Consider the following 144,179-nt stretch of genomic DNA (forward strand, 5'->3'; position numbering starts at 1 on the left):
AAGCCGGGGGCGGAGCCTGCTGTCATCATCGGGGGGGGGTGTTGCTGGATGTCATGGACATCCAGTGAATAACACCCCTAGTGGTCAGATCACTCATAAGAGTGATCATGATCTGATAAATCAAAGGCAATGTTTTCTAAACATTGCCTTTGATCAGTATTGGATCTGCCTCCCTCCTTCACTTGCTTCTAGTGAGGGAGAGAGACAGATCAGTGTGTTTTTAGGTATTCTCAATAATATATATTATTATTGATCCAAAGGCTCTTATAAGAGCCACCCATTTAATATTAACCCCTTCATTGCCATTGATCACTGCATAAACAGTGATCTTGCATAGTGGCAATTGTTTTTGGGGTTCTTTTTTTTTACATTTTTTTTTACTTTTTATTTTTTTTTGTACTTTTTTTTAGGGTTTTTTTTAATTTTTTTTATTAGAGCCATTAACCCTTTCCTTCCCTACTATTTTTGCTGCAATTGTTGCCATGCAGCGGTATACGGCTGAGGAGGCATGTTCCAAATTTGGCCCTTTTGCCCCCAAACAATCTGACAAACCCATGCATGTGGGGTATCAATGTACTCAGGAGATGTTGCTGAACACATATCGTGTTGTGGGACAGTGACATATACCAGGAGCTGTAATTTTACACCTGAAGTACAAAGTATGTTTAAAAAACAGCAAAAACAATTACTATCACAAACTTTGACAAGGGTTGGTGGTAGGATTAGTGCATGGAAAGGGTTAAACTATCAGCATCTAAAATACCCTGGGGTGTCTAGTTTTCAAAAATATATGGTTTGGTGGGGTAAATTTAATTTGCTGGCTTCAAAGATGCCCCAAATACCACATAGAGACAGAATTACCAGATTCAGAGAAAAATGGTTTTGAAATAGCAAAACGCTACTTGTACTTATTGCCCCATAACGTGTAGAAGAAAGCAAAAAAACATAAAAACATTGGGTATTTCTAAACTCGGGACAAATAGTAGAATCTATTTAGCAGGTTTTTTCAGTAGTTTTTTTATGATGAATAAAAGATTTTTCAAATAAAAGTGAGAAATTTTTTTTTTTTTTCAATTTTTCGTCATATTTTATTATTTTTATTATAGAAAATTACATCATATATAAAAAATTATGGTGTCTGAAGAAAGCCCTTCTTGTCCTGAAAAAAACTATATATAACTTGTGTGGGTTTAGTAAATGGGTTAAGAGAAAATTACAGCTAAACACAAACACCACAGAAACGATAAAACAGCCATTGTCACGAAGGGTACAAAAAATAGAATCAGCCTTTGTCACGAAGGGGTTAAAAGGACCATACAGCTATCAAATGCATTAAAGTGCATTTGGTGGCTGGAGTGTCACTGTAATTAGTATAAATGATTAATATGATATTAGCATAACTGATGAATACAGTATTTCAGGTATTGTCACTGGCTCATTATAGATCTTTCTAATTTTTCATTCAACTGAAATACTTGTCTTTATAGACTTCTGGAAAAGTGTTTGGACAAATTGGGAAATGATCCAATTAGTACATATATTTCCAGTGACTGTCCCTAATTACAACTCCCTGCTGTCTTGACATTTGACGAGGGTTTCACATTTACATTTGTGCTTCATTTTCTGAATAGCTCCTTGGAGCTTTACATTGTATGTTAGAATGTGGTTAACAGCATGCATGGGATATCTTTATATTTGCTTTAATTTTTTTTCTTCATTGGCACTATGCTATACAATAAAACGGGTGTCTAGTAGCATTACGCAAAACTTTCCTCTGAAATCTTTTTTAAATGTTGGCAACTGTGCGCATACTCATCTTTTACTCATGTGTTGGCAATTTGATCCATAAGGGACATATGATGCCAAGCTGAAAGGTCAATCTGCAAATTAAAATAAACACACTAAATTATGACAATTATGACATATGCTTGTTACTGTTTAATGTAAGGGTTATTTACATTTTCTTCCTGTGACCTAAAGATGAATCAGAGAGTGATCCAAAGACTTGAGCAAAGGTAGAGTGAACTCTTCAATACCTGGAAACCTGGGGTTCTAAGACTAAGTATTTAGATTTAAGAAGATGTTGACGTGGCCAGTGAACAAATAAGACAACAGCAGTGCACAGGTAAGCTTCCAGCATTGTTTTATTGTACTACTCAAACCATCCCGTGACAACTGTTGCCAAGCAGAATTGTAGTTAAGGGTATTAGAAGATTACAATTGGACAGCAACTAGATGGGTAGATCGTGAAAGTGTTTGGAATGTGGGTGGTGATTGTATTGTGATGTGAGGTCAGCTGTTATTGATGATCGTATCAATTCGACACCTTTCTTGTACATAGATATAGCAAAAGGCCAATGACGTGTGTGATGTGAATGCACACACCAGGTAATGTTTCCTCTATGCCGCTAGCACTCACGCTTTCTAACCAGCGCACAACGGAATATATCTGTGCAGCAAAGGTTACCAATATTTAACCCCTCGCCTCCCATCCAGAGTCTGGGAGCCTGCTGTGCGGTCCAGGAAGCACCACACCAGATCCAACGCCATATGCGATGTAGCGGACTTCACAGGTTGATGCTACATCTCAGGCCTGATTGATATCCATATTCATGTATTATTAGTGATTTGTTTGTTGGCGTTTTTGCATTTAACGTAGAGACTTCAAATTTGGCGGCCATCTAGTCTGTCCATTCATTAGCCTTCGCTCATGTCTAAGCTTCATATCCCACGCATGCTTAAATTTCCTGTTATTAACCTCTAACACTTCTGCCAAGGGATAGGGGACGTAACCCTTTTATTTTACGTTTTGTAGGGAATATGTCAGGATCATTAGAATTAGAGTCTTTACCTGCCTATGCCACCGCTATAAGGGGATCTGGGAAAAGGAACGCAATGTTTGTATTCATTCTGCCTTAACTTCGCCATCACCATATTTTCTTACATTTCCTCAGCTACTTGAGGCCTTGTACAAGGACACCTATATGTTTTAAGAACCGATCATGCGGTATGTGCCAGCAGTCCTGAAGCCCCTGAGACATAAGATAATGTTATTAGCTATGCAATTGGGCAAAAAAAATCTGATATTTCAGATATCAATAAAAAAAGACTCATCAGTCTCATTTAACGCCATTTCAGGATTTATAAAATGCATCCTATCAGTGGTTGGTAACCATGGTACAGCGCTACGGAATACGATGATAATAATAATAACCACGCTATCTGTGAGCTCCTCAACGAGTCTACGAAACGCAACAAAACAATCCATATTCCATACCCGGCTCCAGGACCAAAGTTGAAAACATTGTGTGGAGGTGGAAACAGTAAGACCACGCCCATATCACGTGCCGCAGCAAAACACTCGGCGAGCTAGGAATAGGCGTGGTTCTCACCTAAACCACGCCCTATGCAAAGTAATATTTCACGAACGCTTTCTTTATTAGTCTCCGCCCATATCTCGGGAAGCGCCGCTTCTTCCCTGTCTTGGGTGAATGGTCGCTTGAGGAGGTGGTTTCCATGACAATGACGTTGTGTGTGGGAGGGTACTGCGCCGGCGCAGTGGGAGATTGGGCAAGATGGCGGCGGGGCCAGTTTCGAGAGAGAGTTGGGTGATGCTGTAAGACACTCAGAGAGACATACAGCAGTGACAGTGCTAGAAGAAGCTGCGGTAGCCAGTGATAGGCGTACGACACAACGGAACAGGCAAGGGGACACAGCGAAGCCAAACCACACACACCGCCAGACCCGGGGAGGCGACCGGACAGTGCGGGACACATGAGCCGGAGCAGTCCCCGGGAACCACCGGTAGCGGCGGCGGAGACAGTCGGGGGCCCCTGAGGGCCAGTACTCAGGATGAAGTTCGCAGAGCACCTCTCTGCCCATATCACCCCCGAGTGGAGAAAGCAGTACATCCAATATGAGGTAAGATACTGAGCGGTATATATACATCTCTATTAGCCACCCGGCTCATGCACATACGTACTACAGAATAAAGCGTGCCTTGGGAAGGAGATGGTTAATGAGCCCATGTATCTGCTGCATATACCGCTCCCTCCCTTGTGTTATCCGCAGTTTTATCTTGTCGCTCACCTGCTACATGTCACCCATCCCCTGTCCTACCAGAGCGTGTCGCATGTGGGACCTCCAGACTAAACACCCAAATGTCCCCTGTCTGTAACCCCAGAGCAGCCTTGGTGAGCAGGTGTCCCATCATATACGTTGTCAGTTTATGGCTCCACCATGGTGATGTCCATGGGACACCTGTCTGCATCTAGTGCTCTATTCGGGTAACCCGTGACACTTTAACACCTGCTGACCTATCTTGAGAAAATAGGCCCACAACTTGATTGAAATCTCTGTTCTTGACCCATAAGCTGGCACTTTAATGTCACAGTGATGCCTGATGTTTGGGTCCTTCATGATCTTCATCGTGTTTCTCATGTTTTGCTCTCCATCAGAGTAGACCTAGAATTCCCACCCAAGAGACTCATCCCAAGTTTCTGTACAGCAATGAAGCCAACACCGTTTCCTAACAAAACAAGACAGACTTACCGTGTTTCTGGGTCTACATTGCAGAATATAGCTAGCAGCAGATCCGTGGTGTAATTACACAAGCCGAGGACATGCAAAGATTAGCATCTATCCGATTACCAAAGCACCTAATCGGCCAATATAGACAAAGGTGGGGAGGAAAGAGATGTAACAGCTTGACCCTCACAGGGTGTCTCCTGCTAAAGAGACTTGCTTTGTGTTTGTTTAGCTGAATCAGCTCTTTCTGGAAAGCCGTGTAATAATTAAGGAAGTACATGGTATGAGTAGCATTATGTCTTTTAAAGAACAAAAGTGTGCTGACAACGTGCTAGTCCGTTAAGTCCCTTTATTGCTTGTGCTAGAAGCAAAGATATATATATAATGGTGAAAGATACCGCGAATGAATAAGTATAATTCAGCATCTTCATTTATAAACGTGTGTGTGTGTATATATATAACAGTGTTTGTGCATATACATATTACACACATACACTGTTATCGTACGTACCTCTTTTACTCCCCTGTTAGTTAACCCTTTGTTCTATAGTGTGTGTAGTTTGATCACTCCCTTTTGTCCTTGAAAGTGAATTTTGTGTATATAATATAAATTTTCTGTATAATAATGGTCTGTACATATGTCTTCCATGAGCACATTCACTCTATTTTCATTTATTTAATAAATAGAGCACGTGTTCACAGTTCAGGTATTTTTAATATAATTATGTCTCCATGTAATGAAATGGAAGGTGTTTATTGTTATATCAGCAGTATTACAGGGATTCTTGGAGCGTGAATACATGACTGCGGTCACACCCAAGGCATATGCCCGTCTGTCAAGTACATGTATTAGCATTTTATTTTTTATGTTTGCTTGAACTATTTCGGCTTTGGTACCCTTTACTCCTAAGATTGAATTACGTGCCTGAAAATGGTGCTGATCTATAAATAAATGATGAGAATATCCTCAAACTTTTTGGGCTGGTCCTGGATATAGATGTTATTGGTCTGCATGGTTTACCAAAGGCTTCTTTATAAACAGATTATTTATGAGGCAGTACCGCTGACCTTTCCAATTCATTTGGCTGTTAAAAACACGAGTGCCTGAAATGAAGAACACGGGTCAGATAATCAGAAACTGAATGTCTGCAGAAATTTTCCCCAATTCCTGGAGGATCCTCAAACTTCTCCCCAAAGATCTGGGCGCTATCAATTATCTCATCTCTAGATTTTGTTCCCATTGCAAGTATAGGGAAGACATCTGAAAACAATCCACATGTTATATCTTTCTTGGAAAGCGAAATAAGACTGCTATTCAACAATTATTACAATGCTGGACACATGATTCATTGCAGACACTGTAGGATTCCATTTGAATCGACGGGTGGATATCATAGAAACTGCAAATCATTGCTTATAAGACAAAAAGTAAAAAAGACTTACAAGACGTGTTTGTTAGAATTAAAAAATATGCTTTTAACATAAATTTTCTATCTGCAATAATGTTTTGAGGCTTTTTCTTTTTTCAAATGTTCTAGATTATATATATATATATATAATCACACGTTATATACACACTGTATATATCTATTATATGTATTCAAATTGTAAATTACCTTATGCTTTGAAAATAATCTTCGTTTCATCATCATGCTTGAGCACGTGCAGTATGTGTTTCATTCTGCAGGTCCCTGCGGCACACAAAAGAACATGTGCATGAATGACGCTGTTTAGCTTCTGCTTACTAAAATTGAGATAAGTGTTGCAGGTGTACTTGGCATTGAACAGGTTAACACAATTTGATATGAACTATTCAGTTGTTTTTGAAATGATAGGGTTAATATGATGTGTGCAGGTATTAAGTTGTGCCTAATTATTAGTTATCCGGCTTGTCATAAGTATGTTAAATGACTCGCTCTCCCCCATGCTGTGCTTTGTATTGTACTTTGGTGCTTTAAATGGCAGCAGGTACCATTCGTAGTACCTACATCCCAATCCTTAATCACAGAATTGAATTGCGTTCTTTAAAAGTACACATTTGGCATAACTGAATTTTCTGAACACTCGACAAATTTTGCCCACTAAGTCATAGGAGAACCTCAGTGGACATCTTGCGCGTTGGCAGTTCAGGAATAAGTTGTACGGTGCCCAGAATAGCTGTTTGTACAAATAGATTTTCTGTTTTTTTCCCTTTAAGTCCCTGGTGAGTATTCTGTACGCAGAATGAAATAACCCAGCCTATTTATTCTGCAATCCCTCGTATACAGGAGCAATATTCCCTCCATATTGCTAAACTCAGACTGGGTGTTCATCATAGCTGTCATGTTTTGTGAATGAGATCTATGTCAGAATGCGCAGCAAAGAGCTTAGTAGGCATTCGTCTTTGTGTTTTAGTGCTGTACCTTTCTGGCGTAGGAGCTATTAATGTAATCAAACAGCCCGTGAGGTCAAAGATAATCATCAGGTGTCCCGTAGTCTCATGACTATGTAATGTACTCGCTGGCAGACGGCAGCGCTCGGTGTGACTCGGTGCTCCTGCATTTCCAGAGCAACGCCTGTCACCGTACGCTGGCTGCTCCTTATCCAAGCAGATCTCCCGAGGAGTCACATTGTACATCGGTCTTAACCCTTGGCTTACCTGTGCGCTTCTATCATGCCAGTCACACGGATAGTGGCATGGTTAGTATGTTTCATCTTGTGCAATACCAGCTGGATTCGGCTCAGATAGGTGTAACTGATGTGGAGCAGATACTGTGTGAATTGAATTCGCTTTCTTCTAATCGTAGATGGCATAATGCCAAAATGATTTTACTGTGACCATGATTTTAATATAAGCCTGGGGGCCTCCTGTTAAAAAAAGGACGCGTTTTCAACTATTGAGTTTATTCATTTGCCACTTCAATCCACTCTGAACACCTATGCCAGACTATTATGTTATCACACTTTATCTGTGCCAGTCCCTCCATTGGCACTCCAGAATGAAATTTAAACACCTGACGCTGACCTACAGAGCCCTTAACACTCCTCCTCCTAGTATCTCTACTCCGATCTCCAAATGTTCTCCTAAATACCCATAATACTCTCAACGTGCATCATCCATTCTTCCCCACCTTCGAGATCTGCATGCCACTGACCTCTCCACACCCATCTCGCTACAACCAAATGCCCTTAACCAAAGTGCCCCCCCCGTGCCCATCATAAAATATGATCTAGTCTTCCAATCATCAATGGAGCTTCTTAGAAGGCTGTCATGTTACCTTAACATGGCCAATTACATCACCACTATTATCTGCATCTTTTGAACAAAACTATCATTGCTATTTGCCAAAATGCTACTTTGTGCAGTGCATATTTTGTCTATTAATGGCGGGCTGTGTGGTGCTGACTTTTGTGGCACCCTTCTGTACAGTATACTTTTAAAGTCTAAATTACAGTATTTTGATACGCGCACCTGTGATTATAAGTGTCTGTCCCCCATTAAATCGTTTGCATATATATCCATATTTAATACATTTGTAAAAGTTTCTTGATTTGGAAATATTTTGTAAATGTTTTTCACCATGCTTTACACTGCAGGCCTTTCAGGGCTCAAATGCAGAAGCGGACATAGTTTGCTGTTACTGTCTATAGAGAGCTTGAGTCAATGCCCGAAGGAGGTGGTACATGATAGGAAATGCTGCCCGGTGATGTACATAAAAAAAAAAACCAAAAAAAAACCCAGCAAGGTATTTTTTACCCTTTACAGGTGCTCTTCCACATAGACATTTTTTCCATAGCTTTCCTAGATTGTTACCTCACTATCACTACTATGATATGCATCTTTAATAAGCAATCCTTTTATAAAATAACATACAGTGTTGCTATATTTGATATTGAAAATGGGCACAGAAGGGATGTTGCATTTAGGGTCTTTTAGTTTAGGGACCTCGCACCTATCACCCCCATCACATCTGTCACACAAAACACCTCAAACTTACACATCACTCCCAACACATCTATCACACAAGTCAATCAATAACACTCACGCCCATCATTGGCCAATGCGGTCATTACTGAGTATTAGGATCTGTAAAGCTTTGCTGTTTCACATGCATTAGCCTGAAATGACATGTGGGCGTGGTTGTGGGGGGAGTCAGACTGCTGTGATGTAATACAGGGGGAGGGCTTTGGAGAAATCACAGGACAGGAGCGTTCTGAGGGGTTTATTTCACTTACCTGGCGAACTGCTGAGCGATTACTGCACTGACCGTAGAGTCTGGTGAGCAGTAGCGTGGTTGGTAAGCCGAAGAATCAACATGGAAGAGTTGATGAAGATGCACCCTCCCACCCACCCTATGTTTTATTAATTCTTATTTGTCGTGGCTTTTATCAGGTTAAAGTTACCCTATTAAATTGGGGTGAACTGTAAATCTTTACATGCTGGCTGGCTTTCAGGGCGGTTGGCAAGGCTAAAGTGATGTAATATGGGCTTGTGTTTATTTATATTATATTTGAGTTTGAAAGTTACAGTTAATAGTGTTTTGTTATAATGGTAAAACTAAATAAAAGTCCACGGCCTGATTCATCCAAAACCAGTGTGTTATGTCTATTTATTTATTAATCGGATTCATGTGTATATGTTTGTGGTTTTTGTCCTTTACAACCTCATGGAGAACAGGATCAAATACACATGGTTGGTCTAGCTGTCTCAAAACATCTGAAAACTGTAGTATTGGAAAAGAGCACGACACCATAGTTTGTGGTACTAGCAATACAATTACTTGTGGCATTTCCCCTTAAGTATAATGGTTTTATCACTACGGGTGGCACTTAAAGGACTATATGTAATTGGGTGACGGTACAGTTCTTTGCTGTCTTTATCTTCATTGTTTTTGAACTTGAAAAAAATTCATTTTGTCTCATTGCCTCCGCGTCTCTGCCATGTCTTGGGAAGATGCTGCTCTGGATATTCTCCTCCTCGTCTGGCTAATATTATTAACCTCGGGAGAATCGGCCTTCAATATTATTCGGTATTGATTTATATAAAATAGGGCTGCAACTAACGATTATTTTAATAATCGATTAGTTGGCCGATTATTTTTTCGATTAATCGGATAAAAAAAACAATATGCAAATTTTTTGTTTAAAATAATTTAATGAACTGGATGTTAAAAAACAACTTAAAATTTACATTAACATTCTTATTTTGTTATGATGTAATAAAAAAACAATATTTTCAAAGTACAAAAACCCAAACACAATATTTATGAAACAAAATAACCCCAAACATTCTGAAAAGAGGTGGACTATTACTGTTCAAGAAACTTTGCACCCAGCACTTTGCACTCGGCACTTTGCACCCAGCCCTGGCACTTTGCACCCAGCACTTTGCCCCAGCCCTGGCACTTTGCCCCAGCCCTGGCACTTTGCACCCAGAACTTTGCACCCAGCACTATGCACTCAGCCCTTGCACTTTGCACCCAGAACTTTGCACCCAGCCCTGGCACTTTGCACCCAGCCCTGGCACTTTGCACCCAGCCCTGGCACTTTGCACCCAGCCCTGGCACTTTGCACCCAGCACTTTGCACCCGGCACTTTGCACCCAGCCCTGGCACTTTGCACCCAGCACTTTGCACCCAGCCCTGGCACTTTGCACCCAGAACTTTGCACCCAGCCCTGGCACTTTGCACCCAGAACTTTGCACCCAGCCCTGGCACTTTGCACCCAGCCCTTTGCACCCAGCCCTTTGCACCCAGCCCTTTGCACCCGGCACTTTGCACCCAGCCCTGGCACTTTGCACCCAGCCCTGGCACTTTGCACCCAGCCCTGGCACTTTGCACCCAGCCCTGGCACTTTGCACTGTGCCCCTGCACCCAGTCTCCAACTCTGCCCTGCACCCAGCCCTGCCCCCACATTCTGCCCTGCCCCCACACACACCCTGCACCCACTCTGCTCTGCACCCACACTCTGCCCTGCACCCAGTCTCCAACTCTGCCCTGCACCCCCACCCCCACTCTGCCCTGCACCCAGTCTCCTGCCCTGCCCCCACACTCACACCCTGCCCTGCACTCAGTCTCCTGCCCTGCCCTGCCCCCCCCACCCCCACGAATCGCTCTGTGCGAACGGAGCCACTCGCACAGAGCGAACCGCAACTAAAAGAAGGCGCGTGTAGCGGAAGCGGGGAACGCTCGCGGAGGTAAGTAAAAGGAGCCGAGTGCTCCAACAACGAATCGATCACTCGATTAATCGATAACGGAAATCGTCGACAACGATTTCCGTTATCGATTATTATCGATTTTATCGATTCGTTGTTTCAGCCCTAATATAAAACATAAAATTTTGCGTCATGTACAATGTAATTGCTGCTGACTTTTTTTTTTTTTTAGTAATACCTAAATGCTGTTGACAAAATGGTTAATTATCTGCTACCCTGGGTTTACTGGCCCTGGTGTCATATTTTAAGCAGTCCAAATCTTTATATGTATGTGTGTGTGCATATATATATATATATATAATAGATAGTTTTGCCCCAGATGATATTTTCAAGTACATGGTAAGGTTTATTGGTCTGCGTTATAGGAACCTTAGATGTGCAATACAGATGCCACAGTCTGGCCAGGATGCGAAGGGTTACCTGAGTTATGGTTAAACTTAATCAGATCCTATTCTAGTTATAACATAGTTTACTAGTACAAAGGTTCTTCAATTTTACTGAAAAAGCCTTTAGCAATTTGAATTGTCTTTAAAACCGCACTTTTTTTTTTTTTTTTTAAAACACAGATTTCCAAATCTGTTTTAATTTATATTAGGTGTTTCAGTTTTGGGTGTATCCATGCTTAAGCACAGGTGTTCCAGCTCCTCATTTAGTTGCCCCATATTTAAGGCCTGTACTGGCTGTTTGGGAATACTAGTTTGTCACCCTGCCTTGAAGACTAACGGCAGAGAAGCCGGTGTGCTCATTAGATGTGGAAAGGAATGTTAGTATACAAGCTATGCTGTTCACGAGAATGTTGGCCCGTGAAGCAGGTCTGTATTTACTCCTTCACCCTGTTTCCATGCTTGTATTACAGTGCTAGATCTTAACGTGTTTTTGTAGCCCAGTGTTGACACAATTAATGCATCTGACAAAACATACCCTAAATACACTAGCCCCCCCAGTAACTGAAAAAAGCCAAAAATACAATTTTTGGGGGTGGGGGACACCAAAGTTGTTAGTAATAATCAGATCATCCTATGTGATAAAATATGTATGTATGTTTAATGTATTGGGTAGTGGTTTCCTTCTTAAACCTGAGGTGTGCAACTAAAACTAAGAAAAACCTGTCTTGTACTATTCTAAGTGTGATGTGTGAACTTAAATAAAAGGATGATGTTCTATGCCGTCGTGAGGAAGCTGATGATACTAGATGATCATGAGGGCTTAGAAAAGGGTTGGTTAATAAAGCCTGAATATTTATGAAGTGTGTGCGCCAGTGTAAAAATGCATCATGCTAAAGAGCGTGCTTGTGGCACGGCCATAAAGAGAGATTATTAAGAGACCTGCTTCTTGTAGGAGCAGTTTGTGGCTTTTTATCCATATGCAGTTGTTAATTACTGTCACTGTATCAAGCATTTTACAATCCATGGCTGGATTTAATTATTATCCGGGAGTCCAGTCTGCATACAATGCCTTAACATGGTGGGCACCAGCAGGATATTCTTTGTATTTTTGTTTTGACAAAAATAAAACAGAAGTTGGCCTTAAACAATACTTGGGATATTACATTATCTGAGAAGCAGGATCTGTAACAATACAATGGATCCTCCAAAACACCCACAATGTAATGCTTGCAATTGATTGATAAACCTCAGATTATACCCAGTGAAGGTTGTTGATCTCTTGAGCGGTATTGACTGGTGACCTTCTGGCTTCTAGATAGTCTTTGTTTACTGATCATGCTGGTGTCTGTAACACAAAGGCTTTGAGAAGAAGAGCCAGATGATTACCAGATTTGATGGATTTAATGCAGGTTCCTTATTGCCACCGATTCTTTCCAAAGTCATTAAGGATTGTATTAGTCACCGCTGGCCAAAAAGCTACATCTCCACATGTTGAACTCCAGCTGTTAGGATTTTATCTTTCCACAAGTTGTCTGAGAATCCTAGGAATTGTAGTTCAGACCAGCTGAAGGTTCTACAAACCCTGCTCTGGAGCAAAAGCCCCTGATTAGGCTGGCTGCGAAATGCACCAATCTATTATTTTTGGTGGAAATAATATCTTGTTTTTCAGAAGGACCAGACCCTTCCTACATGCCAGTCCGTCACTCATGCCTGTATAGCTTGGCAGACGTCTACTGAAATGCTTTGTATCCAGTACCTTGGAATAACTGCAGTTTATGGTTTTCTAATGAAGACATAACTGTAACTGGGGCACGTTATATATTATATATACGTTCGTTATATATTTGAATTGTAGATTAGATATACTGAGGTGAAGACAGCTTCCTCGGTTCCACTTATACGGAAAAAAAGAACTAGCGTACTTAAATGAAATATTACCTAAAAACACCAACGTCCAAATAGAACACATTTTAGTACAATTTTAACGTTTCCCTCTTGACAGATAACAGGCGTCTCTTATTTTGCTGTGTCCGGTTTATGTACAGGATATGTCTGACAGAGGGATAAATTCATTAAGCCTTGCTTCCTATTCCTTTATGAAAGGTGCTTTTTTTTTTTTTAACCCTCCCCCACCCCCCCTTTCGCTTGATATGCTAATACATTTCTTTAATATGCAGTAATAGCTAATTGATTTTTGGCTGTCCCCGCAAATGCAAGATGCGTGGGATCTCTTCTGAAAGCCTCCTGTTTTATGACATGCTGTGATGATAAAGCGTAGGAGTACAAAAAAAGTGACAGTTGGGACAAGCGGGTAATGATAATGGGGACAAAACTCCACTTTTCTGGGATATATCCCAAATGGCCCCTATGCAAAAAAACAGATCATTTCTATTCACATGCTAGCCTCTTGTTACAATTCTGTGCCCCTTAACCAGAGGCTTTATAATCTATATCAACCCTGTTGCCACGTCAAGCCCTGTATAGTGCCATGGTGTTCTTCAGCACAGGACATAATGGGTAGTGCATCACATAACCATGCAGGCTTATAGAAACAAGATATGGGTTGTCCTGATCGAATAAGCTTACAATCTAGAACATCACCCATTCCTGATGTCCTAATTACTTCACAACAAATGTCCCCATAGCCACCTTGGAAATATGCTACAGTATGAAGGGTTAATGTTAACAATATTTCATGGGAATCTTTTGAAGATTCCAGCAGGTAGATAAATATTGGCTCATAAATAATTTCATAGAAAATCAAAATATCGATATTTTTAATATATATATATATATGTGTGTTTGTGTGTTATACTCGGTTTTATGTAGGTTGTCGATTTTACATTTCTCTGCAATCAAATAGGGTTGGTCTTTGCAGAGTTTATTCCTTTGTTTCTTCTCTGCACCAAGGCATTGAGCGCTGTGTGATGGCGGGAGGGAAATGGCAGGTTAATTTGCTTGGCTGTTCGGAGAATGTGTGTTCTTTAAACTGCATGGAACAGAGGAAAGCGGAGAGGGGGTGGAATATCTATTGATCCTAATTCAGAGCATTGGCGGCTCACTAAGACAACACACAGATCTATAAAATCAGGCGTGAATCAAATAGATGTGTTTAAAGCCCTGATCACTTTAGTAGAGAAAAATGTACAATTAACAATTGAACCTTTTAGCCCACCAAGGGTATCCATCATTCCTATAGTAGTGTTTGCTTCAGTGACTGTTACAATTCCGGCCACAATGCCTAAAAATCTTTTGCCTCTGTTCAGGCGATTCAGAATCTCATATTCTTCTAATTTTCTCTTACTTGCTAGTGGTTTTTTTGTTTCCTTGAAATTTGCTAAAATTGGCCAAGGCATTTAAACATCACTCAGATGTGACACCCGCCTCCACATGTGCGGCATATATCATTCCGCTCTCTACACAGAACTCTAGCTGAAGCTTTCTCAGACACGCTGTTGGCAATATGTTCCCAATAGGTATAGGTATAGGTATAAAAACTCATTGTATTCATGGAAATGCGCCTTAAATAGCGATTGCTTCCCTTTATTTAGCATTTAATTAGCGGTACTTAGCATTTCAGTGAAAGAGCTTTCTTGACTTGAGGGCTCCTAGCGAGTTCCATCTATGTGCCCAGAAGGTACAGTACAGTTGCCGTTGCACCCAGAGACAAAGTTAATGAGCTGACGGTATAATGTTATGGAATTGGTAGATTCTGCTCATCCGCTGTATTACTTACTGAAACAGCTTTTGTTATGAAAGAAATAAAATGGTTTGTATTGTGCTTATTTCTTTGCTACTTATCATTAATCGCTAAAGACCCGAATAGCGTTGAAATTCATGCCTGGTCTTGCTGTCCGATAATAGTCACTGAATGTAGCAGCTTTTGTGTTAGGTGCGTGGACAGATCGGTAAAGGATATTTCTAATACTCTGGGGTAGGTTTCTTTTCTTTCTCGGCCACGTCATGATTCTAGTGAATTTAGAAATGTGGATCTTTCCGCTTTTGCAAATAAAGGTGCGGTTCCACTTATACAAAATATTTAATTGCACTCTCAGGATAGACTAAGCAAATACACCTTGCCAGACTTGCTGTTTGTTTGTAACGTTGTTCTAATGTTGGTTTTAACTGCAGAAAATACCTTTGTCTCTCGGTCATGTGAAAGATGTAACAAAGCAGCATACGGCGGGTACGCTCTGTAGATCAGAGCACGAAATTGACACGAATTGTATTGTTCCACATCACAACAGGTCTAGCAGTGTTACATATGTCTTTGTGTGTACTATGCAAGCATAAGCGTTATAAAATGTTAATATTTGATACCAAGGAAGAAATCAAGAAGAGCAAATAAAAGAGGAAATCGATATTATGTATCAAACATTAATTTCTAACGTATTTTGAGACCAGTTTTCAAATACCCCTGTAGTGAGATGTTGGGGGGGCTTCCATTTGTTTCTTGTAAGCGATATCTCCAGGCAGACCAAGTTTACAGATCTCTTATTTGTCCCTCTAATCCAACAATAAGAATACAAATGTTTATTAGCTTTTTCAGTGCGTTCTATTGTGTCAGATGACCAATATAAATTCCTGGCAAAAGCTATAAATGATCCAAAATTTTACTTTAAATAGTTATTTCTGGTGAAAGCTGGCATCTAGAAATGCTAAGAATATTTTGTTGCGAATGCTGCATTCAGTTATATAAGTATATAAGTCGGTGGAACAGCACCTTTTAAAAGCATAGAATATTATGCAAGCCAGTCACGTTCTCGTTCATAAAAAGTGCAGTTTGATAGATCTGTTAAAAGATTCCAAAGAAGTAAAATTATAAGGCTAGATAAATCCTGATGGCTCGCTAACCATGGCCCTTAAATGTTGGTGCCATCATATATTCACATGGATGTACAGGTGCTTCCAGGATCCTTAAAGGGACAGTCTAATGTCCTTTAATATGTTCTTCCAGAAAAGAGGAAAACCTAGAAGCTCCATCTGTCCTACAATGTGGTCCAAGATGTCTTATCACTGAAGGGGTCCGAGCAGACCCCCACATGCAGTGTGTTGTTGAGCTGGTGCTGAAGCTCGTTGGTAGTAATTATATCATGTGCACAGAGTTCTATTCGACTGACTACATCTCCTGCATGCAAAATAGCTGGAGCGCGGGGGAAGGGACAAATGCATATGTAGAATTACCCCCCCCATGCATTTGCTAAAAGGATGGCACCAAATTTTAATATATGATGGCCAGACTGCCCCTTTAAAATCAAATCTGAATCCTAAAATGTATTCAATAGATTTCCCCATATATGTTGGCACTTTAGATCGCCGTTCTGTGTTTTGTTTTATACTTATTGCGGTGCTCGCTATCCGTGCCGAACACGTCTAAAAAAACATGGTAAGGAAAGATTGCTGTGGAAAATTGTCCCCCCCCCCCCCCCCAGGCTTCTGTAAAATAGAACATGTTCTTTGAAATATCTTTTCGTTCGGCTAGTATGTCCAGGCTTAAGTATATTTTCCGAACCATAGATTTTTATATTTTAAATTAGTTTATCTACCCTTTTTTATTTAAGTGACCAAGAAACGTGAAACCAACCATTTTTTTTATTACTACTTTTGAGTGAAAATAGGAGCAGATTATCTAGTCGTTATCAAAAAATTGTGTTTCCTGACATTGGATTCTGGGGAAATCTGAGTTACTGTATTCCAAATGTCTACCAAGATTGTTTGTTTAAGCTTTGGAAACCTTGGATGCCCATTTTCTTGGGATGTGGGAAAAATGTGCATTGATATCAGGTTTTTAGGGGGCTAGTGTTGTTTTGAGTGTATTTGCATGTTCTCACATGACTTCTATTTTGTTCTTTCTCAGGCTTTCAAAGAGATGCTATATGCGGCCCAAGATCAGGCCCCATCAATAGAAGGTAAGACACTGCTACCTTGTCATTTCTGTCTGTGTCAGGATTCAGTGGCCATTATTTATAATGGCTGCCCATTTTCCCTACTGGTTCGTTCATACGTTTGCACTGTACGGGCTTGTGTCACGTGTCCTTTTAAAGTGTAGCTTGTATCGTGTTTGTATTTTCACGTGTACAGATGTTTGATGGCTTCAGATACGTTTCATTGGTAATGCTGTATATAATTGGTTTATGGTCAGTATATTATCTGTTCTCGTCCTCTTTGCAGACGGTATGTGTAAGTAATCACTTGACATTATAAGAACATGGCATCCCATCTTTGCTCACACTGCACTCGTTCTCCTGAGCACCAGTTTGGCTTTGATATGTCATGGCGGTTGTCAGCACTAGGCCGGCAGACGGCAGAGCACAGCTGCTCTCTGGTAGCTGCAGGTTTCACAGGCATGTGAGAAATCTCTTGCCGGGAGTGCAAGCTGTCCCCGCTCTGACAAAACACTGAAATTACATACTTGAGGAAGGAGACATGCAGACTGTGTATATTTACACTACTATCTGACCAAAACATATGTTGACACCTGACCATCACACCTATATGAGTTTGTTGAATGTCTCATTCTTGAACCATTGTCATAACTACTAGAACAACATCTACTCTTCTGGGAAGACTTTTTTCTCAAGGTTTGGAGTCTGTGGGAATTTCTACCCATCCAGCCAAAAGATCATTTGTGAGGTCAGGCACTGATGTTGGGCAAGAAGGCCTGGCTCGAAACTGGCAAACCAATTCATCCCTAAGGTGTTAGGTGGGGTAAGTTCAGGGCTTTGTGCGGTTCACTCTAGTTCTTCCACTCTAAACCTTTTAAACCATGTCTTTATGGACCTTGCTTTGTTTGCTGGGGAACAGTCTTACTGGAAAGGACCTTCTTTATACTGGTACAACAAAGTTGGAAGCATATAATTGTATGATTCAGCATTAAAATCACCCTTCACTGGAATTAAGGGGCCCAAACCCTGAAAAACAGCCCCATTATCAGGACCATTATCCCTTCTCCACCAAACATCGTAGTAGGCACTATGCATTCCATTCTCCTGGCATCCATCAAATCCAGATTCATCCATCAGACTTTTAGATAGTAAAGCGTGATTCATCACTCCAGAGAACATTGCCAGAGTCCAGTGGCTGAATGCTCTACACTACTCCATCTGACGCTTGGCATCGTCCATATTGATCTTTTGCTTGTGTGCAGCTGCTCGGCCTTGGAAACCCATTTTATGAAGCTCCAGATGCACGGTTCTTGTGCTGATGTAGCTTCCAGAGGCAGGTCTAGTGATGCTACAGATGACAGGCAATTTTTAAATGCTATATGCCTCAACACTCGGTGACCCTGCTGTGTGAGTGGTCTACTGCTTCATGGCTGAGCTCTTATTACTTTAACCCCTAAACTCAATAATTACAAGGGGTGTCCACATACTTTGGGTTTGGATGGTGCAGTATTGACAATGCTTGGCAAACATTTTGACATTCACTTCTACTGCTCCTTATTTTTAATTCACCCCCCTTACCCCACACTAATCCTTCCTTTTTGGCCATTACCCATATATGATGCTACTTAATTCCTTTCCTCGCCCTTCCATCATATGAACCCTGTATGCTAGTCTTGCATTTAAATTGTTTTTCCTTTATAAATCTTCCTGGATAAGCGTGCCCTTGCATTTTTATTGTTGGTTGGAAGTGACTCTGTCTTGCGAGCCATCATTTAGCTCTCAGTTCATTTGGGCTCCCAGCACACACACCCACCTCTTCCAGAGACCATGTTTAACAGGGGCCTGGGGGGCAAAACTAATATAATGAATAAATTACTGGAGCAAAATCAACATCTGATGTATTAGAGGAAAGAGTTATTTTCGCTTGCCACCAGATTTTTTTCTCACTTTTTGCATCCGTTACTAGTTCTATACACTGGGGAATCTTTGATGTGCGCCCCCTTTGGTCATACATGAGAGACCGTAGCCGACTTTAAGAATATTGAAAGTACAAACCTGTTGGTTTTATCTTTATCCACACAGCCATTAAAATGTCACATTCTATAAAAGTGGTTAAAACAAAAAAAGATTTATAACCCCAGGTAATCCTTTCTTCATTCTTCTTATCCTTTCTGGTCTGTGTGTTCTAGAAGTAGTCAAAAGACTGTTGCTGTCAATTGTGAAGGGCCTTCAATGCTCTCCCCTCCTCCTCAATTCTTCCGCTCATTTAGCAGATGTGCTGCCATCTCCCCAGACTCCTTAGGATTCAGGGCGTCCAGGATGAAAGCGTGCCTGTAAATTATTCATTGTGATTATCTGCCTCGCTGCCCGGGGTCCGCTGGTGATTACTTTCGTACGCCCTTTTTGTTTTCCTTCCCCCACTTCCCTATGGATTTTGGAGGTGCAAGGTGTGATGGCCATCAATGAAAATCCATCTAGCCCTTCCAGACATAAAATATTTCAGGGATACTGGATTAGCATAGATCCTAAATGATGATATAATAAAAAAAAAAAACTGCAGGAACCCCTCCCCCCCCCCCTATATAGAGATAATTCCCAAGGGATACATCCACTCTCAAACATATGTGAGCCTTTGAAATGTCTGTCTCTGGCAGCATCGTGATACGGACCACTGACCTTAACCTCCATCTATAGGTATTTCAATGAAATATTTAAAGTGGTTTATGTATTCTCGCAAACTTTTATTGCCTTGATATACTGCCAAGTTGATTTTGGTTTTTGAATGACAAAGCACTGGCATCCCAAGTTCAGTTATGTTGTGCTCTTAACCGTAGACTGGATGGGCTAATTTGTTCTTATCTGATGCCGAATATTGTGTTTCGATATTAACTCCAGATAGTAGCTGATGAGATTTATAGTCCGACAGGGGCTGGAAAGCTACAGTGACTAACAATTTTAATGAGATGACCATTGAAACACTGATCACCTAGAACTGTTCTGTTAAGCTAAATTCTATTCTACTAATATTTCATCCTAGTGTTTAATGGTACAAGACTATGCAAAATGGGCGATGGGTGGGAAGTGGCTGTGGCCACATAGTGTTACCTCTCCCCCCCCCCCACACACCAGGAGAAACCCAAGGAGGCAGAACCTCACCTGGAGACCCCAGAGCAAACCCAGAGAGTTCCCAGGTATGAGCATGGGTTGAGTCATAATAGCATCAATGTTGAAGACATCTACAGATGCCTTTAACAATATTCTGAAAATCGGCTTTATTAGATGTACCTCGGAGGAGGCAATGGCCGGAGTTAGGTTTGGCAGCCTCTGTAGTACCTTTACATTTGACTGAAGGTATTGTAGTATAAAAGCTGGTGGGCTTTAATTTTCCCAGTCATGATCTGAATGCTGGAGCTGTGAGGTCCTTTAATAATAAAGCATTTAATAAAGGTTTTACCCAAAGCTTAAGCAGGCAGCAAGGAACCATGAAACGGCATGAATCTTACCATTGCGCCTGTTTTTTATCTAAAGGGACAGAGATGTTGGTCCTCTGTTTCCTGAAACAGACTAGTGCCTGGGACACCCAGACTAACTGTTCTCTTTAATTAAACTTTTACGTTGCCTCCCTAATGACAAACAATATTGTAATACTGGTTTTATGTTTGGCCCTCACTGACAACCTGAATTCCGTGGCTTAGCAAAGCACCCTCCTTAGTACACCTTGAAGATGGTTGTTTACCTGTGTGCTAGGAAATGTTATGTAAATATGGCATGTCCATTTCAAATACAATCTGTAAAAGGAAATTAAGCCTAAAAACAACTAAAAATAAAGCCAGTAAAATCTTTGTAAGTGCCCGGTCTTGGGATGGAATGTCGATGTTCTTTATAACGGTCAAATAAAGGAAAGCTGAGAGTGTGTAAAGGAGTGCTAGGTTTTACTTGTAAACAAAATTTGCTATTTTGTAAATGATATTGAATAATCAGAATTAAAATATCTATTGGAATAATCAAAGCTTATAGTACTAAGCCCCAAGCCAGTGTGTGAGCCTAATCCTGCTTTATCACAGGTGCATCTGTCATTGACACAGGTCTCATCAAATGACTACACAGTGACGCATTTGAGTCTAAGAAGCGCTGTACTAACTCTTTGTGTGCCAGGACTAAGAGCCACTTTGTAGGCACACAGAGGTTAAGTGTTTTACAGAACAAGTGGTTTCGATCAGTAACAACAGATTTGATAAGTGGTCGCCATCTGCAGTGTTTCTGGAACTGGGATGCCATACGTGACCATTAAGAAGGTACTCTTACTGGAAATATATAGCGGGAGAATACATGTCTTGTTAATAAGCATGTCATGGCTCTATTATGAGGATTCCCAGGGATTTACACTTTAGGGCCTCAGTGATTAGATCAAGATTTGCTCAGCAAATGAAGGTTTCAGTGAGTTACATTTAGTCTGTATCCCCTTTCACACACCCCCCCCCCCCCACGCACTGTTTTCAGGCCAAGCGAGAGATGTTTTTTCTCGCACTCCTCCTCCTGTCCCTGATAGACGGGAATAAACTGTTCCGGGGTCAGACATACTGTAGATGCCAAAAGAAGTAATGTTGTTTCCCATCTCAGACAACCCCCATCGATGTAACGTAGTGAGACACACTGGCCTAATCCTATTACCCAGCATTTCCTGCTTCCGACCGGCGATAAATCCAGGCTGTGAAAGAAAGTCCAGGGAGATGGGACACCGACCTGGGAGTCCGACCGGCCCTCTGAGGACACGTCGTGGCCGTCACATAGTCGTTGCTATGTACATTCATCTTTTGGCGAGGATGTGCTTTTCCTTTTTTACTTTTGAGAATTTAACATTGTGTCCTTGCATACGCTGTCTCTACTTGGTTGCTGTGACAGCGTGTGCCTCTGCAGGGCTCTCACAGCTGGACAGGACACAGAAGGTTCAAAATAAAGTCACTTTTATTTCACTGCTGGCAGATAAACACAGAGACTCCCAGCTCGTCCATTATCGGCGAAGGAGAAGTGATTTTCTTTTACTTCTTACATAGGAGGCTGGAAACTTCCCTTCCATATGTGTTCTATTGGGAATCCATAGGGTATTTATAAGGCCGTTTGCTTGGTTTGTGCGTTTCGTATAATGCTATCTAATGATAATATGGATGTTTTCATTTTAGCTTCTATAGTAGGGAATCCATGTGTTGGGTTGGAGAAATCGCACAAAGGCTTTTGTGGAATGGAGACATCTAGCACTTTATCCACAAATGCATCTCTCTCGTCGGTGCTCGTGTTGCCAGCGCCCTGTCATTGTGTTGCAGTGTCCAGAAGCACAATGTGAACCCAACATCTAGCCGGTTTCTGCCCAGCATCTAGATTAAAGTGGGCTCAGCTCGATTTTATTTATTTTTTCAAGGAAATTTCATGTATTGGTTTATCCTTACCTTCTGTTTAATTAAAACCTGCCAAGCTCTAGCTGACAATGTGTCCTTTATGGAACAGCCCCTGGAGGGTGCTGCAAATGTCATTCTAAGAAAGCCAAAGTCCTCAGAAATTATACCAAATCAATACCCTGCTGGTGTAAGGGGGGAGGGGAAGAAAAGGTTCCAGGCTTTTTGAAACAGACTCCACGGTTTGCTGAAGCCATCATGTAGCAGTCACTTGGGTCTCAAGGGTTATTAGAGCTGAGCTGTTTCCCTTCTGATTTGGCTTTGGAAATTTCCATCTTCACGATGTTGACCCTTCTATTGTATAGCAATGGAAAGCAGCACACAGATAATGGACTGTATCTGCTAATGAGCCATCTACTGTTCTGTAATCTCCATAGCATATGAGTAAACATTAAAGGTGTCCACTGTTACTAAAGGCTTTGTATATGTTACCAAGGGATCTTGTGATGGCGTCTGAAACTTGGGGCTGCAGACTACTTGTAAGAGGTTTTCACCGTGACCCCTCTGATATTTACTATAATATTGTCTAACGATATTTCCGTTATACCTGCGGCATGACATGAGAAACGTATGGCCTTCCATAAGAATACATCAAAACAATAAAATCAGACTTCCACACCCAGATGTTTGCAGGCTCAATCACACTGCCGATGGTCTTTCCTTATGATTAAAGGCGTAGGCCAGTGCTACAAACTAGACAGGGACATACAATGTAAATCTATACATTATTGGATAACTGGAGTCCTGCCTTGATATGGCTGCTCAGAATAATCTTTATTAAAAGAATGCTCTACAAGTCCTTATTAGAATAGTCAATGAACCCATAAATATTAGGTAACACGGGAGAGATCAAAACCATATCAGTTAAGGACCATGGACATATTGAAGGAGATCCCAGGTGATGGGCGGTATAAGGATCAAGGGAGCTTTATCATTAATTCCAGCCCATTAATCCCTGTTTTGATTAATTGCTGGTTGGTATTAAGAATTCCCGATGCTGACATCCCTGTTTGCAGCTTGGAGGCAGCCTCGTTTGCTAGCTTGGCTCCTATCGGGCTGCTTTGTACGTGAACTCATTAACTCTCTAAGTACATACAGAGCACGAATTTTATGGTGATTGCTAATTAATGGTGAAAAAAGATAAGAAGATTGGAGGAGAGTTTTGTAACCATAGTTTAGTGTCCAACCCATTGTTAAGTGCACACCTATGTAGCCTTGTTTTATCATACCAATGAAGGTGCATTGACGCTACATGAGAAAAAAAAAATTACTTTTGGGGCAAATCTTGATTTGGTTTGTCAACAGAAATAATTTTTGTCTGGGGCTCTGGTTAAAGGTGTACACAGTTGTAAGGAGCTCAGACTTAAGAAGGATCGGTTGCCCTTGGGACTTAGTTGCAGCTGGCTTTAGTTGGGGATTTGTGTCTATGATCACCCAACGCTCAGGTCCATGTGGCCATGCATGGCTCTGATCTTGTAGTGACTTAAAGGGACTAGGATGTCACGGAGTGGCCTCATAACCACAACACCTAAAATTCTTCCATTGGTATATGAGAGGTAGTCATTATTCCTAATATGATGTCGCCCAGTCTAGAATTCTACCCTTTATAATTTCAGAGTAACTTGAAAAACAGTCTTGGCATCCCTAGCACCTTCTTGCCGTCCGTTGAATTAACTAAAAGAGTAAATACGTAAAAGGACAATTTATGATGACATCATCTTGTTTGTTCTGACCATAGCGCAGAATCTTTTTAAGTTCGTTTTGAAAATCAATTTTCAATGGATTCCGTTCTTTAACAAATATTGGATCATTGGCCCTGGAAATAATTTTGCATTAAAAACGAGTCTAATATGGAACAAAAGTGAACACGGTTATGGCCGACTTGTATAGATGTAGGACTAACCCGAAGTATGCAGGAACTTTATGGAACAACATGTGGATAGACGCAGCCAGTTACATGATGTGTAGATCTGTCTATTAAGATTCATGATTAATGCTCAGGATATGGATTGTTACAGTAACCGGACTGCAGATAATCCCCTGTTTACAGTATATGCAAATTAGTTATGTTATAATTAAACAAGTACAGTCCTCAATCTCCCGACTGTGAAACTAGGACATGTATTATCTCAGGATTTCAAGGAGCATTTATCAAATTAATATAAACCACACGTTATGCAGGCCTGTTACCATCACCCACCATCAAAGAAGGTTACGGGGTGCATGAGTTCAAGGTCATTAACACCTGCTTTTTTTGGCAGACCTATCGCTGCTGATAACGTAGCCCTTAGCACTCAATGGAACCCCTGAACCTGGTCAAACATAATGTAGCAGCTAAAGAAGCCTCTATTTGGGGCAAAATGGTGATTCATCAGCTGTTCCAAAATCCAGCTTCCGGCATAGATACAGAAAATACACAGACCCACCTTGTCTGTCCTTCATGAATAACTTTTTTTCTTACCTATTCTCTAGGATATCTTTATGCGCATTGTCACAGTCAGGACTACTTGCCAAGCTGTGACTGTGTGGAGGGCGTGGGCATGAAGGGGTTAATAGCACCAGGCCTCTGGATTTACTAACTTCACCCCTTAACAAGGCATCAGTTATACCAAATTAACCCCCAAATTCTGCCTGTATCCCCCCCAGGTAGTCTGCCACCACTCACGATTCCGGATTCGTGAGACATCCGAATTAGAACCTTTATCTCTATATATATATCAACCCACCCCGGGCAACCAACATATATATATATATATATATATATATATATATATATATATATATATATATATATATATATATATATATATATATATATCCTGTAGAACTTAATAACAATATGGTAACGTGTTATCCTCTTAGGGTTTGTGGATATCGATACTAGAGCCCAAAGACAGACTTGGATTATGAATATTTTAATAACAAAAAGACAAAGATTACACAGTGCCAGAATTACAAAAAAACAAGACATACAAAAGAAAAATAAAACCGCAAACAGTTCTTAAAAACAATGGGACTTAAACACAGGACCCTCACTCATGAGTTTCTCCAATAAGCCGGCCTGTGGGAACTCCTTAAGTCCGGATGGTTTCTTTTGATGTTCCGATCACAGAATATCGTGGAGTTCTGCTTTGAGGTCGCTGCATTGTCCCTAAATCAGACTCTGTTTCAAGAAAACGCCCCTCTGACCACATGACCGATTATATGACACCTTTTCCAAGAATTGGTTCCCATCTTCGATGTGCCAATAAGTTATGGTGGGGTAAAGGTGATGGAAACCCCTCCACTTAAGATAGGAATGGAATTCCTATAACTCAGGGTCCTTATCTGTTAGGCCATGAATCACCGCAGGGGTCCTTCGGGAAGATGACACCTCTAGCCAGAACAGATAGAGGGCATGCACAAAGAAACGCATTTAAATCAACATCAGATTAACTCATTGAATGCTTAAACAAAGAAACTAACCACCTCTGCTGGGTTACCCTTCCATGCATTCACTATATTCCATGAGTCAATCATGACACGCATCCCAAGCTTTCTTGAATTCCTTTACTGTGTGTGCCTGTACTACATCCACTGGAAGTCACTTCCAGGTATCTACTACCTTTTTTGTAAAGTAACAGTTTCTCACTTTACCGCATAGTATTCCACCCTCTGGTTTTACATGCCTCCTAGCTCTCTCAATCATCTTTTTTCATTAAAAATACCTCCCTAATGGACTTTAACTCCTTGACATACTTGACCATATGAGATCATGCATTTAAATCAGAGGAAAATCATACTCCTGTATATTTTATATCCTCTTCAACTGACATCCTATGTTAAAGGTGGATCTAAATTGGTTCTATTGAATGTAGGTCAATGCTGCGGTTTGTTATCTTTAATGATTAATTTGTGGTTTTGGTTTTTAAGTTTCCCCCATTTTTTTTGTTGTATGTTCACCTTTAGACCGCTTCTTTCTAAACTGGACTCCAATCAAAGCAAAACTTGTCAAGAATTGTGCACCTAGGCAGGAGAGAATGGTAATAAATCGCTCCTATAGTCTCTACTGTGATTAATAGGAGAAATTATTTTCCCATTACCCTTCCTAGCAGGAGGTGTGTTGTTGCTAACCAAACACAGCGGCTCCTAATGTGTGGTGACCTCCCGTTGTTATTTAAACAGTGACAGGCGAGGGGGGGACGCGGCGCACACACAATGTCCGCGCACACTGCACAGGGTTATCTGCACTCGTCTGGCGCTCTGTGTGCTTTGACTGTAGTGTGCCCGGTAAATCACGCTCCGCTCGCTTCCAGCAGCAGGCACGATTTGCTGATCCCAAGCCACCTACACAATCCAGAGGCACAGCTCACGACAAGGGTCTTTCCTGCTTTAGATATATGGGTTTGAGCGCAGAGCCAAGGACTATGTATAATAAATACAGGCAAAGACAGCCCATGCTGGCAGCAGTGTTAAAGGGAACCTTTGCATACCGATACAACTTCATTTATATTACTCTGCATTACTTCCTTGCTGATGTATACTTTGCCATTCCTGCAGGCTGCAGGTGGGTTGATGGGTGCAGGAACTATGAACTATGCCTTGGTTGTAATTATACGTGTAACTAGTTACATCACTCTGCCCTGATTTGGGGTTTCATTCTGTAGCCAGAAAGGGGGAACCACTTACTTCGTTTTAAATAGTGCTGTCTTTAAAAAATAATGGGGCAAGTGCCTTCAAAAGGTCCCCTGGACTCAGGACTGTTGCGTCTTTCCCTACAGTAAGGGCAGTCCTGTTAGTGATGAAGACCGCTTACTCTATCTACCCTAGGTGTTCACAGCTGCAGTACAATGCTATAGGAGTATTATTGGCCATGTTAGGCTTTTCTCCCAGGTTTATTGGTCCTAAAAATAATATTGCCCAGGATTTTAGCTTTAAAGTCAGTAGAGTCATGTATTTACCTTTTTGTAATGCCCAACTGTATTAAAAAATCTAATATATAAGCCAGGATTGACTCCAGAACCCCTCCCATCTAGGACAAAGTTCAGTTTTCACATGTTGTGGTTTGTTTGGCAGATGTTACTGTCACTTTGCAGTATTTACACTTTTTGCAACACGTTGTCAGCACATAAGTATTGTGCCTCTCTCCAAATCCTCTGCTCCCCCCTCTATACTGATTATCCAAGTCCCCAAGAGCTGCCTTGTCTGTTATCTCATTTCACAGCCAGCTCCTTCTAAAGCCTTCTCCTCACTCTGATCTTCAAAAATGTCTGTTCCTTTTTGGAGTTTTATCTCCTTGTGCCAGCTCTGGGGGACATATTTACTCAGATCAAGTTGTCCTGGGTGGGGTGGAGGAAGGATAGCCCCCTTTAATCCATTACGCAGTCGTTTCTCCCAATAGTTCATTTGCGGTCACACAGATGGGAAAGTGACCCTCTTTGAGGCAAGGCAGTCCCTAGTTACCCACGGATTATACAGTGTATCCTTTGCGTATGAGTTTAAACTGTAGACTAATGGATTAGAATCGGAAATTACATGGAAATTATGGATTTCTCTTTTATACTTTCCCATGGCAGTAGCCTTGGTGACTACCTTGTCTATTGTGTTTATTTTCACTAATCCTTGGAATTATGACAGTCTATTTAAAAACCCATAAACATTGCAAGTTTGTTGTCTGCAACTTCAAACTACAGAAGAATAAAAAGCTCAAGGTCAGATATGCAGGATTCTAGGAAAAGTATGTTAAACACAGCAGACAGGTTGTTTGCCACTTAATGATCTATGGTTAGAAAATAACAAGCTTGAAGCCACAAGTTCAAGAATGAGAGCAAAGGATGAGCAGAGCTCCTTGTTTTGCATCGGCATCCAGATTTATATTGCATTTACTTTTTTTATTTCCTGGTCACGCAACCACGATTCTGTTTTTAAAGTTATGATTCTTAATGCGTACTACAATTTTGGCTTCATGTACTCCGACTCAAAGCGCCATCAAAGAGTGAAAATCCACATAAGTGCGTTAGTGGCACTGTGTAATTGGTGGTCTTTTCATCAGCCCCTCCAGACCATGGACAGTTCCACAACTGATCTCTTAACATGTAACACCATAGAGAATGGCAAGGACCCAGCCACTACTCTAAGGCTAGAAACGGTTGTCAAGGGCATAGAGTGCTCCTAGTTTATCTGCTTCTTTATTAGCATACAGTTAAACCAATGCGGAACGCCAAAATCGCTGGTCTGTAACTGTAAGCTACTGGGTCTCCTGAGGAATTATGTCCATGGGTGCCCTTAGGTCTAGTGGTGTATACCTCCACTCCTCGATGGCAATAAACAGGCCACAATTACTTGATTTGCCAGCTTGAGAGCAGACTTCTCCATTACATTAAACTACTTGTGTTCAGGCGAGAATACACAGAATTCCTGGCCTGCTCGCAGCATATGTTACTAAAATGGTGTTCTCTGTTGTATCTAAATGTTGTGTCTCATTCTAAGTTGGAAATGGTCCAGGGGTAATTTATTGTGATATGCTTGAAGAGCGACTCTCACACCAATGTGCAGTCCTGTATGACGGGGTGATGTAGTTAGTGCCAAACCGCTCGCTGCATTGTAGACTCGGCTTATCTCAGTATATGTAATATTGCCTCGCAGGAGCAGGATTAGTCATGCACTGTTTGTGGCTGTTGATAAGGTAAAGGATCCGAACAATAGGTCGTATCATGACTTCATAACCTAGTGTTGTCTCACTGGTTTTTAAACTGATAGGAGGATATGATAACTCCAGTAGGAGACCAATGAGATTCCTTAGGGCTAACTTTTATAGTGTTTGTGTAATGCATGCAGTGACAGATACTTTTCTTCCAGTGAAGAGTTACATGATTAAGGGCATAGGTTAACGCACTGATTGACTTGTATGGCAAGTCGTATCCATGCCAGTGTCCTCATCTATTACTGCAGATACCACTAGAAGACGCGGCTAATTTGCTGACCTGTAACTTTTCTTCAGTGTTCGGACTTTGTACTTGAAGTAAAACGCCACATGTATATTTGCAGCGCTGGCCTTCTTTTATGACTCCAGGTCCGTTAACAGTTAAGTCTGTGTTTCTTCGATCATACAACATGAGCCGGGTGTAAATGATAGTTTTCTGCATGTATCCAGTGTTGAGCGCTCTCATCGCACACAGGTCTGCCCCGGCATTTCTATCCTTCATGTCTGGTGCGCGCTAGAGATAATGTCTGAGATTCAGACCCAGCGTGTGAATTCATTTGCTTTGTCTTCTTGATCTATGTATCCTGGTCTGGGTAAGTCCCGGCACACTCAGAAAGGGCTGCTACAAGGACTATCTGTGATGGTTCCTACTGTTTGGAGATGCTCTGTCACGGTTGGAGTCGTGTAACTGTGCCAGCTGTGAGATCACAGTCCTCATGCAAAAAACCCAAACAAGCAGCCAACGCCTGTATCTGTTCTATCGCTGCAGCACCCACTTGCTCTGCATCCCTGAAACCAGCCTTATTGTGATTAAGGATAAGGTGCTGTCTTGCTGCAAGCTCCATCTCACAAGGGGGTCAAGGCTACCTCTCAATGGATATTTGTTTCTCTGAAGACCACAGCTCTTTACTGCCATAGCAATAAAATAACTCAATCAATTGCAACATGATTGTGGCTTAAAGCCTTTTTAACCTGAGAAGGGCATGCGGCTGAACATTGGATGGGGGGTATATAAGTGGTGATCTTAAAGGTACACTATTGTATTATCCTATTTAAAATGTTCTATTTCGTGTGCGAGGTCTAAAAAAAATCTAGACTGACAATTATAGATGGTGACATCCTGCTATATGCACATGTAAAGTATTCTTATAAATTGTCTATTTTTTCAAAAAGTTGCATTGCGGGGTATCCTTTTATTATAAAATATTAAGAAACAGAGCCTTTCTGCTGAGCAATTTCAGCCAGGTTAACAGAACCTGTACCGCTACCTCCTTTGTGCGACCAAAAGGATACCCTAATGAAGTCGAACTGCAACACCTACAAAGATGACAGGTAAATGAGAGAGAATGAGCTGAGACATTAGCTGTGCTTCAGTACCACAGGTCTTGTTTATGTACTAGACCGCTGTGATCCAACGGCACTACCCGGCTGTTTCGCCGTGTCTGAGTTGTAAGGGTGATCGCTCCCTGAGATTGGCTTCACCCGGCACGGGCAAGAATATCCTGTCACGCAGCTGGAGACTTTCAGGACCCGGCTCTCCTCTGCGAGAGCGGAACTCTGGCCAGCTCCTCGACCTGCTATTTCTGGGTCCCAGACCTGCATCTCTTTAGCATTGATTTGTATTTTTTACTGAGGCGCAGCTGTTCCTGGCTGAATATATTCTCAGGAAAAATCAATTTGAGTGGGATAGAAATTGAGCAACAAATTGTAAGGATTATTTTCCTCCGCAGTCTTATGTGTCTAAATCGGTGCCTTCCTGCTTGCTGTGCTCTCCGGCACAAGGGATCCTTGAGTCTTTTTAGTTTTAACCCTATCTTACAGTTGATGAGACCTGTTAGTTTGGTCTTTTGGGCCCTACGGTGGTCTCACCCTCCTTAACAGCTTATTGTCTGTAACTGAGGGATCATCAGAACATGATTTAGATGCATAATGTCTATGATTAGAGCCTTCAGGCTAAATCTCCTACCCTTGGCCAACTGCAGTCATATTGTGCAGGGTTTGTGGAAAAAACATGCAAGTGTGTTAATGTATTTATGTTCATGCTGTTTAATATGGTTTGTATCTAAATCAAGCAAGGTATATGATTCAGTTGTACCTGTAAGACTATAATATCACCCACACGTTGTATACCCAAATTAGTTAAAATCTAATTCTTTCCTATAGTCTACAACAAATAGGGAAAACAAAATCACTAAATTGTTTATTTTATTGTTTACATTTTTGGAATTATTTTTTTTTTTTGTACATTATAGATCTCGTCTTCCTTCTGGGAAGGTGGTTTAAAGTGGGACACAGGAGTTAATTTTATGCCAATTATGTTTTGATCATTTAGCTGTGTTTTTTTCCCCAAGCTGATGACTAATAACCGGCCAGAAACGTGGCTTCTTCATGGAATCTTCTGCGTGTAAGCATTTCCAGCTCATGCTTATAAATGAGATTTTTTTTTGTTTAGATGTCACGTTTTATACAGTGGTTAAACTACTAATATTTATAATATATAAAAGATTGTGTATTCTGACGGTCCACTTTTCCCATATTTAATTGATTTGAAACTTGCTTTATTCTGTTCCGCCTATCTCTAAATTGGAGAAAGCCTGTATTGACAAAGGGTACAAGGACACTTATAACATGGCTAGGGGCAGAATTCAACTCCCAAATTGCTCTTCCTGAATCTAAGTTCACTTGTGTAAAAGAGGACATGGTCTCATCTACCAAAGATAGTAGTTCTGGGAAACGCCACAGATTATTAGATGGAATTTATCTTTAAAATGGTGATAGCATAAAGAGACGTAAGCATTGTTACACAAGGGAGTGAGCTAAAGCAATTACACGCATTTCCGAATAAGAGTTTCAGGATTAGTTACGGTACTTTGTTACCCATTCACCAATGAGCATGACCCTGCGTCTTACTCAATCCCCGTAACTGATTAAGAATTTCTGCAATTTTTGTATTCCCGAGACTTAATATAAAAACGCAATGAAGTTGGATGTCCATCTGTTGCCCTCGGCCATCGTAGAACTTCAACACGGCTAGATCTGAAAAGCCAAGACACGCTAGACTGGATTCAGACAGCTACAATCAGACCATGTGTCGAAACAAGTTGGTCAGTGGAAAACAAACCTATTTTGTAATGCAGGAGCACGCGCTGGCAAACTGCAGCAAACACTTCTGCATCGATCTTCGCAATTAAGCCTTCTCCAGGGTGTGGGAGAGGAGGGGGTATTCTCTAATATCATTCTTTGTCCAAACGGCACCATCTCTATGAAATGAGCCCCTGAGCATTAATCTAAAGGCTACAATTAATTCAGTTCTATATACTGTTATTTCAGGAGACCAAGATCAGCCGCCCGTCAACGCCTGCAATCCTTGACCGTGTTTTTAATCGCCTGCCGTTCTGCAGAATCTCTCTACACTGTAAATAGTTGAAAACATATAAAAAAAAAAATAAAAACCTGAAAGTCTGAATCACATGATGGTAAAAAATGTAAATTGTAACAAATAAGCTTATATCATTATAGTATTATATCTATAATGAAGACTAAACAAAGGTTCTGCAGACTGACTAAGCTGTGCCGAAGTAATGACATTGAGACAGTGTAGCAAACATATGGAGCGCCTGCCTGCTGTAGTGCAAAGGCAGGCAACAAGCAGCCTCTACATGAGCAATGTAGTTCTTTCACAAGCCTAACCTTACCAGCCAAGTTAATCATAGTTGGGCCAAGTCACTGCCCAGACATGGGCAAATCCTATGAGCCAGGTAACCACAACACTTGGCATTTGATTGCCATTTCCCTGCCACCTAACTGTTGGTGTGCTGTTAATGTTTGCAAACCGCTTTTCGAGAGATGTGTATAATTTTTATATATATGAATAAATATATATATTCAAAGCATTTTATATTATTACCTTTGCATTTTGAAAGATGTTTGGTTTTGAATTTCATTTGTATTAATGCAAATTGAATAAGAACCAACATTTGGGTACTGGGACTATCAGGCAGCTATTGAAATCCAGGCTGCAGCCTGCTGTAGGATCTATTGTTAGCATACGCTGCAGTGATTCTGATCCTTGATTGACACATTGCCATATGCTCTTGATTTAGAAATAATTATAGTGAGATTTTTAAAACTATTAACCAGTTGGTTACATAAGATGCTATGATTTTGTGAATCCAAGATTTAAATATATTGTCTATTTAAGATATTAGATTCTAAAGAGATAAGGAGTATTATCAGGTCAAGTAATTTACAATTACAATAGTGTTTATTTTATTTATTACATATATGTACATATATACAGTTGTATGCAAATGTTTTTGGCATGTGTGAAAAAAATGCCGTAAGAATGCTTTCAAAAATAGGCATGGTAATTGTGTTTTGTTAAAATGCTAAAAAATAAACTGAGTGAAAAGAAGGAAATTCAAATGGACCACCAATTTGCCTTCAAAACCGCATCAGATCATCTAGGTACACTTCCACACAGTTTTTCCGAGGAACTCGGGTAGGTTGTTCCAAACGTTTTGGAGTGCTACCACTGTGGATTTAGGCAGCCTGAGTAGCTTCTCTCTGTGTATTCCCAGACAGACTGTGATGTTGGGCCCAGGGTTTTGTGGGGACCACACAATCCCTTTCAGGACGCCTTATTTCTCTTTTAGCTGAAGGTTAGTGTTAATGACTTCAGCTGTATGTTGGCATGCTTCACAATAGTTTTAGGGCCAATAATTGAGTAGCTTAGCTTGTTGGCTGAAGACCACTTCTGACCAGACTCCAGTCAGTAGATGGGTGTACCGGGGTCCCACTGTATTCTGCCAATGCTGAACTGATGGCACTGCTGGATATTTTCCAGTTGCGAAGGGAAGTAAGCATGGTGTGTCTTTAATCTGCTGCACTACGTTTTCTGGGCCGACCACTGCGTCTACAGTCCTCATCATTGTCCGTTTTCTTGTGTACGCCTTGGAAGTTTCTGCCTTGCATCTTATTGTTATGCTCAATCTAGTGAATTACTTTTGACGTCAAACCGTCTTCAGCAACCTCACCTTGTTAGTTTAGCTGTCCCTCACCAAGTTTTATTCCTCCTATGCTGTTCACTCACTTTTTGTCAAGTGATAAAAACGAATACACAAACCATATACCAATCCTTATTAACCATTGTCTGTCATGTCCTCAAATGCCTTGCACGGTTTTCTTTTAAAGATAGACTTGTTTTTCCTGTTGCCCCCATTTGTATTTGTTAGGTTGACTCTGATGAACATATTTTATTTTTATGGTGACATTTCTTTAAAATGAGTAATATGGTACGTTAACATGTGAGTCTGAAAACTTTGCAATTGCTTGGATTCGCATAAGCTTAGACAGTGATAGTGTCTCATTCGGTCTGTGCCAACGCTGTCCCTCGCTATCCTGCGGTGGCCCCAAAATTCCATCCTCCTTAGAAACTTCATCTATTATGAGTTTTATAAATTCATTTCTTCCACAGGATTTACGATGGAATACAAAGAGACGGGTGTCAGACACACTAGCATGTTTTGGTCAACTGCTTTCTTGTACTTGGCTAATCTCCTTCTGCATCCCCACGTCCGCTCTACATGTCTAGATTCGCTGTGATACTTTTCCCTATAATCAATGTTTTATGTGTCTTCATAAAAAACAATATTGCTTGTGTCTGTTTACTTTACTGAAGTGAGATAACAAGCGATGTATCCCCGTGTGATTAGCCCACAGATTGTGGGATCTGTGTTTTTAGACAAAACAAAATTAATTGCAGAAGATCTGAAGACAAGTGTTCAGCAGATCGTATTCCTTTTTGTTGAGGAAATAAGGCAATATTATGTATATCCTGCATAACAAACGCGGATGTATAATATCCACCGAAGGAGAAGTGCTTTGAAAACACTCGTTTGGTTGTACAGGTTTCTTTTAAGTTTTAGTTTTTGCCAGCTTAGTGAAGTAATGGGATGCTGCAGGAGATTAGCTATTCGGGTGTAAAACAAATTTAAGGGTTTAGACAGAAAATTATGTAGCAGAAATATATATAAAACAATTTCTTTTAAGGCGCTGTCTTTAGTACTATGTGTGTGTGTGTGTGTGTATGTGTGTATAATATATATATAATATCTTGTTACTCTTTCCACGTGAATGCAGCCGTATGCATAATAGAAAAGTTATATTGATTAAAGAGCCATACCATAGTCCGATAATGCACGTTAAGTGCATATAGATGTATAGATATAAAGAGGAAAAAAAGGAATGCGTTCCCTGCATGAATACACCTGGACGGAAATTAAAATAGATATTACCCAAAGCACTGCTGCTTTTTGAATGTATGATTATCGGTGATTATTGCCTCCATTTTGTCGCCGTCGGATCTCCACTTGTAGGAATACGGTGTAATGGTTTCTATGAAGATGTGATGGGTTTGGCAGGTGCTGCTGTAGGATTAGCGAGTGTGCATTATCGTTTCCACTCACTCCAACGCACATCCCCACCACCCACCTCGATCGCTATGCACTCCGCCAACCCCTCCTCTTCTCTATGGAACACAAAAAAAATACAATTTTCTCTAAAGCAGCTATTTGCTGCCATTTTAAACACGCTTGAAATGTGTCAGTGGGGTCACAGAATCCATCTCTCATTTTGCCCCCTCCTTCTAATCCCTCCCGGCTGCATATAATGTGCATAAGAACTCTGATTGCTGCTTCCTCGAGGGAGGAGGTCGCCTGCTCCTTAGCATTTTCTATACTTGCTCATTAACCTCTTCTCAGCTGGGCCCAGAAAATGTTTTTCTATTAACCCTTAAATGGCCAAATACTTATTGAGATTCATTCTTTAATGAATCCCCAAGACCTAAACCTGTAGAACACCGAGACTCCTCTGAAAACACTTTCCGGATTGACCTTGATATCTGCACATGGTGGCATCTTAACCACGGCCCCTCTAAAAGATTCTGATTAACCCTATCATCTCGTCTGTGATACCGTTTCTTTGTCCTAAGCCTTGGTCTGTGCTAAGCAAACAAGTGTTTATAACACAGGTTATAATCTGAATAACTCTAAACAATCAGAATCTTCCTTAGCATTTACCCTAGTATAACACCACCCATCACTTTTTTCTCCTAATGCCACCATATGCTGTGCCATATATTGCCTGCAGTGTCTGTCCATTTTATTGTTGACCTGGTAGAATCACCCCTTCTAATCTCTTTGCCCTGGAAGCTGCAGCGATCCTGTTTGCTATGTGCTTTCTTTTAAAGACCCCTGCTAAGGACTTTTCCATCAACACCTCCCTGGCCGGCTGGCTGCAGATGACGGGAACAGCCCGGCGCTGATGGGTTTCAGCAGGTAGCTGCGAACTCTCGGAGGTGTTGGTAATGCGTGCTGTGATTGGGGGGGGCAGCAGCTGGTGCAGGATGGGGGAGGTCAGTCCTTTTGTGTGGAAATCAAGAGGTTTCTGGGGTGACATGGTAACCACAAGAGAAAAATGCACTCTGATTGGATATCGCCACTGCGCACGATACAATGCAGCAAATGGGGGAAGTGACAACACTGATATTACTGGCTGGTAATTGTTTGCAATATGTCAAACATTGTAAATAAAGGTACGTTTTAAAAAGCAAGGTAAATGGTCATTTATTTTTAATGCTTTCACATTAACTATTTTTTCCCCTCTTCTTTATGTATATACCAACAGTTCCTCTCTACATATTTCGGACTTATGGTCATTCCACACATGGATCGTAATAGCCGTTCCACACTTTAAATTATTAGAGGTTGTGAGACTTTGCTGCAGTTGGACGGCCACCTTGATCTCATGTCGCTTGCTCATAGTCCGCCCTTGCCCTACACGGGTTTCCCCCACGGTAGTCATTAAGTGGTTCCACGGCTGGCCCTCTAATAACTTCTCTTCTTTCAATAAAAAAGCAATTTTTTTCATTTCTTTTTCAAATATTTCTCGCATCATATCTGCGCAGCTAATAATTACCTTCGTGGCCGGAGGCATCTAACTGCTAAGCCAAGTTGCACAGTCGCTGCTCGCTCTAGATGGTGACTGGTGGCGGCAGGCTTGTCGGCAGTCTACAGATTTTCATTAGCTACTCATAATGAGTGTTAAACTATACAATGCTCATTTTTCCATGTTCTGTTGAAGTCACTGCTGCACAAGGATGACTAATTACTTTTTTATGTAAAATTCTCAAAGGCCCAGGCTGTCTTCTTAGGAATGTATTCACTAAACAGTGAGTTATACTGAGAATAAATGTTTCCGTTCCCAACCCCTCAGTAAGTGACAAAGATGATCCACTAATTTACAGACAATCCATTCAATCGGCTTGTTTTGCTGCAGATACAGGCGGATATGCGTCCGCGTTTCATTAAACTATAAAATGGTGATATACATCTGTAGGCTGCAGCAATACATACACATTATATACATGGCTGCCTATGGGCTGTGCGGATGTTCATGCAAACCACTTGTTAGAATGTTAACTAAACTCCATAGAACATATTTCTTGTTTTTTATGTATGCACGTCTTTTGATTTGTCTTGCTTGTTGTATTGGTAAAATATTGTAGATTACATGAAGAGGACCATTTGTAGACGACAGATTGTTGTACTTCCAAAGTGACAACTAATTTCACAGAGCTGGCTGAAAAGTATTTGGGATCATAGTGACAAATGGCACGTATTTCCAATTTGCCTATCAATTTATCCCACGTATGTTTAGTAAGACCGTATCCATAAGTTCTCATAATGCGCCTCTACATTTATGTAGTGTTTGAACTTTGATCTCGTGCCATTCTAGGCTTTTAAATTCTTCAATTTCCTAGCAATTAGGAGTTTAGTGGCCACTAAATTGTGAGTTATTACTTTAAAATAGTTGGCCAGTCCAAGTAGCCAAACACTATCTGATGTTAAAGGTAGGTAGTCACACCTACAACAGTTCTTATCAGTCAGGCTATACATTTTGGCAAGCCCTGTTTGTAAAAAGTTTCACTGGGTTCAAACAATAACCCATTCTAAAAACCCCTTTTATGGCCTTAAACCAACTTTGATGGCTCTGTAGTCCTTATCTGAAACCTCTGATACGCTGGTTATCCTGAATATCTGCAGCTAGTGGTTCGATCGAAAAGATATACAGCAATGGCGGTAGAGGGGGATCTTGTTCCATTGGGTATATTGAACCATTCTGCATCCATTCCTACGACCTAAGTCACAGGCCTTGAGTGAATTTCCCAGGAAGTCCCATCTGACGCTGTCAAAGGCCTTCTCTGCGTCCAGCGACAGGGTCAGAAGAGGAGCTCGTATCCAGCTCGTCCACCGCGCGTCTAATGTTGTTGATAATCTAACTGGCACGAACCCTATCTGGTCACTATCTGGGATAACTGGTTTCAACCTCTCTGCTTATATACTGGTGTAGACATCACCATTGAAGAGAGAAATAGAACGATAGCTTAATTTCTCAGGGTCTTTATCTTGCTTTAGGGTAGGAACAATATTTGCTTTAAGCATATGTTTTTGAAAAAGCCGTGTATAGAGATGTTAAATATTCTGTCTAGCAATTTATCAACAAAAAAAAAAAGGGGTGCCGCGATAATTTTGGCTACTGAAATTAAGTTTGATTACATATTTCATGAGAGTGATCCGTTCGGGAGATATGTTATTCTGATATGTAAATTAAACGATATAATTTACACTCTGGTTAACGCCTATGCTCCCAATGATTATCCGGTGAAATTTTTGACGTCACTTATTAAAAGAATGGAGGAAGTTAAAAGAGGTATCTTATTATTTGGTGGAGATCTGAATTGCGTCCTGAATGTGGATTTAGATAAGAAATTAAGAGATAGTAGATCCGTTGACAGGGCCGCAGGGACTATGGCTCGGAAATTGTCTACACTTATTGAAAATTATAATTTATTTGATGTTTGGAGGATTCAACACCCTGCAGAAAAAGATTACACATTTTTTTCTAATAGACACCTTTCTTACTCAAGGATTGATGCAGTTTATACTAATTTAGTAGCTTTAAAAAACTGTATTTCATCTCGAATCGGGAATATTTCCTGGTCTGACCATGCTCCAGTTTTTTTTTCTTTGAGTGATCAACTTAAATATAGTGTTAGATCGGGATGGAGATTGAACGAGTTCAATTTTAAATCTGACTTATATAAAGAAGCCCAGCAATTTTTGCAGATAAATGACAATGGCTTGGTTCAAGATTCTACTTTATGGGGGGCATTTAAATGCACATTAAGAGGCTATTTAATAAAAACTGATGCCTTTATTAATAGGCAAAAAGGCAGAACTATGTCTGAACTTTACATAGCACTGGCAAAGGCCGAACGTACCAATAAATTAAACCCCACCTTGGATCTGACTAAGGAAATAACAATGATTCAGAGGGAGATTAAAATTAAATTGGATGAGAGATTAGAGCGAGCTATCTCGTATTCTAAACAGAGGTGGTACTATGATAATAATCGTCCAAATAAGTGGATAACTAATAAAATCAAGTCAGTAATTCAAAGACATAGAATAAAAAAATTAATAGTTAATAATAATGTACTGTTGGACCCCTCACAAATTGCAGAAGCTTTTAGAGGTTATTATAAATCCCTTTACAATCTTAGATCAAGAGATATCTCGCTTACTCGTATTGAATGTTTCCTGCGTAATCTTCCAATTCCAAAATTATCTAGAGAAAAAGCTGAATATATTAATAGACCTTTCTCATTACCTGAAATAAGAGAAGCTATTTTAAATTTAAAGAATGGGAAATCACCTGGCCCAGATGGGTATACAGCAATTTTTTATAAATCGTTAGATCCTTTGATTTCATCTCTTTTGTTGAGGGTCTTTAATAAGATTGGAGAAGATGGTGTAGCCTCTAAAGATTTTCTCCAAGCCTCTATCTGTCCAATCCCAAAGGCAGGGAAGGACCCCCGTTTTCTTTCAAATTATAGACCGATCTCTTTGATAAATGTAGATGCAAAGATCTATTCTAAAATTTTAGCAAAGAGATTAAGTAATGTAATAATGGATCTGATTCATCCAGATCAATCTGGATTTATTAGTGGCAGAAACGGGGAAGATAATACTCGGAAATTATTAGACCTGATTGCGCAGGTTCATTATACTCGCACTCCTTCAGTGTTTCTCGCTCTAGATGCCGAGAAGGCGTTTGATAGAGTAAGCTGGAATTTTTTGAGTGCGACTCTGGATGCGGTAGGGATTAATGGTTTTTTTAAGTCAAGTACAATGGCTTTATATAGCAATCCTACCGCTAAAGTTACAGGCCCTGCTTTAAATTCTACATTTTTCGATATTGCTAACGGTACTAGACAGGGGTGTCCGCTGGCACCTCTGCTCTATGCGTTATCAATTGAACCTCTGGCGATTCAAATTAGGTCATTACAAGATATTGAAGGGATAAGAATTAAAGAACAATCCTTTAAAATAACATTATACGCTGATGATGTTATACTTACTTTGACAAATCCAGAAGTATCGGTCCCTGCGGCCCTGTCAGTTATCCGAGAATTCAGCTCATATTCGAATTATAAACTGAACTTTATTAAAACCCAGGCGATCTCAGCATATATCTCTTCTGCTCAAAAGACTTTTTTTGTGGACCAATATCATTTAGATTGTTCAAAAGAGTTGGTGGACTATCTTGGAATTAAATTAATGTTTGATCTAAAAAAATTAGTATTCCTGAACTATGAAATTGTATTGAATAATCTTGCCTCATCTATAGAAAAACTGAAATCAATAGAGCTATCATGGCTCGGCAGAATTAATATGGTAAAATCTTATCTAATCCCTAAAATTATATATCTATTTAGGACAATACCTCTTCGAGTCCCGGGTTATATCCTGGATAAATTTTCTAAAATGGCTCTTTCCTTTGTTTGGAAATCGGGTAAATCCAGAATAAGTCAGAAAATAATAAAAAGAAGTTATAGATATCTGGGCTTGGGATTCCCAGATATTAGAATGCTGCATGAAGCTGTAATGTTTACACATGTCCTATTTTGGGACATTAAAAAGGATACAAATTTGGGATGGCTCTATTGTGAACGTAGTCAGGCAAATGAGTATGATCTATTTAATCTTTTTTGGCTTAGCCCCTCTATTTCGAAAAAACTAAATTTTATGAATCCGATTATAACGGACGCAATAAAAACAAGCTATAAGTTTAGATCACTTGAAAGTATAGATGTGGAATTTACAATTCTAACTCCTTTGAAGGTTCTTAAATATTATATTCAGGATATTGAGTTACTAAATTGGATCTCAAATAATATTAATATTCTTGGAGATTTACAAGTGAATGATTCATTCCTTAGTTTTTCCGATTTACAAACTAAATTTAAGCTTCCTGACAAAGAATTATTTTCATATATTAGATTGAAGTATTTTTTGAATTCTAAGATGGTCCATCCTCCTTCAGAATTAGATCTATTAATTAATAAGCATCAGAAAAAAAAATTAATTTCTTTGATGTCAGCGTATCTGGATACGCAAAAGAACGACATAATACCTGCTTCTGTGGAAAAATGGCAAACTGATTGCGAGATCATACTACCTATTGAGAGTTGGGCTGATTCCTGGACACAAGTCAGGAATGCGGTGCATGCAATTAATATACAAGAGATGTTTTTTAAGTTGCTACATCGCTGGTATTTAGTTCCCTCCCGGCTAAGTAAATTCTCTAATGTAACCTCTAGCCTATGTTGGAGATGTGGCTATGAGGAGGGGACTCAATTCCATATTTGGTGGGCATGTTGTAAACTGGATAGTATTAAGTTAGAAGTTACTAAGCTTCTTTCATTTATCTTTAAATGCAACTTTGCTATCCACTCTTATACCTGGCTTTTTCATTTAGCTCTTCCTCCTTCAACTAGCGCATTTAAATTATTGGCAGTTAACATCTTATTAGCTATTAAAATATGCATTGCTAGAGCTTGGAGGAAAGCTGAATCCCCTACTTGGAAAGAAGTAATGGATCAAACTACCCACCAAGCTAAGATGGAGAAATATTTCTATCTGATGAATCAAAATCTGCTGAGATATAACCAGATATGGTCCCTGTGGTTTAATTATATTATGGATATTCATTCAAACGATTCTGTCTCTATCACATAGATATACTCTTTTGGGTACTAACCTTAATTCCCTTGAAAGACCCCAATGGGTATAGTGTCTTCGGAGTACATTATAGTTACCGATAACTCAACCTCTACCCCTCCCACCGCCAATCTCGCTTGTTTGCGTCTTGCGTGTATGTGTATGAATGTTGGGTAATATTAAGATTTATATACGTCTTAGTACTGTTTAAGGATATTATTGTAGTTTATGTGAAGTGGACCAGAGTAGTTTATTTTTTCCTTAATGGTTTTGTATCAGTAAGAGTTGTAACTCTGGTTTACCAAAGAATTGTTGTGTATATTCTTCATATGCTCTGTATCTTTTTGATATGTGTTTTATATATTTGAAAAATTCCAATAAATTATCTAAAAAAAAAATAAATAAATATTCTGTCTAGGCAGATAGCTAACACTTCTCTAAAGATTTTATAGAACTCATTGCTAAAGCAGTCTGGCCCAGCGACAAATAGCAGGTATTTCAATGAATACAGGTTTATTATAGTAGGCCTGCCTGGTGACTCACAGGTTAATGCCAGTTTTCAGAAATCTTGGCATAAATATTTCGGGTAGCCTTTTGTCCGCTTCCAGGTCTGTACTGCCAACAACGAACTGCAAGAATGGACTGTCCTGGGATAAGAACCAAACTGTCCAATTTGTTTGTTACCTCTGCGGTTTGCCGTCAGTACTGCTAATTAGAGCAGCAAAATCAGCTCCACATTGTCGTGAACGTCGTCAGGTCTATTACTCTTACAGGTCCAGGAGCAAAGGGGATTCTAACAGGGTTCGGAATTGCATGTAAGAGCCACCTGGGCTGTGTTAAGAACAAAGTCGGTTTTCATCTTTTTCCTTGTTGTCGTTTACATCAGGGGAATGCTTGGATCTGGGGCATTTGTTTCCCTTCATCTACATGCTCGGTTCTGGTAGTTTGAAACATTGTCCGACTTTTCTTTTTGTTACTCATGGGCAACTTTGAACAACAGCGTTTTGTGTGCATTGGGTCTGAATGTGTGATATTGATGTGTCTGGTATACTGTCACCTTTAATGTGAAGAGATGGCATACGTACACAGTGAAGAGCGAAATGTTTATATGTTGGCCAATGCTTGAATGCAGATAGTAGATTTATAGTTTTGGGTTATTCAAGGGACTGGACTGACCTTATTTCCCCCATGTTCAATTGGTCTACACAAAGAGGACTTAATGTCATGTGTTACCACGTTATAGAACTTATTATCACACATATCAAAGAAAAATGAGGTGACATAAAAATAGTTTGTTGCTGGTTATTTTGTTTGGGTCTTGGTTCCATTTCAGTTTTTAACTATATCAGTATTCCTTATCCATTTGTTTAATGGACTGATCATGATATGTGGTTTTGAAGATGTCATGAGTAACCAACATTTGGACCATCAAGTTTTTATTCTTTGCCGAGACTCCCAGACAGAGGTTCCTGATTCCTTCCATTACCTGGGTATCAGTTAATGGAGTTCAGTTTGAGCTTCCCACAGACCTAATTCAATCAGTAGAGTGTATTATTCATGTAATGAAGGAAGCTATGTTGCCACATGGTTCCTGCATAACCAGCCTGGAGCCTTCTAATGATCTGTTTGTCGTAGAACTCTCTATATATTATCTATTAATCTCTATTAGCCTCTATATAATAGATCTTTGTTTGGGTTTGTACTTGTATTGTGTTACTGATTAGGGTAGTAAAGATGGCAAGGCATGGGTTAAGTCAAGAACTGGAAATGGGTGTGCACTTGACTAAGAGACTTATTCACTAAACCTGGATTTGCAGGAGAGTTAAAGTCCTCAACTTCACTGTCCATGATGGTCCAGTTCAAGAGAGCTACACGGGTAGTAGAGCTGGTCCTATACAATGTATAGTTAAGTTGATGTGATGAGTTTTCAAGTTATGTTCCTACATGAACTATGCATTATCCAGGGCCATCTCCACCTTTCCATGAGAAGCTCACCTGGGTTGGCGCATTGTAATGCATAGTAAATCTGGAGTTTTATAATCACCTGTTATGCGAGTTCCAGTTTAGCAGATAAACCCCTAAGAGACCTGATGATAGAACTAAGCATTTTCATTTCCTATAGGGATAATTTCCAGAGGGCCTAATTGGACACAGCAGTGAGCCCCTTGGCCTGTTTTAACCGAAGTATGATACTAAATGTAAACGTCAAACAGCTTTTGCAGAACCAGCTCCACTGGCCTATATCTGTTGAGAATCGTATGTATACGTATGATCAAAATATGAAAAAATTATGGTGTTATATACTATCAGAAGACCACACCTACAATAATAAGATCTGAAGTTCTTGCCGATCATACTAAATACAATGTATAATTTAAAATGAGATATGGCACAACAGTATTTACTAATTTATTGTGAAAACAAAAATCAATAAGTTATCAACAGTATAACACAAAATGTCAAAATATAGCATGATATTGAATACGGTGTAATATTCGATAATCGATCAGTAATAGTTACTTGCTTATGGATTTAACATAAACATTGATGCAACAAGTAACACATAGCACATTGCATTAACATCACATAATCCTCCAAACGATACCACATTAACTACAACTACATCGGCTCCAAATAGCAGAACTCTGGTTATGTTAAAATATAACAGTGGATGCTGTGATTTAAAGAGATATTCCCTATAAATAAAATATTAATTCACAGTAATATGCACAGCCAATGAACACACAATTTATGCATATAATAGATTGCCGGCTACAACAATTTGTATCTGAGAATCAACGAATACCAAAACTATTTTTCATAGATAATGCTCTTTCCTCCAACAAGTCAATATCTTACAATTACAGGATTTAAATCTTATAAAGTTCTCATAAACCTTATATACAATAAAAAAAAGGGTTAAAACTATTCTAAATGTTGAAGACAAAATTCCCCTCTATTTCAAAATCTAAAAATAACATATTTACCACTTCTTGTTGGTGTCCAATTGGTCTCTGCAGATAAGGAATGATAATAGTTTTAGTGGAAATCATTGTCTTGATGTTAACTGACATAAAGTTTCAATTAGTTAGTGGAATGTTGTAGATATGAAGAATTTTAGAGCTAAATGAAAATAATAAAAGCGATAAAAAAAAAAAAAATAAAATCAGAAAAATGATCAATTCATGGTGATTCTTTGTCATCGCATAAACTTTTAAAGACGAACCTTATCACTACAATTCACTCCCATGAGTGAAAACTCTCCAAAAAAGGATGTGCTACTTATTATAATTAGGATCTTCTGTGGTTTTCTAGATCACCACTAAGACGTTCTCTTCTAATTTTAGTTATTGACCAGTAATGAAACGGTTAACCCAAGGGCTGTAAACGTTTATTACCCATCCATGAAAGATGTCCTCAACCATCAAAAGGTTTTGGATGGAATTGGTTCCGATATTCTGTCTCCAGATTACCAGCCTTAGGCTAGGTTTCCACTTGGGTTTTTTTTTCTAAAAACGCCCATAAAAACGCCAATTCAGCCCCCCAGCGTTTTTTTTTGTGAAAAAACGCTGCGGCCAGGTGTTAGCCGTTCTTCAATAGGAAATCGTACAATGCCATATCCACTTGGCGTTTTTCTGTTTGGCGTTTTTTCAGACCTCTTTGGCGTTTTTTCCATAGTTACAATGCAGAGGATGGACCCAGTATCTGTGTGTCCTACGAGAAATAGTCTGGAAACAAACAGTTTTACACAAAACAAAGTTCATATTGAATTTTACACCATTTGGAACAAACATGCCATTACAAACAAACATACCCAACGGGATTCAGCGTGCCAAAAGCAACAGCAAACAATTTGCACCATCATTTGGCGCCAATCTTCCTAGAGGAGCAGACATTCGGAATAAAGCATGCCTTACAAACCACAGAAAAGAGACAAAAGGGTCCGCCGGGGCGTAAAACTCTACCAAGGAAATGACATCAGGAGGGGGCAGATACTTGCCATTTATCCTAATCCCTTTTAGCTGGGTGAAAATTCCAACGTGTAAAGGCTGGAAAAACTGCCTAAGGTCAAAAAAGCTATTTCCACAGAAAGGCTAAAACGCCAGAAAAAACGCCAAAACGCAGGAAAATGCAGTGGCAGTTTTCTTGGCGTTATTCCTGGCGTTTTTCATCAAGAAAATAACGCAGGATAAAAATCCAAGTGGAAACCTAGCCTAACCAACATTTTTCACAGGTTAGACTGTTAAGTGAACTAGCTAACCTTAAAAATAATTAGGAATCTGAGAAATTCTAATTGGGGGTTAAACCTAACAAACTATATGTAAGATACAGGTGTAGCCTAATATTGTGGTAGATAAAATAAAAATATTGTATGTTTGTAATATAGGTATACTATACAATATTCCTCTTACTAAAGATTATAGGGAAAGCAAATATTATAACATGCCTTAAGGTATATTACCCCCTCTCCCTAAGACAAAGATTCACATTCCACTTTCCACGACCTTCCCTGCGATAAACAATTTGTATTCATCAAATTCCTCCTGTCTGAAGTAGCCGGGCCATGAATTTAATTAGAACATACCTGATAAGACATCTGCTTTCGCCAGGAACTTCTTTGTTCTCCATTTAAGAAAAAAGGATGCCTCTGCCTTTTTTTTTTTGTGTGTGTGACAGAAAATGCTTAAAAATACAATATATTGGGAACACTTTGTGCACTTGCACGCCGGAGGTCTTGTTAGACCCCCTGGAATTTTTGCATATGTCGTGGAGCTGGCTGATGGAAAGTATACTATGCAGGCGCATTGATAGTTATTCTATGCATTCAGCTGACACATGTTCTGCAAGCCAAGGAGCTGGCGGCAGGGGAAAGCCGGACGTGTATAGAGACTATTGTGCTGAATTTGTGAGTATTTTATGCAAAAAAACCCAAAACCCATCTGATGTAAGGTGGTACTCGGCTGTCATGTGCTCTAAAGTGCATATGATTGGGGTATCTCTGTAGGCTGAAGACATGTTTTGTTGCTTCTTAATAAAACTGTGATTTGGATGCAAAGCGGTTTCTGAGACGTGGCATTCTGTTTACAAACCGGCGCTCTGCATGATTCAGTCTGTCCGTGCGCGCTATTCCAGAGCGACGGTAAATAGAACCCCCGCCAGTTCCCATGTGAAATCTAATAGGGGTCATGCAAAGTGTTGCCTGTTAAAACCACCTTAGGAGGAAGCTCCGGCCAATTAAAGGCTAGCCATGCTGTGAACACACTTGTTGTTCTAGCGTATTGGCACAAGCGGCCATGGTGCAATAGTGTTTGTGTGCAGAACTGACACTTCCGACACGCAGGTGCGAGGGCAACTCGCATAACTGTCTCCGCTTCCACATGGGGGATTTCCATTGAGCATGCCGTGCTCTGGAAACAAGTGTTAGACATTTCCAAATTGGGTATAATAACTTTAAGTATACATACTAAACAAAAGTACTTCTGTATTTACACATTCCTGTAGTGTATATATACAAAGCCAACCTGGGACAAAAGATAAACCGCATTGCACAGCATTTAAAACTCTTCCGTTGGAAGTTGGTATATAGTTATATTTATAATGGAGAACACTTTTAGACAACAGCACCTTAAAATTGGCTAATTTCAAATCTCTCTCTAATGACGACAGGCAGGGAGCCGTATGTGATGATGGCCCTGATATCAGAACACACCAACCAGGCTTTGTCTGGACTGCTCATTCAAAGCAATGAAGAAGCATAAAGGATGAGTAGGAATAGGCCATAGAAATATAATTAAATGTAAAAAGGTGACTACAGAGGCGAGAGAGCCTGTAAAATATGATTATTATATCTCCATCGTATTGTATTGTAATGTATCCCTCTGAACTGTGCTGCGCTATACCCTCAAAACACGTAGAAACAATACCCAGACAACTCGACGTAAACAAAGACTTAACCCCTCCAATCCCAGGGGTTTTTGGTACCTCAAAATGTTGCCATTTTTGCGCTGTGTCGGTTCAGAGATTATTCTTTTTTTCTGTGAATAGTGTACCCATGTAAACTATATATTGTTTTTTCAAGGAGAGACAGAGCTTTCTTTTGTTTCCATAGTTGGATGATTAGCTGAAAATTTAGAATGAGAAATTTAGTAAAAATTAGAGGAAAAAAAACAGATTTTTATTTTTTTTACATTTTTACCTCTGGATCCTAACAAAATTAGGTAAAGTGATGGAAAATCCCCTCCAAGTTTATCAATTCAGGTGTCCTGATTTCAGAAATACCTAATTTATATAGATTTTCCATACTTTCCCAGCCCCAGGGAGCATACTATAAGGCAGGGGTGTCCAAGTTTTTTCTGCAGTGGGCCACTTCATCAGAATTGTATACGTGCGAGGGCCGCACTCATTTTTCACTGAGAGAAAATATGGCCTTTAATAAGATATGCAGATTAAAATAAAGTAAATGACACAAAACCTTTACTTTTCCTCTCACTGTTTTCTGGGATTTCTGGGCCTACAAATGCAGGATTCTGGATAAGTAAAAATAAAACAGTTCTATTTATTTTAGCGATGCACTAAAATTAAAATTCTGGACCAAAACCAAAAATTCAGGGTTCACTTAGCCTAAACTGAAAATGACCCCCCCACACACACTTTTAATAAAAGTAAGTTACACACCAAAATTGTACAAAAAAATTATATATTATGATTGTTAACAGCAATCTCAGGCATACCCAGATTCTAGCATGTACTGGTTGGCTGGGCATTGTATTTTTTGTCCAATTTTAGTGTGTAACCACACTTTTCTTAAAAGTAACACACCAAAATTGGACAAAAAAAATCAACAATATGACTTGGCATGATAGGAGTGTGATTGCTAACAGCAAACACACTCTTTTTATACCCAGGCAACCAGTGAATGCTGGAACCTAGGCATGATGAGACTGTGATTGCTGTTAGCAGATTGCTGTTAGCAATCACACTCCTATCATCCTGGTACAGGGTGGCTGTAAGTGCAGACCCCATACTACTGGCAGCATCAATACACAAGGGGGGCAGCTAGCCAGGTTTCAGCATGTACTGGCTGACTTGGCATGATAGGAGTGTGATTGCTAACGGCAATCATAGTCCCATCATGCCTAGGTTCCAGCACTTACACATCCATGCTATCACACGCACACCAATTATTCATTCACAGATTCATTCCCTCAATCAGACATACTCATTCACACAACCTACCCCATCCCCTTACCTGCTCTACAGCTCTCGATGCCGCTCACAGACTTCAGCAGGGGGCGCGGCCTCCCTCGTTCTCCCCAAAGAGGAGGCAGGACTGGAGCAGAGAATGGACCCTCCCACAAGTAAGCAGCAAGGCTCTTATGATCCTGGCTGCCGATCTCACGCAGGCCGCATGTTGGACGCCCCTGCTATAAGGTGTACATTTTTTTGTATAATTTTTATGCCTATGGCTTAACGGGTTTGGGGGTTGTGAACGGGGGCAGGAGGGGTTATACTGGATAGATGTTATGCTAGGGCAATGGGATGTAAGGTTTTTTAATTTTTTTTTTATTATATTTTTTTTATATATATTTTTATTTTTTTTATATATATATTTTTTTTTTTTTACACAAAAATGGTTAGAGGTCCTCTTAGGGACCTCCTGAACATGCCAGTGATGTCACAATGACATCACAGCTCACATTATTAATTTTTTTTTAGTATTGTTTATATTAATGATTTTTTGACTTTTTTTTTTTTCTGCTTTTCTGTTACAGGACGGGAGGGGGAGTGAGAGAGATGGTTTCTCACTCCCCTCCCCGCGATCCTCCTGCACCGATCACACTGTGATCTCTATGCAGGTCCTCACAGACCTGCACAGAGATCGCAGCGTCTGTGCCTCATCGGAGGACAGGATATCCCGTCGGGTAGTTTGAAATGTAACAGCTTTCTGGCTTTCATGCCGGAAGCTGTTACAGCAGATCAGACAGCAGAAAGCCGGCGATGTCGGCTTCTGCTGTCAGTGGGGAGTCCAGGCTTGACAGCCTGGTCTCCCGTGCAGTGGCAGGGATGTGTCCCTGACGCTGCAAGACAGGCTGGACGTACCGGGACGTCCAAAGGGGTTTCTTAATAGGCGTTTTTTGGACGTCCTGGTACGTCTATAGGGGATTGAAGGGGTTAAACAACAACGTTGTGCTTTGTCACATCAAAGGATGAACAGAGCCGGACAATTGGCTGGAACCCATTGGCTTGGACAGCGCAAAATTTTTTTTGTTACACGGGAAATAAAATGCAGTATTTAATTAATAAAAAACAGAGGTTATGGGAGGACTCGGATGTGCACGCAGCAAGAGATAAGTGCACCGCAGATGACTAGTATGCTCATGGATTATGATTCTGCAAGTGGCCTTCATGAAGGTCACACACACGCTGTTGGATGAGCAAACAGGACTGGAATTTAACTGTTAATAAGGAAGGAATGAGGCTGAATTCCAGGGCCATCAAAACTTGCAGTCAGTGCTTTGCACGTAGTGTATTAGAAACATAAAATTTGACGGCAGATAAGAACCATGCGGACCATCTAGTCTGCCCATTTTCCGTGATGTAAAGACTCAGACGTAAATCAACCCATGGTCTTGTCTTAAAATCAGGATAGCCTTGCGCTTATCCTTTAGAAACACTTACCTTTCTTTTGTTTTGTTTTTCTTTTGTATTTGCCTTTTAAATCATTTTTCTGACTTTTTGAGGTCTGGCTTAAAGGAAACAAACGAGATAGTAATATGAAATAATTGGTAATTAGTGTTTGCTCGGAGACGCTCTGTTGTGATCCTGAACATCATTTTGCCAATGTCCGTTAAAGATTTTAATTTGACTGGCTTCCTGGACGTTAAGTGTAAAATGAAATTATGGGCTTCGTCGATTGTTCAGGGAGTGAAGGGTTCACATCGGCAGCCTTTTCATCATCACATAAGGGAGTAACCAAGGTTTTTTCCATTTCCTCAGAGGATTTATAATCGGAAATGTGATATTTTTTTCTTTTGCCTGCCACACACACCGACTTGCTGCTGCTGGTAATGGCGTTTGTATATTCTCAAGGCCAGTCTTTTGTACCAGTGGGTTGGGGGGCAATATCCTGCTGTTTTTTCTCATAATGAGAAGCCTTGGGGTGTTTTGTTTTTTTTTCTTTTTTTAATCCTTTCTTAGAGATGTTGATTCTTTGTTTGGGGTAATGCATACAGAAAATGTTCAAGAGCAGATATTTTTGCTCTTACATCAATGGGAATATATGTTTTGGAAATAATTGTGTAGTTTCACAGCATATTTACACCCGCCAAACATCTCTGCTACTGGTGGCAGTTGTGAAAAAGCCCCTTCCGATACAAGGAAGCTGTTGTACCCTTCAGCAAAGGCCATCAGGACATCTACTGCCCCGAGATATAATGTGCAGAAACACATTGCAGGTGCTAGTCTCGCTGTCTAATGTGCTACATTACAGCTACACATCTGACTTACATTGTATATGCGCACTTAAGCTATTACTATTTCTTAGTATTCATTACTGTTACACGTACTTTACCAGTTAACGACCAGTTAAGGTGGGAGATTCCACCTTAATACCCATAGGCTGCATGGTGTTCCGATTGTGAGCACTGTGACACGATTATGTAGACTGCTCTAATTGTGTACAAATAAATATAAATTAAATATGTGCTCCCCTTTTTTTTTTTTCTTTCACTTGCAGTAACTGATGAGGATACAGTAAAGCGATACTTTGCCAAGTTTGAAGAAAAATTCTTCCAGACCTGTGAGAAGGAACTTGCCAAAATAAATACCTTTTATTCAGGTAAGGGGAGAAGTGAAAACAAAACATAATTCAGAACATGGTTGTGCAATTTAGCAATTAACTTTCTTGCCTGTGGTTGCAGAAAAGTTGGCAGAAGCTCAGCGACGCTCGGCTACCTTACAAAATGAGCTTCAGTCCTCCCTGGACGCACAGAAAGAGAGCAGAGCGCCAGTCCTCCGGCAGCGGCGAAAGGCCGTATTCACCCTGTCGCATGAGGAGCGAGTCCATCATAGGAACATACGTGACCTGAAACTGGCCTTCAGCGAGTTCTATCTGAGCCTTATTCTGCTGCAAAACTACCAGGTACGATCTGATGCTTTATTTGCCGAGACATTCATTGAGCTCATGACCATTGAGCAATCCCAGTAAAATTATTTTGGGTGAAGGTTTTGCCATTTGCCAATACTAGGAATGATGTTTCTAATGCTGCATTTAGGTACAAAAGTTAAATTCAGCAGAGTAGATGGAACATCCTTATTACACAGAAGAGGCTTACCAATGGACACTTCCATGTATCTGTTCCATGGATTATATCCAATCCACGTACTCCTTTAAAGATGTGTGATAGCGATGAGCTCTTTAATCTGGAAATTGTCATACAGTTGTAACAGCAACGTAATCTGGACAGTTTGACTGTTACCACTCTTTGCTTTTATACCTTTTACCTTCACTTTGGGACCTCATGTAGCAGAAAGCAACTGTACGATGTGGATGTGGATTGCTTGAAGCTTAATGTTCTGTAGATTATCTTCCATTGTTACTGGTAGGGTAAATATTTCTCTTTCTGTCCTGTTTGGAAATGAGTGTCTTTCATCGAAATAGAGTAACATATCTAAGTAACAGGGACCCTTTGAACAGGTATTACATTCACGGTAAGCCTCATGTACATGACAGACCTCGTTTAGGAACACTGATTGAAGGGCCAATCAACCTTTAAAGGAGATCTCTCTTTTCCCCATTCCCTTAGTTTATGGTTCTATGCACTAACCCTATGGAACAGATTCAAATGGGCAATATACATTAGTAATAAAACACTGCGTATACCACAGAAAAGGGTATTCTGCTTCTTTTTCCCATGGTCTACATGATTATGCCTGGCGATTAAGAGATCTCTTTGCTAATTGTTATTGATTGGTTCAGACAGTGTATGTAAGGGTAGGCAAGGAGAAAGAACTTCAGGACAGGGAATTGATTCGATAATGCTGGCTGTGCCACTCTGAGACAGATCTCGGCTTCCATGAGGTCAACATTTAAATTAATTTCTTTCTTTACGAGCAATCACAAAAGAATCAACACAAGTTGTAGATAGCTTTAATTAATGAGTTTATTTGTACTAAAAGCAGTGACGGCAACAAATCCTATTTACGCTCAATAATTTCTACATGGCACGTCAAGTGCGTAATGACTAAAATACATGTTTAATGGTCACATATTTGTATCATCAGCCCTATAGAAAAAAATCTTTACTCATAATGCCCACTTTCATGCATATGATAGCAAAGCCCCCCTTTAAATGATTTTTTGCCCTCTGCAAATTCATGGAGGTTTTCATCAGATCCCACCCACTGTATACTTGCTGTCTTTCCCTGTCCCCCAGCTACTTTGCAATAAAATTATATTCAAAGGAAATTGTCCGTAGATACATCAATCTTTACAATAAGGATATTGACATTTTTAAAATTTGTAAATGTTCTATAGGAATCGGGTTTTCTTATGAGTTAATAAAGAAAGAGTTAATTTCTGTTATAAGCAAATAACCCTGTTCAAAAGTAATAATGCGTCCGGATTACAAAATTGTATAAAGTGTTGGTGACGGTTGCCTTTTGGTGCTCTCCACCAGAATCTGAATTTCACTGGCTTCCGCAAAATTCTAAAGAAACATGATAAGATCCTGGAGACGAGTCGCGGAGCAGACTGGCGCGTGGCTCACGTGGAAGTGGCGCCATTTTACACATGCAAGAAAATCAATCAATTGATCTCGGAAACTGAGGTATGCCCTGAAAGTCTAAATATCTGTAAAGTATTCACAATTCTCTTTATCTGTGATAATAAATTGCATTTTATGCATGTTAGTTTCTTTATTTTATGGTAGGTGAATTTAGAATGTCGTGTCTTTCTGTAATGCTATTTAAGGATACTAAAGTTTTAGATTTAGAAAGATACCTCAATCTGGTTTTTACTCCATAATCAGAATTGTTTGTTGGATATCTATATAACTAATCAGAATCGGCAAAGAAAAACTTGCCTTTTTTCAGTGGCTTTTAGAATATGAATTAAATATATCTGGTTTTCTTGTAAACTTTCTCTTAATCCCTTAATCTCTTTTTCAGGCGGTGGTGACCAATGAGTTGGAAGCCGGGGACAGGCAGAAAGCTATGAAACGTTTGCGTGTGCCACCCCTTGGTGCTGCCCAGGTAAGCAGCTTCTTCCAGGGATGTTTTTAGCCGTTAACTTGCCACATGTTTGCTGCAGTTTACTTTTAAGCTTTTGAAAGTTTGGCATCTCTCAGAAACTTGTTGATTTTTACAATCTCTTGTATCTACAAGAACCATATCACCTTTACTCTTGTGAGGTGTGTCTGATAAAATTATATTGTGCAAATCAAGCATTTTAATTTCTTTATATGTACAGTCATGTGAATTATATGGTTTTACATATCATATAATAATCATCTGTTCCTTAGCAGGTCTAAAAATTTGGTAAACAAAACTTCAGATGAACAAAACATAACATATTACACTGTGTCATGATTTATCCAACAAAAATAAAGCCAAAATGGAGAAGCCAGATGTTGAAAACTAAGTACCAGTGAATTCAAGCCATTAGAAGTTATTAAGCTTCACAATATACTAAATTTGTTGTAATTCTGTTGATGTAATTGAACATAATTGTATCAAAGAAACAATTCTATTTGTTGCTCTAGGGCCTCTATTTTTCATTTCTCTGAAGTTTCCCTGTTTATCAGATTTATCTGCGGTACTGTACCTGTCCAAATATCTCTTTCCAATATATAGACAGTGTATACAGTGGCCATTCTTAGTGTTATGAGACTTTACGTTTTTTTCTTTCCTCTGATTTATCATTATAATAGGTACTTTCAGCTTCTGCTAATAGCTAAGTATACAGGTTGTGCAATATTTTAATAAACGCTCTTTTGTCTCTTGATATCTCACTTGCTTGTATGTTGAATCTCTCTTATGTATTCTTCTGTTTATCTGGGCAGCCTGCCCCAGCATGGACAACTTTCCGAGTGGGACTGTACTTCGGGGTCTTTATTGTACTGAATTTGGCTGTTGTTATCACTGGTGAGTCTTTCATTTTTCTGTTGAGCTCATTTAAATAACCCGGTACTTAAAGGGAAACTCTTTCCATATGTGCAGTTCATGTAGTCTTCTGCTCACTTGAGTTATATTCTAAAACAGAATTTTCTAAAAGTGAAATAATCTATTATGTGGTGTTATATATGACATGTTTCTAGGTTGTTCATCAGAGAGAAATCAAAGTGTAATCTTTGATCATACAATCAGTATGCATTATTACTATAGAAGCTTGATCATGGAAACATAGAAAGTGGTGGCAAGTAGGTGCTGTAGAGCCAGATGCATATCTTAGTTGTCTTAAGAAAAATGACTACTCACTGCAAAAATAAATTACAGGCCAGCAGTGGATCTTGAGCCATATGCTTTTAAGTATATAGCATACCTAGTGCTTCATAATTTTCCGTACAATAAATGGAATGTTCTACAGACATTATGACTAAGATGAAGTAGACACTAAGAGTAGAAGGTTCATACCCTGAGGCTTTCTGTGTCTTTTAGGTGCCATTAAGCTTCAAGGTTTAAATGTGTGGCCCATGGTGAGGATTTACAGGGGGGGCTTTCTGTTGGTGGAGTTCCTCTTTCTCTTGGGAATCAATACATATGGTTGGAGACAAGCTGGTGTCAATCATGTCCTAATCTTTGAACTCAACCCCCGGAATAACCTCTCCCATCAGCACCTCTTTGAGGTAGGACTTCAACGTTCCTTCCTGTTTATTTCCTTAATTTGTATGTAGTTTATAGATTGTGCAAGCATGTTAGCTACTTATTCTTGTGCCTTGAGAGTAATAAACCACATTTCGTTTTGTGATCTTAATCGGGTTGCTGCTTGTCCAAAGATTAAAATATTGATCCCCTTGACCACCTGGTACACTCATCCAATAAACAGGAATATTTATGTACACCTGTCATTAACAAATTAGTAAAAAGCTTAATATTTTTGCTTGTGGGCAAGGTTTGTACATACATTAACACTTTAATGCCCATATATAGACCATGCGTCTTTGGCACCTACTCAACCAGCTTAATACATGAGTGTCGTCTGGGGTAAAGCATTTCTCTTGACTGCTCCTCCATCCATCTGCGAGGTAGACTCCACGACAATTTAAAGGGGACACATAGCTGTTGCACGCATTAAAGTGTATGTGATGGCTGTAAAGGTCCTTTTAACGAAGTCAGGTCTCCAGCTCACGCTTCTCTTCGTTATGTTTTGCCCTTCAAGCTTTCCATATGTAGAACACTGAACTCAACATTATCTCAACAGCAGTGGGGGTCCTGCTGATTTGTGATATGGTGCCACTGGTGTTACTGACTGTGAGGAAAGATTTCTCATGAACAAAGCTACTGGAAAACGTGATCAGCTTATTATATTTATCACACTGGGCTTCCTGACAACTCTATACATCTAAGGGTACTGATCACTGTGTATGTTACTGAAGACTTTCAATGCAGGTTTCATGCAGTGCTTATTATACAAATATTAAGTGCCTATCACTGTCAAGTTACAGTATACCTGTGGATGTTCTGTTTATTGCTGTACATACACATTAAGTTGTCTCTTCGTTTGATATATACATTACTGAACCAGTTGCAGGATTCCAAAGGGTGATTATATATATATATATATATATATATATATATATATATATATATATATATATATATATATATATATATATATATATATATATATATATGATATATTATATATTACATTGCATATTAATTATCTGTCTTGGTCAGATTGCAGGCTTCCTTGGGATGCTGTGGTGTCTCAGTCTGTTGTCCTGTATCTTTGGATCCTACATCAATGTGTACATGCAGGTGAATCCTCTCATGCTGTATGGCTTCATGCTGCTCTTCCTTGTCAATCCCACTAAGACCTTCTACTACAAATCTCGGTTCTGGCTTCTCAAACTGCTGGTAAGTGTTTTTCCCCAATACAGCTCGTCTTCTCTGTGACCTGCTCCCTTCCATCAGTTCACCCCTAATTCCTATTGTTTTCTGATATAGACCTTTCCGCTAGTTTCTTAAAAATCGACGTTCTCCTTTCAATATCCCTCTGTTATTTGTAACCACACATTATTGTAACACCTCCTCTCCCTAATGTCATGTGACTTTTGTTCCCGGCTAGTTCCGGGTATTCACAGCGCCCTTCCACAAAGTTGAATTTGCAGATTTCTGGCTGGCTGATCAACTCAATAGTCTGGCTGTCATCCTTATGGACCTGGAGTTCATGATCTGCTTCTACAGCTTTGAGCTGGACTGGGATTCACCAACCGGACTAATCCACGAAGGTAACTGGGTCAGGCGTTGAAGGAAATATTTGCCCTGGACTCGAAGTCCTTAAACTTGAAAGAGAACAATCAGAATATTTGCATTAGTGCTCCCAGGGAGAGTGTTCCCAATCCCGCCTGCCGCCGTTGCTGCTTTTGTTTAGAATTTACTGTATATAATCCGTAGATAGCGGCCCAAAACATCCTATCTGCAAAGACTTCTTGGTTTTTTTTCACTCTTTGGTCCAGAGGTGGCTGTTCATTCCGTCATGGCGCTGTGAGATAGTGCTGGTCAGTGGCGTCGCTACAGGGGGGCAAGGGGGGGCAATTGCCCCCCCCTAGGATATTCCTTGCCCCCCCCGCCGAATTTGGAGCCACCCAGGACAGTCCCGCAATGGGACTTTAACCCCTTGACTGCTGACGGCATGAAGCCGTTGCTAGCAGTCCCAGTCAGGTGCTAACGACGGCACCATGTCGTCACTAGCACTATCCTACAGACCTACAGGTCCACAGACCTCCATCACCACCAACCTCGGCGATCTGCCCCTCAAACTGAAGGGCATCGCTGGGTCCACCCGATCCGCCCGGTGACGTCTCGCGCAATGACGCGATGATGTCACCGCACAACTTTATTAACAACTGACAAAGAGGTATGGGGGCATGCTGCTTAGATGCCTGTATCTCAGGCATCTAAGCAGCTACAGACCCCCAACATATACCATTGGAAAGGTAATTACCTCAAAAGAATAAAAAAATCTTAAATTAAAAAAATAAAAATGTAAAAAAAAATGATTTGGGGGTCTCTAAAGGCAGATAAAAAAAAAGATCAAAATTGCCTAGAGACCCCCAAATGAAATTATTTAAACATAAAGTAGTTTAACTAAAAAAAAAAAAGTTTAAGTATTCTAGCTAAATGATCACTGTGGTAGCCAATGTTACCACAGTGATCATATAGCTATAAAAAGTCACATTCCCTTTTTAAAAATGGCCGATACTAATTTTTAATCCCATGATCCCTTTGATCATGGGGTTAAATTTAGCCAACGTAGAGGGAGGCAATTTTTGAAATCCTGATGAACTGCAAATATTCAAATCAGCCATTTAGCCCGTGCGGTACGTGAGTAATCATCTCATCCCTGGAGCGCCTTGCATTTTTACTGCAAAACTTATTTTTGCTGTAAAAGTGATTTTTTTTTTTTCTCCCTTCACCATCATTTCTTTGGGATTGTAAGGGGAAAGAATGGTGTGTGCTTCTGTGAGTGAATGTATGGAAAGTATGGTGTGTTCTTCTGCGAGTGAATGGAGATATGAAAGGCGTGTGTATGATCAGTAATTAGGGTTGAAGCCTTGACGTGGCATTACTGCTCACGTAGGACGTTAAATTATGGCACAAAAAGTACACATTTGCAAGAACTACACCCCTTGGCGCATCAAATGAGGGGCTGCATGTGTTTCTAGTACAACCTGGTGTGCGCAAGACACAAATTAACATGTCGCTATGGTTAGAAAAAACATATTTTCTAGCCAAAGCGACTTATATCATCTTTTTTTGTGCACTCAACCTTTTGTCCTAGAAATACATGTAACCCCTCATTTGTAGCTCCAAGGGGCGTAGTTTCTTAAAATGGATGAATTGTCCGAATGAGGGAGAGCATGAGTTAATATGTGGATGAATTGTCTGAATGAGGGAGAGCGTGAGTTAATGTGTGGATGAATTGTCTGAATGAGGGAGAGCATGAGTTAATGTATCATAGATGTATAATTGTGGAAGGGCAAAGATGGGACTAGCAGGATGTTTGAGCCTTGGGGACCAAGATGGCACAGGCAGGGTGTATATGGGACAAAGATGGCAAATCTTATGTGGGGGTTTTAAATATACCTTTAATGCCGTGTTTTTATGTGAATTCCAATTGATCTGCACCGACAAAGCTGGGTTTCTGTGTTATTCTGTAGATCCATATCTGCTATGCTATGTTTCCATACATTATTTATGTATACCTGCAAATACAGGGTTTGTATGTCTTGTTCAGTTGATTAATACCTGCAATGCTGTTTCCATGTATTTATTTGATCTAAACCTGCAATGCTACGTTTCATATATTATTATTGTATACCTGCAAATACAGGATTTGTATGTCTGATTCTGTTTATTTGATATATACCTTCAGTGCTGAGATCACAAGTGAATTTCAATTGATCTATACATGCAAAGCTGGGTTTGTGTGTTAATGTGTTGATCTATACCTGCTATCGGCAGCAGGGACTAATATTAATATATATATCGGCAACTGGAGCTAATATTAATATATATGGGCAGCAGGGGCTAATATATATCAGCAGCAGGATCTAATATTAGGCCCTGAAATCATTTAGTGCAAAAGTTAAGGTATTGTGTTGTTTAAAGAATTTCAAGGATTAGTCGTACTAAATTGTGGCTTCAGGCTTCCCATGTTGAATGATCAAGTATTGTATTGTCCAATAACAAAAGTATCATTCCATAGCACATTACTTTTGGCAATATATATGTGTATGTATGTATGTGTATATATATATGTGTATATATATATATATATGTATATATATATATGTATATATATATATATATATATATATATATATATATATATATATATATATATATATATATATATATATATATATATATAATATGTGTGTTTTTTCAGTGGTATGATTTAATAGTGGAAATTATTAATGCCCCCCCAGTTTGACTGTGGTATCTTGTGTGCCCCCCCTATATATTGTTTCTAGAGTCGCCACTGGTGCTGGTTATGTATTAAAGAATATTTTACACATAGTACCTGCAAATATTTATAAGAAACAAAAAGGGGAGTTAAACAGAATCTAAACAAGTCCATAACACATTGTGTGTGTGGGGGGGGATCCGTTCAGGCATAATTATGTGAAACTTGCATATTCAAAAATAAATAGAAAACGGCACCATTATATATCTCCAATTATTTTCAATAGAACGGTGCTAGTTGTGTACAGAGAGGCATCGGGGGGGGGGGGGGCAGTTTACGCTGGAAGTGATGGCTCCAGGACTGCCAGGATATTTGTTGATTTGGTGTGAAGCAGAATTTTGTGATTTAGTGCCTGTCACACAGTATTCCGAACCCAGATTAGAGCGGATGAATTTATTTATATGATTTATTATCCTTACAAGTTAATTTCTTAACAGGGCAAAATATTTAATAGACAGCCATTAATCTGTGTCTGTGACTTGCGCCTTATGAGGTTTGCGGAGATGTCTTTATTAAGGATGTACATGCTTGGCTTCCAAATGTGTTCCATTAAGCTGTACTCTGGCAAATAGTCTGGGGCTCTAGCCGCAGCATAACAGGAGAGACCCCGTTTTCACCGAAGAGGGTGATGTAAACAAAAATGGAGAAAGTGGTTATAGCAGTTAACAGAACTTTTCTCTTTCTCACAAAGGTACTGGCATATGTAACACATATTCCTATGGCGTGCGCGCTGTGGTTCAGTGTATTCCTGCCTGGCTGCGCTTTATCCAGTGCCTGCGGCGATACCGGGACACCAAGAGAGCATTCCCTCATCTAGTCAATGCCGGCAAATACTCCACTACCTTCTTCATGGTCACATTTGGTGCTCTTTACAGTACCCACAAAGGTAAGAGTTTTACATGCAGGTCGAGTATTAATGGGGCAGTACCATGCAAAAATATGTTAGCACCATTTACCTGGTGCTTTATAATTAAATTACTTTTATGTGTTGTCTATTTCCTAAAATACTCTACTCTACCCCCCCCAACAGCTCACCACTTCCACCCCACTATTCACTAAAGAGAGAGTTGTCTGTAGAGTTATTGTTCTCTCTTTTCATCGAGCATTATAAGGGGCCGACACTGGAAAGTTTCTCTAGTGTGAAGAGCTGGACTGGACCTGTATAATGCATAATTCAAAGAGCAAGGAGACTTTGATGATATCTCCCTGTTTTAACTGTACATTATACAAGGTCAGCCAAGCTCTTCTTGCAGCAGAAGCTCAATGTGATCAGACCTTCATAATGTATAGTAAAATCACTACGAGAGTCAGGGAACTGGATGGAAAACAGCAACCTGGCCCCCTAGATAGTGAAAACCAGGCGATAACAAGCACTTAGGGCCCGTCCAACGAATGGCCGACTGTAACACGAGGCCTGCCATTAGGGGATTGTGCTGGGTAACAGCCCATGAGATGGCCAGGGGGAATAATCATCTGACTTTTTATTAATCTTTTGTAAATTTAAAAATAAACCAAAGCGCATGCACACTAAATACATGCTGGTTTTTCAATGTGCGCTAAACTTAAAGCTTACAGTATTTTGCTGTTGGTATCCCTTTAAGATTAAAGTACCATAAGGGTGTGAGACAGCATGGTGCAAAATGATTTAGTCTAGATAAATACAGGCCGTGTCTGAAATGCTCCTCGTGTCCACATTGTGTCCATGATGGATGATTCTATTCTGTCCTGAGCTGTTGATTATCAGGATTGCCTGCTGCACAATATCCTCTTGTTTTCATCAGAGCTGTTATTTATTACACTAAACTAGACCAAAAGTGTCTCTGCTGTTTATGGCAATATATTTTCATTCCGCTCTATCATCTGATCAATTTAATCATCGTGTGTATCGCCGCGTGACCATGCACCGCTCGGAAAGAAAAATCTTGAGATATGAAAAAAACATCATCCTGGCCATATATTTGCTGCAGATACTATATTTCTTCATAACCTTGTTTCTCCGAGCAATCCCTATAAATTTGATCCAATTGCCAAGATACAGTTTACCAATTCTTCTATTAAACTGCCAGCAGAAGAGGATGAGTGATCTAATTATCATGGATTGTTGTTTTTACTGTTTGTACTGATTTAAAATCCAATGGGTTCTAGAATTTAAAAAGAAGAATGTTGAATGTGACTAGCTTTCAAAAATATGGTGGTATTTCAGCATTGCTATTCTGTTGTATTTTTGCATCTCCTGTGTATACCATACCGAAAAGCCCGCAGGTCATACCAGCCCCCTGATCCTTGAAATGAAAAGCGAATGGGCTCGTTTTCTTTTATATATCTATTGACATGTGATGCCTATCAGTCCCTTCATTAGGGTTCAAGTTCTCGTACATGTTTAGAACACAGAAGCGGCGGAAGCGGTTAACTCACAGTTATCACCGGTTTTAATACCTCCATTGTTGATTTCACCGATATTTTATTGTTTGTTCTTTGCTTTTTATGAATTGTTTTTGCACGACTTGTACGTTCTCTGAACATAACCTTTTGAAGATTGTTGCTACCGAGCTATTGCTGGATCCTTTAGTACCCCTTTGGTACCTTAAATGTTTAAAATCAGTTAGTGTTATATATTCCATCCAAGTCTCTCTTTATGTCTCTAGGTTTATGGGGATAAATAGCGCCATCTAGTGCTTTTTTAGTAGAAAGGAAAACGGTTTACGGAGTTTCACACACCTCCCTTTTTAGAAAGGGGAACTTCTACATACAGAAATAAATCCCATTTAACCCCTTACGGACAATGGATTGTCTTTAAACCCATTAAAAACAATGCATTGTGAGCCTGTGCATGTATGGGCTTTGTCATGAAGGGGTTAAGTTACACTGGTATAGATATTGAGTGCTGGCAAGGGCTTGGACGGGTCTGCTATTCATGCGCAATGTTTTTATACCTAGAAGAGTAATTGGTGATACATTTAAAAATATTTGAATGAGTTCACTGCTTGTACAAAAGAGGCAAGTTTTATTTGCATTTTACATTGTTCTTGTATAATGTCAGAGAACAGTGCTTTTATTCACAAAAAGTTATATAATTTTGGTGCAATTGTTAAATTACTTGTATTTGATTGTTTAAAAAAAATTGAGATGAAGTAATATGCAGCCTTTTTTTTAGTTTGTATGTTTTTTACATTTTTTAATCCATAGATTTTTTTTTCCTCTCCTAGTTTGTTAAACGTGGCACGATTTGATTATTTGCCATTGATCATATATATGGTAAGCCTGGGGCCAAATGACCCATGTGCATCTCTGGGATTCTGAACACATAATCTTCCACTATTTAATTCTATTCACTCTTGGCTGTCAGTCCAACTACAAAAAAAACCTTTTTCACGGCAAAATACATCTAGGAGTAGAATGTTACCATATAGCATGTTTCACAAAATATAACCAAGATTCAAGCAAATGGCTTTGTAAATGTGATCTGTGTTTTAAGAGGTAAAGCTGTAAATGCAGAAGATACAAGATGTGTGACGTGTTATTTCCAATAGAACTTTCTTCTTGTCTTTGCGTTAATTTCACAATCGGCAGATCATTCTCCACTGCTTTCTCCTGGGTTTTCCCATACATGTGGTCTGATTTGTAGTAACAGGTAGCCAGGAGTTTTAATCCCCCAGTTAGGGATCCTCTGGTCATACTGCAGCAAGCCTTTCTTTCTCCTGCAGCATTATTACATCATGAGATTCCAGTGACACAACAAAGATCCAGGCAAGGCACTGTGTTCATGAAAATACTGTGGTCTATGCATTTTATTCCCGTCTATATAGTATTCATAAAAATCAGAGCACATTTGGATTTGTCTGTTTTTACTTTTACAGTTATATTGGTTGTGTTAGTATTGAGAAGGTGGCATCGTATCATATGCATTAAGACACACAGCTGAATATCAGCCTTATGAACTCAGTTTAATGTATGAAACGTGAAGGTGCGTAAGTAGTCGGATGAGAAACACTGAGAGGACAGGATTGATGAAACTGGAAGATGACCTTCTACAAGCACCGTCGGGGCCTCTTATTTCAGACACCTTCATAGCTTCAAGTTTATTAGGAACAATTGGAAAAAGAGAAGAATATAAAGTATATATGGAGAGTCTATATGAGAGCCCGTGGAGAATTCTTATATTTGAAATGTAATGTATTGTGCCAGAGTGTCAGTAGTCAAGACAGAGTTGACGTAACTGACAGGTCCCCCATAGTACCACAAGAATCAAGCTGTTTAAATGTGCCAAGTGTCCTTGAGTTACCTTTCTCTTGTCCCCTAAAACCTAAGGGAGAATTGCCCATGAGTGGAAATAATTCTGACTATATATTTGCTGTTCTCACAATACTGACACCTCTGCTGAAAAAAACATGTGCACAGCTCCACCTAGTGACAGAGCTTAGGAAGTACATGGCTATTTTTGACATCTCCAATCCTTTAGGTACAAGCGGGTGCAATTAGCAGCAATCAATCTCTAATAATTCCATATATATATATTTATATATTATATATGCGCCACACAGCAGAATTTTTATTGTTAAATTCAAAAAATAAATTTGATATGAGGCGGGACCATGTCCAGGCGTTTCCACACAAAATAAAATGTGAAATACACACCATGTTCACCCAGGCAAAGATTAGATGTAAATGGTCCCCAAAGGATCACTCTCACATGTCAGAATATTAATTTAGTATGCACTTAATCTGGAAGCCATCAGTACAGGTGAATGGTTTCCAGCAGCGCCCTTTGACATGGCGCTGTAAGCGACCTTTGACGCCAAATATGTCTTCTAACTTCTAACTGCTGGTGTTGCATATTAGATATATGCATTTACATTGGGTTTTATTTTATGTCCGAGTTCCTAGGTAGACTTTTTGTGTTTTGGTGTATCAAGATCTAACCATGTGAATAAAGGAGACGTTTTTCTGCTGATTAGTGGACACGGACATGTTCAAGAGTTGAAAGAAAGAGCTAAACATGGAAATTCCCAGTTTTGAATAGACGCTTCTAAGGGTCCCTAATTATTGGGTATTCTCCAACATTTTTGGACACAGATAACTGGTATATGAATGTATGTTAAATATCTTGTGGAAGGGTTCTGCTACGTGTACTGTTGTTTTTGATACCATAATGATATGTGGTGGTGTAACATTGCTATATGTATGTATAGGGTTAATTTGCTGATCTGTTTGCTCACCTCTCTCCTTCCTCTTTTCCATAGACCGTCATCACAGTGATTTTCAGGTGTTTTTCTACCTTTGGATTATCTCCTATTTTGTCAGTTCCTGTTACACGCTTATATGGGATTTGAAGATGGATTGGGGACTGTTTGACCGCAACGCAGGGGAGAATACTTTCCTCCGGGAAGAAATTGTATACCCGCAAAAGGTCAGACTCTGTAACATCAAATATTGAGTAAAGGCTCATTTTTATTGGTCTTGGTCAATTGGTTTTCTAGGAGAATGCTGACTTTTTGTTTAAGGTTCTGATGATTCCCGTTTTGTCCTCTAGGCATATTACTATTGTGCAATTATACAAGATGTAATTCTCCGTTTCGCCTGGACCATTCAGATATCTCTCACCACATTAAATCTCTTCCAAGATGCTGGTGATATCATCTCCACCATACTTGCGCCACTTGAGGTCTTCCGGTGAGAATGTAGACACTTAACACAGTTTGTTTGCCCCTAATTCGTGAAATTTTCATGTCACAATCTTATCAAATGTTTGCATCCTCTATTTTGTCCATACCCCATTCCAAAAACTAAACAGAATAGGAAGGAACTACATTGCCTACCTTACCTAACGAGAAACTTTGCAGTACTCGGCTTCAGAGCGTGGTGAGGTGGCCATCTGGGAGCCGTGATGGAAGTCTGTGGTACAACAGCACAGACCTCCATGAGTTTTATAGCTCCCTGGGCTGGACAGGAGAGATCAGACGATCTTCTCAACTGGCCCGTGATGGCTCGGTGGGATAGTGGCGGACTGTACCACGGAAAACAGGACTTTTTGGAGGCATGCATTGTACCCAAACGTCTGTCTCATAATAGTTTCTCACCTGTTGCCCACCCAGTTTCAGTTCTACGTATTTGTAAACTGAAGCTCATTTTATGTAGAATGCCTTTTTCCATTAAATATGTACAGAAATGTATTAAACCAAACTAATAAAAATGGTTACAGTGGTGCTATATTAATTCTGTTAACGCACCTGATACCTAGGAATTGGCTGGGATTATTTAGGTAATAAATTAACACATATAGTTTAAGCCTTAAACATTTGTTGCTGTGAACCATTAAAGGCCTATATTTTATTATATATTTTTATTTTATATTTTATGCCTTCCCATTTTTGCAGCCGCTTTGTGTGGAACTTCTTCCGTCTGGAGAACGAGCACCTAAATAACTGTGGTGAGTTCCGTGCCGTACGTGATATTTCTGTGGCACCAATGAACGCAGACGACCAAACCCTACTGGAGCAGATGATGGATCAAGAGGATGGTGTGAAAAACCGAGCCAAGAGCAAGACCTGGAAACGCAGCCAGAGCATTTCCCTTCGCAGACCCTGCTTGTCATCACAGTGAGTTGAAAGGAATATTGCCAGACCTGTGTGTGTGTGATTGACTTTTTAATGGGAGGCCAACTCACAGGAATCTTACAAAGATTCAGTGAATTTAGGTAGGTAGGATACAGGATTGTCTTTAACGTGGGGGCAAAATGGGCAGTTGTCCGGGCCCAGTCATTCTTGTGGGGGCCCATAGTAGCCACTGCTTGAGGCCACAGTCGCAGGGGTCACAACTTACCTCTATGTATCTGATACCTCTCGTATTGCCCAGGGGAAGCAGGAACGCAACGGGGTCACATGACGTAACATGACCCTACTGCATTCCTGCTTTCCCGGGGCAATACTAGACAGGTTTCTGCACAGAGAAATCTTCAGGTGAGGTTAAGGGAGGGAGTATGAAAGTGTGTGTTTAATTAGTATGTATGTATGTATGTATTTGTGTGTGTATATTATATATATTTTATATATATAATGTGTCTGATAGCATGGATGTGCAAGTGGGGGGGGTGCAAAGATGGCACAGGCAGGCTAGAGAATTTGTATTTTTGAATGTAAATTAATGATCCTGTATATTTTGCCTTAATCAGCGCCTTCTCATCCAACATCACATCTTTTTTTCTGTTTTGTCTTTTAGGAGTAAGGCACGAGATGCTAAGATCCTGATTGATGACACTGACGATGAAGCAAACACATGAACTGGCTGACACAATCAAAGTCCAGCCTTGGATCATTTCTATCAGGCTGTCGCCTCCCCACCATTTTGGCTTATCTTTGTCCTCTCTTCACCCCCTGCCGTCGCTGGGTCGGCCATTTGCACGCTCGCCTTCCCCAGCTTATTATTTTTCAGTCTACGGACAGAGAGAGCTACGGACAGCCCTTTCCTCACCTGAGGCTACCAAAATGGAAAGGACTCTCGGGAAGCTAAAGGGGGTTTCCAACAAACACCCCAGTCCCAAACTACTTAATCTCTTGCCTGATTCCAAACGGACTTCAATTAAGTGACTTTTGCTTTTTGTTTTGCGCTGTGGTCCCACATAGGCCAGCCCTTGCTGGTAATGTTCTCTTTTTTCACAGCTGCTATTTTCTTTGTCTTACATCCCTTTCCTTACTGCGGTTCTCTGCACCCCAACACATTTTGTTTGCAAAAGCACCATGGATATTTGTGTTCCCACCCCCCAGCAGTGCTGGATGGGGTCCCAATGTTAAAGGGGCTGGGGGAGTGACCGACATATGAGGGGGCGCATTCCCTTCATTTACACCTTAAACAATCCTTTGTTTTAAACCAAAGTTTTTCCTTTCTTCTCACTCTCTTAACATTTCCCTAGTTCTTCTGGACCATCTTGTAATGGCTTGCCTTAAGGGCTTGCAGTTATTTCAGTATCTCAGAGAAGGCACTCCTGCCAAGGGCCTGTATTCTGCTCTTTGTAAGAGCTGAGCACTCCCTCTCATAGCCTCAACAATCTGCACTTGGGCATTTGTGACGCTTAACCATTTTGCTGCTAAAAACTGTAGCCATTGGGTCAATTGTTTGTAGATCCCCTACAGCAGAGTGGTTAAACAGGACCCTTTCCTCTTTACTGCCAGGTGGTGGACATGCGTACATTGTACATTCAGGTGCAAGGCATGTCTTCAGTATTTTGTGTGACTTCTTTGAGTGCTGGCTCATACTGCTGTCCATTCTCATTGCTGCCTTTTGGGTTGCACCCATATTTGCCAGCTGAAATTCCCACAAGGGCTGACAATAGGGAACCAGTCTTAAACCCCTTCCCGTCCCTTTATACCCGTCACTGCGGTAATTGGGGAGGGGGCAACAGGAAATCTAAACACCATGTACAAGGTTAGTCAGCTTGTGCTCTGTACCTGCTCCATGAGACAGGTAAAGAAACACAATAAAACTGCCCCCTTCTCACTCTTTGCTTTCTCCAGTTGGTGCAAGGACAATCTTTTAAGACTTACACCCCTTTTTGGTGACAATTTACCTCTTCAAGAGCCTGCCTCTCTCAGCTCCTCTCCCTCATTACTGTGAGGAAATGGTGCTTAGAGTGTTCGCTGAGGTTTGTGACCGCTGTGTTCTCGTCTTGCTGTAGCTGTGTACGTGCATTGCTGTTCATCTTGGCTTCTCTTGTCCGTGCGCATGCTGCTCTGTCTAGAGGGAATTATTCGTGTTTTTAGAAAGGGCTCAACTGCTGAGTTTAGGGAGATGATTCCAGTTGCTTTGTTAATTTTTGTCCCAATAGGACTATGACCCAGAGCTTGCAGACATCAGCCTTCTGGAGGACATACAGTCCTTACGAGCGCGGCCCCGTTCACTGCCACTTACAGGTTGCAGAAACTGGTCAACACTTAAAAGAAAATGAAGACTAGACATGGCTGTTATTTAGTTGTGCCAGTGGCTGCCATGGCAACGTTTTTATTTACTCCTGCATATTTATACTAATGTATTTAAATTCCACCTCCACGGAATGCCATATGCTTCAAGGAAAAACATAAAGACCAGGGGAATAATTCACATGGGCAGATGTTTTAATCTGATCCTTCGCAGGATTCACCACCAGACGTGCGCCATTGAATGCTCAACCAACCCTGGTTTTTCTGCTCATATTCCTTAAGATATTTTTTTGTCTCACAAAGCACAGTTTTAACCGGTGCATAAAACCTTCTTCACATGACACATGCAAGATGCTCACCTTACTGCCCGACTAAAAACTGCTCTTTCCCGATTTACAGTTTTTAGATGTTACGAAGAAGAGCAGAAGACAATATCCTCAGTCCATGTTGAACATGAATCCCCCACCCATGTTGTACATGCATCGAGGAGAGAAGAATTGATTTTGACAATGATAGAAGTATATACACTCATTAAGAGCACTCTCCCTGCTTGGTAGCTGTAACGTGTCAAACATGTTCTTCTTGTGTAAGATGTGGTGTAAGTCTGTGCAACAAGGGAATCGTGTCTGGAAATGGGATGTTGTAGAAAGCCAGGGAACTTAAGCACACTCCGTCCCTCCCTGCTCCCCTCTCCAGCTCTCCCCAATGTGAAGCTCTCTTCCTGCTAGGTATCTTCAGTATAAGCACTGTGACTTGTCTTTCGGGTGCATTCCTATCCTTTATCCCCCACCTCTCATCTTGTCTTCCTCCGGGTTCTCCCCAGTTCCGTATCCCCTCCGCCAAGTCTCCTTCTCATGCTTGCCACCCCTGCCTTTTTTATTTTTGTGCTTCTCTATGCTCTGAAGACAAAGACCATAGACTGCTTATTGCTTGCTCTCTTCTATGTGACTGTGCTTATAGCTTTCAATTCCCCTTTGATGGATATAAAGATTTTTTTATTTCATTTTCTTTTCTTTATAATAAATACTGTGGAGTACTTTTTGGTCAGTAGGAACATTTGGCACAAAGTGCTTCTGGTTTGTAGGTTGTATAAAATCAGATTTATGTGGCTTTATGTGTTTTTGGTAAAACAAAAAAGAAAATAATTGTGGAGTCTGTCTCTTGATTTTCTGGATGTTACTGCTTACAGAGCAAACCTGAATGTCAAATACAGTAGTTTTACATGGTGATGGTAAAGTACATCTGTCATTAGAAGAATCGTTACCAATGGATAATAAAAGGGGCTTTCCAGCTTATATCTGTGTGCTACTCATGGGTGCAGCCCTATTATCCCCATATTCCTAAAGGGCAGTGGCAGAACGCAATGAGAGAACGCATTGTATCTACTTTGTGTACCTTTCACTTTATAAGGTATCCGAACGCCCTTATGTAGTTACTCGGAATGATATACGATTCTTTGTCTACAGATCACACATAAGACGTCAGCAGACGAAATGTTAGGCTAATAAAGGCTCACTTAATCCCTATTAATAGGCCTCTGGAGTAATATTATTCTGAACAAGACCCACATCTGTTATAAAAAGAAAGCCGGCATCAAAAAAGGGACTACAGCGTCCATGAGTACAAGAATAGATCTATGTGACGTACCCTCATGCATACACAGCGGTTTCACTTTCACAATGTTTTTTTTTTCAAACTTCTTTTTATTTAAAGTTTTTTTTACTTTCACAATGTTTACATACGCTTTGAGCGGACCATATGCTGACGGATCGCAATGCATGGTAGTGCAAATGTCTCATTCGTGTCAGATTGTATCTACTACGTACACGCTTTGTATCATCAACAGTCTTCCATCCACTAAGTATTTTGAGCATGTAATACAATGCTGCACCTTTGCTGCGATCAGCCCTTATTCCTCTGTGACTGATAAATCTTTTATATAAATAACCTGGCCCACTTTTTCAGTAGGATTATGAATTTAATCAGTTATGTTAAAAGCTGCATTAAGCCAGAAGCTGCAGCAGATGCCAAGATCAGATTCTGTGTAATGCTGCGATGGGTCCATCTAGCAATACCATATCTCATCCCCGTGTTCCTTAAACAATGCTCGATGGATGGCTCCTTCTTGCCGGAGGTGAGGTAAGTCGTACAATGCGTGTCTGGCTGGCCGGGCAGACAGGGCTGTAACATTAGATGTTAAATACTGCCTGTCTCATCTCCTGTCCTTGATCAAATTACTCCACTTGTGGCATTCAATAAGTACAATAATAATGTTGTGATTGTAATGTCTAGGACTTTGAAATCATCAATATAAGTCAGAGCTGCGTTAATTTAGTTACTAAACCATTGTTGCTTGGTCCAATGACTATTACTACAATACGCTTATGGCTTTACAATCCTTGTCTCCATAATGGGTGGGTTAATGTAACTTTGATGCATGAGACGTATGTCAATACCTGCAAGGAGCGATCTTCTTGCTGCTGTTGCCTTTGGGTTGATTCACTAAAAGTCAGTTACTGTGGTTGACAGAACTCCTACAACTCAAATATTCATTGATTTCCGTTGATGGGACTTTAAATTTTACAGCATACCGGCAGAAGTCAATGCTCCCTGTCCAGTTGGGTTTTTTAAGCAATAATTAAGAATCTTTAATAGGGGCCTCTGCAGACCTTCTAAATAGAGAATAATTTCGATCCAAATACATTTAACAAGAGCACACCTCCCAACAAGTTATGTGGAATGGCTAGAGGGCATGAGAGTTGAGAGATTTTGGTCACTTCCTGACTTGATAGTTTTCATTTATGGAATGTGCTGCTCAAAACAAAACAAAAAAAAAATTTTAATCAGATAAAGTAATCAACTGAATGACCGTATTATTTTAATCATCCTCCTGGGATACACAATTAAAAGTCTGGCTTTATTAGAGGGACATACATTGTATATATATATATATATACAATAAATTCTGAGCCGGACGTTGACGGTGGTACAGCATAACTGACATCACTATTTACTGAGCCGGACGTTGAGGGTGGTACAGCATAACTGCCATCAATTTACACTCTGCCAGACATTGATTGTGGTACAGCATAACTGCCATTGCTATATACTGAGACACAAATTAACGGTGGTACAGCCAGTGGTTTATTTTTGTTTTGTGCTGCCCTAGGCAAGACTAAACTCTGGCACCCCCCTAATCTAATTTATACTTACTGTTAAATTAGTTGCTGAGCAGTGTGGATGCTATAAGGGGTGGGGCCAATCAGTGTGACTGCAGGGAGGGACTGGGAAGCAGAAAGGGGCAGGGCCAATCATCAGTGTGGCTGCAGGGAGGGCAGTTGCCTTGTCTGCCCCGTGGCAGATACAGCACTGGGTACAGCATAACTGCCATCATTATAAACTGTGCCAGACATTGGAGGTGGTACAGCATAACTGGCATCCCTATTTGTGGTACCACCGTCAGTGTCTGGCTCAGCAATCAGTGCCTGGCTCAGTATATAGCGATATGGTTAAGGTGCACTGTACACCTTAACTCCCATCATTGATGGGATGTTACTGTGTACCACTGTGTATCAAAGGGCCATCACGCACATGCTTCATGCTTTTTAACACAATGTTTTCTTACCTTTTCTTGTGTCTCTGTCTAATCTCATGCAGCTCCTTATCCTCAACCTTTTCTTCTTCTGTCTGTCTGTTTTGCCTCCTCCTTTTCTTTTCCTTGCTTTTTGATCTTCTTTAAGAAATGGCCTTCTGCTTCAGTGCTGGGCGCCGGGATATGACAACAAAGCTCGGCTCACATACACTTATACATAGCCATTCATGCACAAATACATTGATACAAAGACATTAAAACATACATATCCCCTCCCTCCCGCACCCCCCCTTTACTGCTTCATGATGTAACATGATGCCCGCTGCCTTACTGCCTCCACGTGCTGGTTCAGAAAGGGCCCTTCCGATAGGACAGGGGCGGTCCCAGTCCAAATGGCCCTTTCTGAACAATTTTGAACGTGCAGGGGTCACCCTTGACCCTTGTAGTTAAGCACAGTTTGGGCCAGTTGGTGGAAGATCATGGCTCCTGCAAACCTCACCCCAACCCTCACAAGCTCCCTGAACCTTGCGGGCCCTAGGTCAGTGTCCGAGTGCCTAGTGGATCAGTCTACCTTTGGTAGCAAGACGCTGAAATATTAGCCCTTTAATAGCCCACAATGAAGAGTCTAGGTAGTGACTTGTCAAATGTGTTACCCAAATGGATCTAATATCGGTCCTCCCAAAAACCTTGATTTTGTCATTATTTAAATAATCCCGTAATTGAATCGGCGGCACTCAAACAGGGATATCAACCATAAAAGACTGATTTGGTCATAGCAGTGAGAAATAGGAAGGAGTCGGCTTCAGAGCGTGTGACCCTGACAATCTGTCCTGGACGAAAATATTATATATATATATATATATATATATATATATATAATAACACACACAACTACTTTACATGACACTTTAAGAGATGGTACATCATTTTCAGAATTGTTTCCTGCTATATTGTGTATGTAGGAATGTCACAAAGCTCCATAAAACTGATTTCACTGAAATGTGTAACGTGTTGCTGTGTGTGTGTGTGTGTGTGTGTCTGGCAGTTATGTGCTATAGGTGACATTTGATTCAGTAACAGTCTTGTTCCCCTGGCGCGTGTTTCTTCCTCTCTGTGAAGATGTCCTTGCCTGGATGAACGAAGCTGCAGTATGTGGATACAGGACCATTAACATCATCATTTACTTTCATAATAAATCTTATGATCTTGGACGGTTTAACTGATACCCCTCGTCTCTGCAGAGCCTTGAGAAACACCAAGGCTCGGGTCCTTAGCTTTTAACGTTACACTGAACATTTGCTCATAAACCGGCATAATAGAGAATAACTGCAATCAGTGCTGATTTCCATCAGAATCTCACCAAATGGATCATCTGGTTACCTTTAAGGAGTTAATTCTAAAGGAAGCCGCTGAAGGACATTAGTGGCTTTCAATGAGCATTAAGCCCAATAACATCTGACCCCCGTGCCGTCATACACTTAACCGCATAACACAGCATGTGGGACACATGTCACTAAAAATACTACGTCCCCTGCGAGAGTTACTGCTACCCTGGACCCCCATCTTTCACCCATGGATGGACCCCTGTTACGCCAATAAATGACAGCTATACTTCCCAGCTGTATCGGTTATGGCAGCCCATGGTGCAAACGACACCCCATGCAGATGTTTCCGAGATATATAGACACTATAGGATAAACAGAAGTACTTCCACGTACGTTCCATTCTATCTCGTTACTTTGCTTCATTATTATCAAACAAACCTGTACGTATCTCTATTTTTATTTATTAAGCGCTAACAGGTTTACTTTACAGTTTACATGTAATAAAAGAGGCTCCATATATGCAGCAGCCTACAGACATTTCCATTAGGGTATAATAGGTATAAAGGACCCTGCCGGGTAGAGCGCGCGGCCTTCTGCCTTTCTAAACTGGTACCGATGTCTTTGGATTAAAAAAGTACGTTAATAAAGCAGCCCCAAACCCACTGGGCAGACAACACACGATGTGTCCCATCCAGCGGGGGCCACAACTGCATAGAAACGCAAGTAAAGGGAGCATGCCAAGGATCCTGTTGTCACGGAAACACTGCCAGAAGCATATGTTACACCCTGGTGGCTATTTGTGGAATTGCAAGTAAAAACATGCAAAACAAAAATAAATAAAATTTGGCTTTGTAGAGGCGACTCCGGTTCATGAGCCATTATTATTTAGAACTGAATTACTACAACATGGGCCCAAAAGTAATCAACCGTGAAATTCAATGAAGCCCCCTCCTCCACTATTTGAGTTTCCCCCCAGACTCTGCTCCCTGTCTCTTCTTATGTCTGTTTCCCCACCTCCTTCACCCCAGAGTCTTGTGTATTTAGTCACTTTAATTACATCTCCTTCTCTCTGTGTGAATTTTAACTTCTCTCCGACTCCTCCCTTCGCTCCCCCCCCCCTCCAGTTACTCCCCTCACCCCCTCCATGCGTCACTGGAAGCCCACTGTAATGCCAGCTTGAGACCTCACCCCCCGTCTACTTCCCACCCCGGCCCGGCTCTCTCACACCTTGTGCGGGCAGCTGTTTGCGAAATGCCCCAAAGAGACCGGTTAGATATTTACTAAGGAGAGGAGGGGAGAGTTTCTTAGCGGGGAGGAGGGAGGGAGCTGAGGTCACAGGGAGACTAGAGGGGGAGATGGAGAGAAGGGAGAGGGAAGGAGATGACTGAAAGCAGAGAAGAGTTTGTGGGAAGACGTTGAAGGACACAGTGCGGGGCATCTGGCAGTGAGCGCGCATTCCTGGGGCAGGGATGGGGAGCCCGGGGAGAGGCGGCCGGCACTCTGGCAGCATGTGGCACACATGGAGCTATTCACTGGGCTAGCACCACGGCCGGGTGTGTGAATGGGCCCCCGGGCACTAAATTCGCGGTCACCCCCCGAACTTCGCGTGGACACAGCTGGTGAGTGGAACGTTAGTGAATACAGTTGTTACCGCGTCATTGTAATGCCACCTAGTGTTACTGGAGCGCGCGTCTCGCCAGGGTGGCTGACTGTGGTGAGAGTTGTAGTAGAGTAGATGGTAAGTCACGTGTTATGTGGGGGTTCGGTGTTGGCGATGGATGAGGTGACACCGGCAGCGGGAATTCGGTGCGCGGCTTCCCCGATAACAGCCTCCCCTGCCGGATAAACTTTTCTTCCTTCTATGGCAGATTCTGAAACCCCGAGCGGCTCCACTTGGCATAAACACTGGATGGCATGGGGCTGGCATGGAGCTGGCAGGGGCTGGCATGGAGCTGGCAGGGGCTGGCATGGAGCTGGCAGGGGCTGGCATGTCACCCGCGTGCTGCCAGAGCCACGAGTGCGTGCTGTTTCCAGCCTGTTGTATGGTATGTATGTGTGTATGGTGTTAATGTGTTTATGGATGTATGTGTGTATGTATGGTATGGTATGTATGTGTGTATGGATGTATATATGGTATGTATGTATGGGATGGATGGATGGATGGTATATATGTGTGTATGGATGGATATATGTATGTATGGTATATATGTATAGTATGTATGTGTGTATGGATGGATGGTATATATGTGTGTGTGGATGGATATATGTATGTATGGTATATATGTATAGTATGTATGTGTGTATGGATGGATGGGTGGATGGATGGTATATATGTGTGTGGATGGATATATGTATGTATGGTATATATGTATAGTATGTATGTGTGTATGGATGGATGGATGGATGGTATATATGTGTGTGTGGATGGATATATGTATGTATGGTATATATGTATAGTATGTATGTATTTATTGTTGGCTCTTCTCTGATATGATTTGGAATGTTGAATTTTTAAAGCTTGTAGAGATGGCCAGTAATAAGAAGCTGTCCTGAGAAACGCGTGGGGGGCTGACACACTTCTGTACCACGTGTCGGTTACTGCAGCACCTCTTGCAATCATCGTCATTTACCAGCAAGTTACTTGGTTTCTCGGGCGCTTGTTTAATGTGTGTGACATTTATTTGGGGTCAGAATGCAGGGGCCGGTGTCACAATTACCGTCATACACAGCAGTAATTGGCCAAAAAAGGGAAAACTACAGAAATGCTTGACCTGCGTGTAGATGGCCAAGAGTGACAATTCAAGCTTCGAGTTCCCGTTTATTTTGTATTGCTTTCTATAGCGCCATCATATACCGTAGTCACATTGTGAATAATGAATATAAAGCAGATAAAGAGTTTATTCAGACAGACGGACACTTCAGATTGTGGCTGTTTGACACACAGTTTTGACAATAAAGTCTTGAGATACTAAAGTCGTAACGTAAAGACATCGGCCTGTTATGTCATATCATTGATCCTCAGCTGGATAATGTTTGTTAATGGCAAATTTTCCCAAGCAACCTTTTTTCACCCCCTTTAAGGACTAAAGAATGCTTTAATGCATGGAGTAAATGATTCCGGAGCACTAGAGGTGCCACATGTTAAGTAATGTACTTTTGGACCCTGTTGACGCGTATGTGGCCCCCTTGGGAAAATGCCTATTCCTATGTTTGGGAAATAAATGCAGAATGTTCTCCTTGAGAACCTATATATTATATATATATACAAAACGTGTATATTTAAACAAAATCTAAATATTTTTATATGGTTTTGTCAATGTTTATTCTGGCTCTGGGTGCGTAATTTATTGTTACATTTTGTTGATTTCTCTAACAAATATGTCTATATAATGTTTAAAAATTTTATATTCGTTTTGGTGACAATATCTAGTATTTTATAACCTGTAGACATCATGAAGAAGGTACACAGATGCTTCTCCACAAAAATGCCAATGACTTACACGTTTCTTTTGATAGCTGGTATAGCCTTTACTACAGCCTTCATGACACTGAGCACTTTGTATGCAGCCTCATGTGCATGAAAACAATGAAAGGGTAAAACTAAAAAGAAAGCTGTGCGTTTTCTGAACGCGGTTTCAATGATGGATGGGTTGCTTTCACAAATGATGACTTCTCTGTGCCACTGCATCTTTTTTTTAAAATTCAAATTCTAAATGTTTTTCCGTATCTTCCTATTTTTTAGGTGTTGATGGATCTTAGCATAGATGGCTGCTGATATAAATATGAGAGGGCATCTTCCCCATAAAGATAATGAAAAAAGAAGAACATCAAAGGGCAGTCGGAGTCCAAGGAAAGGGAAACCTGCATCTGGGAACGGTGGGGGCACTGAACATACACGCCAGCCGCAACTGGAGGAATCAGAGACGGTCAAGAAGACCTCAGTCTTTCAGGGGAAGGTTAATGCTCTAAAAGAGAAGAAAAAGGAGTTGTCAGCTTCACAGTTTTACAGGGAGCAAGGAGAGCTCCCTGAAGATGTTTTGGTGAATCCACAGCTACGTACCTACCTGACCGAGGAGGTCCTGGAACGCGGCGGTCAGAGTACCTTTCATGATGATGAACGCGAGAAACGTAGCAGTAGCAGAGATGATACTGCGGAGCATTTTTCAAGGACGCTATCTATATCCAGTCAGGGCTCACATGACACTAGCTCGGGTATGTGGCCCCAGGATCAACTGCAAACGTCTTCTCTGGATCTTTCAGGAACCTTGCAGCATTCGGGTAACCTGAGTCTAGCTGAGCGAGTGGAGAGGAACAGACAGGAGCTGAGGTCTAAATTACACAAACCAGAACGTCTCAGTGTGGAGACACAGCATGGACCCACACCAAAACGTGACAGCTGTGAGTAGGGCCTTATCGGCGATGTCTGCGCCTCGTGCCATTTACTGTCCTGTGTATTTTTGGTTTATGTATGTGGAGAACTGGCTACTTTTATTCTCATGAAACGTGTTTCTCTGCATCATAGGGATGACTCACGTGGAAGCAGATGGCGACTCAGGTGTTTCTCTACCAGTTTCAGAAAGCTGCGGGTAAGAAACATCATTCACAGCACAGATGACATCAATGATAAAAACAAATCGCTAAAGCTGGTTCCAGTAGGCATCCTAGGGGTCTAATTAATATAAATCTAATGTATAATTCCCATAAAACTGACTGGTTAACTGATATTTCATTGTAAATAACTTGCCTTGATTTACTTAGAAACACAGAAAGAATTTGGTGGCGGATAAGAACCTCACATTCCTTTCTTGTGCTTTGTCGAATCTTTTATGTATTTAAATGTTTCTATTGTTCCTTTAACAGACCATTTAACACCCAAGGGGTGTTGCAGGGCTGAAGTGTTGTAACAGTCCGCTGTCAGGGTAACGAACCTATAATCAAAGACCCATGCATGGCATTCCATTGTAAGGGGTCCCTACAGAATCACCGTCGCTGGGGTCTTTCCAACACACATGGAGTACACTCTAGTGGTGACTCTTCACACCGACTCTCCATCAGATTCGTGTGAAAAGCCGCCCCCCCCTGTGAAACTTACTAGACACTCTGAGAATAGTAAATCTGCGGTTTTGTAATGGGAACGGGCTGACAAAGCTGCCTGGAGTTCCATTTAATAGGTAAACCAATAACAACTGGATGGTGACATATAACATGCAAGCTGTAATGTAAACTAATGTAAAGTAACTTACAGCGATTTATGCAGTGATGATTACAAAAATCTCAGTTCTTCTTTAAAGCTGATTTGTCACATGAAACAGTTTAATGTCCCTGACAGCCCCAGTAACAAAAAAAAAAAAATGTGGAAAATAAAAACACCTGAGGTAGAAGCTGCAGCTGTGCAGCTTCCTTCCTCGTCCTTGTTCTGACGATTCTTGGCACTGATTGGCTACTGAAGCAGCTAATCAGTGGCAATAAAGTGCTCATTGACTTCAGCGCCTGTGGGATTTGCCGAGTCGGCGCTGGGGCTGCCCGGAGGGGAGTATAGCAGGAGCAGGGAGATGTGTTCATGGGGGGAGAGGGGTAAATGCAAATGGGGGGATTCCGCAGAATCCTCTATGCTTTCATAAAATGCATACCATGTAAAGGGACTGGTTAGATATCATGTGCATTAAAGTGCATATTATGGCCGGAGTGTGCCATTTAACTTGCCTTCTTACAATCTGAATACATTTTTGTATGGTTTTCTTTCTTGCTACTTGCAGCGGGGTCTCATACTATAACATATTCCCGTATATATTATATAGCGTTTTATCGTGTTAGCCACAGAACGAGAGAAAGCTAATTTACTGAAGGTGATACCTTTATTGGCTAACTGACTTGAATGACATACGCCTGATAAAGATAAAGCTTGCGATCCATTATATACGTCAGCCGATATATCATCTTTCCCAAATTTGCTTTCGGATATATTTTTATGCTTTGCACACCAGCCCTTTATACGGGATTCCTGTTCAGCCGCTGAATACGTTCTATTGTATGATTGTAGCTTTTGTATACTGTACAAAAAATTGGGGGGGGGGTTTCCTCAGCCTTTGCTAAATTTTTGTAAGAACGTTATATTATATTACATAAAAAAGAGTATGTTTTAATAGAATTGTCGAGATGGCTTGTTTTTTCCAAGAAACCGTATCTTGTAGGGACAGACATTACATTTATTTATAAAGCGCCGGCAGATTCTGCAGCACTGATGGCGGACGCCTCCTCTACCCCCGCTTTCCTTTCCTCTTCAGAGACATTGGGGCTGAGCACAGACTATCCCTCTTTTACTCAGAAATGATGATTGCATTTAATCTGCGTTTCTAACAGTCCGTGTCTAATCGTCCGTTAAATAGGTTATGTCCTAGTGTTACCTCTTGGTGTGTCTAGTGTTTTGTGTAAAGGGTGCATTAGGGGGTGCTGTCAGTGTGCGCCTCCCATCCCACCCTGCATTTTACACAGCCTGACGCTGGCTGTCACACTCGGGGAAGTGGCGTCATTCTTAAATCCACTGTAATCCTCTCCCAGGGAGCTGAGCGTCCGTCACGAACAGGCCAAGCAGCTGTTGCACAGAGCACGGATGAAAGCCAAAGGAGCCAGTCCACTGCGAGCCTCACACTGTGTGTCCCTTCACTCGCACTCACAGCCTCCACTCAGACGGTACGTGGTGGGGAACACCTCGACGGACGGGAGTAGTGGGATTAAGGGAATTAGAAAGAGAAACAAATCTAATCGAAAAAGAAGAGGATAGTGAAAAGGAGCAAAAGGAGGAGGAAAAGGTTAATAGAATAAACACGATTCTGCCTGTATTGATACCATCAGGGACAAGTCCACATTTTATAGCCATGTCCATAGCTGGGGGCTGGCAGTGATTCTATAATTCTGTTTATTTTCATTTTGAAGAATACTGACCTTGTCCCTGATAATCTGATAGGATAGGTTATTTTAACTCCTATGGTGCTTCCATGGTGCATGTAGACCTCTAGCTTAAGAGGGCACCAAGGTTAAACGCACCGGTGACAGTATTTATTATTATATTATTATACTTTATTTATCGTATCACTACTCTTAGTTATTGATAACAAGCAGAAGGTCCGTCAGGCAGCTACTATATAGCGATAGGGTTATGGGAACTAAATATTATAAGGATAAAGAAGAAAATAACTGAGAAGCTGTCAGCCATCATTGGGCAGTAATTGCTGAGGTGAGCTCTCCATGCAGCGATACTCTTGCCAGCGTGTCGTCCGGTTATAATGAGATGCTTTGTAAGCGGTATTATCAAAAAAATTTATAAAGAACAGAACTTGCTCCTAAAGGTACACTGCGATAAAAATATAATTTATATGGTATTATTATTATTATTATTATTATTGTTAGTTTGCCTTTTCTATCTGGCTTTCAGATGTAAAATATATTTAAATGCATTCAGTACATTTGCTAAAAGCCTGTGCATTGCCATTTTGGGGTATGAAGAGGGATTAACTGCCCCCCATAATATATCAGCACAGCACCCCTACCTCGCGTTATGTCTCAGGGTAGTTGAGACTGGATCCTCTTGCTATTGGGATTGTGATGATGCAGCATTATGGGCAGTAAGTTATGAGAATATCAAGATGGGATGAGCACCTGACTTCTTTCAGTTAATTTGCCATATATTTGAAAACAACCCAAAAGACATTTGCCCTGTTTTGTTATGCAATTGTTGTTCTGACATATCTTGTGTCCATATTATTATTATTGATCAATCTATATGGCGCCATCATATGCCATAGTGCTGTGTGAGTGAAGCTTTATGTACTTTGCTGTTATAGTAAGAATATAAACGTGTACAGTGTACTAGTTAAAGCCTGGTTATTATGATGTTTGTTTTCTTTATGGTTCTTTAAATATTTTATGTTCATGCCTAATGTGTATATTTTATAGATGAGTTTTGTTTTCCTCAAAATGTGTGAAGAAAATTGTTTTATGTTATGCATATTTGCGCGAACAAAATCCAATTTCTTTTATTTTACTTATTTTTTCTTGTTGCAGCAGCCGTTGTGCTTCTGGTGCTGCCACGGATGGGGGGTCTCTGAGTGACAGCTCCAGTAGTGACTATTGTTCGTGGAATCGAGGATCTCGTGGAACGTCGCCCTCCCACGTGCGTTTCCAAGATGAGTCAGAACGAGAGGCAGAGGAGCGTTACCGAGAACGCCAGCAACAGGGTCCGCAGTCACCCTCTGCAAACGCTACCCCACCTCTTAAGCGACACTCCAGTGGTCATGTTTCCGGGACCCAGCACCTGTCACCATCTGGTAATGAACACTGTGGAACTTGTGGCTCCTACCTAAATGGTTCAGGAGCCAATCAGGTTCCAGGAGGTACCCCCCAACGCACAAGTGCTCGGAATATTCAGATGGGCTTAAGAATCACTCAGGAGGGCCCTCTCAGTTGTCCCTTAGGGACTAAACCCTCTCCTCACTGGATTCTTCCATCGCAGCCATGGAGAATGCATACGGAGCTCATCCGCGAGACACATATCGGAGAGGATTCCACTGCAAACTCCTCAGAGGAAGAGGATGCTATCCGGAGCCAAAGTAAAAATAGTCCTAATTGTGCTGCCAGAAGAAATTCTCGGAACACACCTTTAAGTGCATCTCCTAGACTTGGTTACACACCGTATACTCCACACCAAGAAATCGAAACCAGTATTAGCAGCTTAAAGCCAGTGACTGAAAATAGAATGAATGAACATCCATCTATGATAGGAAGAGCAACACAAAACCCACCACCTTGGAAGCCAGGTCCATCGGGCAAAACATCAGAATCAAATCTAGAATCCCAGACTAATACAAGATCAAATCATAGGAATCAAACTGTGTCTCAGGACGTTGACTGTAGATCAGAAATAAAGCCTGTAGGGATAGCTATAAATTCCAGGAAAGAACTCAGTATGTTAAATCCAAAAATTGGAAATGGAAATACTTTGCTAAACACAGATGGTAGAGAATGTACAAACAAAAGTACCCCAAACAATGGGAAAATACAAACTTTAAACACAGCCTCTAGTACAGAACAGACATTTGCTTCACTGGGTGTTGGTTCTGCTCATGGTAACCTAGCAGTCTCTAGCCATGTACCCGTACCGCCGACGGGGAGAGCCAAAACCACTGTGCCATCAAGAATTAACCGCTTTACAATGCGCCCAGAAGGGAATGCCACGCAGCGGTCTCCTTCCAGTTCTCAGGTGTCCGGTACGTTGCAAATGCAAGGCACAAAGAATATGCAAAATAATTCACTGCCAAAATCCCCAAAAGAGAACGTAGAGGCCGAGGATAGCCAACAGTTCCTCCAACCTGGTACAAAAGCCAAGGACGAAAGGACTGGAGAAAGACCTCACAAGTCCAGGAAGCTGATTACTGAGAAATCTAACAACAAAGCCCATAAGCACCAAGATCAGCTACATTTGCAAAGGGAACAAATACAAACAGAAAGATCTAACTTAACTAAGAGAAAAAGTGATTGTGAGAGACCTCATTCTACCAAAGAACTAATCATGGAAGCCAACTCATCTGGGGACCAGCGACATAGCTCGTCTGGAGAAAAGAAAAACCTTCAAAAGAATAGACAGGGACAGCACGGCAACAGTACAAGTAACGGTAAGCATTACAGAGGCAAGGCGAACTAGAAACATATTAAACTGTTTCTGTGCTGTCTTTTTTTGTAAATATGTAAATCTAACTAACTTAGAGCCCTACCCCACATAAACACCCACTGGCCTCCACAAACACAAACTGCCTGCAGAGTATCTCTTTTCCTGTAGCTGCAGGCTGCTTGTAGGGGGTGTCACGGTCAGGACTACTTGCCAAGCCGTGACTGTGTGGGGGGCAGGCCCGGATTGGCCATCGGGTTTGCCCGGGCCGGATTGATTTAGGGGCTGATGGAGCTGCAGCTCCAGGCCCCTACCTTAAAATAGGCCCACCGCAACTGCGACCGGTTCTGCCACTCTAAGGGGCCGGGAAGCCCCCACCAGGGCCGGCCTTACGGGTGTGCGGCCGCACAGGGTTTAAATTAAAACATTGGGGTTTGTTTTTTTTTACTTTATTTAACATCCTCCATGTTAAATAAAGTTTTTGTTAATTATTTAACATGGAGGATGTTAAATAAAGTTACCCCCCCCGAAGTTTTAATGTAAGCCCTGTGCGGCCCCAAACCCATAAGGCCGGCCCTGGTGGGGGCTTCCCGGCCCCTTAGAGTGGCGGACCCGGTCGCAGTTGCGGCGGGCTTAAGGGGCAGGTGCCCATTATGCCCTGCTTTAATGCGGCCGTAGAGGCCGCATAGGCCCAGTCAGTCCGGTCCTGCCGTGGGCCCGGCCGCAGTTGCTGCTTGCTCCGGCAACAAGGTAAGTAGGGTGAAGGAGGGGGGTGCAGTGAGAAGGGGCAGAGGGGGGTTAGATAGTGAGAAATGGGGAGAGGGGATAGATAGTGAGAGGGGGTACATAGTGAAAAGGGGTACATAGTGAGAAGGGGCAGATAAGATGGGGAGAGGGGGTAGTGTGAATGCGTATGAGAATGAACGAATGAATAAATGTGTGGATGAATTGTGTGAATGCGTATGACAATTAATGAATTCATGTGTGGATGAATTGCTTGAATGATTTGTGAGACTGCATTAATGAATGTGTTAATGATTTGTGTGAATGAGTAAATGCAAAGATGGTACATGAAGGGTGGGCTTTAACAATAAATAAATAAATAAATATGGGCTGCTCAGGCTTAAATGCCCGGGCCTATTTTTTGTCCCAGTCCGGGCCTGGTGGGGGGAGTGGGCATGAAGGGGTTAATAGCACCAGGCCTCTGGATTTACTAACGTCACCACTAAACAAGGCATAAGTTACACCAAATTAACCCCCAAATCCTGCCTGTATCCCCCCAGGTAGTCTGCCACCACTCACAATTTTGATACCGGATTTGTGAGAAATCCGAATTAGAACCTTTATCTCTATATATATCTCAACCCACCCCGGGCAACTAACACATATATATATCCTGTAGAACTTAATAACAATATGGTAACGTGTTATCCTCTTAGGGTTTGTGGATATCGATACTAGAGCTCAAAGACAGACTTGGATTATGAATATTTTAATAACAAAAAGACAAAGATTACACAGTGCCAGAATTACAAAAAACAAGACATACAAAAGAAAAATAAAACAGCAAACAGTTCTTAAAAACAATGGGACTTAAACACAGGGCCCTCACTCACGAGTTTCTCCAATAAGCCGGCCTGTGGGAACTCCTTAAGTCCGGATGGTTTCTTTTGATGTTCCGATCACAGAATATCGTGGAGTTCTGCTTTGAGGTCGCTGCATTGTCCCTAAATCAGACTCTGTTTCAAGAAAACGCCCCTCTGACCACATGACCGATTATATGACACCTTTTCCAAGAATTGGTTCCCATCTTCGATGTGCCAATAAGTTATGGTGGGGTAAAGGGGATGGAAACCCCTCCACTTAAGATAGGAATGGAATTCCTATAACTCGGGGTCCTTATCTGTTAGGCCATGAATCACCGCAGGGGTCCTTCGGGAAGATGACACCTCTAGCCAGAACAGATACAGAGGGCATGCACAAAGAAACGCATTTAAATCAACATCAGATTAACTCATTGAATGCTTAAACAAAGAAACTAACCACCTCTGCTGGGTTACCCTTCCATGAATCCACTATATTCCATGAGTAAATCATGATAGGGGGGTCCTGACACAGTAACACCAACCTTTTCCTTCACGCTCCCAGACTTTAACATGTGACTACAAAAAGAGCTTCTTACTGGCTGATTCTGTCATGTGACAGGAACTAGGAAGGTCACTCTCCCATAACTAGATCATACTGCTGTAGATGGTGGGCTCCATCCACAAACTGGTTCCCCATATGGCCTCCCACGTCACCCAGCATAAGAAAACCAAGTTTAAGTGACACAGCGATGGTTGTTAAGGTCCGCCGTAACATAAAAGATGTGTAGCTAGTGCAAATAGGCACTACTGATGAGCTCATGGTTTCATTCTTTTTCTTAAACCTAGGAATTGAGATCTGCCAATCCGTTCATCCAGAGAATTCCATGAAAGGCAAGAACGTTGTACAGGAAACAAAAGACGATCGGTGAGCAGAATGGGTCAGATGTGTTCAGGTTTTAAGTTTTTGGGAACAATAAGTAAAAAAAAATAAAAAAATGACATCTCTGCCACAATCGATGTCTGTAAATATACACACACCGATAATTAAATAACACACATATATAAAGATGTTACAAAAACATTACCGCAAACATTCAAAATCTGTCACACTTAAATATATCTCACTTTTCCTTTTTACGACGGGGTCCCATAAATTAATATGGGATGTGATCTTTTTTTCTATGAGCAGTTTATAATAGTGAGTAGACACAATCAATGTATTGACTTAGAACAAATGGTTGCACTGGTTTGGAACAATGAAATTAGAATGATTTATAATGAAGTTATTCAAGTAGCTTCACTGGTACATCTTTTCATTTTCTTAATCATGATGGCCCAAGTGTGACAGATCTTCCTTCCCAAATTAAAGAGACATTAAAGTTATATCAACATTACAAATATTAATGTATTGAATGTCGGTACGGCCATGTGCTGTTGGTGTCACGCCATGCGCTAGAGATACTGTGTGGATGTTCACAGGCGTCACGGAAACACAGACTTACTTTTTGTAGCCTGTGTCATCTGATCAGGACCGGCACGCATTCTTATAATGTAATAATATACACAGTGTCATTGGTTTCTCTGTTATCTCTGAATCATATGTTGCGGAACTAACAGAGAGATGAGAATTTGCAGGGTTCAAGTTGCGCGAAAGTCAGTTTAACTCCCTTAAAAGACCTTTCGAAGCTGGTTATGCTCAGAATGCATTTGCAGAAACTTAAAGGGTGTTTTAATGCTTTTCCAAAATGTACAAAGTAAACTGTGTATTAAAAGGTCATTAAATACATGTTGTGTGCATGATATATTAATTGCCCTGATGAGATATGTACCTCAATGGTTATTAATGTGTACTTTATTTCCATCAGTCTAACGTAGGGCATTTTTTCCAATCATATTTTTGAAGGCCAAAAGCTGATGTGGATCCTCGTGGTCCTCAGCAACCTGCCACTCGGAAGGGAGACATGCTTAGCGGGATGAGGAAGATCTTCTCCTCGTTTGGCCTGACCTCACGTCCTAGGCTGGATCGATTCCAGTCTTCCAGTTTAGAGCAGATCTCTCACACAGCTTCTAGGGACGTTTCCATTGATGGGGACAGCGAGTCAGGGACTGGAGTGGTGAAGCCTATGAGTATGAAGAAGAGTCCTTCGCTGCAGTCACTGAAACTGGTCAGTATCCCAGGCTACCACATTCCCAAATACTGTATACAAATGATGTAAGACAAGGGTCTGCTGTAAGCCTTTATCTGTGACGAGTGTCTGCGTTATCTGGATATACATATTGGACGTATATAGCTGTTGTTCTGCCCAGTAATGAGCCGATGGGATCACAATCTACACCTGACAAGCTGCACTGATTCACTGCTTGAGGGGCTGGAAACTAACTACGGTACTATAATTAACTATAATGATGAAAAGGTTAGATCTCTTTCAGCTGGTTACCAAAGGAAGAGTTCATTAGATTATATAAACTAAACCTGTTCCCATAGTATTGAGTTTCACAATGAAACGGAGTGTATGTATGTATGTATCTATATTTATATATGTGTCTCAGAAAAAATCTCCACTGGACTAGATATATGATTGGATAAACAGGTATATTGGTACTTTGTTAGTTGGTACTATTTGGGTGTAAAAGTCATGTATTTTGGATTTAAATACAATGTATTGCAACATATAGTTAATGTGCTAACATGTAGTACTGCTTATTGTCCAGCAGATGTCACCATTTCACTTGCCAAGGAAAGCATCCTCTGTACAAAACTTGTTGGGGAAATCGGACAGATCTGCTGTTTATATGACCAGAGATGACAATACGGCGCCCAGGTAGGGTGTAAAATACAGCTCCCAGGTAGGGTGTAAAATACAGCGCCCAGGTAGGGTGTAAAATGCAGCGCCCAGGTAGGGTGTAAAATGCAGCGCCCAGGTAGGGTGTAAAATGCAGCGCCCAGGTAGGGTGTAAAATGCAGCGCCCAGGTAGGGTGTAAATACAGCGGCCAGGTAGGGTGTAAATACAGCGGCCAGGTAGGGTGTAAATACAGCGGCCAGGTAGGGTGTAAATACAGCGCCCAGGTAGGGTGTAAATACAGCGCCCAGGTAGGGTGTAAATACAGCGCCCAGGTAGGGTGTAAATGCAGGTGTGTATACTGTTCTCTTAAGTTGTGTATACTTCACCTGGGTACAAACATAACACTACAGTCTCATTTGTTACACAGACAGACCCGTGTAGATAGATTAATACCTGCCATTGTACAAATCATTTTATAATAATGTGGTTTTTGTATGCACTGTAATCACTCCTGTGTCATGTCAGTTTTGCACAGTAATAGACATCTCTATGTGTTCTTGATTTCCTTTACACAGACGTACCCTCAGTGTTGAAGACATTGGATCTCCTGCTATGGCCCGAGTAGTGGGGAGAGTGGCAGAAATTTACCCTGATGGTACCCGCCTTTTAGAACTACAGCGGCCCCCAAGGGGTAGCTTTGGGTTTACTATCTCCTCTGGAAATGGAAGGCCAGATTCAGGTCAGTAAAAACTAGGAAACAAATTGCATGTTTTTTTCATGCTATCCTGTATGAATCCGCCGATGCTCTTGTTGGTTGGGATGTCGCCCGTGTCCTAGTTCCAGGTGTTGATGCATTTTGTTTAACACATTCCTGTCTGCAGGCATATATGTCCAAGAAATGATTGATGCCGACACTGCCAAGCTGTACTCTGGCCTCCTACGAGTGGGGGATGAGATTTTGGAACTCAACGGTACTAAAGTGTCTACTATTGGGCCTGAACAACTGAACGACATCATGACCCAGGAACCCACCTTGAATCTACGTGTCTTGCACCAGAGAAGGACCAAGTGTTGAGATGACAGATTAACCGCCAAGTGTTCATGAAACACTAAATGTTTTGGAGGCCTAAGTCAAGCAAGATCCTTGTCAGGTCCAACATTTGTCCCGTGGATCCTCAGGGAGACTAAACATTTCTGTCCGGAGTATCAGTGTCACTGTTTTTGTCTAATGTTGAGTGTTTTTATTTAAGGACTTCTATTCCTTATAAGTCATCACGGTTTCACATGTACGTTTTTGAAGCCTGTGTTTGTTTACCAAACAATATTGCACAGTCTCGTGACATATTTTATTTAACCGATATGACAGGTGTAGGTCACAGAAGAAGAAGCCTCACCATGCCGGTCGCTTTATTATTCACAAGTGGAAGACAGGGGAACGTTATACGTCTCAGTATTAAACTCGCGTATGAAGGAAATGGACTGTTCCTCTAGTGGGGATCACACTCCTAACTGCCCTTATGTATTTATGAGTCGGTTTTTGGCTCCTCACTGCCTGATTTTAATATATAAAATATTTCTCTTAATACATTTTTTGTCAGATTGTATCCTTTTGTGGTTATATTTATGCTGGGTACAGATGCACTGAATCCTGACTCTCGATGTATAGAGGGGATGCTGCGTCCGTGACCTTTGCTTCAGCTTCGTTCATCATTCACGGCTCAGACGCTTCCACCATTTAGTGCCAAGGCACAGAATAGCGCTGGGGGTTGAAGAACAGGGTGATTGCTCCTGCTGGGGTCAAAAGTCATGGAATGAAATTGGTCGGTTGAACAAAAAACTTCCTACGTAATGCTTGATATGTTTGTGGCACGGGAACTGGGTTCCTGCAATAAAACTGATCTAAAAGGTGAGAAAAGAGTAAGGACTATACTGGAGAACTGGTATACACACCATCAATCCATAATGCTCAAGCTAGTTTTAAGTTACTGTGTGCTGCTTTGAATTGGGACAATTAACAAGCTGTTTTAATGATTCTGCAGAATGCCTGTGTTGATAACTGTAGGTCTCCTGCCCTATCTATATTTACATGCTTAGTGGGCTACGGCCCACCCAAGTCACCCAGTGTCACCCTTTTGCCTCTTACTATTTGTTATGCCTTTTTGGAGGGTGGAAATAGGCCCTTTCTGACCCATCTGCTGATTTCTCTTTGTCTCCAAATCACCCCTTATGGTCCCAATAGCCTTGTGATGAATTGGGACTCAAGGTCTGTGAGCCTGAAGCCAGAATAGCTGTGAAGCTTAAAATAGACCACCAGAAACAACCTTGAGACAATGTCGATGATCGTGTCCATTGTACTACTCAATGATTCTGAGCTTCCTCTTTTTAGGGTTCCAAGAAAAGCCCAATATTGGCAATCAAGTTTGGTGCATAAATAGGACTGAGAGAGAAAAAATAACAAATAGTAGTTTAATAGCGTTAACGGGCATTCCAGAGTCTGATGGTTCGATGGTTAGATACAGATTCATATAATGTGGTACAAGAAAGGTATGTTATGGCTCTCCAGGAGTAATGGCCACAGAGACAAAATAATGAAGTCAGGTTTATCTGTTACTGATATTGCAGTTTAGGGCCGCGCGGCTCTATGGAGTGTTTTTCACATAATTTCTCTCTAAAATCAAATTGTATTCATGATTTTAAAAAGTGACTGTTCCTTTCAAGAATGATCTGTTAAAAAGCACCTGATAACAACCCACAATACTGGACTTCTGGCCAACAGATTAAATGACTACTCCTTAAAACATATTGCTTACCTGGATTCCTTTTCAATATCATGCTTGTTTTCTTGTAAGGTCTTCACCCTATGATGAAAAGTAAATAGTTTAAATGGCCTTTATTTTTAGTATGTTTAATAAACTTTAGCTCTCTTGGCAATAGTTGTCATAATATATCCGTGATGCTCCGTAGTACCTCCATTTCTTTTATTTTCAGTACCTCCGCTTTGACCTCTGTACATCTCTGTATGTGCTATATCATAATTATGGTTACTAAATACCTTTTTTAGATTATTATTATATGTATTATATGTCTGGAAGGTTAGCAGTGGCCCGTATGATATCACCAGTGACCGGTATTTTGGAATTGCTAGGATTAAGTTAAGATATCCGATGTATTTTTGGCCGAGGCCCTGGTACAGATTGACGTTTTTCCCTTTCTTGTTCACAGCCCCTGCCTCCACCTTCTGCTTGGTGACCCTGCAGGGACTTGCTAATGAGCCCAGGTGGCTGTAGACTAGGGGGGCAGAAGACATTATGTCACTCTGCGGGAAGGAGACAGACTGCGCTCAGCTGTGAATTCAGGCAGGAGGAGGGTAGTTTGTCTGATCTACCCCCACCCCAGCCCTTAAAGCCACCATTTACAGCATCATCTAAATGCATCCTTGGCTTCAGGGGCTAGTTCCATGCGGCTCAGAGGTTTGTGAGTATTGGCTGGCTGGACCCAGACAGCATGAATGCTATTACCGGGATATAAATGATGCCAGCCTGTCTGCTGTGAAACTCACGCACAGTATACTTGGTGCCGGAATATGGATCGTCCACTAGCTTCTTCCGATAAACAGGATGGTAATAGTTTAACCCTTCGAGTGACAAGGTGGTAGATTGTTTTGGACACTCCATTTAGGTCCTAATGGGCTGTCATTCAGTGCCCTGGCCTGGGTTGTGTTAAAAATATGATGTCATGCATTTTCTTCATCAGCCCCATCCTTTCTGACATGCTCATAGGTTCTATCGCATTACATAATAGATTCAAAAATCTAGGATCGCAAGCGATTAATATAGAACACAATAATATTGGGTAATATTCCACTGTATAGATCTCCTAGTAATACAAATTGTCAATCAATTAATGGATTTATAATTAGTGGCAAATTAAATATCCAAGAATTCTACATATCGCTGCATATAATGGTAACATTAACTGAGTATATGTAACTGTAATCAATGCTTTTTTATTTCACGTTTTGTTTTGCTGTAGGGTATCCGATTCCCGACACCCAAGGGTGCGTAGCATCACGCGTGGGTCCGGCGCCGTGGTATTTAGACATTGTGGACCCGACAACCGGAATGTAAGCTGGGTTATTCGGAATGACCTGGAAAATTTGGGGTGGTCTATGGCTATTCATTATAAATGAATGATAATGCCAGCAGGGTGGCTCTCTAGCAATTGCTATAATAGGGTTCTGGGATGGACTGGAGGTGACAAAACATCTTTGCGGATCTTTCCTGACAAGCCGGTCTCCATCTCTAATCACCCTGCATTAGAAGAATATATGCCCCGGTTCTTTGCTACTGGAGACATTAGGAACATTTCAGGTTCCAGCTGGCAGTCGGTGAGTTAACGATTTGCAGCCCGGGACGAAGCCTGCATGCTGATTTCTGATGTGAATTAGGTTCCCGGCTCGATGGCTGAGAAGGTGTTTGTGTATCAGGGATATTTCAGGATCGGGCAGATAATGGATTCCGAAATACTCTGAAGGACTGCGTGATGGATTTAGCGTAGTCTGAAGGTCTGTGGCAATCATGAGAAGAGGAAATGCTCCAGTGATCTACAGCTGTTAACAATAAAAATGTGTTGTGCGGGAGCTGGCTTTATGTGGCTAGCATATATTTATGCGGCTAGCGTATTTTTACGTGTGCTATTGGTGTAAAGAACGACTATGATTTTAAGGCACGTAGCCAGACTAAACATGATCACTTGTTAGAAATGTTGATTCACAGATAATAGTGGATATGAACAAAAATAAAATATGTTTATTATCTTTTATTTATTAGGTGCCAACAAATCACACAGTACTCTACAAATTAAATGTAGATGTAGTTAATACAGATCGGTCACTAATAAACTTAACAGTCACCACGATACACATATGTGAACATATACAGATACTGCCATCATACATAAACGCATTCATACATACACACATCCATACATACACACATATGTGTACTGTTATCTTCACAAGACATCCAATGCTCCCTTTGCAGTAATTTTAGGGGGAAGCATAGTGATCATTTTCCATGCCACCCTCTTGCATTGTTTTAAAGCACTCTAATGACTGGCTGAGTATGCTGAGATTTTTTTTTTGGGGAGGGGGGGTTATTTTAGTTTGTGGGGTTGGGGCACTTAAGATATTTAAATGATTAAGCTGTAGGTGTATAAAAGGCTTGGGGCTGGTGGCTACTCCATGTATTTAATGTAACTGCATTACCTGTGCAAGGCCTTTCAACCTTTTCAGCACTGATGCTGTCTGGCACCGAATGTGTTAACCCTCACCATTCCATCAGTGGAACACGAGGCAGACAGGCCTATCTGATGTCAGGGAAAATGAATGAATGAATGTCATCGTGGAGTTTAATTGGCTCCCAGAGCCCCACGCATAAAATAACAAAAACAAACCCTAAGGTCCTCCCCACAGGAAATGGCCTTGCATCCGAAGCCACGACACAGACATCTCCCACCACACACACACACACACACACACAACATCCCACTCCCACAAATAACAGCCCACACAGAATACTTCTCCACAGTGACAACCCACAAGGCCTGGGGGACATGATAACCCTCCCCCACTAATACAGAGCAAAGGGGGGGGATCACCACCCCTCCCCCACTAATACAGAGCAAAGGGGGATCACCACCCCTCCCCCACTAATACAGAGCAAAGGGGGGGATCACCACCCCTCCCCCACTAATATAGAGCAAAGGGGGATCACCACCCCTCCCCCACTAATGCAGAGCAAAGGGGGATCACCACCCCTCCCCTACTAATACAGAGCAAAGGGAGATCACCACCCCTCCCCCACTAATGCAGAGCAAAGGGGGATCACCACCCCTCCCCCACTAATGCAGAGCAAAGGGGGGGATCACCAACCCTCTCCCACTAATACGGGGCAAAGAGAGATCACCACCCGTCCCCCACTAAAACAGTAGTGATTTGATCCGGTTCTTTTTAGTGATCCGGATGAGTCGGTTCACTAGACTGAACGATTCGTTTGTAGCGGTTCAGTCTGTGAATCATCATGCAGCTGTAACCTGATCCTAGAGCTGTGAGTCATCTGCAGAGCACTCTGGGGTCAGGTTACAGCTCATTAATTCTCACAGGAACGATGACTCATAGAGTCAGAGATTCGTTCAAAGAGTCGAATGATCCGAAGAGTCGAATGATCCGAAGAGTCGAATGAACCGAAGAGTCGAATGAACCGAAGAGTCGAATGATTCGAATCTTACAGGGATCCGGATCTTACAAGGATCCGAATCTTACAGAGATTCGAATCATTCAGAGAAAATCACTGATACCATACTTTTATAAATAAATACATTAATAATGTTCACACTGCCCCCAGGATTTAGATTCCCCTGAGTTTGCCCCCCTTTACCTATAACTGCACCTACAGTTAACTTTATTAAATTAATTAAATTAACCCTCAATCATCAGCATAAAATTAACCCTTATACCCCATCAACCATAACTGCCCCTGAAATTAACCGTAAAGATCCCATTAACCATAACGGCCCCTGAAATTAACCCTAAAGACCCCATTAACCACAACGGCCCCTGAAATTAACCCTAAAGACCCCATTAACCACAACGGCCCCTGAAATTAACCCTAAATACTCCATTAACCATAACTGCCCCTAAATTAATTGCATGTACTCCAGATAAATTACCTAATAAATTGGTATGGTTGATGGGGTCTTTAGTGTTAATTTGGGGGCAGTTATGCTTAATGGGGTGTTTAAGGATAATTTAGGGGCAGTTATGCTTAATGGGGTCTTTAGTGTTAATTTAGGGGCAGTTATGCTTAATGGGGTGTTTAAGGATAATTTAGGGGCAGTTATGCTTAATGGGGTCTTTAGTGTTAATTTAGGGGCAGTTATGCTTAATGAGGTGTTTAGGGTTAATTTGGGGGCAGTTATGCTTAATGGGTCTTTAGTGTTAATTTAGGGGCAGTTATGCTTAATGAGGTGTTTAGGGTTAATTTGGGGGCAGTTATGCTTAATGGGGTTTTTAGTGTTAATTTAGGGGCATTTATGCTTAATGAGGTGTTTAGGGTTAATTTGGGGGCAGTTATGCTTAATGGGGTGTTTAGGGTTAATTTGGGGGCAGTTATGCTTAATGGGGTCTTTAGTGTTAATTTGGGGGCAGTTATGCTTAAAGGGGTCTTTAGTGTTAATTTGGGGGCAGTTATGCTTAATGGGGTCTTTAGTGTTTATTTGGGGGCAGTTATGCTTAATGGGGTGTTTAGGGTTAATTTGGGGGCAGTTATGGTTAATAGGGTGTTAAGGGTTAATTTTAGGGGCAGTCATGGTTGATGGGGTGTTAAGGGTTAATTTTAGGGCAGTCATGGTTGATGGGGTGTTTAGGGTTAATTTAATGGTGAGGGTTAATTTAATTAATTTAATAAAGTTAGCTTAAGGTGCAGTTGCAGGTAAAGGGGAATGTAAATCCTGGGGGCAGTGATTATGAATGTATTATTTATAACAGTATGGTGACATTCTCTGAATGATTACAATGCCAATGAAGGCAGAGAGTCGTTCAAAGATCCGGATCTTACAATGATCCGGATCTTACAATGATCCGGATCTTACAATGATCCGGATCTTACAGTGATCCGGATCACTGTAAGATTCGGATCCCTGTAAGATCCGAATCTTTGAACGACTCTCTGCCTTCATTGACATCACTGGAGGCAGGGGGGAGGATTCATAATGAAAGGGGCGGGGCCAATCGTTAGTGTGCCTGCACGGAGTTACTGGAAAACAGTAACTCCGTGCAGACACACTGAGTGATCCGAAGATCCGGATCATGAATCGGATCATTTCAGTGAACGAATCGAAATGATCCGATTCACTTTAATGATCCGAACTTCCCATCACTATAAAACAGAGCAAAGAGGGATCACCACCCCTCCCCCACTAATACAGGGCAAAGAGGGATCACCACCCCTCTCTAAAAACACAGAGCCCTGGGACTCCCACAGGGACTAAGCACAATGTCACCCCCCCCCACTTCCACCACGATTCCCATCACACTCATGTGTCAGACATTACATGTGAACTGCACTCAACACCCTTTCAGCACCAGAGTCTTTAAAAAGGTTGGTAAACAAAGTAAGTAAACAGCTCTGCTACAAACCTACCGTGTTACACTGCAGTGCTCGCCTATAGAATTACATTGAAAGGTGTGCGGAAAGAGCTTTATTGTGAATTACTGTTTTACCGTTTATTTAAACTACCTGGGTTTGTATATTACTCCCCCTCCCTCCCCCAAATTTGTATTCTATTAGCAGATGTCATTAGCGATAATATCAGATGCCTCGGGGGTCTGTAACGCCTGGGTTCTTGGTAAGTTTGCGGTGGTGTCATTTACTCAACAAAGGTGATCATCTATGAATTGCAGATGCCAGATAATTGTCCCTTTACTCAATCTCAGTCCTAGCAGAGAAAATGACTCCTCCTTCGATGTATAGAAATGCCATTTAATAAATAATGTCCACAGCTCCTCTGCGTTCCTTATTTCCAATAGTGTGAATCAGTCTATCCCGTACCTGTTTTTAATGTAAAGATGACCTCATTATCCACTACCTGTTACGCAACACATTGTAAAGGTTCCAAATGTCCCTTTGTTAACCCACAAACCCTGCTGCCATCTTTCAGACGTCTGAGGATGATAGTGGTCATACCTTGTTAACAGTTAATGTGAAAATCTACGGCTTTGTGCTGGAAACCATGGATGAGTTTGTTCACCGCAGGTCAGGGCCATCGTGTTCTGTATGATGAATATCTCCAGGGTAGGTGAGGCCAGGACTTGATTATCATCACCTTGGATCTGCCGGGCTTCACCTCACTGGAAAGTGTAAATTATGCAAGTAAAGTATTTAGTTTCAAACTGCTTACACATAAAAGAAATAAGGACACAAAATGCTTACTTTCGGGTGTTTCTACCGCAAGACTAAAATATCTCTGCGGTACCAAGAGTTTCATGAGTTAATGATACAGTGTTAATTATTTTAATTGTTCTATGGCTTGTTATAGGCTGGGTCAATGTCTCCTTCAAAGAGGAGGTAACCTTATTATATATTAATAACGGCTCTTGTGTGTTCAGCCATAAAACATGACATCAGTGTATTTTGGATGCCTGAATGATCTCCAACCCTTTCATGAAAAGAAAGTGGACCCTCGTTGACCCGATCTATTACTATGAGAAGTTATTAGAGTTTGTTACGGGTCACATTTAAGAAAGACAGAAATATGGGCTATGGATTTCTGAAACGGGTAGATTGATGATTATTTACTAAACCGTGAGCTTTATTGGGAAGAAGATTTTTATATCATCAGGGCAGCTTTGTGAACTGCGAGAACTCCCATGTTGTTATTCTATAGACTTGTTTTTAATCTAATGGACAGCCTACATGAAATCAAATGTTTAATACATGTGTTGCAGATTTTTATTGTATTTACACACAGTTGTGACTACATTTCAGGTGATACGGTACCTATCTAGGTGTTTAAAGGCGCTGTTCCACTTCAACAAACATTAACTGCACTTTAAGTATGCTAAGCAAATAAACATTAGCAGATCAGCCATGTTTTATTGCTTGTGAAGGTTTAATCACAAAGATAAAAGAGAAACTTTAAAGCCGCCTATTTTCAGTTTCTATAGCAACAAGAAACCTGATTTTGCGTCACATGAGAAACGTTCCAAGGAAACATTATAAACAGGATGGAATGATTAAGGATCTAGGAGAGGTATGGTGGATTCAACAGTACAAGAAATTGTGCTTCTAATTCAGTATTTACTTACAAATGTAATTGAGCAGCTTTAGTGGAACAGCACCTTTAAAAGGAATAGATATGAACATGATGCAGCTTAGTGATGCTGAAAACGGGCTTGTCTGGGTACCCACGATGGAATCAAGACCTGCGGTACGTAAGGCACAAAACCCATGTTCTACATCAGAGAGCAGGCCCATCTCGAGCTGTCAGGAGGGTTTCATTGATGGACGTTCACAGCAATACCCAAGGATTAGTTATTAAAGCTGTGCGTGTCACCCTTTGTAATACTGTAGGCCACGGCGCTTGGAACCACCATCCATATAGAGAAAACAAAAGCCAGCAAGTGACGTCTCCGTAAACGGTTCATACCCCATACCTAGAGAATACACTGCATACAACAACTCGTTACCCTTTTACTAATGGAAAACACACTATATATACTGGGGACGCGTTTAGAACTAGAGCGCCAATAACCGTAAAAATGTACTGGACATACAGTGAGGTATTAGATGTGAGAAGCAATAATCTTGTATGAAATGATACGTGCAGAAACAGAACATTTAAGGAAATAAAGTAACACAAACTAACAATCAGAAGCACGTAATATACAAAAGCTAAAGCTATAAAAAGCTCTTCCAGTCCACCATTGCGTAAATTCAGCCAGACCGACGGATGCTGGTAAACTTACAATGAAGTCTTTACTTCAGTAACGGACAATGAACACAATAGACAGACCGGGTCGAAGTCACTATAACAAAGGGTAGGAAAGGTGGGGAGGAACAAGAGGAGGGAATAAAAAGACAGAATGTATAATAAACACAGGACTATCAGGCATTCAGAGCCCTGTTTGTTATAAAAACACATACGCAAGAATCAGTAGTGTTTCACGTGTGCAAGTCATTCACAAGAAACCAGTTCTATTCACCAATCCTGTACCTTTAAAAACATTATTAAAAGCTGTCCATTCAATGGCGTTCCAGATCTTCTGTATCCTCGCAGGACGACTAAAAGTGAAATGATTGCGAAACCTTGTAGGTTCAGCCGAATCCTAAGCATTGAAGTTTAAAATGAACCCACCAACAGTTAATATCTTTGGAGAAAGTTATTTTGTTTTTGTTTAAAAGGGTGAGGGCTCAGGTTTCCTTCCCAGGCGCACCGGAGGACAATTCTTTTAAAGATGGGCTTTTACTCAGCATTGTTTTCCATCCTTACCACAGACCAGGAGTACTGTTGCAGTCCTTGCTGTTACGTAGCTCATAAAACAACATTATGCAAAAGTACACTAAACTGTGTTACGGTGATCTTGAAGGTATAGTCATCCCTTTCTGATGTCTTCTGAGCAACGAGCCACTCATTGAATCCAATTTGCGTCCAAGAATGAAAGCCATCCGCACGTTGATAAGGTTGTGGCGGTACATGTAGTCGAGATGCTTAGCACTCTTTGATGCGCCTCCTAACGAGACACACACTGTAAAGCTCGGCTCTTGTGAATATTCACTCACAGGTTGTAATCTCCTTCCGGAAGTACAGACGAGGTAACATGTGACATAATACATTGCAGGAATAGTCCACTGCCTTGTGTAACTAGGCAAGTGTTGACATGTACACTCTGAAAAAGTGTAACAAAGTGTGTAGATTAAGCCTCAAAAACTTTAGACTGAGTACTATGTATGTGAATAGGCCATGAAGTAGACATTACCAATGCCCATTGTCACAGCAATGCCAACTCACTCCACACTATTCCGTGTCCTAGTGGTATTGTCCATAGTGTTGTAAGATAATCTAACGCCGAAGCTGCCTTCTCAATCACAGTGTGAAGAACAGGATGAGGACCACTAGCAGAAGTGCAAGCAGCACAACGATGGCGCACCACTGCCTCCGATCTGCAAAATGGGCAGAATGACATTTCATTAGCGGCCGGACACAACAAGAACCTGTGTACCTAAAACAGGACTCAACTAACAATTTCACATGCGTTACCAGCCCTTTTAGGACGATTATAGATTGAAATACACATTTAGTAAATGCCATCAACAACATTTTACTTAAAACAAGGACTTCCAATAGACCCTGCAAATACAGCTCAATAAATAAGTTCCTGTATACATAGGAAATGAGTTATTGAGCTATACCGGCTAATAATTGTTTCAGAAGGAAAATACTGTTAAAAAATACTATAAATTCTTTGTGTATTTCTAAGCATCAAGGGCTGCAAACAGGACAGGAATTCTGCGCATGCTTGCCTGAAAAAAATTTGAATGAATGTTTAATGTAGACGCCTCGAGGACTGTATTTGTAACATCTTTCACTATGCTCAGTGCAAACAAGTTAAACTGATTTACTGCTCTTAATTCACTAGCCTCATTTTTGTATCCATTTAAAAAAACTCTCCAACGCAGTAGCGCCGATCATCACAATCATTCATGGGCCAGTCCCACGGAACTTTCCCAGTTAGAAAAGCTGAGCTGGCTGTGCATGAAGGTGTACTTCAACCAGTGTCATGGCCTCTAGGGAATCACTGATTTAACTATACATTATACAGGGCCAACCAAGCCCGCTTCAGAAGAGCTTGGCCATTTACACTTTACTGAATTAGATGTCATGAACACTGAGCTCTTCGTGCTGGGTAATATATACCAGAAATGATACACGATTGCTTTACCTGTCTTTACACTCACCACTTGTCATGTGCGACACTTTAGCTAATTTCTTCAGGACATTATCCATGCGGGATTGTGCGGTATCCAATTCATGCGAGAAGTCATCCAACATCCTATGGAGTTATTTGTAAAAAAAAATACTATATAGTAATGTGTGAACTTGCAGCGAAAGCCCTAGAATGACTGCATTTACAAACCGCTACCTTTTAGAATGAAAACACTTACACAGCTTGTTCATCAAGCTCATTCCCAATACGCTGGGACATATTCTTCAAGACTCCAATGCTCCCAGACACCAGTTCTAGATCCTCATCTTGTTGCTCCAATATAAGCTAGGAGGGAACGCAGATCAAAACATAGGTATTAAAAATAAATACATTTTAAATACTTGCGTGTGAGCAAAGACAGCACACAACCGACACAGATCTACCTCGATGACTGTGAGGGGTGAAGGACGGGATAGAAGGTCTCAGTAATTGAGAAGAAAGTGATTTCTGTGCTTGTGATAAAATGTACTAGCAAACCTTGTATACAGATACCAAAGAAGTGTTTGTTTAATTTACTGGTGAATTAGATGCAGGATAGCATAATCCTAACACGTAATAGTTAATTCTGGTGGTAGGTTATACAAAAGGTAAATCTTTCTGACAGGCCACGGACAGATCTACCAGGACGTTCTCGGAAGGTGTGCAAGCTCACTGACCGTGTATCGCCCGCATCTTACCTGCTGCTGTGAAACTTGGCCTTCTAGAAACTGTGAGTTAGCGGTTTGAAGGTCATTGTCCAAGCCCTTGTATTTGTCTGCTTCAGGATTCCAACCAGGCTTCTTCCCTTCTCCCAGGAGTGCCTAAAACAAACACCACAAATTATCACACAGAATACTGGGATTGCAACAAACCCCCCCCCCTCAAAAAAAACAAATCCCTTACATAAATTCAAGGGGCTGTTATACTGAACTGTGGGTGTCTAGCGATAATACAAATGCTTTAGATATCAATTATGCATGCATGGGACAGACATAATTCAAGTTTTATAAGATTTCGTGTATCTGGTCACGTATGTAGTGACGCTTGGACACACCAGTAAGATATAATTTAGAAACAATTTTAAAAAGGAGGAAAGAAAGAGATTTTCTATCACCCTATATCTAATTAACTCAAATTACTGCTCCCCCCACACAGCTTTCAAAACACGGACTACAGTATTATTCCCATATCATTTCTCAAATCTGCTACCACCCAACTGCCAGAAGAAAAGAGGGGCATCCCCCGTAGCCTGTATGTAGGGTACTACACCACGCGGTTAGGATACAAAAGCAGATAATGGCAGCACGAGCCCATGGTTAGTAAACGCAGCGACCCTTGGAAAATCACCCAAGAGACCAAAATACCAAGCAATCCAAGTATCAACAACTTGGAAAAAATGCAGCTTTTCTCACCTGTCTGTTTTTCCTCTCAGCCAAGGCCTGTGCGGAGGGGCTGGTCATCTGATCTTTCATCTCCTGCACGACGCCAAAATGACAAATTAGTGAGTCTGGAAATCTGTATTTAAACCAGCTTTTAGAATATATATTGGAATACTGGATGCGTTTAGAATAGACTGTAAGATCACAAGAGAGCCGCCTTCTCCTTCTGTACCAGAATGTTAACATGTTTTAATATGCCTGTTATTTTATTTTTGCTACCCCGTGTTGCAAAAGTGTTTAGGAAATAATAAATTAATCTTGATGCACGTATAGTTAATAAATAGGGAAAAACTTCCATCTAAAATTTAAAGTCAATGCACTTGCAAACTTAACAGAAATAAACGTGTTGTAGCCAAGTGAGCTAACGTTTTAATTCTATTAATAAGATTAACCTCCCTGGGTGAGGTTCTTCTTTTACAGCAAAGAGCATTATTTGTGGACGTGACCACCAACACTCAACTGATCATTTGTTCTAGGAGAGACAGACTTAACGGCATTTACAAAACAATTTGAACTAAAACCGTGATCGGTCCTGCGGAGTAATAAGCAGCATTATTAAGACACCAACGATTTTAAGAATGTCTATAACAAGGATTACAATTCCACTAGGTCTTAATTCTAATATCACAGTTCTGGAAACCATAGTCCTTTATGAAAACCGGTAACGGTCTCATCCAAACTATATATTGTTTTATTCCAAATGACACTGTGTCACACGCAGAGCCCAAATAAAATGTATTCCCGCAGTGCTACTCACCTTCACACACTGACGGGTTTCACTGATAAATGCCTTTCTCTGCCTCATCTCGGCTGGATCCAGACTAAACTTGCGAGGATTGGATTCCACTATACGTGAAAGAAGGTTAAGGAAAAGCCATTCTGTGTAGATATATTCAAAGGGTAGAAAACCCCACACACTCACACCCGACGAGGTGGTATGTGTGAGCGACAATGGGAAACACTGATACACCTCGCTGAGGCTGCTGAACCGTAAGTTCTGGGGCAGCACATTTGGATTGTTGCAGAAAGCTATTCAATGATCATAGTGAATGATGTGACTGCTACGGTTTGTTCAACCCAACATAATAGCTATATAGCTTTAGGAGATCTCACAAGAGCTGAACGAGAACTTTATTAGGCATCATATCACTGAAAGTGGAAAGAATAACGAATAGAAACTACTAATAAAACAAGAAGCTCATTCTGGCGCATGGGCTTTAAATGTAGAAGGATATTAATGGTCTCATCCAGGTCCTCAAGGTCCCATTCGACGCTTCTCAGGTTGTTGCGCAGCTCGTTGGTAGTCCAGTCCAACTCTTCTCGAGTGGCAATGGAAGGGTCCTGAAGCAGGTCTGTCCATCGTTGGAATAACCCCTGTGCTGTGTTTACTGCTTTTTGGACCTCCCTGCAAACAGAATTCATATTTTACTCCTAAAACATGCGCAGGTATTTAGGGAACGAGAAGGCAGATACAACAGCAACCATACCCAATAACCTGATGTGTAATGTGCTTATTAGAGCTGACCCAAACCTGGAAACTACTTTCAATACTTTTTGTACCAAAAAAAGTCATATTTGTAATATTTATTTACAAGGTTCCAACGGAAGGTGAGAAAGTTTGAAAAAGAGCTTACAATAATAATAATAATAATAAAAAAAAAATAGTATGAACAACTGATAAACATATTGTATTAGAATACTATAAAATAGATAAGATCTGATTTATTTTATCGATATGATATTATTTACTTATACAGCACTACCGTCCATACATTCTGACAAAGCTAGAATGGATAGATTAAAACAGACCGATACATTAGGTAACGAGGGTCCTTACAGCCTTACTATATAGAGTGTAAACTCACACGAGCTTCTCTTTATCTATTTATTTTGTGTATTATCCATTTTAATGGTATTGTTAATTTTCACTCTCCCCATTGTAATATCGTCATGGAAACAGTTGGAGCTCTTTAAGTGTGATGTAATGTAACTACTCCTATTACTTAGAATATTTGATAACTAACAGTGACTGGTGATCTCATTATCATACGCTGTTTAATAAGCCACGCCATCCGAAACGGACTTAAATTATAAGCGCATGAGTTACCAACCTGTGGAAGCCGTACTTTGGCCATACTACAGTTCCAAATGATAAAGTTTAACAATAATAAATACAAAACAGTATAGGAGATTTAAAAGAAATAGTATTGTTACAGGGACATCTATAAATCTTTATGATCTGATATGATACAGAACAACCCATCCCCCAATGTATGTAAACACTACCCCCACCAGCCCCGCCCACCCCATATGTAAACACGATACCCCCGCCCCTCCTCATTGTATACATCCCTTCCCATCCTTTTGTGAGACAATGGTATTCACCAATACTACTAATCATGTAAGAGCATAAGCACTGCGTGTGAAGTATTACCACCACAGCCCAGCCTCCCAGAGCCAAATCCCCATTCATAATTCTGTCCAATACCCCGCTTCACAGCCAGCCCAGGCCCGTCTTTACATTTATCTGGCAAAGCTCCGCTGTACTCACCCTTTCACAACGAAAAACGGGTCTTCCATCGACATTTTTCCTCCCGCACAATGCCGGTAATGCCCCTGTCCGGTGCCTGCTATCAGCTTCCAAGCGAACACTCCCCAGTCCGCACGGTCCGCGGTCCATAAATTTCAGCACCGCCTCAGGAACAGCGTCACTTCCGGCGCATGGGATCGTGTATCACGTGACAGGAAAAAGCTTTGTGTCTGTCTAAGCCATCTGGCGTCTGTGCGCAGCGGGAGGTGGAAGGTTCAATTGCTGTAATCCTGTTGGGTTCTTTATGGCTGCGCGCCGTTAATTGGCCGCCTCCGGGCTACTGTTCAGACTGCTTTGGACTGAGAATAATGCGGTATTTTGCAGTTTTACTTCTGTGGGGTTGTTGGTAAATATCTCCATTTGAAGAAGAGACTCCTGAGGCCCTATAAGCTTATGTAACTGTCTTTTCCTGTGTTGACCCAATAAAAGGTGTAAACTTTAAATGCTTCGTTTTCTGCGGGGTTAATATGACTATATCCTTGTTTTCTGCATTCACCCCCTAATCATCCCATACATTTCTCGCCATATGGCACGGTGTGATGGGGGAGTAATTAGACTTTATGATGCAATAATATGATTTCACCCCCTTCCTGTCTCTCATAGCTTTGTTTTTGTGGGGTTATTAGCTGTTTCTGTGGGGTTGTTTGGGTTACGTTTATTTATATAGCGCCTGCAGATTCCGTAGCGCTTTACAATCAGTGGGATAAACGTAAAATCACAAACAATAACAAACCGGTAGTGAAGGAGAAGCGCGCCCTGCTCTTGTGAGCTTACAATCTAGTCGGTTGAGGGGGAAGTGAAGCAGCAGGAGAGGACGGCTTGGATGGGGACGGGTGTCGAGGTTGTTCTGATGGCTCAGGCACTATGCTGCCTGAGAGTGTTGTGACGGAAGGTTGAAAGAAGTGGGTTTTCAGTGAGCTGAGCTGGCACTCATAACTCAACAGCGGAGGAAACTTTAAAGAAATCTCACTGATACATTATATTACTATACATTATACCGGGCCGGCCAATAACATTAACACGTGTTTAGACAGCTGGCAGAGAAAAGGCCAGTGGTCGGAAATGTTACCTAATGATAGCAATACGTTTGCAGTACTAAAATTGGGGTGTCTGTAACGCGGTTAAACTGTTTTATTCAAAATAAAATCTGTTTTGAAAGGTCCTGGTTCAGTCGTGCATTGGTGTGAAGTTCTGGAGCATTAAACTCTGTGACAGGTAAATAAGGGCACAGTCTATACTACTGATTAGATTACAAGTATTGTTACACCAATTGTTATGTCTTTCAGGTATGCTCATTCCAGGGCACACAGATGGCTAAAAGTGGCAAACTAGGTTGCGGTTCGGATTTGGTTTCCTGAGTGGGCAAAACACACTTTCCATATCCGCTCTTTTATCAAGAAGCCTGCTGTGTGTTTGTAGCGCTCTTATTGTAGACAAATAATTAGCTGCCTATTCACATCTTGTGTCGTATCTACACTTAGATGGTGTGATCGTTTGTCATACGCACTCCACTGTCGTTTTGCGGACTGCTGCGTGTTTAAAATAGAACACTATTTGTTTCACAGTTGTTGTTTGAAGGACACACATTTCAGGGCTATATTTGGTTGGAAACAACACTGCCCAACTGATCGTATTCAAAATAAAGCGAAACATCGCTGTATGTTTACTATTTCATTGATGCTCTACCTATAGCAGTTTTGGACACTGGGCATTAAGGTCTTTAAGAATGATATTCAGTATCATTCATTTTATTTATGGTATTTAGAAACCACTAAAGTAATATAATGCTCTGCTCGCTTTTCCCTAGACGTATCGTTAAATAATATCAATTGGGGAACGATCAGAAGATATTCTAAGTCCTAAAGGAAATCAGGCTAGTTTTGGTGAAAAGGCTAGGATTCAAAGATGACCTGAAAACATGAAGTATAAGATAAAGTAAGCTTTCTGTAATCAAATTCTTCAGCCGCTACCCCACACAACGATACGGAGAAATCTTCCTGCGCTTCATTTTCAGCTGGGTTGGTCGGAAGGTTTGATTGTATAAATATGGAAGCAAATACTATATGCTCGCCCGATATACTGCTGGGGGTTAAATTATATCGTGCTATGTGCATTCTAACTGTATTCAGTGTTCTGTACATTACTGTGCCTCCGAAAAAGGTATACAAAGTGTAAGAGTGTCCTTAATGGGACAAGAGAGCCAGAACACATACTGTTTTGTATGAACCAGGGAAAAGCATGAGAGCGAACCTTTGGTGAGGCTACCCTGCTCAGATCACATCTCATGTTGACCTCTTTGCTCCTTCATGTAACCTTTGTGCATTCAATGGATCCAGAGGTCTGAGACCCTCCAGGTGTCACAGCTACCCCCACTCAGTGACTTCTTTGTTTACACATTCCTTTCATTGTCCTGAGAGAATTCCCACTCCTAGCTGTAAATCCCCCCTGCAGCTTTGGAGAAAAGGCAAAAAAAAAGGGGGGGGGGGGGCTGGTTAGGTTGGGAAGCCGGGGTAGTTTTGACCAAACCGGCAACTGATTGCGCAAGGGATTCTTCTTAACTGAACTGCAGAGGTTTTTACTTCCCTCTTTAGCTACTACGTTCTATATATAGGCTCATAAAGTCTTTTTTTGGTTCCTTTTGCTGCAATCGTGTAGAATGAGAGGTTTTGAGGAGACACAGCCACCTTAATAAACGAATAAATATTTTAAACACTTCAGTGAGTCTGGCAGCGCCTTGCAACTTAGGCAAAAACTAATGACGTGTCTGAATTGAGATGCGGTGTGCGTGCGTTATGAATGGCCAACCCTGTAGACGTCTCCTGCTACGCTGGCCATACTTAATGCATTCTTTGTGTGAACGTTTCCCGAAAGTCGCCTGATCGCAGGAGACGCTCGCCAGGGTTAATTCTTCATAATGCAGAGCGTTTAACTCTTCCTCAAACCCCCAGTTTACTAAATACACCTTTAATGCCTACTGTAGAACTGTCATTCAGTATATATATATATTGAACAACAAATGCTTTGCATACCAAAATTGAGCTGTATGTCATTGGGTAACATATTATGGCAAGCATGTAAACAAAGCTGTTCTAAATAAATGATCACACCGTATATTCCTAATGTTCAATGAAGAAGAAAAATCTAGTACCACATTGTGATGGCATCTGCCACGGACGGCAGCACTTTCCATTCCCTCGAAATATAATCCTAACAGCAGATAGTGGTCCTTGTAGGTTACATGTTCTTGGTATAATTTCCCTGCGTTCTGGTGAGTCCAGTGAGCAGCCTCACTTAATGGGTCACTGCGGAGACCTGTAGTCTCAGCGTGTCTTATTGTATGGCTTGACTCCCAAAGTATGCTTAATTTGACCCTCCACAACTCAAGTTACCATGAATGGTTGCCATATCTCTTGTTCTGGTGGGGTTTTACCCCTCGGCTCTGGCTGTTTGGCGTCTCTGTGTAGGTTGTAGCCCCTCTTCTGCAGCTAGACGCGGCTATGGAGTGACGTAAGGCTGTTGCAGCATTTTCTGACATATCCTCTTGCCCTGGTGTCTGTAGGAGTGTTGAATGATGCTGCCTGATACCCCTATGCATTACAAAGGACAAACCCCAGCGAGCTTCTTCTGTGAGAATAATGTATTGTTAAATCAGATTTATTTCAGGAAATCAGGCCCAAATTTATTAGGGGGCTGAACTTTTCAACTCTCCTTCAGACTCTACGGTTAGCGGATACATACATTTGTCCTAACCCCTGGGGACAATGTAGGTAATGGGATGGGTACTACTCTCAGCAGCCTCTGAATTAGCAGTTGATAAACCAAGGTGGGTTCCAAAGGTCAACAGACAGGGTCAGACATGTCTTTTCTCACAAAGACCCCTTTTTTTTTTTTTTCTTTTTTTTTTCACAGTTATTGATATTATTCATGGTCTGGCTTAGCAGGTGGTATCAGTTATTTGATTTCAATCACAAGATGCAAAGTCAAATTCTCAGGGTCTCTACAACATAATTTTCTTTCTTTTGTGCAATATCTGTGTGCGTAAATATGTGTGTAATATAATATATATAATATATACATGCATTCTGGACCTCTATATAGTCCAGGCGTGGTTTCATACCGCGTCTGCACATCTGAAATAAGGTCTGAATGTTCCGTTGTCTTCCAGGGGAGGTTTGGAATATGGTGTGTGGCAGGAAACTGGTTAATTTCTAATAATATCTTGCAGTATTGCAGAGGAGATACTGGCCAAGACAAGGGGAAGGGGCTGTGTGGGAAGGCCATTAATCTCTCTGGCTGGCTGCTGCTCTGCTCTCATTGTTATGCTGGGTGGGGGGATGGGTGGGAGAGCTGATTGTAATTTCCCTGCTTTGCCCTGAGGTTGGAGCGAGCAGTGTCTGCAGCCAAGGTCTCCAGGGACCGGCCGGTTATCGCTTCTTATAGGCAGGAAGCAAAATTTATCAACAAGAAAATGCGCTAATGAGGAGCTGCTCCTGCCACATGCTGCTTCTTGATCTCTCCTCTCCCCCATGCCAAAAGAGCTGGCTGTGGATGGAAATAGTCTAAGGCAGGGGGAGCTATTAATTGCTAACCTACTTTGTGCGCACCCAGCTGAGCAGCAGCATGCATCCCCGTACATCACACCTGAGCCCAAATTGTTCTGGTGATGATAAGTCGGTTTGGATCTTATAGATTGGCACAATAGGATGCCAGTAAACTGTCTACAGGGAATTAAAGAGCAACGCAAGAATATAATCAGTGAATTGATATTCCTAACCACCTAAATGAGACAAACGCACTCACTAATATGCTGTGTTAATGCTTGGCTGCTGCAGTCCGCTACAGCTGAAGTGACTTGATATTCACGGATATTACATGCGTTTAGCCTCAACCAACATGAATGCCGATAAAGTATAATGTAAAGGAACTCTGTGTGCAGAGGGGTGGCTTCTCAGGCTTTGCTATATTACGGTACCAGACTATACTACGGTAAAACTATCCCCAGGAAAGACAAAAAGATGAACACAATGTTAAGAGTAATGGTCTGCGGTCACTGGGAGCCTATCATGGGTGTAGGAACCCCGGCGATAAGGATCCAGCCTAACCCCAGATTTGTTTAATGTAATAAAAGGAGATCTATAGTATTCTCACGTATATATTTCTTAAAATGTCATTTGTGTTCTACTGGGTGATAAACAGAAACAGATTTGGTCTATCACTGACCACGTGCAACTTTTGTAACCCGCCTTTTGGTCTGTACAATCTGTGCAAAACGTATCATCAAACTGTGTGAATGAACTGAATTACCACCCACCTCTGTGACCACATTTTCCCTTTAACAGGGACCACATAAAAAAGGGCATTCCAGGGTAGCAGTAACTTTAACCCAGTCCTAGAGTGCACATGTTGTGTAAGTGTCCTCAGATAGAGGTGACTTCTGTTCCTCCTACAGTAGACCAAAAAAGTAACAAACACGTAATCATACATACACACACATAACCGGATTTACACAAACACCAATGTGTTTGTCTGTTACGCCAAACTGAACGTACACACTTTTACACATTGGCTCTTTTCTTCCCTTTGTAAAGCACCTAACACCCTCCCCCCCTGCCGAGATGATAATGCGGTTCTGTGTTGTTTCTTTGTCTCTCACCCCCTCCCCGTAGCAGTTATTTTAGGAAAGAGCAGCTGAGGCGGTGGAGTGTTCTGTCCAGGCTGCCCAGACAGGTTTAATCACACTCTGTCCTTCTCCCCTCCCCAGCGTGTGTGCGTGCGCACACACTCTCACACGCACACACACACACTGAAATCACATACACTGAAATCACATACACAGGCCACGTAACTCAGCACATATAGTGCAACACAAAAAGAAAAGGGTCAGAACACAGCGAGAATAAAAAGGATGGAAACTGTAGCTTGCAAAAATATGTACATCTGTATAGATATAATGTTCTCGTGAATAGAAAGTAGTAATAATTAGACATACAGCATGGAGACAAGGACAATGCAGATAACATGAATATTCCATGAGCAGAGAATATCAGGTCCATGTTTTTTCCACAATTACATGGCGTTAAATGGATAGTAAATTGCCAAATGACATAAAACTGTGTATTTGAGTATAGCGAAGTCTATTTATGTGCATAGAACGTGTACATATTTTTGCAAGTTTCATGTAGCCTTTTAAAGCTGTCATCGTTTTCAGGTGGCTGCCGAAATGCCTAGAGCTGCTGCCTAATTGGGGCAGCTACAGAGAAACAGGCAGAGGTTTTCAGAGAAACACTGCTTGTTTAGCAGAAATGATTCAACAAACAATTACGGTAGTTTGCAGGAGAGTTGCAGTCTCCAAACCCTGGCTTCACTTTACATTATAAGGGCCAATCCCTGTAAGCTTCTGCTCCAAGAATAGCTTGGATGGCCCTGTATAAAGCATATGTTGGGAGATTTTCCTGGACGTCCCATCAACAAATTGAAATCTGCATTATCAGACCCATTGCAACTTTTCTTGCAGCTACAACTGCGAGGGACTTCTGCTTTAGTAAGTAACCTCCGTGGCCTCTGCGGCAGATGATGGGTAAAACCTGGTTTTACTGTCCCATTAAAACTCTGTACAGACTGGCTCAGCTATATTTAAGGAGAACATATGGGGGTTAAATATTTTCAGAAGAGACCTTAGGAAAATTCCTTGCATACCCCTTTGACACACAGGGTTAATAATGTAAGTGAACCCAAGGAAACCACAGAAGGGGGATATGAGGAGCCTGAGAATCTTGTAAATTATCCTGACATTCAAAGAAAGAAGGCTGGAAGTGACCACTCCAATAGTTCAGAGGTTCTGCAAAATCTTTTTTTTGTTGCCAAGAAAATAAACATTTCCATTAGAAACACTAGGGATACATAAATGAAATAGCTAATTATATGGAAACCGTATACGTATGATTTGGACAGAAAATGTAAAGATGTCAGACTATATAACTGTCTTGTTATTCTCTTTTTGTGCAGAAGGCCAAGAGAGATGCTTATTCTATCAATTCTCTGGACCTAGGGCAAGTCATATCCACCTCGATCCTGGGGGGCTGCAAACACATTTTAGGATTTCCCTAACAAGCATAAAACAAACCATAAAAAATTATTGGTTACGGTCCATGTAGTTGTGCTTGGAACTATTAAGGTTTGTATGTATGTATATATATGTGTGTGTATATATATATATATATATATATAATATATATATAATATATATATTCCAATACTGCACGTACTGTGCTTCTCAGTGTACCAGTCACAGCAGAAGGCAGCAGTGTATAGATCTAATTAAATTGGCAGGTGTGTGCATTGATTCTTTGCATCTTCATTCTCTAAATTGATTCCTTGGGTGTCGAGTCTGCTCTGTGCTGCCCAGCTTCCACAAATAAATACCCGGTTAGCTGCGGACTGCCTAGAACAGCAGCGTGGGCCGCAGATATAATATAATCCAGATGCTTCAATCCGACTCCCTGCTGGGGCTAAAGGGAGTGAAAGGGGAAAAAAGGCAGAGAAAAAAAATGTTTAAGGAATCTCAAAAATCTAAAATAAAAAAGTTAATGTTGCGGAGAGGTGTCAGTTGGCCATAAGTAAATACTGCCCCATCCGCCATTCCCTTATGGAAAAAAGCTACATGGAGCCGTCTTCATGCTGATGGGTGCCTGCTGCGTAGTGTTGGAAAGTGATGGGAATCCATTTCTAGAACAGTGTTGTATATTAAAAATGTGTGAGAATTTAATCATGTTGATAAGTGAAACAAGACATCATTTGCTTCCATACAAAGGTAAAGATTTACCTGTTCTGTTTACCTATTGAACAGCGCTGCGGAATATGATGGCGCTATATAAATGAAATAGTACATTGATTGGAAACAGTTCGGTCTGCCCCGTTAATCACTGAACCTAGACTGGAAACGTCTTGGTAAGTGGTTCAAGAAAGGACACCATGTGATGCATGTTGTCCACTTTTGTATGTCACGCACACGCTAAGATGATTACGCTGCACACTAGAGCTTTCATGGCATTTCCAAGGTGATTGATGCATCACTGCTTACCGTCTTGTGATGGTTTGAATGGGTGGGGAGTTCACAGTTTCTCTGTAGGTGAGAATCAGCCTTGATATGTAATCTCTGAGTATAACTCAATACCGGCTTTCACTTGTTTAATGACACAAGGTAGGATCTTTGAATTGAACTGTGTTTTTCATCTATGTTTTCTTTGGTTGTGCTTCAAGTTCCATTATGATACAGTCTACAAAACAGAACAGGGGAAGAATATACGGCGAGATGTTTTATGCATAGACCATAAATGATGAAAGGTGCCGTTTGTGATGACCACGTATGGTCCACAGTGGTTCTCATATCTATGAAAAATGCTGCTAAATGTTCTAATTTTTGCTGTCCCTAGAAACATAGTATTTGATGGCAGATAAGAGCCATTCCGCCCATGTAGTCTGCCCATTTTTCGTGATGTAGAGACTCCGACCTTTATCAGTCCTTGGTCTTGTCTTTAAGACTCCAATGGATGTTTTATAAGAATGAATAAGAAATGCAGGTCAGTCCCACAAAGTTGAGCGTCTTCATACTCATACCAGCTCACATTGACCTACCAGATCTTGACCCTCTCATTTTTGCAGGTACCCAGATGCGCCTGGAGCTCTTTTGCCGACCGAAAGACCCCTTACTGTGCATCATACTTACTCCATTGTGGAACTCCTGAACTGCTCGTTTCCCTTTAGAAACAAAGATTAACTGATTGCATTGTTCACACTGTATTTACATGAACCACATTCATATTAAAAGCAATCAGCCCCAATCTAATTAATTTACTGTTTACAAAATAAAACATGCTTTGTGACACCTGGGGCCTAGACTCTTACCAAACCATGTTATCTTTGCTCTCATGAGAAAACATCACATTATGATCTGCAAACATTGTACAAATAGGTGTTGAATCGGTAATATATGCCGTAATGTGTTCCCCAGACAGAATGAATAATACACCAGGTATTTAGACACACTAGCTTACCATTTTAACACTTTGTGGGAAGGAACAAAGATGATAGAACATTTTATATACAAGTGACCTGTTCATGGTGAGGATAGTTGTCGTCTACAATCATTGCATCGTATATTCTATAAACAGCATGCATCGAAATGTTAGGGTCTTATTAATTAGAAGACTTGTTTTTAATCATTAGTACAAGTAGTATTAATTTATAAGCATGATGTTATGAATGTAATTTTAACATGTCAAGCTCCAGCCGTAGAGCTCGTCACATGGGGAGTAGGGACAAGCGATGTGGAAGATGTTCGTTCTGTATGGTTCATGGATTAGAAAAGTGGGACGTTGTCATTCTATGGGGTAAACATGCGGTTCCATAATCTGACTATATTCCCAAAGCAGCATCTGTAGCATTTATGAAACCTAATTTCGTGTTTGTCCTTTACTGTGCCTCTAACATTTCACAAAAATGTAAAAACAAAAATGAAGATGATCACCCAGCATTTCCAATGAGACAAGGGCAGTACTACGCATGCTGCGTTCTCTATACCGGAGAACATACTAATCAAGTGTTGTGCAATTCTGGAGTAAATTGGTAAATGTGGGGCTAGATTCCACCAGATTACTGACAGGATTTAGGAACCGTTATCGGTCTGCAGTAATAGCCAAGTGAAGCTACCAGCATGAAGGAGTGATATATTCCCTGTGGCAAAATATCAGGTAACAGAATATCGCTCTCTGCTGTTTTTGGCTAAAATCCAGTGGTAGGGAATTGCTTGCACCTCTGGCTTTAAGGCTGGGATTGCCGAAGGTCTGAGATGCCATGCAGCCTCCAGGCCAGGTCCTGGATCTTGGCTTATGCCACCAATGGTGTGTGTTGGGTACACAGAGCCCTTTGCTGTCCGTCACATCTGTAAACCCTTCCAGGAACTGGTTTTATCCGTCACAAGCTCCAGCCCTTCTAGCTGCCAGCAGTGCATAGAATTTGCACGACGGACGCCTCAGCGCCGGGGCCTGAACCGCTCGCTTTGTTTCTTTGTCTTCCACGCGTGTTGCGCTATTTTTATTTTGCGCTGAGCACTTCTGATTTTTAATTCCTTTTTTTTTTTTATTGAATGCCCTTTATTGAAACGGTTTATGACACTAAAAATGACCACAGTGGAGCCGGATCCCTGAAATGTGATTTTTGGTCGGAGACCAGTGGTCCCTTTCTTTGGAGAGAGACCAAAAATTCCACCCCTAATGCAGGCCTTCAACCTGGGATGGAAAGAAGAGATTGCATTCCCCTTCAGGAAATGCAAGCCCTGAAAATATGGATTTGGGGTTTAATTGTGGCCCCTACATAGGCACTGATCACATGTAAACTTGTTTAAGCAACCCCCTCCTTACCAAATTGTTATGTTATATACTGCTTGTCATGTCCTGGTTACCCTTTGTACAGCGCTACGGAGTGTGATGGCACTATATAAGACAATAAATAATATTGAAAAGCATTGCACATAAGGCTTTAATACAAAATATGTCTAATTGTAGAGTAATCAGTTTCGCTCATTGATAGTAGAGACAGCTGTGTGCTGAGATAAACGCTGTAAACACACAGTGTATGTCGAGTGTGTGGAGCGCAGAGACACAAAGCAGCCGTCCTCTGACCTCACACACATCACGTGACCGTGCCTGAAACTTACAGAAGCATTACATCAGCCTGGGAACCAACACACGATCAAAACAGAAGCCTTCTTAAAGCGGCAACGCTGCCCGAGTCCGTTCCCATAGTTCCGCCAAGAATGGGGATGACGTAACAAACGTATAACCATTTGGAATGCGTTAAATGGCTACAACGTCGCGACCTTGTTTTTATAATGTCACTGTTCCTTGGGTTTTTCCTTTATTACGACACTCTTTACTTTATTTACTTACCAAATAATTCTGCAGCGCGGATATGGTGAAATCATTGTGCGGTAGTGTAAAAACCAAGGTAAACTGTAAACGTATATAAGAGGCGTTAAAAGCGTTAATGTTCGTCGTATATATTTACATGTATCCAGAGTAGGAAATAGTCGACCGATACGTGCGGATTGCCGCTTTAACGGTTTCTACGCGGGGCAACGTTCAAATCTAGGTGGTCCGATTTTGTGGCCGCCCATTGGCTGGTTATCACGTGAAGGAGAAAATGTTCGCTGGCACGGAAGAGGGTGGAAAAATTGAGGGAGCGCTGTGGTTGGTCAGTTGGCTGTGACGCGCCAGTTATATAAGCTTGGGACCAGCGCGCGCCCGCGCTTACTTGGCGGTGCGATCCGGCTGGGGAGGCGTGCGTAACGTTAACACAACGATTCTTGGATCTAATAACAGACAACATCGACGCCTGAGAGCCGCAACGCTGGGCAAAGACACCGCACCTGGTCCCGTAGCGTGCACGCACCGCGAATTCACAATGCTCCGAGAGGAAACCGAACCTGCCTGTCAGCCTGAATGCTGCGAGCCGAGTCCCGGACTGGGCTTTCGCCTTGAGGCTCACCGCATTGTCAGTATCTCGCTGGGTAAGATTTACCATTCGCGGGTGCAGCGTGGAGGAATCAAGCTGCACAAGAACCTCATGGTGTCCCTGGTGCTGCGGAGCGCCCAGCAGGTCTACCTGAGCCAGAGTTCAGCTCAGGAGTTGCAGCAGGATTACGCCGTGTACCAGAGCCCGCCGACACCGCAGCCCTGCAGGGGTGGTGATGAATGCTCCTGCCCCGGGCTGGCGGCTCAGGAAGAGGAGTCCAGCGCGGTTAGGGAGGCACGGACATGCTCACCCGCCCCCTGTTCCTGCCCGCCAGAGGAGCCTGCTCACTCCCGGGGACCCCCGTGTTGCTCCTGCCAGAGCCACGCTGGCTGCTGCACGCTTCCTGAACCGTGTCGCGTTTGCCCGGAATCCCACTCAAGCAACGACTACTGCCAAAGCCGGGAATCCGATTCCAGCCACCAAGATCCCCCCAATTCCTGCTGTAGGAAGCGGAGCGGAGACAGCACAGCAGACGGCCCCGCCATGAAGCGAGCACGACGGGAACAGAGAGAGCAAGAGGTGCCGGAACCCGGAGAGGAGGCTGAGGAGGAGATGGAGACCGAGAATGTGGCAAATCTCATCAGTATCTTCGGCACCAGTTTTTCGGGACTTCTCACTAAGGAAGCCGGTTCAGAGGAGAACGAGGCGCCCGGACAGGAGGTACAAGAGCGGGACTCCGCTGCCCCCTCTGGACAGGGCTGCAGCGAGAGGGCGATCAGCCCCAGCATCACCCCCTGGAGCACGGCCATTGAGGCTTTCTGAACAGACTGAACTAAAGCCCCAGAGACTCGGGGCCACAGAGCAATGTTTCTGGATAATGTTCTATAGTTAATGGATCGTGATGCAGGGTTGAGCTGACCTGGAGCCAGACTCTTGTGTTGTGTTTTATTTTTTCTGTGTCCTGTTGTGCGTGGAAAAGAAATGTTTTATTCCCAACTTTGTATTTTGTTTTTTCTTGTTGGATCTGTGAGTTAGTCACTTGGGATCTTTGCTTAAAGCACTTAGCCGGGGGGCCTTAAACCCAGGTTCCTGCCTTCACGTTCAGTGGGGTTGCCACGAAGGGTTAAAGATCTTCCCACTGGGGACTCGGACACTGATAGCGACTAATATGGTCATCACCGGGACAAAAGGGGTGCCGGGGCTCGCTTGGCACCGGCGGTGCAATGCTACAGACTCGCACCTTCCTACTTCGGAGGGCGATCAGCCACAGTTTTTACCCGGTAGCCAAACAGGGTAATTGTCGCAATTGGTATGCATTGTATCCTCTCGGGGCATTACATCTGCCCTCGTTAACCCCTTATCAAAAATCCCCCCTCCCCCATCCATATCCTTTGGTCACCACGTGCAAGGGGAGTTCCCCATATAGGGAGGGGGAGGGAAGTTCCCATCTGCTCACGCTATCACACCCATTGTGTGCCGGGGCCCTGCTAGACGCTTTCAGAGCCACTCCTTCCTGATTCATGTCCTGACTTGAAACTTACCAAATAACTAAAGGGCATTGACTTCTCTCCCGTGAGATCTGCACCGGGCCCCGGTCATAGGGCCTGAGCCTTTGCAAGCATTGGAGTATAATTCTTATTTTGGCCTCCCAAGCTGTTTGAAGGTGTGCTTATTGCTGCTAATTGTCAGCATCATTTGTTTCTACTAGTTGGACAGTGTTTACAAGACTACAGATCAACCTGTATGCAAGGCTAGGCTAACTTTATGTATAAGTGCCTATAAAGAAAATATTATACATGCTTATCACATAGCTTTGGATGCAAAAATGTTTTTATCCCAATCGCTTGCTCTAAGGTGTGCGAATAGGAAAATATACCCGTAACAGTTTCTTGTTACTTTCTTCTGGTATAATCTCCGGTGCCGGCGATGCCACGGACTCTGGCACAGCTTTCCGCGTGGATCACCGGCTGATCTTTCACAGCAGCAAAAATTTAAATACCTCAATTGTATACTAAATCCATTTTTCTGTTTCTTGCTGCACAGGTAATTCCTGGTACTGCCTTCTCAGCAGCTCATTGTGCATCATGGTTACATTTTATAAGCATGGGAACGTAACTGTTAAGTGTTTTCTGTGTACACGGGGCAGGCTGAAACCTCCCTGCAATCTGTATGTTGTATATGTATTTCTTGGACGCTCTGGTCAGACTTGGTGCTTGTGTTGATACATCGGCTCTGTTCACGCTGCCGGATCCCTTCCTGTCTTTGTTTTAGAAGATGGGTCTGTCTGGCTTGAAGTAATTAAAACAGTTTACAGTATTTTTATGCACAATGCTGTACCTTGAATTTCTGTATAAAATTACATTTCTACGTGTTTGACACGTATTAAATATTTTGACGTTTCAGTCCTTGGTCCTTATTCATTGGGTGGGAGAGAAGACTCAAAGTCAGAACACAATCTATGTAAATAACTCGCTGCGTTAAAAAAATGTATATGTGTCATGGGTAATGTATATGTAGAGATCTTGGTTCAAAGTCCTAATGTGGAGCAGACGATAACCAGCGAGGGCTCTGGCACGTTGCCATCACTTACCATTTTGAAGCAGAATTTCAGACATAAGCTATATGAAAAGCCTGGATGGTTACACGGTAACTAAACATGCCTTTACCATGTCTCCAGTATGATGGGGTATTAAAGGTAACGCTCTATACTGGTGTTTACACTCATCATTGGGTAAGATGTCCAACCTTCACGCTATATGGATGACGTAGAATTTCTTTTTATGCTAGACGCGCCAGACAGTGTTTGAGCAGCTTGTGTCACTTCCTACCATCTCGTTGATAAAGTACGAGATAAAGTCCTTTCTTAATGCTGTGACAATTAATGACCCTCCTGGCCTGTGCCTCCTATGGCTGCGATCAGCAGCTCAGTGATCTTTGGCCAGTGTGGGGAGACTTGTTCTTGGCCCTTCCCCTGTTGCCCGATGGGTTAATGAGTAACCTGGGTCTTAAAACACCTTGCCGGAGCCCAACAGAGAAGGAAAGATCAACCCAGTTGAAAAATGTCTACTTGACTCTTATACGTCTCAGGCATATACCGTTGATATATTGCCTTCCATGTTTATGTGGATCGTGTGGTTTATCCGGTTGCCTCTGGTCTCCGCGTATAAAAAGGGCTTTGTGTGTATAATACTTCTAAACGCGGACGCATTGAAGTATTCTGCACCGAGTGGGATGTGCTTATACAGAAATGTGAAGTCAGTTGCAGGGAATTTCCACATGACCTGCTTTCTGTGTGTACGTGTGAGTGCCGTTCTGGCAAGAATTCCTGTTGTGCATGACCGCCAGTGTTTTAGCTACCAACGGTTCCTTGTTTAGATTCTGGCTTGCAACGCTGTGGGATTTGTTGATTTTAGGTAACGTAACGTGCCAAACGGTATTAGGTCAGTATCCTTAAAGCGATGCGTGTGCTTTCCAGTGATCGCTTGCATGGATTTCCAGTAATGCTATAAATGATCCCACAGTATAAATACAGCTTTATATGGGAAATTCTTACGCTGCAAAGAATACTTTTCTCAGGAAAAGAGCCGCATTATGTTTATAAAGCCTTGTCAGATTGGATGGCGCTGATACAGGGAGGCGAGTACAAGTTTGAAGCTTTTGTGATAGCGGTAACATATACAGGCTTACAGCACAAGAAGCCCTCACTTATCCCAGTGAAAGTAAGTGCAGCTTGCGCATCTTGCCCGTAGCACGCTTTGGGTGCCGCAGTGAATGAGCAACGCTTCGCTTGTAATATCACACCGACTCTGTGATAACAATGAACCGCTTGTATCTGTTTCAGATGGTGAATTAAGCTATTATTCTGCTCTTGAGTTTCCTATTTTACTTCTTCTGGCCCCAAAATTTGAGTTAGTGAACCAGACAAGGGGCTGTTTTTAGCAGCGGGTGTGTGTCCACCGACAAAAGCTGTATCCAAAAATGGTAGTCACTTTGCAGAATAACTGGCCTGACCTCTGAAGCCTAAAGCTGCCTCCCCTCACTGGTGTTTGTAGGAGACACTTTCCCACCGAGGGCCACAAACTTGGAAGAAACTTAAGTCTGCTGTTCCTGCCAAGAACAATATAACTGAATGTTTTATTTTATGGATGTTCCTGTAGTAAATGGTAGCCCCATTCGAATACGTTAGATGACCGGAACATCGCTGTTATTTATATTTTCCAGAGCTCCAGGCTGTGCTTTAAATTTTAAGGTCTAAAAATTCCAAACCCCAACCTGCCATCCAGATTTTTTGGAAATTGTATTAAATGTGCAGAATGCCTTCGCGCTTGTCTTTAGGGTATATGTGCTCATGAAGTGAGTGTCGACAAGTTTGTGAGTGGCTGCCAGCAAAGCACTGCTGGCCTCTCGGAGGAGACTGGGTGGGTTCCTCAGACGGGGTTCTGTTCTTTCTCCGAGCTTTTCCATACAGTCACATGACAGGAATACCGGCCTCGCCTTCCCTCCCCCCTCTCCTTTCTCGTCTGCCTCACAGCTCTGGAATCTGGCGAGTTAGAAGAGCCGGCCGCATTCCTTGCCCAACCATTCTCCTGAGGGAAGGTGGGGGGAGGCAGCCTCACATCCTGGCCTCTTTAGGAAGATGTGGAAGGAAGGGGAGGAGGGGAGTGCATTGTCCTATTTGGAAGACATTAACCCCTTTCAAGAAGCCTAGATGGGAGGTGGTTGTAACCGAGATCCACGTTGGAAGCTTTCTTTCGGGTTGGGATTATGCGCGACCGGATGGTTCCAGTCCAGACATTTGGAAACATCTGGTTTTAAGGGCAGATTTGGAGAACCCAAGCGTGTTACATGGAAACATTCCTTGGGCAAACCCTCTAAGTGGGTACAGCCGCTCAAACCCCGCTCCTGATGCGCCTTATAAAGCGTGATGGTGGAAGCTGTGTCAACGTTCCTTCTCGAGACTTAACAGGACCAATGCAGGGTTTACGGCAGAGATCCGACACCTCGCCCTTACGTACTCTCTAAACGTGCAGGACGGACATGTCTGGGCATTGGTGAGATAGTCGCCGCCTGTAGTCACGCAGATAGAGCTGTGAGATGTTACGGATCCAGAAGCAACGCTTTACTGCGTGGCTTTCTGTAGGAACGTTGTTAAAGCGGAGTAGCTCATCTTTTCAACATATAGTTTATTTACCATAAATATTCCGTACAGAGCGGAAGGTCTGATGACAGGGAAAAGGCTTAAAACATTATTTCAGCCAAGGACGACGGAGAAATTTATTGGTCAACTTAATTTATCATTATAGTTTAGAATGTAGCAATTCTCTGCCGTACGCAGAACAGAATCTGACGGCAGATAAGAACCGCTCGGCCTGTCTAGTCCGGTTCTTCCTGATGTAAAGACTTAGATCTTCATCAGTCCTTGGTCTTGTCAGATTCAGGATAGCTTGTTTACATTCCCTTACTGAAATAGCCTCTACCACTGATGGGAGGCAGTTCCATTTAGCTACCACCCTTTCTGTAAAGTAAAATGCAATACCAAAGGTCACAAGCTGAGAAATATTGTAGAATTAAGGACCAGGTCTGTCGTTTAGGAGTCAGTGAAGATAAAAGGTGGTAGATAAGTAGAACAGCCTTCCAGCAGAAGTAGTAGATTGTATGAATGTATGGGACGGGCATCGTGACTCTATGATGGTTCTTTTCTGCCATCAAATTCTATGTTTCTAGATACATATGTGAAGTTCTACAAAGAGTGCAAATAGATTTAACCATTTTGGGTTCCTTGTCCTGAAAATGACGGTTAAATCCTGATATTTGAATGTAAAGCTCAGTTTCCATAATTGGACCAAACATCCAACTGCCAGAGATTTCCTTCCAGCTCGGCTGCGTATTTACCAAAACAGTCATAGCGGCGCCTATTACATAGTGACAAGGCAAGAATTCTTAAAGGGACAGTACGTTGTAACCGCCGTATAATGAAAACATGCTTATCACGCTCTGGGACGATAGCACGTCTTGGAAATTCTAAAATGCTGGTCCCTTCTCTGACATGGTGACAAGGCTGGAGCTCAGTGCAGCCGATCAATGCTTTCATTGTGAGTCCCGGGGAAGCCCAGATTCGCGGTTCTTTTTTTTTTTCTTTTTCCTCTTTTAAGCCACGTTTTTTTTTCTTTTGCTTTCGCAAACAAAGTTTCACTTAGTAAAAGCCGTAGAACAGGTTCAGACATGTTCAGATAAGAGCCTCGGTTACGGAAAGCAGAAACTGAAACACAGGAAGGTGCGCGTGACAACAATAAGGGACAAAAATAACTAATGAAAGTGCTATGGGTTCCAGCCTAAAAATGAAGGGGGGGAAAGTTGGAGTATTTTATTTTTTTTAAAGATTAATATTAAAAAAAAAATGAAGATATTATCTGAGGTTGGCAGTTGTGAAAATTACTAGTGACAGAAGCCTGGAACAGTTTCCCAGCAGAAGTGGTGGAGCCACCATATATTGGGACCTTGGAAGACGAGTTTATTCTGTCCTTAAAAGTCAACGAACATCCTAAAGTGTGACGTTTTATAGAATTGATAATCCTACATAATTATTATGTTCTACGGCGCTGTGTAATCGAAATATGAGATAGCTAACATATACATAACACTCACACATACAGATACGGCAGGGACAGCTCCCGATCTAGCCTCATGGCACTTTAATACAAAGTTATTGCCAAGAATATTTTAAAATTATTATTATTTTATTATTATATGAGCCAGAATTCTGTTTAGATTAGATAATAATAATATGCGAGACACATCTGCACTCGAAGAGTTAAAAGGAACATGTTTGTGTGGTGGAGATGGAAGGATTACTGAGTGTCAGAAATACACAGAGAGGGTGAGTCACACTTAGCAGAGTGAGAGAGCCTGGAGAGATAAGGCAGTCAGCCCACACATCAATGAATGGGGAGGACAAATAACTTGCAGGAACCAATTAACTCCTTGGTTTCTGGATTGTTTTACTAACACTTTAGCCACTAATGCCTGGAAAGGCTGTAGATACTCGCCCGTCCGCATCAGGAATCCTATCCGGACTAATTTGAATCCATGTCCCAAAAGCTTAATATGCTGTTTTCATGGGAAATGATATTATATATATTATATAAGTGATATGAAGGTGAATGTAGGGTCTGAACATTTGATAAATGTCAGGGCAGATTTTTAAAGCGCTATAAATGAATAAATCCCGGTTACCCTTTTCAGGCTCAAAAAAGATCTCAAGTGCACAGAACGTGTTATATGCCCCTTCTACCCCCTAACGGAGTCAGTTATATGGGCCTGGAAGTGGAGTGGGGAATCCCAGTCTATGTGTGCCACGGTGATGAAATTGAGGGCCACACCAAAAATGTATGTGTCTCTACCCGATTAGGTAATATACAAGCGGTTTGTACGGATACTCTAAACCAGTGAGATTTCTTTGGCCCTCGACTATAGTAAACCACATTTTTCGGAAGCGTTCACTGTATTCCAGCTGCAAAACATATGTGAACATGCGCAGGCAATGTATGGTGCGGCAGCTGGTGCGGACTGCAACTCCCAACAATTGACGATTGTGTTGCATTTGCTGAGAAAGTCTCAAGAACTCGTCTTATGTCCAGACTGTCATCTGTCTTGGTCAGTGTCCTAAATTGGGATTGCTGGGAGCCTTGCAGGCATAATGCCCAAAATCAGGTGCTGCACGTATAAGATGGGGGCATTCCATGTACATGTTTTGATGTCACATAGCAGCCCACTTCATGATGACATCATGAAGGGTCCTAGTGTCTAGAATGCAGATGCCGGTAAGTATGCCATCATGTTTCTTTGCGAGCATGTTGGGAGTTGAACGTCACAGCACCATCTGCCTGCCTTTGTTGTATAATGATACTACCTGATGTACATACGGCTAACTGATTGCCAGCTCTTCGTCTCATCTCTTATGAGATTCTGCAGCAGCAGAACCCTGTAAAGCCATCTGAACCTTTTCAACGAGTTAATAGCTGAATACCGGACTAGTTGCAGCTATAGATTTTGTTTCTGCATACATGACCTTAGTATCGTCAACTTCGGCCCCATTCCCCAAATAAGACACATAGACAATGTATGTAATTAAAATTGCTTTATTGTTCGATTTTGGATAAATTTGGCCACGGTCAAAAATCCCGGTATTATCCCCAACCGTGACACTCATTATCATATTTCTTAAACGTTATAAACCACAAATTCTTGGCTACAAGCCAACCATATAACACCGTATATCTATAGGGCTGGTAAGGGCGTAACAAACCACGTCACCTGTAGAGGCTGCCGGCGTCCAAAGCCCAGCAACCACACGTCACCCAACGTATCACCTGAGCAAGGCGCCCAGGGAGTGTTCTGCACTTCCGCCCTGAGGCATGCGCACCACGAGTACAACCATACCTTAGATAGTTGTCTCAAGCACCGAACCAGCCAACCACATATTAACAATGACCAAAATGTAAACACCAACCGCCACACAAGACGATATAACAAAAGAAAAAGAGGGAAGGGAGGGTGGGAATTTCGCCTACTTAAAAAACCTACAAGCTCATCTGTGAGCAGGTTCCCAAATTTATTAAGTTGATGACACCCAGTGCCCTCCCCTTCTTCCTGTTCCTGAACATTCAGAGTGTGGGGGCAAAAGTTCACACAGGGGCCAAGCAGTCACAGAGGATGTATGTATCTAACCAATATTTTAACCCCTTGTTAGGTCATGGGGTGCTCCTCGTTCCTTCCCCGGTCATGGTGCCCCTACACCTATTTCTTGCTCCGGGGCTGGTCTGTAAATTTGTTGAGATTATTGTTTCCTAACATGTCAATCATTAACAATTACCTGCTGAACTGCTGTCCCAGAGGGAGAAACATGCATCCTGTAGGTTTGGGGTCATAGTCCTTGGAGACTGCCTGTTTCTCCGAACCGTATTTCACGTGACTCACAATATTGTTGTTATTCTTAACTGGTACAACCTCTGCAGGTAAGTATACGTTTTAGCTAACAAATACAGTATATAGTGGTAGGACATATAGAAATGGGATTCTCCCTATGCGGCATTAGTCCCTTTAAATGGGAAATTCAGTGGATTAACAGATTTTTCTCCTTGCGCATTAAATACAGGCTGTACACTGACAGAATATTGCTTTTATTTTGCTCCGATAAACGTCCCTTGTCTGCAGACCTGGAGGCTACCGTTGGTCTGTCATGTGATAAGTTAGATGGCTTTCGCTGCTCAACCACACATTGAGCTGATTCCTTACGGCAAAGTCTTCCATTTCAGTGTCAGGCTGGGTGATTAGGAGCGAGCCGCTCTATTGTTCACCGCAGGTGGTATGATAAGGAGTCAGAGTGTTTGTCTAGCAGATGGGCTGAGATAACAGAGATAGGACAACAATTAATAATAGCCAATATTCTGCTAATAGCATAAATGGCAGGTAGGTTACAGCTATTTTTTCCAAATAAGAACGGGAAGAGGGTCGATGAAAACACGTCTGGGCAGTGTGCGTTGAGTGTATGTTGATGTTTTCAGTTTATTTATATTGTATTTGAAATTATGGAACTTAAGCAGTGATGTAACTATTGGAGTTGCAGCACCCCTGGCTTCAGTGGTTTAGTAGGGGAGAGCAGGGAGATCTGTTATATACATATGTCCAATGACATTTATGATATATCCAGTATCCCTGGGCACCTTCACAACGTGGGACTCTGCTGTGAGGACAGATCCCGTGTAGGCTCTCAGGTATTGTGGTCCTCGCCTTGCGCACTGTAAGGTCCTACTGACGATTCACCGGTTAAAACCAGTGGTGTGTGGAAGAGAATAATGATTGACACCAACCCTTCTTCAGACTTTCTGCCTGGAGCAAATATTTCAACTTGGCCTGATTTTCCTGTCCTGACTGTATGTGTGCACCACTTAAGTATGATACATGGTATCTTGATTTTTCAAAAAGGTTGCCAACCAGCTCATGATAACACATTTGTAAGAGCTCTAGTTCTCCCTCCTAATAAATGCTGAACAATATCTTTAGGCTCAAGATAATGTGTCTGTGCTCTAATGCAGAATATCAGCCATTCGGTGTAAATATGACCCCCTCCTATCTTACGTCGGCGAGTCATCTGTTATCATAGGAGGTGAAATGGTATATTACAGAATTACATTCTGAGATCCCTGAGCTGATTTACAAGGGACCAGTGTGTGAATGTGACACAAGGGAGAAGAGATAGGTACCAGAAGCATTAAAGCATGACCCATCTGCACTCAATCATAGAAGGAGAATGTATGGCTGTCAGATGCCTTATTGCTGCCACGGGTCATGTGATGATTTACTAAATCAGTCAATTGCGTCTAGTCGAGTCGTAAAGAAATAAGTCCTGTGCTAGGGAAGCAGGATAATTTTTTTGTGTGCAGTGTTGGTTGGGCAGATGGTCCAGAGTCTCTACATTAGATCACCGTGTCTTTAATCATTTGGGTCACCATTGCAGCACATCCACCGAGCTCAAACCATGGAATGTTATGGCTGGTACAGTAGGCAGACAGATATCTTCCAACCAGCAAATCATCCAGACAGTGCCACACACTGCGATGTGCTACCACGGCTGGAGCCATCTTGGCTGCGACCCAACCATCTTTCACACTTACATCATCAGGTGGCCATTAGCCTTAAAGTACCAGGGCCATCTGATCATCGCCAGTCTGGCCCTGCCTCCCAAATGTCCTTCTTTGGGCCCCAAACCCTTCATGTCCGCCTTTCGTCAACGACTCCAACGACAACCCCTAAAGCACAAGTGCTTCTCTTTGTCCATTTGAGAGACTGAGGAGTATGGAGACATGTTACGCAATAAAATCACATCAACACCAGAGAAAATGATGGGATTCACCTGCCAGACATCTTTACATACGCAGCACGCATCAATTTGCGGAAGTCTCTGTTTTTAACCTATACAATTAACGTGGCTTTAGAGCCATTAACCACAGATCATCAAAAACTGTCTATATGTTCTGTTGCCTTTTTTTGTGTTTTCTTTTCATAGTTTTAAATATATTTGCCGTATACTATTTATATTTGCATTTCCTGTCTCTTCTAGGAAGAATATGATGCATCCCAGCATGCAGTTGACCTCACTCTTCCTGATTGGCTGCTTATTCATTCAGCAGCTTTTAAAATAGTAATGTAATCAGATGTCTAGAGAAGTGCCCAGGGTGCCTAAAGCCACGCAAGGTGCAGGTTCAAAACTTTTATTACAAAATGCACCCCCTGTTTGATTAATGCAAATAGCTGTTTTTTACATTCATAGCTGTTATACTCGAATTATTGGCATGGCACCCCAACCATTTTCTATATGGTGGCAAAAAGGAAATGGACAGATGTCACACTTAATGTATAGACAACATTCACAAAGAGAAACTGCATGAAGAATCTACGAAAGGAACAAGTCAGGGTGTAAACGCTTCCTAGGATCAGTAAGTATGGAAATCAGAGAAGCCAATGGAGTAATTTCCCCTTCTCTTTTCTCTGATGCCCCCCACTCACACACACCCTTCTTTTAATGATAATTCTAGATTGATAGCGTTGTATTAAATTAGTTGTTTTAATATTGTTATTTATAACCCCCCAATGGGGATTGCAGGACTAACGACTAAAACAGAGCTTGCAATCCGTTTTTGATCCAACAGCCTTTTAATCTGATCATCAGATATTTGGCAGGGGCCACATTAGCATTCATGCCCTGAACGTCAGAGTCAAGTCAATTAGCCCTATGTGTGGCACATCGCTCTGCAACGCACAGCAATACATCCGGAGCTCAAAGGGTTCGTGGAATTACTAGTGTCGGCAGACCCTGCCACTGTCTGTCAGGCCCACCCATTCAGACATTTTCTCTTTGGTTTTATTTAGTCTGATACTGTCACTTGTCCTGTGTTACCGCTGTTTAACATCTGCCAGCAAGTGCCCCCTCTTGCCCACTGCCCCCCCAGACACCAACGGCCCCAGGGCAGATAGTTCCCCGTATTGCATTAATCCTGACAATCTAATCTTTTAAACATTTTTTTATCTGTATAATACATAACGTTTCAGCGCTGTTAATCTACTGAAATTCATGGAATGACAAAAATTTTACTTTTAGGTATAACATGTGGGAACCAGATGCCTAATGGCTCAAAAACACCTCTAAGCGTGTTATACAATTGGGAGAGATTACTACGGCATATGAACCTCAATAAAACATCCACTGCATGCAGATGTAGTCTTCTCTTGTCCATGATAATGTAAAAGTTTTTTTTTTGTAGTTACATAAGCTTGCCATCTGAAAAAGAGACCCTTGAGGTCCCGAAAACTTATGTAACTTCACATTTTTTCTGTTTCAGTTTGAGGAAACACTCTATTTTTTTTTAGCTCATACATTATCCATTTTTCTAATGATAGAAATGTTAGTGAGAGAAAGCACTTAATGTAGAGTCCAGGCCTGGGGCCAAGTGTCCCTCTTTTGAAAGGACACATTCATGAGGAGCGCTGGTACCTTCTGGCCCGGGGTGAGGGGGCAGGTAAAGCCAAATGGCCCCATCGGATCCTTGCCCCTCCAACCCAGGTAACTAACATACTGGAACGCATATTTACATACTCTCGCACTAACACACACTTAAATACTCATGCTAACAGATACAAAGAAGCACACACTCATGCTGACATATACACTCATACTAACACACACTTACATATACACGCTCTCTAGCATACATATATACATACATGCATGCATACTCCCTCCCAGATCCCGTCCTAACTCTCTTACTCCCTCACTCCCTGACTTTGTTGTGAGACTTTTTCCTAATAATGGCGGCCACGCTTAGCAGCATTCCCGTCTCCGCATGTGCGTGAAGAAATGGGGGGGGCAGTTGCCTCCCTGACCCCCTGAGCCACCCCCTCTGGACACATTTGACACCCTAATATAGGGGTAAGCAGAAACAGGGTATGCGGCAGGCTTTTCAAGGAACCCGGTGCTATGTTACACATATTTTGCTGGTCTCTTCCCACAATTTATCTTTTTTTATGTCTCTATTTTCTAGAAATGAAGCATTTTGTTTTTCATCACTGGATCACAATGCTGCATAGTAATAAAACTCACAGGTAAGCAGGTTTATAATGTACACACTTAATACTAATTATTCCCAATGAACTGTGTTTTCATTCAAAATCACTTAATTACATCAACAGATCATGAAGTCACCCAAAAAATTCTAAGTAATCTCCTAGTGACCGCTCCGAGCTCTCGCTCCGTAAAATCAAATGTGATGCTTTGGCCATTTGAGATATTGGGAGGTCTGATACGCACAATTTACATTTAAAGACAATTCATCTGGATATTTATGTCCATTCCTATACGCAAGTCAAGCTTGGATTAAATATTTATAATCAAATTACTGGATTCCTTCTCTTTGGCAGCATTCCAAATGACAGGTTAAAGCGACGGTGAAGTCTCATTCACATTCAGACCTTATTAAGTCAGCGCATGCATGTCCTGTTATTCAGGACATACCCGCTTTACCCCGTCCACGTATAAGTCCTGCCCCTGATATTACATACCGATTTTAATTTACACCAAGTGCCTCTGAATCCCATAATTCTGTGAATTCCAATCTGCAGAATTTTAGCACACCTGCAGGTAAGATAATTAATTAAATACAGCGAGGATCTCATAGGACTTGATGTGATTAATTAATCTTGTAATTTCTATGTTTGCACAGATTTTTCATGCTGCTGGTGATTATTAGTTTCTTCTTCATGTCCTATGTCACTTTCTTACCTTTTAACCTTCCACGCTATATAAAGTTAAGTACTGCATAATGTTTCTGAGCATGAAATCATAAGGTATCTATTCTGAATAAAGCGACACAACTTCTTTAATACACCATCACGTCCTAGGGGGCAGTACTGGAGCCACGACAGAAGTTCGTATAAAGGCTGGTAATTCCAATTAGATACATATCATTATTATTAGTTTTTTTTTTATTTCAAATGCTTTGTTTTCTTTTCAATAACAAAGATATCTTTTTCCCAATCGAAGCGCACAAAAACTAGCCAGACCTTCCCAGTACTGCCCATTTGGTGGTATGATCCACCTGGTGCGTCATGCCATTGTAGCGGGCATCTCTTCGTCTGATAAAATGTGATGAAATGATGCCCATGTTGAAAATGTGGGGACAATGTCCCTGAGCAGCAAAGAGCATTTAGAGCTATGGGATAAATGCCAAATGCTGAGACCTCTCTAGAAATAACCCCAGAGACATGATGACTACATCGCGAGGCACCCAACCAGCTAATACCTTTTTCCTTATGCTGGTATCAGCAGATCGGGGGAATCACAAATCCCTGTTGTGAATGAACATTTGGAATTTGATGGATGAGTTTTCTTCACTTCCTTGAACTAGCAATAAGGTCTTGTAGCGGAGTTTCGTGATCGTATGACAAGTAATCATTCAGCCAACCAAGATGGTGACACTGAGTGATAACATCTGCACCTGTTTTGGGGCGACGAGACGTAGCCGCATTTTCACCAGTCATTGCACTCTGCCATTAACAGCTGCCAGAGAAATGTTCCCCTGCACACTAAAAATTACGGACATTTTATCCTAGTACATGCGCGTTTTATATGAACCTGCAGAGGAGGATTCTGTGGAGGCAAGGCAATGGGGCAACACAGTCACAACTTGCCCCCTCTCCTCTATTAATGTATGTTTGTACTGTAAAATATTACGTTTTAGAACCCTTATCATTCCATAGGATAAACTTAGAACTTGCCAGAGGACTTCCTCTATTAATATTATTTATTGTGTTATATAGCGCCATCATGTTCCACAGCACTGTACAATGGGTAAACATGAAGTTAACAGGTAAGAGGAAATACTCAAACAAGCTTATTAAATCTACTGCTATAGTTGTAGGCTACGTCTTCCATGACTCTCAGCCAGACAAGAGGCTGGCCAGGCATTTTGAGAATTATAGTCTATTGCTTGTCCCCGAATGATAAACATGAGAACTTCAGAGATCAGACTACCAGGAGACTCCCTCTTCTGAGAATGTAGGGAGGCGAGGCTAGCCACACATAAGGACAGGCCTAGGCCGTGGGAGAGGCTTGTTGGGAGGACCAGGGCTAGCTTCTCACAAGGCAGAGCTAGCCCCAAGTAGTAAATAGGTTGGGAGAGGGAGGAAAATTTGACAGGAGTGGTCATGGCTAAATGCTGTTCCCTTGCCTCGGAGAACACGGGGAGTGACCCAGAGAACCAACGCTTCACCCGGAGACTCCCGGTCAGACGCAGAAGGGTCCAAGCAATGTTTAATAGGCTCTCTGTATGCACAAATGTATTAATATACCACAACAAACCAGGTGTTGTGTTTATGGAGCTGGTACAACCAGAGTAGAAAACAGAGCTAAGCTCATCTTCATTCATGTAGAGAGGGGCAGTGAACCAAAGCCAACCCCCACCTTTCCTGGTCACTGAAATTCTCCAGACAGGAACAAAAATTGGTACGATAAGAAAATGTATGATGGATGGAAACCTGCAAACTTATTTGTCTCCAGCAAGATGCTGTATATTCCCCTATTTAATGGACAGCGAATCACACCGCTAACTACAAACGGAAACTACAGGCTACAATGACACACTCCAAGTAAGAGTAGATGACGTCATAGATCATGTATTTTTAATTATTATCATTTATTTATGAAGTGGTAACGCATTTAGCAGTTCTGTACCAAGGGGCTGAAACACATCCAAGCAGAAGTAGAATGATCTTGTGTTTACAGCCGTGAGCATGGTTAGCGTCTCAGTCACCAGAAAGCCTGAGGATGATGGGAGTTATTCCAAAGACGAACCTTCTATTGAGTTTTGATTCATAAAGCCCACAACAAAACAACCCCATTGGGAGAAATTTTGTGAGTAATGACTATAATGTAACAAAGGGAAAAGGGAATTTTTTTTACTGGGGATTTTTGATCCTGAAGTCATCTTGAACAGCACTTTCATGTGTATCGATTAAGAATAGTGTTTTGTAAGTGAACGGCGCTGAGTAGACATGGCCCCCTATAGTGGAATGGAGGAAAAATTGTCCGCCAAGCTCGTGCTCACTATTTTAACACCGCCTCTCAGCTCAGTAGGTACCGTGGCTGTTTGCTCTATTGTCGTTACGTGGGCTGCAAATTTGCAGTAGCAAGTATCCAGGGAATGCCCAGCTTGTGTTGACAGTCATCTCGTTGCTATGAGGCCAGCTGTCATGGTTACCTGTGTACAACAGATGAGTTTGCCTGGAGGTGGGAAGGATAACTGCTGGGCTGTCAATGAAGGAGCCAGCACTCTGAGGGGGGGGGGGGGCGGCTTGCTCCAATCCTCCTTTTGAAGGAGAGCAGCTGAATTGTCTCCCTAGTAACATAGCTTCTATTTTCAACCGAAGATACAGCTAACCACGCAGCCATACAGCGCCTTTCTCCTCCCATCTTTTTTGTTTTTATATTATTTTAGACCCTGCGCACCAGGATCACCGCATGCTTTGGCGCATCACTTGGAAAGATAGATCAATGCTTATCTCTCTGGCACTTAAAAGGTTAAAGCTTCTTGGAACATAAATGGGCATTTAAAAGGTCCGTATTCTATAGTTATTGGATATGGCTATTACATCATGAGTCTGTGCTCGCCAGTGACGTTTAATGGTAATTATTACATCATCGTGGCCCAATGCCTTAATTGCAGAGACCGCCAGCTATGCATAACCACAAAACATGTTCTGGGAATACTATTTATTTTTTGCTTTTCCACTCCCAGTAACACAAATGGATACTGATTGCACTTTTTCCTTTCTAGCTCAGCAATTACCAATATCTGTGCTTCCCAGAGTGTTTTTAGAGACAGTCTAGTGTGTTTTGCCAATAAGGGAGTCAGCTCGCTGAATATCTAAAGGACCTCAGAACCCGCGCTGATGCAGAGACACATTTCCTGGCAATTAGGAGTTTGCTTTCAATCCCAACATTTGCTGCTAGGCTTGTGCTTAAACTTGGGTGCATCGCCTGAGTCCAGGCAGGAAAAATATAATTTCCTCCAGCACTCTAAAAGCAGTTTTTTAGCCTGGTACAACGAGCTTCTATTTGTAGCAGAGGAAAGCTCTGTGTTTCAACATTTGCGTATCTTTTCTCTTCTGGGATGGGTAGAATCCCCTTCCAGGCATCCTACGAGAACCTACGAGAAAGTAGTGCAGCAAACCACTTCTTGTGGACATCTACCCTATTGTTTTATACACTATATGACCCAAAGTATGCGCACCCCCCTTCTTATTCAGTCGCACCCATTGCTAACAGGAGTATAAAATAAAGCACACAGCCAGCCATCTCCATAGACACACACTGGCAGTAGAAGGGGTCTTAATGAAGAGCTCAGCTAACAGGCTCTGTCATAGGATGTCACCTTTGCCACAAATAAAATAGTGACATGTTTGCCCCCATACAATGTAAATGATATTATTGTTACGTTAAAGCATCTAGGAGTAACAGCTCAGACACGAAGATGGTAGGCCACTCACACTCACAGAGCCTCTGGACCATCACTCAATGCAGTAATCCAAACTGCCTCTGAAGGTAACATCAGCACAAGCTCCGTGCATCTGGAGCTTCATGAAATGGGTTTCCATGGCTGAGCAGATACACAAAAGCTGAGGATTTCTACGCTCTATGACAAGCATCAGCTAGAGTGGCCTCTGTAAAAGAGTTTGGATTGATAAATCACATTTCATCTGGAGGTCTGATGAATGAATCTGGATTTGGAGCATTCCATGAGAACGGAATGCATGTCTACTGTAATGTTTGGTGGAGGAGGGATATGTGTCTGGGGCTTTTTTCAGGTTTTGGGCCCCTTACTTCCAGTTAAGGATCAAAAAAACAAAACGAAACATATGGGACAATGCTGTGCTTCCAACTTTGTGGGAACATTTTGGGGAAGGCACTTTTCTATTCCAGCATGACTTTGCAAGGTCCATAAAGACCTCAACCCCATATTCCAACCAACAGCCTTCCCAGAAAACTGGAGGCTATTAAAGCATGGGGGGGGGGGTTGTAACTCCATATGGGATACCCATTGTACAGCGCTACGGAATTTGATGGCGCTATATAAAACAATAAATAATAATAATGTCTAACAAGCTCATGTAGATCTGATGGTCAGGTGTCCACATACTTTTGGTCATTTAGTGTATGCGCAAGGCTTCTGAGTGATACATTTTTAGTATTTTGTTTCTCCATATCTACACTCAAGCTGTTATCTTATTACTCGCAAGCATGCTGAACAAAATCCTACTCTGTCTGTCTTCAAAAGCAGGAATCATGTTTTTCCCTGCAAAATGATATTGCAAGTCTATCTATAAAAAGTAATATCTCCTTTGTTCACCCGCATTCACAGTCTCATAGCCATTTAGGGGAGTTCAGCCAATCTTTGTAAGGCATTTATTGTTTTTGTTTGCTGTCTGCTAGTCGACATGCGTGTCCTGATGGAATACCACATCTGTTTGCAGTCTGGCTAGGTGGTCGATATTTTTTCCTTTTGGCAGGATTCCCAGTACCTCCCTCATTCCATGCAGAGCTGGATTAGGAGACTATAGGTCTATAGGCAGAGATCCAGTGTAAGCCCTTCATTCCTTCTGAAACACATTCCTTCAATTTTAGTATTTTCCGTTCCACCCAAAATTATTACACTTCATAAACATATGCATACATTCTCAGTCTGCTGCCTCTGTGTTAAAACGGGCTATGGTAGCTAGATTGCGAAATCTAGTCAATGATTTTTGTATCTATCTATCTATCTACTTATCTACTTATCTATTGTGTACTATATAATGTTATGACCAGGGTAAATAGGCTCAGTTCACACCTCAGGGTCAGTATGACATCACGATTTTGCCCAAATAAGGCCCATTCATCCCCATTTGTGCATGTGCCGTGCCGGATCTGTGGATGCAAATACTGCAGCCACTTTTCCAAAAAAGGGACATTTGCTGTTGAAGCCTGTTTATCGAGACGGTTGGCAGCTATATTATAGTCATATATGGGAACTCTATTAATTTGTACACGGGCCTAAGGGTGAATGGGAAAATTATCAGGGTCACATAGTCTGGAGTTGCTTTGTTTATATTCTGTATTGTATTCTGATCTAATGACATCTGATGGTTTTCATACAAGTATCTCACAAAATCTTTGCTTGAAAACCTTGAGGATTTTTGTTAAAATCGTTTGGTTGCCAGGAAATCCACACAGTAGGGTGTTTATGATAGACTATTAAAGGGTTAATACTTCATGAATCTTGTGATTACATAATTTAGAATGTTTCCAGGTATGATCATTTTGATGTCATCATGGTGTATTCTGGCCTAGGCCAACTAGGTGGCAACCCCAAGCTGCAAAACTGGGGCAGAACTCCCAGGATCCCTGGTGCTCTGCTTCTCGATAGGCCAGTTGGGATCTCTGATCTTCCTTGTAACTGGCACAGCCGCCATAGTATCTTTATGCTCTATCCTTCAATTTAGATGCCTTTCCATGTCTTACACCCCACCTAATCTGCCCATTTAAACTGATGTAGAGACTTAGACCCTAATCAGTCTTCTCTTAGATTCAGGATAGCTTTATGTCTATCCCACACATGTGTAATTCTCCACACTGTATTAGCCTCTACCACGTCTGATAGGAGGCTGTTTATCTACCACCCTCACTGGCATAAGCCTCCTATGCAGGCCTTCACACAGGGCTGGATTTCCCTCATAATGTAACAAAGATTTGTGGAAGTAGCCAGTTTTACATTACATGATGACACTGGGTGTGCCCCCATAGTGATTTATCTGGTTTGTGCTGGGTATATAAAATAATTTGTGTTAAAATCGTACACAAATGGTGTCCCCCTGATGCTGTGATTGGGGCCCAGCTCCATAATCTGTTTCTATAGTAGCGCCACCACCTATGGGATCCACAATATGCCACCTATGGGATCAACTGTATACAGACATACCCCACATTAACGTACACACAATGGGGTACAGAGCATGAATGTAAAACAAAAATGTACTTAAAATGAAGCAATTTCTGTTCTGCACTGCAATCATCAGTGGTTTCTTCCACAAAACGCTCAAAAAACACAAGAGACACTCTGACGTGCCGGCGTCGCGCTTTCATATATCTGTTCTCATGAAGTGAGCATATGTAAGTGGGAATGGTTGTGCTGAAACTATGTCCTTACTCGCGAGTGTCTTTAAGGTGAATGTCCTTAAAGCGGGGTATGTCTGTATGTAATTTTATCTTCCCAAGATAGAGAATGTGCAGCAGCAAATATTATTATGTAAATAGGACTGACATCTGGCTGCAGGGTTTGACATTATTTATGCTGCGGATCACAGAGTCTGCACCGTCTGCGGGTTAGAAAATAAACCCAGAATGAACGCGACTCCAGATCTGTGCTGCTGCATTAATGGGTATTGCATCATCATGTAGACAGTGAGAAGTAAGTAATAAGGGTGAGGAGCTGGTAAATATTGCAAGTGACACATATGGGACCCTTGGGAAAATGCCACCCCCGTGAATGAATAGACATGTGGGACCTAAATAAAAATATATAGCATTGCCTTAAATAAAGTGTTTATATCCTGCGTCCTTGCGGTACGCAGCCAGGACTACCCGCTGATGTCAGTGGGTGGTGCCGCTGATGTCGTGAGCAGTCCCGCTAACGTTGGTGGGCGTTCCTGCTAATGTCACGGGCCATTCCTGCTGATGTACATGGGACACACCCCTCATTAAGAGGGGAAATGGGCGGGGAGTGCGGCATGCCAGGGCCCTGCTCCCGCCACCCAGAGGATTCGGGCTGCACTTCTCCAGGAGTCTCTGGGCAAAACCTGAAGAGTTCCCAGGTATAACTATACGCATAACATTGGGAAATAATAGTCATTATCATAATCAAAAATATAAATGGTTTTCCTGCCTTTTGGCTATGATAAAGTAAGTACCTGTGCGGGAGGAACAGTTTGGTCCTCTGGCCTGAAGGCCAAAGGCCTTACCATGCTTGGTTGGTAAGCTCACTATAAAACACATCGGACACTCCAATGCTCATTTTTGTATGATCTTAATGACCACTCCTCACTTAAATTGCCCTAGCTTATGGCTTGTAGGCAGGGGAGAATCTAAATGACACCAGCCATAGGTACCTTCCCTCATTTCACTTACATGCTTCTTAGTTTGTTTTTGTGCACGTCTAATGTTGATTTGATGTGTATACACAGAGTTTTTCACTGGAAAAAGCCAGTGTTTTTGTGTGTGTGTGTGGGGGGTGGCCTATGCATTTTGGCCAAGGAGAGAAGAAAGAAGAATACTAGGGACCTGGTATCCACTGTGGCTCTACCACTTTGGAGCACCTGTTCACCTTCCTCAAGCAACGACAGGAAGCAAGGTACTTCAGGATTCATGGGGAGGAATCAATGAAATAAATACTATTTTAAATAAAGGTTGAAATAGATTACAACTGGAAAAATTTGTATGGTGTTTTGTTTTAATATGTAATAATCTTTTATGTTTTAAGTAAAACCTATTTATTATGAGGAATGAACTATGTATTTAAAGCTGCATGGAATGAATGACCACAGAAAAACAAATCTAGAAACTAACATGAACCTGGATGTATGGTTTGTGTTTGAAAACTGAAGAGGTCCAGGTAAAAGCCGTGGAAAAGTCAGCTGCAAGAGCTTCCTAGACAATAAACACAAGGAGTTTCCTACAACATATAAAAAAAGCTTGTGGCCACTTACATAGATCTAGTATCATAGTATTTCAGTAGTTTTTGAAATCACTGAAAAATATATCCAGCAGAATTTATTTATCCAGTCGGTTTGTGTTGAGCTGGACCACATTTTCACACCAGAGTCATTCAGCTCTATGATGTGAAGCCTTAGTCTTAGTCAGAAGAAGGACCTGCGGGAAAGAGGCCTCTTTGGGAACGAAATGGGGGTTAATATAAACCTTTCTTTATTCTCTTTTCAACCTTCCCTGTTAGTCGAAAGAGCAGGGTGGGAATACATGACCCCAGAAAACCTTGCTGGGAGGAGAAGGCTGCGGCAAAGAAACACATATGGGCTGCCAGAACAGACAGGAAACAGGTAATGAAGGAAGGAAGGGAGGACACAGCCAATAAAGGAGGAGCTGGATTTTTTTCTGTAGGGTTAAAATTGAAACCAAATAAATTGCAGCCAGAACTCAGACACAAAGGATACGGCTGTGAATGAGTCTAACAGAAGACTGATTGTGTTCAGCTGTCTCTAAACCTAAGGGGGCGGAGGTGACAGAAGAAAGGGCGCCCACGGTCGCTGAATTAAAATCGCAGAAATTTGCCGCCTGATTTTAAAGCAGTGATAACCTTTATTAAAATTGAATTATGAACTTGGATTTGTACCCTTTCCTTAATTTATAAAAAAAACAGTAATGGTTAAAAAATAACTGCTAGGAGCCCGGATGGTATTTGGAAGTTCTTTCGATTCCTTGGATCACTATAGTAACGGGGAATATAAGGGGACTATCGTAATGTGTGATGTGTTTCTTCTGGGATTTACTGGGAAAAAGACTTAAGTGTAATACCAGATATCTTTGTTTTGTATACTGTTTGACATATTTACCTTATACTGTGCTCTATGGCGACCAAAAACTTAATTTGTTCCAGGATTTTTCTAAAATGTACAAATTCACCTGCAAGCTCACTCTTTATATCCAATGTGCTTTTTACGGTGAGATAATATTATGAAATATTTTACAATTATAAATACTGTGTATAAGCGGATAGTCTTAAGTTTGCTGGCTCAAAATCATGGGAGTTGCAGTCAAGAAAAGTTAGTGCTGTATAGTGTAGCTCTGTGATGCACAGCAAACATTCTGAGGTATTACAAAAAAGAGCATAGTTAGAGGGGAATAAAGGCTTGGAACCTTTTTTATTTCATTTCACATGATGTTCAGCAAACTAAATAGATGTCTGAGAATCATTAGATGTGCATTCCACAGCAGCTGCAGTACCAATCCATAAGGATATAAAAGCTAACTTTTGGCACTCCAGTTGTTGAGAACTCATTTTCTCATGATGTCTAACATACCAGACTGGCTGAGAGTCATGGGACACATGAGTTATGGAAGTATTAACTAACCCTAGCTGCAATAAAAGTTTGCAATAAACTACACTGTGTCTGCAGCATACAAACCGTGTCTCTCTCAAGGCAGGGACTCTGTGCCTGTGAAGGACCAGCTGCCAAGGTAAAGGGGAGGAGACCAGCTAGAGGAAGAGGGCAGACCAAACCACTCTGACTGCAGGGGGTGTACAGAATTAAATAAATGCTTTTTTTGTTCTACTTTCCTGACTACCAGGTGTTTTTTTTTCTGCTCTCCATGTCTATTTAACCCACTCTAAACAGCCTACTGTTTTCCCCTCCTCTTCTGCGTCTCCAGTGGGCCTCTTTGAGTTTCCAAGGGGGGAGTACCTCCCTCTTGCCATGCTTATGCCAACAACCCTGGAGTACATTTGGCCTCTTAAGTCTCCTTAACAAGACACAGTTTGTATTTATTAGAAATGTTAGCACAACTACCTGATTTTGTATAGAAAACCTAGAGAATGGCTGGATTGTCATGTAAAAAATGTGGAAACATTGTTACATGTAACATGAGGTGAACAGAAAAGTTCAGAGTAAATGCTTGCCAATTACCTAAATTCTCTAATGAGACATTACTCACTCCATGATGTTCCTTTGAAACTCCTGTCCCCAGCTTTGCCAAGTTTTCCCCTGCATTGGTGACGCTACCCATTGAGTAACCCTACTATACACACAGCTATACGGTTTTTAGCAATCCAGGTAGAATCATGTATAGTTATTTTGTTCATTTTAGATCACAGACGCTTAAGGATATGTTAAAGTCACTTTAGGTTCCAGTACTTTTTTTAAAGTGAGAGACAGCGTTTCAGTCCACCTCTTCTTTTTGGTCTTCAGTTAGGATACAGATGGGAGATTCAGCCAAACATGAGGCAGATATTCTTGGCACATGGTGCATCTACATGTTTGGGGATTTTAGCTAGAATGAATCGGAGGGTCCTTTATGCACCTCAGGCATTATTTCACACTCTGATCTCACCTGTTTCTAGGCATAAACCTAAGTTAGCGTTTCCATGGTAACATAACACTTTGCAAGCTCATTCACCCTCCCCTCTCCTTTTCTTTCCCTGATCAGCAGCTAATCTCTTTATGGCTATGTTCCTTGCAGAGTTTTATATCTGGAGGAGATATGGTCATTTATGCAAGTCTCCTGCCAGGAAAACACATCACAGCAGGGGGTTTATTACACCATAAATTCTCACCAATTTCAGAGATGAAAAGTTTGAAGATGGAAAACTCCAATATTTAACCCTTATAGTGCCAAATCAAATTTGTATTTATAAAATTTTTTTTTATAACAAATACTTTAATTTCCCATTAGGAAAAGTAAAAGAGTGTCCAGAGGCACCCGCAATTAGGAACATGTGGTTTTGGCATATGTCATAGCACAATTCCACAAAGCTCTAGAGAACTTAATTCCTTGGTTCCACTGATCCCCTAGACTAGAAGAGGCAACTTCTACTTTTCCTACAATTTTCCACTTAGGAGATCATTAACAATAAACCAACAGTAGTTCTGGAGGCCCTGGAACCATACCAGCATAGGGCTTTGGGAAAAAAAAAGTTATTACAGGGTTGGTGGATTCTGAAAAATACAGTGTACTAATTCCAGTTTTGTGTAAAAGTGTTTGAGTTCTTCTTGGGTGATGCTGTGTTTGTTCATATACAATATTTGTGACATATTTGTGACATACGGTATTTGTGACACACTTTACAATGGGTGATGTCTGCAGGGTATTAGCACATTATGTGTGTGTGTTTGTCAGAGAAAGTGCACAACTGCACATACTAAATGCGAGGAATCTATTTTCTACATGAATAAATCAGATTAAAGCTCACAGATTTAGTTTAATAGTGTAAATTTCATTTTTTCAAATTGTGGAAAAGTTCAAACTACTGAAAAAAGTGTGTGCTATAATGGTGCGGATAATGATGCTGAGTGATATCACACCAACTGACAGTAATGGTGACAAAATGATATTAATTAATAATTTACATTCCATTAACTAACATGCCACCAATGTGTATGTGTGAATGTGGAATACAAAAGTTTGGGAAACGTCTGCCAGTACCCTGTTACTTTTTCCCATAGAGAGGTCGAAGGCATTAAGATACAGCTCTTCGGTTCTCTCTCGCTCAAACCTTCTAACATGCTGAAAAGGACCAGGTTTGTCCACCACTTTGTGAGGAGCACAAGAGCATACTATTGACTAATAGGTTTTCCAAGTAAACCAAATATAAGGATAATACTGAGTTTTCCAGAAGGATGAGTAATGCCCCAAATCCCTTCCTCTCCGAGGAAATCCTGTTCCGTAAGGTCCACACAATTGTTGAAAATATCAATCTCCAAAGCAGGTTCCAGATTGTGATTGAACTGTAAAGGTAACAACAGATTGAAAAGCCTCAACGGTTGTCTAGTTCATTTGAAAAAGTCATCACACCAGGTTGGTCTTCGGCCTAAAAGATCTCATCGACAGGTACAAGGAGTAGGATGACCAGGAGCCCTTAAAAAAGTATCATGCAGGACTGCTACTTGTATGAAATATGGTTAACGCAGAGGGTTTACTTATATGTTCACCTCAGATGTATAACTATGTTGATCTTTGGGGTTTATTCTTATATTTAGGTTTATAAATAACTTGTGCTGGGAACTAAACAGGTATATTACATATAGGAATATTACATATTATGAGAAGTTCCCAGGTATGGCAATAAGAAGATTCCACCAAAAAAATAAGTTTCCAGGATATCCCAGAACACAAGCGGATCAGTCAGTCTTTTCAGTCATTTGCCCAAATTCATGTACATCATAGAAAAAGCCACCTTTTCTCAGGATATCCTGGAAACAGAGTGATTTGGGAGGGCTGGCTCTGAGTACTCAGTGTGGGAGCCCGTCGGTTAAGGTGATCGAGGACAGGTCTATACAGAATACCTGGAATCCGGCGGATTAATATTCCATTCACGTATCCCAAGTTCTCCCCTGTTGTTTGTGCACCTGGTATAATGAATGACCTGATAGATATAACTGTCTGTCTCTGAGATGGCAGCAGCCTGGTGTCACGTTAACGCAAGTAGCAGCCAGCAGTAGGAGGCACGGGGCCAAAAGTCAAAGGCCGCATGAAGCCATTGAACATAACACAGGATTTCTGGCAGAGGTGGCAGCGAGAGGAAGGATGATATCTCGATGGGAAAGGAAGGGAGAGGAAGTGGTAGACCAGAAAAAAACAATGTGGAAACGCATACATAGTCCAGCTAAAGCCAGACTTTGCTTGCTTGTAGACTGAACCGTGATGCTGTTGGCAGACGCAGAAGGGACAGCGCTGCTGTTTGCACCTTATTAAGTCCTTTGAACTCAGTTACATTAAATTGTACTTTAATAATTTTGCATTTGACACATACATAATTATACAAATAATTGTGCCAGATGGGAACGGTTTACCTAACAGATTCTATGTTCACATGAGCAGAGTCCTCTACTCATTCTGTACCAGCACGCCTTACGTGCGCAATCACAAATGCTTGGAGGAGCGGTGTCTGATGGAGTGGGTCACTTAATTTACCGTCACTCTGGTGCACGCTTGTGTAGCATGGGACATTGATTTTGTTTACTTCCAATTTATTTGCATTCTTTCTTTATGCACTAGTGCTATAGAAAATAAAGAAAATGTAATATACCTAGCGTTAATCATTTTTTTGTAAGCCTCATTTGATCCTGGCCTATCCTTGAATTGACTGTGACCAGACGTAAGCACTTATGCGAATATGCTGTTTTATCTGCTATAAGACTACAAGCCTGCAGTCTGCATTTTGCTACTTTAACAGCCTTCATAACATATATTGCTTTGTAAGTTTTTGGTTTTGATGGGAAACAACAGGACAAGAGGTGTAAACTGTGAATATCACCAGACACGGGTTATACACAGTTCTCTTTTTATGGTGGACCAGTATGGAAGGACGGACATTTGTATAGATTCCACAAGACTCAACCTTACCGCTCCTATGTAACCAAATATATAGATCATACTACCATTCATAGCAGAATGCCACCAACTGGTTTTATTAATAGTATCAGATAAACAGAAAAGCTAAACTCCATATTAGCCATTTCTAGTGTTCTAGCTCTGTTTAGCCCAATGTACTGGACAAACACACTGACTCCTTATCATACCACCTGCGGGTAACACAATAGAATGGCTCAGTTTTAATAAACCAGTGGGACTAATGAATGTTCGTGGAAGAATAGATTTTATTAGCATTGCCATAAAATATTATCTCAGTGTGATGTCTGAGCGGGAAAAGTCCCCCAAAAACATCCCATCTAACAACAATCGCAGCCTCCGGGTCTGCAGATAAAGCAAGTTTATTATAAAAAAAAGATATAAAAGCATTTTTTTCAGTACCCCCATCGCCGTCTGCTGTATACAGCGCTGCATCTTACGCTGAAGGAGAAAAATATTTTTGCATGGGACGTCTACTTTAAGCACCCTTTCAGAATCCTCCTTGATCTAAGGAGCCTCCATTAGACGAGTGAAAATAAATAAGATTGGAAAAACCCATGCAAGTGAGCTTTATCATAATCTTACCTCACCATGTT

The 144,179-nt window shown here is 41.4% G+C and overlaps 3 protein-coding genes across 4 annotated transcripts; 2 read left to right on the forward strand and 1 right to left on the reverse strand.

Moving 5' to 3' along the window:
• The first annotated feature begins 3,852 nt into the window (after positions 1 to 3,852).
• LOC149288400 (solute carrier family 53 member 1) lies at positions 3,853 to 67,716 on the forward strand. Of its 2 annotated transcripts, XM_089491727.1 has the most exons (15): positions 3,853 to 3,921; positions 16,964 to 17,015; positions 51,984 to 52,085; positions 52,168 to 52,388; positions 53,926 to 54,075; positions 54,416 to 54,499; positions 55,309 to 55,390; positions 55,904 to 56,091; positions 57,146 to 57,325; positions 57,537 to 57,699; positions 61,132 to 61,326; positions 65,681 to 65,847; positions 65,971 to 66,110; positions 66,815 to 67,036; positions 67,656 to 67,716. In XM_089491727.1, exons 1-15 carry the CDS (start codon positions 3,853 to 3,855, stop codon positions 67,714 to 67,716), a joined length of 2,076 nt encoding a protein of 691 aa, XP_089347853.1. The 2 variants fall into 2 exon arrangements, with proteins under 2 accessions (XP_089347853.1, XP_089347854.1); XM_089491728.1 differs by lacking the exon at positions 61,132 to 61,326.
• Positions 67,717 to 99,940: 32,224 nt separating this feature from the next.
• On the reverse strand, positions 99,941 to 104,845 carry LOC149288401 (syntaxin-6-like). The gene is made up of 8 exons (XM_089491735.1): positions 104,811 to 104,845; positions 103,495 to 103,664; positions 103,017 to 103,111; positions 102,233 to 102,295; positions 101,519 to 101,641; positions 101,020 to 101,126; positions 100,813 to 100,907; positions 99,941 to 100,017 (listed from the first exon to the last, which is right to left on the reverse strand). Exons 1-8 carry the CDS (start codon positions 104,843 to 104,845, stop codon positions 99,941 to 99,943), a joined length of 765 nt encoding a protein of 254 aa, XP_089347861.1.
• An 11,464-nt stretch (positions 104,846 to 116,309) lies between these two features.
• LOC149288402 (immediate early response gene 5 protein-like) lies at positions 116,310 to 117,182 on the forward strand. Its single transcript, XM_089491617.1, has one exon. It carries the CDS (start codon positions 116,310 to 116,312, stop codon positions 117,180 to 117,182), a length of 873 nt encoding a protein of 290 aa, XP_089347743.1.
• The last annotated feature ends 26,997 nt before the right edge of the window (positions 117,183 to 144,179 follow it).

This window comes from Sceloporus occidentalis, unplaced genomic scaffold (genome assembly GCF_023333645.1).
Source record: "Sceloporus occidentalis isolate IW3139 unplaced genomic scaffold, rSceOcc1.0.p SCAF_51, whole genome shotgun sequence".
Lineage (NCBI taxonomy): Eukaryota > Metazoa > Chordata > Lepidosauria > Squamata > Phrynosomatidae > Sceloporus > Sceloporus occidentalis.

Bases quoted from the DNA above. Each gene is read 5' to 3' on its own strand.
- LOC149288400 (XM_089491727.1), top strand. From the start codon at position 3,853: ATGAAGTTCGCAGAGCACCTCTCTGCCCATATCACCCCCGAGTGGAGA. The intron at 17,016-51,983 runs GTAAGACACTGC...TTTCACTTGCAG, and splicing joins TCAGGCCCCATCAATAGAAG to TAACTGATGAGGATACAGTA. The intron at 54,076-54,415 runs GTATGCCCTGAA...TCTCTTTTTCAG, and splicing joins AATTGATCTCGGAAACTGAG to GCGGTGGTGACCAATGAGTT.
- LOC149288401 (XM_089491735.1), bottom strand. From the start codon at position 104,845: ATGTCGATGGAAGACCCGTTTTTCGTTGTGAAAGG. The intron at 103,112-103,494 runs ATATCCTTCTAC...ACCTTCTTTCAC, and splicing joins GGACCTGGATGAGACCATTA to GTATAGTGGAATCCAATCCT. The intron at 101,642-102,232 runs GTGAGAAAAGCT...TGTTTGTTTTAG, and splicing joins CTGAGAGGAAAAACAGACAG to GCACTCCTGGGAGAAGGGAA.
- LOC149288402 (XM_089491617.1), top strand. From the start codon at position 116,310: ATGCTCCGAGAGGAAACCGAACCTGCCTGTCAGCCTGAATGCTGCGAG.